This window comes from Dryobates pubescens, chromosome Z, assembly GCF_014839835.1.
Source record: "Dryobates pubescens isolate bDryPub1 chromosome Z, bDryPub1.pri, whole genome shotgun sequence".
In the NCBI taxonomy this organism is placed as follows: domain Eukaryota; kingdom Metazoa; phylum Chordata; class Aves; order Piciformes; family Picidae; genus Dryobates; species Dryobates pubescens.
The window spans coordinates 18,176,965-18,321,143 of NC_071657.1; the positions used below are offsets into that span (position 1 = coordinate 18,176,965).

Consider the following 144,179-nt stretch of genomic DNA (forward strand, 5'->3'; position numbering starts at 1 on the left):
TAGTCCCCCTGTACTAGGAAGGCCACTTCTTGAGTGCTGTGTTCAGTTCTGGTCCCCTCACTACAAGAAGGACATTGAGGTGCTGGAGTCTGTCCAAAGAAGGGCAACGAGGCTCATGAAGGGGCTGTAGCATGTGAGCTATGAGGAGAGTTTGAGGGAGCTTGGGTAGTTTAGTCTGGAGAAGAGGAGGCTGAGGGGAGACCTCATTGCTCTCTGCAACTACCAGAAAGGAGGTTGGAGAGAGGAGGGGGCCAGACTTTTCTCCTTGATGTCAAGCAACAGGACTGGAGGAAAAGGTTTCAAGCTGCATGAGAGGAAGTTTAGGCTGGATGTTAGGAAATACTTCCTCACAGAAAGTGTTACCTAACACTGGAATGGTCTGTCTGGAGCAGTGGTGTAGTCACCATCTCTGGAAGTGTTTAAGCAGTGTGTGGACCAGGTGCTTAGGAACATGGTTTAGTGTTGACCCTTCAGTTCTGGGTCAAGGGTTGGACTGGATGATCTTTCAGGTGTCTTCCAACTGGATGTTTTCTTTGGCTCTGCGAACATACCATTTATTCAGAGATTAATGTTTTTATACAAAGCCTCCTCTAATATTGTATTCTATGAATTTACTATTGTCCATTACAATAGCCCATATGAGTTGTTTTATTTGGGACGGATCTATGCCCATTATAAGAGATGGGCTCTGCCTTAATGACTTGAATAGCTGGTATTGTAAATATGCTCAGAACTAGCCATTACACATTGAAATCTGCTAGTGATAGACCTATAGAATTATTTGAAATGTTTCAACTCTTCCAATCCATGCTAATTATCTACTAATTTCTGAAGTGCAATGTGGGCTCATAGATGGCATACTGCCAGTAACTAGGAGCTGCAAGTGCTGTTTGCTTGAGTACCAAGCCACCTACAAGTTTCACAGCATTTGGTGAATAATTGAAGGATTTGTGTGTTCAGAACATCCCATATGCTGTGAACATCTTCAAGTGGCAATACTGGGGTAGCAATAACACAGCTACTGAAAAGTTCTGTATGTAACAGCTAACAAAATCATCCCTGATGTAACCCTACTGACTTGAGCATACTGACAACTATCCTTTAGGTGGAAAAGCAATGCAGAAGGTTGTAGGCTGTAAAATGGTGCTTCCTGCTGACCTGCTTAGACTGGGTTTTTTTGTGCTGCTGCCCTGTCAGCATGGTACTTGTGTGTGCATGGTACCAATTTGCTGAGGCATGGCTGATAATATAATTTACAGCTCTTCAGCAGAGTCCCACAGGCATTAGGAACGTAAATTGCCTTTGCTAGAACATGAGCATGAATAAAAATACTTGACCTGATTTCTCTGCCATAATAGTCATAACTTCTATTATAAATTATGTTAACCTTCTTCCTCTCATAGAGAGTGTTTTAACCCTTCAGTGAGAAGAAATGGAGTGATAGATTAAGTATAATGCATTGTGGTTTAAAATTAAGTGCTGCTCCTCAAATTATTTCTTCAGAATTAATTTTGCTAATCGTGAAAGCAGTTTAAGGTAACTATCTTCCTTTTATGAAATTGAATTTAATGAGACTTTTGTTTCTGATTCAAGTCTTCCCTGCTGGAATGTAAGTCATCTAAAATATGTGTTGTTCATATTCTACCTATTTTTTCCAGCTTTCTGGTCATCTTCCTGTTCTGCAAGAGGACAGCCAACTTCATATTAAAGCTTAGGAGCGAAAAGGGAGGGAAGGGTGAACAGATCACTGTGAAGAGCATTCTGTGAGCAGATCACAGAGCAGAGCCTCCTAATATACTCAGAGTGAGAATGTGGCCTTTCAGCCCAAGAGGACAGTGGTCTGTGTGATACAGCCTGGGCAAAGCCTCTAAGCCTCTTCACCTGGGCAGCTTTGGGGTTGATCAAGTTATACATTCTTCTTTTTTCTTTTTCTTTTCCTTTTCCTTTTCCTTTTTCTTTTTCTTTTTCTTTTTCTTTTTCTTTTTCTTTTTCTTTTTCTTTTTCTTTTTCTTTTTCTTTTGTTAGTCTGAGTTTTCTGAAGTTTCTGGGGGTGCAGGAGAGGAAAGATGTGTAAACACTGCTGAGTTTAACCCTTTCTGGCTGTGCACAGCTCTGTCTTTGTGTGTTTCCCAGTCTGCTTCTCCCCTGACTCTTCTCAAGATCTCGTATCTTCTCTCTCTCACACCCACTGGCAGAGATGAGCTGTCGTGGCAATGACTAATTGTGTCAGCTCAGTGGTAGAGTAGTGGCTTCCTCCCCTCCTCAGGTGCTTCTTGGAGGAGGCACTCAAAGCTGCAGGATTTTTTACTTCTTTGGATGGGCTCAGGCATGACTACCAGAAACGCTTAGCACCAGCTACCCAGGCACTGGATTCAGCATCTATCAGCATCTATCAGCAGCCGAGCAATCTCTGGCGCCCAAGTGTTGGTAACTGAGTTGAAAGATGTGGAAGCAATCCATATCACTGCCTCCCCAGGACTTAGATTTAGCCAACCCTTTAACCCTGTGCATGATGCCTTTTTGTTGTTACCATCATCATGCATTTAGCACGTGTTTTTACATGGGTAATTATTTTGTCCTTATGCTAAGCATGTACTCCAGCACCTGTCATTAGGAGCACTGTATGTTCAGTACATGATATACTTCTTCAAGTACCATATTGGGATGTCTTTACCATAAAATGCCACAGGTGTATTGTGGAGCCCTCAGACAGTCCCTTGATGGACTCCAGACATACTCTTTAGTGGCCCATTATCTGGTTGTTTAACAGCTGCACTCTCATCATCCCATTACATTAATTGCCATGTCCCAATAATTGGATTTCCTGTTTTTCAGACCTCTATGCTTTTATTTCACCCTGCAACTACACACAGACCAGGAATGACTGCTGCCAATTTGTATCACATACCAACTAAAGGCAAACAGAGCAGCTTCCTAAGAGAACAGGGAAAAACATCTATACCTGTGAGGGCACTAGGCCCTGCTTGGAAGTGCAGATTCATAACTTCATCTTTGCACAGAATTCCCCACCAAAAATAAAATCTGACCCCCAGTTCCACTTTAACCTGGCAGAAATAACATCTCCCAAGCCATTAACCAACTGCATCATGAATACCAGCAGTAATGGTTTCATCTCATCTTAACATTTTTCATGCTTATTTTCTAAATGCAAGATACTCGGTCTTTCTCACACAAGATCTCCTGGAAATGTTGTCCTTTTTTAATTTTTTTTTCACTTTTTTTTCCCCCTCAGTAAATTATGTCACTAATAATAAGTTGTTCTATATATGTCTTCCTGTAGGAATTATTTGCAATATATTTTTGTTCCTATAGGAATTATTTGCAATATACACATTGTATTCCACTGCATTTGCCACACTGAAAAGACTGCCTCAGCTTAGGCATTTTCCTGTCCTTATGTGAAAATGCATGATCTTGTTTAGGTTCTGAAAATATTGAAGGATCTGCTTGACACTAAGTTAAAGCTATTTATTACCACATCAGCCCACCCTGACACCCTACCATCCTCATGCTGTCCATTACAAGGCTTCTGACACCTTATCCCAATGAAGTCAGAGAAGGAGTCCTTTCTGCTAATTAAAGTCTTGCTCATTAAGCATCACATTTTTGTTATATCTAGCACTGGTTTCCTCACTGAACAGACTCTATAATGTATCTCTGAAAATATCTGTGGTTTCCAGGAGAGCTTCACATCAGCTGCTTATGAAATTCTACCTGTTACACATATTCTCCATTTTGAGATGGAGTAGAGGTGTTTCTTTCTAGTAAACTGGGTCTGAAATGATTTCATCTCTGGGAAATAAATAGCAATACAATAAGCAGTCCAGGAACTCCAACATAGTTAACACAAGAAAACATCAGCCTCTAAAACTGACAAGGACACTGCAATAGGGTCAGGAGCCCGCAATGCAGGGCACTCACTGGGCACATTGACAGTAACAGCATGCAATGGTCTACATAGGACTGCAAGAGCAAAAGGTATGCCCAGGTCCCTCCAAACCTGGGCAGTTTAGCTGAGGCTAATCACCAGCTGAGGCTAATCACCATCCTGTCCAGAAAACTCTTTTATGTGGCCTGTGTAATTAGGATGCTGTGTTTTGGCATAAAAAGGAAGATATGCACAATACATGCTGAATGATCTCAGGGCTGGGATTAGCATGGAGCAGCAGTTGGGTGAAGGAGAGCTAGAAGAGGCTCTGGTTGCACATTGAAGTCACTCCTCATAGGAGATGGCAGTTTTAGTTACCTCACAGACTTTAGAAATACATATTTATTCAGTGCTAAAAAGTAATCAAATAAACTATTAAGATAATAGTGCTTGCTTTAGTTATTGTTAAGAGAAAATGAAAGGTTGGATGAGTTTTTAGGTTGCGTACACTCCCTATTCTTATCAAATATGCAGCATATTTCCTACTCCCTCTATCTTCTACAACACTTTTTAGTTAATTTTAAAATACTTCTCCTGCTGAAGTGCAGAGAGGTGCATGTGATTAATTGTGTACCATGGTAACATTCCTCAATGGCTACATAAACAGTCCCTTCCACTCCTTCTCCTACTTTTCCAGATTAATTTTTATATATTGTTGGATTGGAGGCCCAAGTGCCACTGAGGACTCAGCTGAGGAGAAGTACTGCTGCATTTGCATTGTTCTGAGAAACTGGAAGCAATTATGATATGTTTCCCTTCATTCCACCATGGACTACATTGTAAATGGTGGGGAGCTATTGGCCATAAACTACTCCTCCTTGTCTGCAATATGAGTCGTATTCCTAAGGAAGGTTTTTAGGTGGTGAGGTGTAGGGGTTATTTTGTTATTGCTTGGTTTTGTTTGGTTGTGGGTTGGGTTTTTTTTTCTGTTTGGTTGGTTTTTGGGGTTTTTTGGTTGGTTGGTTGGTGGGTTTTTTTGTTGGTTTTTGGTTGGTTGGTTTTGTTTGGTTGGTGTGATGGTTTAAAACATATGCATCAAACAAAAACTCGGCTGAAGCCAGTCAGAGAAGCAAATGAAGCTGCATTTTACAAGCAATAATGGAATGCAATGAATATGTACAAAAAGATACAGTATTTACAAAATTATACAGATTTTTACAAGAAACAACCAGCACAGAAATTGTACTTGGGCAGCAGGATTCCACCTCACCTCCCCCCCAATCTCACCCTCCCTTTTCCCTCTAGTTAATTAGAAGAAAAGAGAAAAGGAGAAAATGTTAGAGGAATTTTTAGTTAGCTCAAAGTGTCATTAGTACTGCTTATCTCAAGGCCATAGATGACTCCTTTGCAAAGTAGATATGCCAGCGGAAAGAGACGGAGAGAGACAAGAATGTAAGATCTTGATATGGTTCATCTCACATCTGACCAATGAAATTCGTTTAGAACAATCTTTGTTTTCCTTTTTACACCAATTGTAGCTTCTAGCTTAAAGGCACAGCCTAAACTGTCACAGTTGGGTTTGTGTGTGTTTCGGGTTTTGGTTGGTTGGTTTGGGGGTGTTTGTGTGTGCGTGTTGGTTCTTGTTTGGTTGGTTTGTTTTTTTTCCCCCTGGAAAAGATGACAAACCAAATCTTTTACATCTGTAGAAACCCCCATTCATTTCCATTCCCATTAACCAGAGTAACTAGAGTAACTACTGCACTCTTTTCCTGAGTGCATCTTGGACACAATAGAGTCACATAATTGAAAGAAGGCTCAGTTGGTTGAACAATAGAAAGGTCACAGCAGAAAACAAAATTATCACAGCTCCTTAGGAACCAGTTACTAAATAATTTTCTAAACAAATTATATACTTCAGCACTGAGCATAGAGCAATTCCGTATTTCAAAAGGGCATTAATGTACAGAGTACTGTAAATTGTTTTATTAGAGCATTGCTTTTGATATAACAAGTTTACAACCTAAATGCACTTCAGAAGCAATTATCTCTTGTAATATGAGCTCTGGATATAATGGAGACAGGAAAAAAAGGTCTCTGTAATTAATAACACTTAAAATCGTCTTTGTCAAAAGCCCATTGCCTGCAAGTGTTTTCACATGCAGCTATGTCTATAAGAGTAATGTGTTTTTCAAGTTTTCACATGCCACAGCTAAGGCTGGCAAATGGGGTGTGCTGTTGCCAGCTTCCTGGGTGGATTCCAGGATCTGGCAGGGAGGAATGACTGGGACATCTCCACTTCCTGAAGCTTGAGTGTTCTGCAGATCCCAGCAGTGCTATATGCTTTTCTATTAGGATCATGATGCTGGCATAAAGCCACTTATGTCTTTATTACCAACAATGCTCTTGACCAGGAAAGCTAATTTCAGTCCCCACTCCTGGTTTTGTCAACATGGTCTTGTTGTTGAATCTTTGTCCAACAGAGTTCTAAAACTGTCATATAATTGCATGTTATATTTTAATGACCACATAGCTGCATCATTTAGGGAACAGGCCCTGCCCATGCTGGTGTAACCGGCTGAGGGATATCAGCTTCTGTGCTCACCTAGTGATTCTAAAGTGCATAGACAGTCTGACTTCAGATATGCTTAACTAGCCAAAGTAAAGCATATGGGGAAACATAAGCCCTTTATGGCCAGTTAGCCTGGTGTCAAGACTCCTGGTTTCATAACCAGGTGTTAACAATGATTAGGGCTACTTCTGCCATACTTCAGAGAGATAATGTGGCTGAAGGTGTTAGGTGTTGTAGGTAGGGGTTCTAAATTTGCTGATAACCACTAACACCTTGCTAGGTAGCATATTCATACATTCCCCCTTGGAAACACCATCCATGTCTACTGTCTATTGAAGATCAAAGCCAGAGTGCCTGTTTAGTCACCCCACACATCCTCTGGGTAACTCAGATTAAGTAATTAATTGAGCCACTCTTGCACCAAGTTCAGTAGTACTTATTTGCATACAACACATCTAGATGTCTCTGTTGATATTTTCTCATGGGTAGCCCAAAGGTGAAGAGCTTAAGGCACTTCCATTATACACTCTCATAACTGGGGAGCGTTTCTAGCTGCTCACCAGATTGCCTCCTGAGTGCTTTAGAAAGACTTTTATAAAGTGCCTGCCATTCAGAGTGTCTAGGTTATGCAGTTTTCTAATATGATTACCATAATGCAGCACCACAGTAGAACTCACCTGAAGTATGGAGGGGTATTTTCAGTGAAGCCTTTTCCTGCCTGCTTGTAAGACCTCATGAAACCCAGCTGGTACTAATATTGTAGCCAGCAATGATAAAAACATCAGAGATAAAAAAAAAAATTAGCAGAAACCTAAACATTTTTCTGAGTATTATGGTATGAGCAGGAAAATCGGGTAGAGCTCACCTAAAATCTCCCATCAGGATGTGTCTCACCAAAAATGAGTTCACAGGAAACATGCAGATATGCTGTATCTTGATGTGTCTTTTGACACTCAAAGCACTGGCTTCTCTCTGTGTCCTGAATGGGTCCCTGATGGTCAGAGAGGAGGAGGTTTGAGCAGAGGGAAGTGTTTCTGTGCTGTGTTAGTTTTTAGCTAAGACAGAGCTAAATGTCTTCACAGTAGCTGGTGTGGGGTTAGATTTTTAATTTGTAGTGAAAACAGTGTTAATAACAAAGGGATGCTTTAGTTTTTACTAAGCAGTGCTTTTACAGAGTCAAGGCCTTCTCTGATTCTCCCACCACTCCACCAGCAAGTAGGCTGGGGATGCAGAAGGAGCTGGAGGGAGAGATAGTGAGGACAGCTGACCCCAACCAACAAAAAGGCTATTACATACCTTATGACATCATGCTCATATAGAAGGCTGGGGCAAGAACAAGGGAGAAGAGTGAGTTCAGAGTGTTGGTGTTTGTCTTTCCAAAAAAAACACTGGACATGATGGAGCTCTGCTGTCCTGGAGATGGTTGAACATGACCTGTACACAGTGTAGATTCATCCTTCTCTGACTCAGTACTTCTAATTATTGAATAATTTGGTGGGTTGTTGGTTTTTTTTTTTTTTTTGTTTGTTTTTTTTTTGTTTTGTTTTTTTTTTTTTGATGTATCACTCCCCTCTGCTACAGAGTCATCCAAAGAGCATCTTCATAACTTCTTACAGTTTCAGATTTCATAAACACTAGTATCTGAGGGTTGGGTGTCAAGAGGGAAGGGACAGGCTCTTCTCAGTTGCACCCTGTGATAGGGCAAGGTGCAATGGATATAAACTACAGCACAGGATGTTCCACCTCAACATGAGGAGGAACTTCTTCACTGTGAGTGTCATGGAGCACTGGAATGGGCTTCCCAGAGAGGCTATGGAGCCTCCTTCTCTGGAGACTTTCAAGACCTGTCTGGATGCATTCCTGTGCAACTTGTGCTAGATTCTATGGGTCTGCTCTGGCAGGGGGGGTGGACTGGATGACCTCTGACGGTCCCTTCCAACACCTAACATCCTGTGATCCTATAGTATCTTTCTTTCATGGTTTCAGTACTTCAGCTCAATTTTTGTTTAATCTCTTTGGCTGGTTGGTTATGAATATTAAGAAGTATGGCAGTGCAGTAATCAAAGCTCTTCTAGCTCTCACATTCTCAGTTGTGACACTTACTGTCTGAGTTTTAAATATCTCTTGTTGTCTTTATGACATTGCACTGAGCTTACTAAATCGATCCTCTAATGCTGTTGTGTCAAAACATGCCCTAAATTTCATACAATGGAATGATCTTAGTTCTTTCCTTATGAAGTAGTTGTTTCTTTTAAAAATTGAATTAGAGTAGTATTTCTGCCTGCTGTATCTTCCTTCGTCTTCTGATTAGTGATTTAATTACTCTCTGCACCACTGAAGGCATGCTCTGCAAAAGCAGGAGGTAATGTTTCCTCTCATGCCCAAAAGTACTTCTGATGACTAACTGTGCCAGCACTCCATAACTTTCTGTGTTATTCCCTTAGTCCAGTTTTGTATCAAAACTCTCGTGCATAAACATGTCCTGTAAGTGTCCCTTTGCATCTTGGGCAAAATACTTTAGTACTTACAGGCCTTGCACAGTTTGCATAAGTATGCAGAATTTTACCCAAACAGTAGTAATATAAAAGCATCCATTAAGAAATGGAAGTTGCCTCTTACACAGATCATACCCTGAGAACAGTGATGACTTGCAAGAAATAGGATGAAAAATGAAGAGCACTTCCACCTGTTAAGACTTCTTCTGTGGCTGCTGGATTCTGGTTCAGCCCTGTTGTGATGCTCGTGCTGGGAACTCCTCAAGTGGTCTCTTAATGCAGGTGTTCTGCTTTGTGCAGTTTTGTTTCCTTTTGTTTGCTGACACATTTCTCTTGCAAGGTGGATTAATTTCTAGATCCACCACAGATTAGGGAGCTACTGAACTAAACGCTGACCTTTAGCTTTCCTACTGCCTCCACTGATACACAGTATAGTTTCACTCATAGTGAAATTTGCAGAATTACTCTGGGTAAGAACGCAAAACATTTCAGTCAGTCATGAATTGAGCAAACAGATTGATTTGATCAGTTTTTATCGATGTATTTTAATAGGAATAAACTTCACAGCAGCCATTTTGTGGAAAATTGTCAGCTACTTGTGTTTACTGTGAGTTACTCCCCAAGAAGCTATGTGTGTTTGAGGTTCTTATTATTTCCCCTCATGTTATGCAAAATAGAAATGTTATGAATGTTTTGATCTACTTTTTGTACTTCAAAGGAAAAGATATAGGGCTCTAAGTAAGTTTAATCTCTGTTTACATGGTATGGCCAAAAGAGAGTAAGCTAGAGGTGAGTTTAAAATTATTAGAATAAATTATATTAACTAGAGTAATAAATATTAATTAGAAATTAGGCAGTACTTTATCACTGCATACTCTAAGAATCTGAGTATGAATGACAAACAGATGTTCAGGCCTGATTCTAACAATCCTTAATGGATGTCTGCACAAATATCTAGGATGTGACAGCACTAGTAGTTTGTGAGTATAAGTTTATCAGCTTCATTAACTTGAGACCTATTATTTGCTTTTTCACAATCCTGTTTCTCAAACATCAATATTTTTGCATCAGAGAATATTTGGGAACACTGGACATCTGACCATCTAGAGAGTAACACTCAACCACTGCTGTCAGCTCACTGCCTTTCATTCAATCCCCTCCATATGGATTTCAAGCTGGCAGTCCTTAAGCACAAGTCACAGTGAACCTTGAAGAAGAAATACTATGGGGAAAATTATATCAGTGAACTAAAGATACTGCTCAGCTGTTAACCAAGAATTAAATCAGATTTAATGAATGCACCCAGAGAAGTGTACAGTTCCTACATCTTGAATCTGAGTAACACGTCAATTCTTTAGACAAGGCATAAACAACAAGTAAGTCACTCAAATAGGATCTGTATATTAGAAACCTCCAGCATTATTTCTACAGCAGAGCAGTCCAGACAGGATTACTAAAATTCATTCTTCAGATCCTCTGACCTGCTCTGAGATCTGTTATTGTTATATTTGTTAATATTTTAGCACCATTCTCCACACAAGATTAACAATAACATTTTTCATCTTCTTCATTATTTGTCATTATGCTTAAAAATAAGGATAAAGTATTGCATTTAAATAAACATATTTAAATAATTTCAACAGGAATCACCAGTTGAACTTGTTACAGTTCTGCAATGCTTTTCATCTTGTAGATTAAACCTTTATGGCTAGATTGAGGTTTTGTCCTACCTTTCTTTGGGTAAACCTCTTAACTGGCATCAGACATTGTTTCTGTCAATGCTTTACACATACTGGATACACAAACCTCCAAGTTGCAGAAGCACACACCCCCTCCCCCACCCCCCACCCATTTTATAATAAACTAAAAACTGACTACCTTCCCACTAGATACACAGCTAATGCCACAAAGGTCCATGCCTCTATGTCCCACAGGCTTAATTCTTGCAATATCTCTTGAACCTGGCCATGGTCACTGTGGTTTCTGTGCAGTGCCATTCAATTTTGGCTGTTGGGAGTGACGTCAGATAATCAGCCTCATTGTCTGATTTCTCATTCTGTTTAAAACTAAAGCCCAAGTCTAGATTTCCAAGGCCTACATAGTTGGGCATGAGATGTTAGAGGGGCTGAAATTGATGATAACAATATTCAGTCTCTGGGTTAGGATAACAAACTTCTCCTACTGTTTCATGGAAGAATATTTCTATAAAACAGCTTCTGAATTCCATTTGTGCAGGAGAGCCAAACTCAACTGAGCAGTCTAATGGTAACTTGACTTCTTGTGAGATGGAGTTATTGTCTTGGGATCTTCCACGTGTATGATCTGGCTGTGTTTGAAGGTCTCCATGCACTGGAGAGAAATGAAAAAGTGAGTGCATCCAAATCTTCCCATTGTTTCCTGTGCAGCTTCTGTGAAACACATCTTCTCTAAAACAAGTCTACTGTGCTTTTGTCAGAGTTAGATTTTTTTGGCAGGATAACTGTGCATTAAACTATAAATACAGCTTATAAATAAATAAAAAAACCCCTAACAATCCAAACAAAACATGTCCTTGTTGCTACTTTAGAAGAGTTCTGGGACCAGATTAGCCTGCATGAAGCATAAAAAGCAAACAATAAAGGTGAAAAGCCAGCCAATGCATGTAGGTAGCTAAATGGAATTCAACATGTGGTTATGCGACAGGGGGTTATGAATCATAAACCATGCTGACACTTTAAAAAAGAGTGCTGTGCTGAAAGAGACCATGCTATAATTTTAAATGACATAAATGGGGCTTAACCTTGTTTCTTTCTATCAATTTTGATTGATGATAACTTTTTAAAGAAGTATTTAATTGTTAGGAATGCATAGTGCTCTGTTTTTCAGAGTGCACTGCTGATGAATAGAATGAGTCACCTAATTGAACAGGGATGTGTGTCATTATATAAAAGGAAAAACAGATTAAAAGTACCACCCAAATGCTAATGTATATTCTGACTTTGATTGCAGTAAGTAGACTCAGGGATATTTTATTTTATTATTAAAAAAAAATACTGAAAATTTATATAGATAGTAATATTAGGGACATTAGTTGAAAACAAACAAACAAACAAACAAAACCCTAAAAGAAGGACAAAAACCCCCATGCCAAACAACAGCAATAAAGAATAAAACAGAAAAAAAAAATATGCTTGCATCTACTGATCCACTGAAAATTTCCATTTCTTCAGTTATTTCTAGTATAAGAAAGAAGAAAATTATGCTCTTTTCTCAGCCACTAAAAATCTAGTATTTCCATAACACCCACTAAGAAGAAGATGCTTGGAGAGCAAGTGATGTTTCCAGTACAAGTTCCAGACAGTAAAGTAGAGGGTGGTTTAAAAAATGTGGTCTGTGGCCCTAAAGTGAAGATGGAGGCAATCAGTTGCATTATGTGCACAAAGCAGAGAGTTAGTGCTAAAGGCAGTGACAGTCTATCATCCTTTCCATAAATCCCTGCCTGATGATGATGTCAGAGCCATTTAAAATACTAAGCTGCTAATATAAAAGAGAGAAGAGAAGAGAAGAGAAGAGAAGAGAAGAGAAGAGAAGAGAAGAGAAGAGAAGAGAAGAGAAGAGAAGAGAAGAGAAGAGAAGAGAAGAGAAGAGAAGAGAAGAGAAGAGAAGAGAAGAGAAGAGAAGAGAAGAGAAGAGAAGAGAAGAGAAGAGAAGAGAAGAGAAGAGAAGAGGAGTAGAGTAGAGTAGAGTAGAGTAGAATAGAATAGAATAAACCAGGTTGGAAGAGACCTCCAAGACCACTGTGTCCAACCCATCATCCAACACCATCTAATCAGCTAAACCATGGCACCAAGCACCCCATCAAGTCTCCTCCTGAACACCTCCAGTGATGGTGACTCCACCACCTCCTCAGGCAGCACATTACAATGGGCAATCATGCTCTCTGTGTAGAATTTCTTCCTAACATCCAGCCTAAACCTCCCCTGGCGCAGCTTGAAACTGTGTCCTCTTGTTCTGGTGCTGGTTGCCTGGGAGAAGAGACCAACATCCGTCTGTCTACAACCTCCCTTCAGGTAGTTGTAGAGAGCAATAAGGTCTCCCCTGAGCCTCCTCTTCTCCAGGCTAAGCAACCCCAGCTCCCTCAGCCTCTCTACACAGGACTTGTACTCCAAACCCCTCCCCAGCTTTGTTGCCCTTCCCTGGACATGTTCCAGCAAGTCAACATCTTTCCTGAACTGAGGGGCCCAGAACTGGATACGTTACTCAAGGTGTGGCCATATCTCACAAAGTACTTTGAGTAGATGTAAAACCCCTTATATGGGGGTGGGAAGGGCAGGTAAAGCTCTTTTCCTACAAGATGAGCTTGCTGGCATTGGTGCAGGGATTTAGCTTTGTCTGCCACCTCTTCTCCAAGCATGACCTTACATCTGTGTCGTTATCTGGTAGGAATACCACTAGTATCACCAAGATTAATGATTAACTCTTGTGAGATTTGCCCCTGCAGCGATCTCCCAGAGAGTTTCCACTATAAGCTTCAGGTGAACACAAACCTGGTTCAAAATAGATTGGGCTACTGTAGACCACTTTTCTATTAATATCTCATCCATTGCTCCAGAACTATGGCCTCTCATACTTCTCAGTAAGTTATATTTACACGGTACTTATATGACGCAGCAAGTTCATAAAAAGCCACAGCTGCATAAACAATCTGTTGGGATCAACATATTGAATTTAACCAAGCTCCTCAGGTCTACTCTCACATCAGACTATACTTGTGTATGCAGATTACTGTACACATACTATAAAGCAAAACTTTAGAGTGGTTTACAGTTAATAAGCAGCTGAGAACATACATGTGTTCCTAGGCAAAACAACACACATAGCTTAGAATAGAATAGAATAGAATAGAATAGAATAGAATAGAATAAACCAGATTGGAAGAGACCTTCAAGATCATCACATCCAACCCATCATCCAACACCATCTAATCAACTAAACCATGGCACCAAGCAACCCATCAAGTCTCCTCCTAAACACCCCCAAGGATGGCAACTCCACCACCTCCCCAGGCAGAACATTCCAATGGGCAATCTCTCTTTCTATGAAGAACTTCTTTCTAACATCCAGTCTAAAGCTCCCCTGGTGCAGCTTGAGACTGTGTCCTCTTGTTCTGGTGCTGATTGCCTGAGAGAAGAGACCAATCTCAGCCTGGCTACAACTTCCCTTCAGGTAGTTGTAGACAGCAATAAGGTCTCCCCTGAGCCTCCTCTTCTCCAGGCTAAGCAACCCCAGCTCCCTCAGCCTCTCCACATAGGACTTGTACTCCAAACCCCTCCCCAGCTTTGTTGCCCTTCTCTGGACACCTTCCAGCAAGTCAACATTCTTCCTAAACTGAGGGGCCCAGAACTGGACACAGGACTCAAGGTGTGGCCTAACCAGTGCAGTGTACAGGGGCAGAATGACCTCCCTGCTGCTGCTGGCCACACTGTTCCTGATACAGACCAGGATGCCAGTGGCCTTCTTGGCCACCTGGGTGCACTGCTGGCTCATGTTCAGTCTATCATCGACCAGTACCCCCAGGTTCCTCTCTGCCTGGCCGCTCCCCAGCCACTCTGACCCCATCCTGTAGCACTGCATGGGGTGGTTGTGGCCAAAGAGCAGCACCTGGCACTTAGAGGGGCTCTGCCTCCAACCAGATGGAGGGGAGAGACAAATTGGTTTATTGGACCACACAGAACCAATGGCCTGGCAAGTTGAACCCATGAGAGGATAAAGCTTTAGTAGACACAGGTGCCCAGTGTGCTCTGACACCATCAAACCATGAGGGGTGGAACCCATCTGTGTATCTGGTGTGACAGCAGGATCCCCACACCTGGATGTGTTGGAAGCTGAGTACTGGGATGCAAGCCACAGTTTGCTTTCACTTGGAGGTGTGGAAGGAGTTACTGGTCTCGATTGCCCCAGAGCTGGAAACACAGACCCAGCATTTGCAGCATTTGGACTGGGCATGGACTGATCCAGACTGTGCTGGAACAGAGTGGAGCTGCAGAGCACCTGCAGTGAGCAGCCCTCTGGGTACTGCAAAGCCACCTCCTGTGGAGTGAAAATGGACAGTGCCTGAGGTGTGCTGCTGATTGCTGCTGGGCATGGTGCAGGTGGCACAGAATGAGGGCTTGGGAATATCAAAGGTTAAGTTGAAAATTTGCTGCCATTACTCCACACCATCCTGCCTCATGCCACCTTCACAGGGACAGTGCTGGCTGGAGCAAAGTACTACAGGGCCTGAAGTTCAGATTGCAACATCAGAGGCTTCCTGTTCTGGTTGCTGCTGTTGGGTTCTGGCTCTCAGGTGCTGGCTCTTTGCTGAGGGGGAGGGCTGCAGGGGTTTAACTCCTGGCTGCTGCTGCTCACTGCTGTGCTTCTTCCTGCATACCTGCATAGATAACGAATCAGCTACAAGAAACATTCAGAAAAGACATGAGCTGAAAGCAATAGTGAAAAATGCATGTAGAAATTGGCAGAGTGCACAGATTTGGGTTATATTAGTATGAAGGCATTTGCAGAAGAACACTTGCATGGAAGCACTGATGGCCAGTTGTGCACAGGCTTTGCGCAGCCCTTGTAGGGCTCACTTTTTATGTTAGCTTGGATTAGCTTTTAAATACCAGGATCTAACTTTCATGTTAATGATAAACAGTTGCTTGTTTTAGAATGAGCCTGGGTAGATCAGTTAATTAAAAATAATAATAGAGTTCCATCTGCTAATTAGGAAATTAATGAGTCACACAGTAAAGTGTCGCTTTTTCATGTGAGGGAGCTGACTTCAAGTTGTCTTGGAGGGGACTGGCTTTCTGCCAGCACTAGTAAATACATGCACACATACAGAAAAATAAACTCTGATTATTGATGATTACTTTTCTTTTGACTAACAGGAGGTCTCTGTCCTCAATAAAATAATGAACTGCAGCCACCTTATAAAAGTGATCTGTCCACTCTTGGCCGAAGAGATCTTGTGCGAGCTTCTAACAATCAGTGCTAAAAACAAAATGTATGAGAATACATTTCAGGGAAGGGAAAGCTAGTCCTTTGTTTATGTAAGATGTTGGTTTCATCTACTTAGTTCACTGGTGTAGCAAATAGCTGCATGAAACCACTGCTCTTTGGATAGTAAGTGAAACATTAAAATGGAAGATTCTGTTACTAACTTCCTACCTGTATTATTCTTACAGCCAGCTGAATGTAACAAAAATGTCAATGCCCTTAGAGCCTCCTTCCAGCAGTCTTCACTCTGCTTCAGCTCCCCAAACACCACATTCCTCACAGAATAATGAGAAAAGCAAATATTGTGCTTGAAAATAACTTTTAAAGTGTGCCTGAAGATGTTTGAAGTCAGAGACAGCCTGTCTTAATATGTACAACTTTAGGTTGACCCTGGTTAATACCTTATTGAGGAACCAGCACAAAAAGCCATTCTAGCATAAATGGAATAACTCTTGCTCTTGCCAGCTGTGAGGTGTGAAATGCCAAGTGCAGCTTGTATGTGACTGTAGGTGTGTTGATCTTACCAGCATTTTGATATCTGCTACTGGTGTATTCCTGTGCTTCAAAGGTGTGAACATACACTATGAAAGCACCAGCCAGTGCTACCTGCCCTTCTCTAACCCAATCACACTCTCTTGAGCAGTGGCAAGGGATTGCACATTATTTTAGTCACTAGAAAAATAACAGAAAACATTAGACATGGAATTTCAAGTAGAGGAGGAGCAAATTATGTATCCTGTAAGTTTAACAAAAGAAGAGGAATGCTGTCAAGCAAAATAAAAGTTATAAAAGTTCAGATCATCATACCTATCAATGGGATGGCAGCAAGTGCTTCCTGTGCTGGTCAGCCAAAATAGCAAGATTAGATGTCACCGGGGGTGAGGCCATACAACGTCAGCAGCCACATGCTGTGCAGAACTTCATTAGTCACCTGGGTAAAACTTCAGACAATAAGAATGCTACAGACAGCAGGGTTGAGGACTCTTCCAACCACGGGCTGGCATGCCCAGCAGGATTATCTGAGGCTACCCTTCTATTTTGCTTGCCAAGCAGGTACCTTGTGATGTATTTCTGAATAGTCAGTGCCTCAGATGATAACCAAGTGAATCCAGATGATTTTCTCTTTTTGCTATAAAGCATTTCCAGGCTTTCCTAGTAAAACTGTATCTCCTACCATGCACCACCTCTCTCCTATCTTTTCTGTGCTTCACAATAAAAGGACACTCAGGCCAAATGGCTCAATTTCAATATGCTTCCAACACCTTTTGCTCAGTGTCCTGAAGGGTAAAACCCCAAAACATGCCCTAGCCCAGACAATGGGCTAAGCACCTGTGGTCTTTTCCAACCTGGCTGATTGTGTGAATGTGCTAACCTGGACAGTGCCTGGGGTCCAGATGGTCAAGGCAAATGTATAGTATGTGTGATTAACCTTGTAAGGACCCATGAATGCACAAATCTGGACAGTTCCTGGGGTCCAGATAAGCATGTAGCACATGTAATTAACTTTGTGACACAGCTGTGAACTGTGTATGCCCCTGTCCATATTTGGATATGTCCCATCCCATAGATCCAGTTATCAGGTTTCTGTGTTACAAAAGGGCATTGTCTTGTGACAGTATTTAAACCAGCCAAGACAACTTTCCTTGTTCTCACCAAGCAAGCAACAAGAGCCAAATGCTGCCAGAGCTGCAGCTGAATGGCCTGCCTTAGCAGACCAACTACACCCAGGACTTGCACCTGGACCAAGGCAGAAAGTGGAAAGCTCCAAGAGAACTGATTCCCAGAAGAGCCACAGAAAGACTACAGAGTGGTGATGGAGCACACAAAAGAGAGAGCGGTCCCTAGCCCTCTCTGAGCTAAGGGCAACTCGAAATCAGTCACAGCATCTCAGAAGATACTGGATAGAGGAGCAAGTCATGAGTACCTGGTTATCTGCCACAGAATCCCATTTGCAGGAAAACTGCAGATCACAGCACCTTTATTTCCGGTTTGAATCACTGTACTGGAAATTCTTAGATCTGTGCTTGAATCACTTAGCCTGGAGAAGAGAAGGATCGGGGTGACCTCATTGCCCGCTACAACTACCTGAAAGGTAATTGTAGACAGGAGGGGGTTGGTCTCTTCTCCCAGGCATCCAGCACCAGAACAAGGGGACACAGTCTCAAGCTGCTCCAGGGGAGGTTTAGACTCGAGGTGAGGAGAAGGTTCTTCACAGAGAGAGTCGTTCATCATTGGAATGTGCTGCCCAGGGAGGTGGTGGAGTCACCATCCCTGGAGGAATTCAAGAGGAGATTGGACGTGGCACTCGGTGCCATGGTCTAGTCGTGAGGTCTATCGAGACAGGTTGGACTTGATGATCTTTGAGGTCTCTTCCAACCTTAGTTATACTGTGATACTGTGATACTGTGATTTAACTGTCTTTATATGTGGAATGTAATATCCACAACTGAATAATAGAACCTGTAAATATACTTTGTATATAAGTTACAGTGATGTTTGAAGACACCACCACCCAAGATATTAAATAGTAAAATATATTAAAAATATATATTTCATTACACTCAAATTGATAGAAGATTATGATGAATAAGTGATTTTTATGTATGCAAGGTATCCTACACTTAGAGGATGGCCAAGGGATCAGGCCCAGCCAGCATGGGTTTAGGAAGGGCAGGTCCTGCCTGACCAACCTGATCTCCTTCTATGATCAGGTGACCCGCCTGGTGGATGTGGGGAGGCCTGTGGATGTAGTCTACCTGGACCTCAGCAAGGCCTTTGACACCGTTCCCCATAGCAAACTCCTGGCCAAGCTGTCAGCCCATGGCTTGGATGGGAGCACACTGCGATGGGTTAGGAACTGGCTGGAGGGCCGAGCCCAGAGAGTGGTAGTGAATGGTGCCACATCCAGCTGGCAGCCAGTCACCAGTGGTGTGCCCCAGGGATCAGTGCTGGGCCCCATGCTCTTTAACATCTTTATTGATGATCTGGACGAGGGCATCGAGTCCATCATCAGTAAATTTGCTGACGACACCAAGCTGGGCGCAGGAGTTGATCTGCTGGAGGGTAGAGAGGCTCTGCAGAGGGACCTCGACAGGCTGGGCAGTTGGGCAGAGTCCAACGGCATGAGATTTAACACATCCAAGTGCCGGGTTCTGCACATTGGCCACAGCAACCCCATGCAGAGCTACAGGCTGGGGTCAGAGTGGCTGGAGAGCAGTCAGGCTGAGAGGGACCTGGGGGTGCTGGTCGACGGTAGACTGAACATGAGCCTGCAGTGTGCCCAGGCAGCTAAGAGGGCCAATGGCATCCTGGTCTGCATCAGGAACAGTGTGGCCAGCAGGAGCAGGGAGGTCATTCTGCCCCTGTACACTGCACTGGTTAGGCCGCACCTCGAGTCCTGTGTCCAGTTCTGGGCCCCTCAGTTTAGGAAGGATGTTGACTTGCTGGAACGAGTCCAGAGAAGAGCAACAAAGTTGGTGAGGGGTTTGGAACATAAGCCCTACGAGGAGAGGCTGAGGGAGCTGGGGTTGCTTAGCCTGGAGAAGAGGAGACTCAGGGGTGACCTTATTACTCTCTACAACTATCTGAAGGGAGGTTGTAGACAGACAGATGTTGGTCTCTTCTCCCAGGCAAGCAGTACCAGAACAAGAGGACACAGTCTCAGGCTGCGCCAGGGGAGGTTCAGGCTGGATGTTAGAAAAAAGTTCTATACAGAGAGAGTGATTGCACATTGGAATGGGCTGCCTGGGGAGGTGGTGGAGTCGCCATCACTGGAGGTTTTTAGGAGAAGACTTGACAGGGTGCTTGGTGCTGTGGGTTAGTTGCTTGGGCGGTGTTGGATTGGTGATGGGTTGGACGCGATGATCTTGAAGGTCTCTTCCAACCTGGTTTATTCTATGTATTCTATGTATTCTATGTATTCTACCATACCGAAGCTCAATGTAATTGGTTCATCACTCTCTTTGTTAGAAATCACAGCAGATGACAAGAACATCTCCCACATACTGGGGAAAAAAATCTGAGAAGGAAATTAATCTGTAGTAGAACAGAGATAGAGTAAAGACAGACAGGATCTTCCTAGATATACAACAGTTTCAAGATCCCCAGACCCCAACTGCAGCTGAGATGAGGCCATAGTCTGTCCCCAGTAGAATGATAATGCAACCTCTGGGGAAAGCAACGGCTGGAGCCTGGTGAGCTCTAACACCAAGAGGAAGAATCCTGCTCTATCTGAAGGCCTGTAACTACTACATGGGTTCACAATTCTCAAGGTTGAGGTATGCTGGGTATGCTTTCAAGAGAAGCATCTGAGCCAACTGACCCTGAACTGTGCAAGACCCTCATGAAGAAGAAGGGAGTGACAGTAGTGGGTGACTCCTTGATGCAGGGGCAGAGGCACTCATGTGCCAACCCAACCTGTTGTCAACAGAAGTTTGCTGCTTGCTGGGGATTTGGTTTAGATCACAGGACACTCTTTGAAGCTCAGTGTCTGCTTGGGAGAGATGTGATCCACTCCATTAAGTGGGGCAAATGTATTTTTGCCAAGAAGATGGCCACCTAGTAGGGAGGAATAAATAAAAACTAAAATATTTTTGGTCAAAGAACCAAACCTCTATTAAAACTAATAAATACTATTTCTGAGAAAGAAGATATTTTTTTCCAGAACAGAGGGCTGAGTGCTAAGCTAAACAACATGAAAAGCAAAGTCCACTCTTGCTATATCTGGTACAAGCTTCTCAGAAACTGCTGGCACATATACACCATGGTGTGACATGGAGACCAACATGTCATTCCAGTCTTCAAAAAAGACAAGAAGGAGGACCCACGTAACTACAGACCAGTCAGCCTCACCTCCATCCCTGGAAAGACAATGGAGCAGCTTATCCTGGAGGTCATCTCTAACCACATGGAAGACAAGAAGGTTGTCAGGAGTAGCCAACATGGATTTATGAAGGGCAGATCCTGCCTGACTAATCTGATAGCCTTCTATGAAACCATGACAAAATGTGTAGATGAGGGAGGAGCACTGGATGTCATATGCCTTGATTTCAGTAAGGCTTTTGATACTGTTTCACATAACATCCTCATAGAAAAGCTTAAGAAGTGCACCATAGACAGCTGGTCCATGAGTTGGATTGAAAACTGGCTTGACGACAGAGTTCAGTGGATTGTCATCAGTGGCACAGAGTCAACTTGGAGGCCTGTGGCCAGTACTGGGTCCAGTTTTGTTCAATATTTTTATCAATGACAAGGATGAAGGGAGTGAGTGTAGCCTCAGTAAGTTTCCCAATGATACAAAATTTGGGAGTGGGGGGTGTAGGGTGGCTGACACACCTTCAGGCTGTGCAGCCATCCAGTGAGATCAGGACAGGGTGGAGAGCTAGGCGCAGGCAAACCTCATGAAGTTGACTAAGGACAAGAGCAGGGTCCTGCATCTGGGGAGGAATAAAAACAGTCACCAGTACAGGTTAGGGTTTGCCCTGCTGGAAAGCAGCTCCACAGAGAAAGACCTTGGAGTCCTAGCAGACAGCAAGTTCTCCATGGGACAGCAATGTGCCCTTGTGGCCAAGAGAGCCAATGGTGTCCTGGGGTGCATCATGAAAAGTGTGTCTAGCAGGTCTAGGGAGGTTTTTCTTCCCCTCTGCTCTGCCCTGGTGAGACCACACCTGCAATACTGCATCCAGTCTTGGGCTCCTCAGGTCAAGAGAGACAAGGACCTGCTGGAGAGAACCCAATGGAGAGCCATGAGGATGATTTGGGGACTTGAGCATCTCCCCTATGAAGAGATACTGAGAGTCATGGGGCTGTTCAGTCTTGAGAAGACTGAAAGGGGATCTCATCAATGTGTATAAATATCTGAGGTGTTGGTGTTAAGTGGAGGGGGCCAAGCTTTTGTCAGTGGTGCGCACTAATAAGACAAGAAACAATGTGTTCAAGCTTGAACATAGTAGATTTCACCTCAACATGAGGAGAAACTTCTTTACAGTGAGGGTGACAGAGCACTGGAACAGGCTGCCCAGAGATGTGGAGTTTCCTCCTCTGGAGATTTTCAAAACCCACCTGGATGCACTCCTGTGCAAACTACCCTAAATGATCCTGCTTTTGGCAGGGAGTTGGACTCAATGATCTCTGGAGGTCCCTTCCAACCTCTAATACAAATGTGATACTGTGATGATCTGGTGTTTTTAAGGTTTGAAAGGTTTGCATCTGGGAATCAGGGGAAATGTCCCTGGCTTCCATTCATGCACAGCCTGTCTGGGGCAGGGACTTTCCCCCCAGACACAGAACAACTTACTGCCTGAGCACCAGGTGCCAAACTAGAGTCTGTCTCTGTGCTCTTCCCCATGGGTCATTTGTCAAGGGCTTCCAATTTGCCCCAAAAATGGAAGGAGATAGATGCATGTACCTGTTGTGGAGTACATTTTCAGGGTGCCACCTTGTACCCATTGCAGAGCACATTTGCAGGGTGCCACCCACATCCAACAGCCTCACAGACAAGGAATAAAACCTCTGCTTGCATGGCTCCAAACAGCTGCTCTGCCTTTTGATGATGAGTGCTGACACCTGTCCCACCCAAAGACTCCTTGGCATCCCCAGCACACTCAGCACGGTGCTTGCACAGCCCAAGGAAGCCAGAGCACCCCAGCAGCTGCCTGCCATGTTGGCCAGCACACTTCTCCCAGTGCAACGAGTTTCCAGCACACCACCTGCAGCTTAAGCTAATTGAGTCCTTAATGATGAAGGTGATTACTAGTGCATGTTCTCCTCTTTTGGGGAGGTCAGCATTGAGCAGTACTCCTTCAAGATTAACACATTTGAGAAAACCCCAGCTACAATGATCAGTGTTCCACAGCCAATGTGGCATCCTTGCCTGGCATCTTGATTCCTGGTGGGATTTCTGCTCCTTCCTATTCCTTCAACATGGGTACGCTTATGCCCTTACCCAATAAAGGCAAAATTAAAAAAGAAAATTGAATAAAAAGAGTTTACAAATCATTGTTTTGTGAAGTTATGGTCTATCAATAAAAAAGAAAAGACTATGTCACAACTGATATCTAGTATTTAGCATAATATTAATTAGAGAGCATAATCCAAGTAATGCTACTATTACTATCAAGTGTGACTAATTAGATATGTGAATATAGCTTTTCCAATCTCTAAAATACACTTCACTTCCTAAAATAGCCCTTTTATTTAAGATTTTAAAATCTGGGTGCTGACCATGCAAGATAGAGTATGGCAGCTAAGAGCACTGATTGTCAGTGAAAATTGAATAATGTTTGCAGAGCTGTGGGTACAACACAGAAGCTATTTTTCAGCTTGACTCCCCAGACCATGTTTATGCAGTGCCTATGGGACTGAGTCCTCCTGGCTTAAGGTTTGTTACTGCCACCAAAATGTAAATATGAAGTCATTATGTTACACAAGCTCCTCAGGACCAACAGCATCAGGGGCCCCATTGCATAAGGGCACACTGTACCAGCAGGCAGCAGCAACAACACCAAAAATTACATGCTCAGTGGTTAATCATTGACAGTGGGACACGTATCTTTTATTGCTCTTCTGCTTGCAGGGTCTATCAAGGCAGGCCAAAATACTCCTGCTTGCCTTCACTCACTTTGGGAGGTACAAAATGAGATCAACAGGAAAGAAAGGCTCAGCAGGTGTGAATTGAAACAGGGCCACTGAATCTAACACAACTGCACCAGTTTGTAGCAGCAGACTGATTCTCTCACTGCGTCACTGAATTCAGTCTTGCAGAGCCAGTGTTGTTACCACTGTTGTTGAAATGTCTGATAAAAGAAAGAAAAAAAGTGTGCTTACTTTTTAATACATGTATGTATTTCTAGAAAGTGAAACAGGAAGGAGTGGAAAGGAAAGACCTAACAAAACCTCCCAGTTTTCATATTCTCTTTGCCTTTTTCACTGATAACCTTTTTATTTTTTTTTAATGTGACAGTAAGTTTATTATAGCTGTTGCCACAACAGGTCATTGGTATGTTGTATGTGCTGGGGAATGGGAAAGTGATGAGTGAAAAAATTGCACTGCTGTGCATGATTGTGGACTGGAGCACATCACACTGCTGGATGGCTGCAGTGGGTTTGAAAGTGCCCTGCTTCTTTCCCTCTCCTCCAGACTTCTTCTAGTCCTCCTGTTATTTTGGAGATGCTTCAGGATTCTCCAAGTTCCTTGAAAAATTCTGCCTTAAAAGTAACTTCCACATAATATACAAAATGAAAAACCTCCTCAACTATGTGCAGTGGTGTGTAGTGGTAATTATCAATAACTTAAACACCCTCACAACTCTGGCTGAGCTGAGCACTGGGTATGAACTCTTAGTTTTATTCAAAAGAGTTATTCACATGCTGTGGCTGAGTGAAAAATCAATTAGAGAGTTTTTTCCACCCCTCTGGCCGTTTGTTTTTCAGTGCAGGTTAAAGTTTCCTTCCCCAAAAAGTACAACACACTGCTATTAGCTGAATCAGACATTAATGATAGCAGCAGCTGTTAGAAAGGTTTTTAATCCTTTGGATTTTAACCTTTTGTCAAAGGTATTCATTGTAATTCAGTGTTACTGCTATTTAGTAGAATAAATAGGAACCTGTTTTGTATATTTCATGAGCATAACATACCACATCTCATTTCCTTTTAGTGTAAGAAAATTGTTTTGTTGAATGGAAGGTAGCAAAAGATTATCTTCTGTATGAGGATAAAGTTTATTCTTGAGATGTGCCATGCTAACTCCTGTAATATTTATTTTCCTGGGCAAAAAGCACCTGGTTCACCAAAGGTGATCAGGATTGTGTAACTGGGCTATTGTCTCTTTGGCTATTTATTTTTCCACTGAGGATGAAGTTTCCAGATGTTGAAATACCTCAGTTCAGTCCCTAACCTGAGGAGAGATAACACCATAGAGTGGAATGTGTGGTAGCTTAATTTTTGGTGGCTTTAATCACCACAGCTTTACATATATTGAGTAGCACATAAAGATGATGCTCATAAGCAAGTACAATCCTCCAAGTCAGAGAATACCTTTGCCTCACTACACATCCTAATTGGGTGTTATTTAATGACAGTGAAGCTTTGGTGGAAAAGGCCAGTGAATAACTGCACAGCTCAGAAAATTCACACATCATAACACCAGTCCCTCAGCTTCTCTTTTCCCCATGCTGTACACTGTTCTCCAGGGAGGAGAATGTTACAGCTTTAACACCTCCTGTTCTTCTCCTGCTGTTCTCAAGAGTGAAACAGCCGCCCTCTCGCTTAATTAGACTTGGCTCCTGTGATGCTGAGTATGTCACATTTTGTCAGAGAGTTTATAATTATTGACATTCATTTTATTAGAAAGAAATCTTTGAAACAAAGTCAATGCATCACTCATGTTAGAAACGGTAAAGTTGGTTTGGAAAGCATGGTGGTTTTATTTGCAGCCAAGACCTCTTTACTGCTGTGAAAGCCCAGCTGGATGCTGCAGACTCTCAAAGGACTGGTCAGTGAGGAATTGGGAGGGAGAAAGGAATAAATCTCTGCATTAAACAACATGAGATGGGAAATATTTCTCTTCCTTCATGTGGATTGCCTATCATCTCAATTCAGTGCAGGTGCTTGGCTTTTTACTCGGAAAGGTGAGGAGCTGTAAGAGCACAAATGACAGTGCTCTGCTTCAAGGGCGGCCTGTGGGCATGACAAGTGAGAATAGCATTTCCTACTCTTTGTAGAATTCATTCCTGAATGTCACTTTATATATGACAATGCAGGGGATTAAATAATGACAGGAGCAGCTTGCTTTATCTTTATTTCCTTCTTTCTTTCTTTCTTTCTTTCTTTTTTTTTTAATTAAAGAAATAATTTTAAATTATATATTTCTGCTTGTCACAGACATGAAAAAAACTAGAAAATACAATCTGAATGTTGCTCTAAAGGTGAAAAAATGAGATAGCATCTAAAAAGAGTGTTAAGTTCAATTTTCCGGTGTTTTTTTTTTTTTAGATAATTATATTATTCTGATGGCTTCCGTAATTTTTAAACTTCTGGGGCCAGCAGTGTTCATCTGTACCAGTCACAACATTACACTACTGCTCATGCCCCTCCTTTTGAGCTTTGCTCAGCAGTCAGCTCCTGTGAAGATGCTCACATCAGAGCAGAAGGCTAGGCAACACAGTTTACGTGCAGCCTCTGGCTCTGTTTGCACCTCTTCAGCACCAGGTGAGGAGAGATGTGGAAAGAAGAGAGAGTCTTGGCTCCTGGCAGAACTCACACTGTGTATTTTCACCGTGCAAAGGTGCTGCTGTCCAGGCCAGCATACTCAGAGGTATTTCTGCTTTGGTTTCTTCTGGATTCCTGTGGTCAACAGCTGACAGTACTTTGAGGGCTGGTGGGCTGTACTTTGTACTAGGGTCTCACTATCCATTTTGGACTATGCTGTGCTATATACTTTGGGCTTGCCTCAGGCCAGCCATGAAAACTAACCCTGATAAGAAAAATAGATGAGTCTTTGTAGTAGCAGTCTCTGTGCTGAGGGAAATGGAAGGCCTGACATGTAGACTGAACCCACTCCATAGGGAAATCTGCTGTCTCTCTGGTGCCAAGGTAAATGACATCACAGGAGAACTTCCCATCCTTGTGAGGCCTTCAGATTATGACTCACTTATGGTCTTTCAGGTGGGTAGTGATGATGTAGCAATAAGAGTCTTACAATCAATTAAAAGAGATTTCAGGACATTGGGGCAACTGGCAAAGGGATCAGGAGCTCAGGTTGTGTTCTCCACCTGACCAGCAGTATCAGGCATATGAGGCCCTACATAAGCAGATAAAAGTGGCTTTTTGTTCACATGCTCTGGTCCTCATGGAGAACTCCAATCACCATGACATCTGCTGGAGGGACAACACATTGAGGCACCAGCTATTCAGGATGTTCCTGGAATGCAAAGTTGACAACTTACTACTCCAAATGTTGGAGGAACCAACAAGAAAAGGTGCTATGCTGGACCTTGTTCTCACCAATAGGGAAAGACTGGCGACCAATATGAGGCTCAGGGACAGCCTTGGCTGAAGTGACCATGATGCACTGGAATTTAAGATCCTCAGGGCATCGAGGAGGATGTAGTCCAAGCTTATGACCCTCAACTATAGGCATACAGATTTTGATCACTTCAGGGATCTGCTGGCCAAAGTATAGCAGGACAAAGCCCTAGAGGGAAGAGGGGCCCAGGACAGCTGGTCAGTGTTCAAGGATCACCTTCTCCATGCCCAAGAGAAAAGCATACCAAGAAAGAGGTAGGCAGGAAAGAATGATAGGAGATCTGCCTGGATGAGCAAGGAACTCCTAGACACACCATCACACAAAAAGAAACTCTACAAGGAGTGGAAGAAAGGATGGCTGGAATGGGAGCATATAAGAAAACTGCCTGAGCAGCTGGTTAGAAAAGCTAAAGCTCAGTTAGAATTAAATCCAGCCAGGGAGATCAAGGGGAATAGAAAAACTTTCTATAGGTACATTAATGGCAAAAGGAAGCCTAAGGAAGGTGTGGGGCCCCTCAGGAAGGAAATGGGAGAACTGGTGACAAGTGATGTGGAGAAGGCTGAGGTTTTCAATGACTTTACTTCAGTCTTCACTGTCAAGGACTCCAGCCACAGTCCAGAAATCACAGAAGATAATGGCAGGGGCTGGAAGAAGGTACTGCCCATTGCCAGCAAAGATGAGATTTATGACCATCTGAAGAACTTGTGAGTGTACAAGTCCATGGGACCCAATGGGATACACCCATGGGTACTGAGAGAACTGGCAGATGAGGTCATTAAATCACTCTCTATTATATTCCAAAAGTCATGGCAGTCTGGGGAGGTCCCCAATGACTGGAAAAGGGGAAACATAGCCCCCATTTTCAAAAAGAGAAGGAGGGATGACCTAAGGAACTATAGGCCAGTCAGTCTCACCTTTGTGCCTGGTAAGATCATGGACTTGGGGCTGCTAGTGGATGAGGAGCTCAGTATGAGCCACCAGTGTACACCTGCAGCCCAAAAAGCCAACCATATCCTGGGTTGCACCAAGAGAAGTGTGGCCAGCAGGTTGAGAGAGGTGATTCTCCCCCTCTACACTGTTCCTGTGAGCCCCACCTGGAGTACTGTGTCCAGTTCTGGAGCCCCTATTACAAGAAGGATACGGACATGATGGAGCCTGTCCAGAAAAGGGCCATGAGGATGATCAGAGGGCTGGAGCTCCTCTCCTATGAGGACAGGCTGAGAGAATTGGGGTTGTTCAGTTTGGAGAGGAGAAGGATTCAAGGAGACCTTATTGTGGCCTTCCAATATCTGAAGGGGGCCTACACGAAAGCTGGTGAGGGACTTTTTAGGATGTTAGGTTGTGATAGGACTAGGGGGAATGGATCCAAGCTAGATGAGGGTAGATTTAGATTAGAAATTAGGAAGAAGTTCTTCATCATAATGATGGTGAGAGACTGGAACAGGTTGCCTAGTGAGGTGGTAAAAGCCCCATCCCTAGAAGTTTCTAGGGCCAGGCTGGATGTGGTTCTGGGAAACCTGATCTAGTGGAAAGTGTCCCTGCCCACTAGGGGACTGGAACTATATGATCGTTGAGGGCCTTTCCAACCCTGACAATTCTGTGATTCTGTGACCATATCTGGTATACTGAGGAAGTGGATAAATGATGACAGATGAGATCACCCTTAATTCAAGGCTGTTTGTCCCCCTGGCAGCAGAAGTAACAGAAAGGGCTGAGAGTCGACCAGAAGTGGCTGTAAATATTGAAAATGAGGGAACTCATCTACAGCAGAGGTGAGGCCTTCTGACGTATCTTTCAAAAGTGTTCTGGGACACAGGAAGCCATCCCCAGAGCTTGAAACCACTCAAACTCTTGTCAGCCACCCCACACTGAACTTGGTGTTCTTCTCAGAAATAAATTATCTCTTCACAGAAATAAATTATTTCTTCATTTTTATTAGCAGGATCTTCTTGGTCATACCATTTCTTACGGATTATTGTTTTAAAAGTAGTCACTTTCCAGCTTCTGTCACTGAGCACCACACACCCAGGAGCAAACTTCATCCCAGCACAAGCCGTTAAAGTGGATCTTCACAAAAGGTCTTTTTTTCACTCTAAGTCATACAGTGGCTAAGCCAAGCAATTCCTCTTGTTTAACTGATAACTGTTTCTGTTTAATTTAACATTTTGGTGTAGCTTTTAGGAGTCCTGGCTGTGCAGTGTGGACCTCTGTTTTATTCTTTTACAAATAAAATGGAAACTAACCTGGAAGAGCACAAAATCACTAACAACACACTCCCCCATCCCAGAATAATGGGATTCATGTTAAAGAGATTAAAATTGCAAAGCTTTATTCTATCTTCTTGTAAATTCCCACATCTCAGTAGATGCCCAGGATTTCTTCACACTGACAAGTCTCCAAATACTTGCTTTAGCTTTCAAGTTGAGAGTCAAACTGTCATCATGTCACCAGGAATCCTTTGTCTGTAAGGCTGCAGCCTTCCTGCATGACTCTTCACAGTCTGGATAACTGTGCACAGATGTGCATTGCTCCAGCACCATTGCTAGGGGATTCTGACTCATGCCACTGTGGGCAGGGCATGTATAGATACTACATGTATATTCAGATCTGTTTAGCCTTTTTCCTGCTTTCTGCTTGATAAGAGTGTATATGTATATGTGCATATGCACAGGTAGCTCTACCTCTGTATGCTTCTCACCCAGTATATGACATTAAAAAAAGCCTTTATATACCTTATATACTTTGTGTTCAGTTGTGCTCTTATTCAGTCTCTGAGTATTTGCTTAGCATTTTCTAAGTCTTTGCAAGTCATTAGTATTTTCCAAAAAATCAACAAATTACTAACACAAAGTGAGTTGATAATAATAGCAACAAAGCTGGTTTAAATAGTCTTACAAAATTTCACCAGGTAACTTTCATGGAAACTTGTTTAGTTTGGATGAAAGGGCAGGGAAGACTTAGAAAAACTAGGTGAGTGCTTTCCAAAGAGTTCTTCCATTTTTAGGTGATTGTTTCTTTTTGTTTAGTAAATGTAGATGCACTTTCCCCATTAATTTGTGCAGTTATTTTGAAAACCCAAACAATTTTCATCATTTATATCAATGGTTAGGGCTGGGCCAGGGAGTAAAAGAGTAACAGATGTTACCTATTAACCCATGTCCCTTCCTAGAAGGGAAAAGTTATAAAGGAGAGAGACTTAGGGATTTGAAAATAAAACTAAAACTATTTTTAATGACAATATCTACAAAAAACCAAAGTATAACTATATGGAGAACCAACATGGAACCCAAGCCCATTGATGGCAATTATGTCACTGTCACTGCTGATGCTGTGGGCAAGCACTGGGGTAGTCCTTCAAAGGGAGGGGAATATGTGAGCTGAAGGATTCCAAGGTTCTGCACTGGTCACAGAATGGGGAAAGCAAAATGCCCTTACAGGTGACAGAGGATTTCACTAACATACTGAAGGTATCTTACTTCTTTTCTTTTACATCAGTAATAGTTGGTGCTTGGTGTCAGTGTTTTCTCTGAAAGTCTGACACTTGCATGCCCCTTAAATCACAACCCGTGATGTAGGAAGGGGGTCTGGGAGGGAGTGACCAGCCACTAGGGCATGTCTCTTGTTTCAAAAAGGCATTAAGAGCCATTATTACCCCTAGGCTTATTGGGTAGTAATATCCTAGAAAATGCATTAGGAATCACTTCATAACTAGGCTTGGAAACTTTATCAGTTATACCACAGAAGAAATCCTAAAAAGGGTTATGGACCCTGCAGTAGTAGAAGACTGCAGGCTTGTGCTTGATCAGAGTTCTTGCATTGGGAAGCCTGTTTAAAGGCAGGACTGTTAACGACAACTCCCTCCCAGGAGGGTAGTTTGCTTCATGACTAACACCCAACACAGTGAAGTGGCACAGCTAGAGTTCTTAAGCAACATATGGTGTTTTCAAGCATTGTAGATGTTTCACTGTGTATGTTTCCCACTCTGTTACCTCGTGACACTTCAGGACACCTCTTTGGTCTGTTTATCACTGCTTTGATTGTCCTTTTGTACCTTTTATTTCAAATGTTAATTATTTGCAGTATTGATACTAGAAATGCATGATACAAACATAGATATTCATGTGAATACACCATTATGGAGGGTTCTTGTAATTGAGACTCCAAATTATGCAAAAACTTTTTCATGCCAAACTACTTTCCATCATATTGTACATTCTACTCATGAGCTGGAGACCCTTTGTGCAAAGCACTGAAGCCTTAGTATTATGCCAACTCAATACTTTTAAACTGCTTGGCATGTGTCCTTTAGAACAGCATCATTTTAATTTGTACAAGTACCCTTTAACATAAATAAGCATGTTTCAAAGGCAAGCAGAAAGATACATACTTGTCACAGAGGACTGGTCACAGACTCCAGTGTGATAATTGAAGACATTTTTTTAGAGCATCTGGGGGCCTTATATATCTGCCCAAAGATCGGTGATGTAACACATAAAAGTTACAAAGACCAGAACTGTATCAATTAGCTTATTCTAACATTGACATAATATATGGGTATGCTGCTATATTAGAATAACAAACATGCATTCCTTTCACTAGTCTAAATTGTTTCTACTTTCTTATCTGCAAGGTCAAGACACAAACAGGACAGTTGCCTCTTTCAGACAGACACCAGAAAGGTTTCATCCTACAGTTTCAGGCCCCAAAATACAACTCTTCTTTGTTTTGTCTTATCTCCTAAAGGGAACTTAGAAACTGATATTTCAAATCCCCACACATACACACAGAGTAATAAAGCCCAGCCATACTACCAGTTATTATGGTGTGTTTATTCAGGGAAAAACATTTGCCCTCTCTGCAAAAAACACTGTGATATTTTCTCTACAGTCTAATGATCCAGTCCCAGAACAGTCCTTGTGAGTCATCAGTTTCCATTTGCACAAATCTGGCGTTAATGAAATGAGAGAGAGGCAGATAATCTGTTTACATTCACAAGACTGATGCTGGAGTGAAATGCAGTGCTTCAGAGGGGTCTGCAGGAGGCCAAACTGTGCTAACCCGGACTGCTGAATGGAAATGGGCTCATCAAAGAAGCCAGACAGTTTTAATATTAGTTCTTTTCCCAAATCTGTGTCCCATTTATTTCTAGAGTATATACCGAGGAAAAGGGAAGGAAGGATTTTTGTTGGGGTCTTCTTGAATCTACTTGTGATGGGTTTTATACCCTAGCTGGGCAGGGAGGAGGATGTGGAACAGATTCAGTTTCCCAGGGGGAAAACACCCTGCAGGGAGGGCAAAGCACTTGCAAGCCCTCCCCCGCCCTGTTCTCAGGATGGGTGTTAACCCATCACACTACTGAACTTTCAGTCCTGTGAACATTTAAGAGAACAGCTTGTCATATAAACCAAACTAGATTCTACAACAGCAATACTAATGTTAATAGGTATCCTGTTCAAGGGATAATGAGAACTTTGGTGGGTTTGATAATACATGGCCAAATCATAGAAAAGTGATTTGTGCACAATCAGAAATCTGGCGTGAAAAATGTAAATGCATGTAAGGCACCACTCTCAGCTGCAAGGTGGCTGGTGCACCCTGGTTCAGCAGTGTCACCCAGCTCACAGCAGCAGCATGGCACCTTATGTGCAAAAAAGCCCCACCATCACCTTTGCTTCACCACTCTTATTCCATGCAGAGAATATTTCACAGAGAGGATCCAGAACTGAGGCATCCTTTTCCCAGAAATCTTTGGGCTGCTGAAACTGTCCCAGGATGGCCCTGCTACCAGCCATACAGAGTGTACAGAGATCCTGAGTCTGATCTGCATTTCAATGAGGTGAGACCCAGCTCACAGTAGGTAGCAAGCAAATTTTCCTGGCATAACTTTGATCCTGAATTTTGCAGCATGCACCCTGGATATCAAACCTTAAAGCTTTCTTAGGAGAGCACATCAAAGCCAGGAGCCTTGTGACCTTGGGAAAGTCAGGATAGTGACTAAGTTCTGACTGCTGTGGCACAGAAGTAGCTGGGGTTCCTCCCCAACCTCTTGGGGTCTGACTGCACATTACTGCAACCATAGAGAAGTCTGGGTGGTTTTCTTCCCCTCTTCTCATGATTTTTAAATCTCTCAGGTTGAAATAAAGAAAGCAAACACTGACAAATGAGCTAAACTGATATGAAAAAGAGAATGTAATGGGTCACTCAAGTCATATATTAACTTCTACGAATGGTAGAACAACTCAAGAGTAAATCATAGCCAACTAAATAAAATGGAATCAAACACAGTAAGGTTGTCCTATTGCTAGTTCAAAGTCAAACTGACCTATAACTTTTGACACTTCAAAAACTCCATATGGGCCTATTTAATTCATACTTCTGCCTTTCTTTCCAACTACCACTTTTGTTGAATTTTTAAAATATAGAAAAGGCATAACCAAGATTGATTAGTCACTGCAGTATATTTTGGGGGTTTGGGGTGTATGATTAATGTCCATGTTTGCAATACTTTGTGGAACTGACATTGACAGAATGTGCAATACATATTTGCACACACATTCATCCCATGCTAGCTTTGCCTGGATGGTCTGGTTTAGCACATTAAACATACAGTATTTTACTGTAAAATTCAAAAGCTCTGTGGTACACAAGTTACTGCAAGAGCCACCTTGTGAGTCTCCTAAATATCTGGTTTTGGTGTTGTTGTTTGTTTTTTTGTTTTTTTTTTCCCAGATAAGACCATCAGCCTTCTAATGTGTCCCAAGTCATACATGGCAAGTTTTATGCTGTTATAGAAGAAGCCCCTTTTTGGATGGAAATATAGGAAAGCACGTACTTGAAGGCAAACACTCAATATGAACTCAAGATTTTCTCTTGTAGCAAGATCCTCATAGAAAAAATAAAAGCCAGATAATTTATTTTACTTTAATCTGATGTGAACAAATTCAGTAACTTTCATGTGTTTCCTGGTACTTGACCAAAGTTATTTTCTTTTCAGGCAACACTGTATGTCAGCTGTTTTTTTCACTCACTAGATAAGTTTGCCAAACAATGTGATATGATCAAAGCAAGGTAAGTTGAGCAATAGTGCTTACGATGCACATTCTGTCTGATAAATATGTGTTTGTACTTGTGTGACGCTCATTTCTGCAAAGCTAAGTTTTGTGGCCTAATGGTACTTCATTCTCCCACCTCAAACCCACAGGACTTTCTTCTGTCCTTCATGTAAATATACGTATAAATAAGTAATGCATATGAGAGGCAGATAAAATCAGGAATGCAGTCAAGAGCATCTTCATTTGCACCAAATGGTGACCCTTGTTTTGGCTTCAGAGTAGGAAACTTAGAGTAGCAGGCCTGCAGGGAGTACACTGGCTGTCTAGCTTACTCTGGAGCTGCCTTCTAGGAAGGATTAGCTGCATGTGTGTCCATCTTAAAATATAAATGCATCTATGGTTAACTAAATACCAGATGTTGGAATAATAATATCATTATCACAATGCTACTACATTCATAGCAGTGATAGCCAATAATGATAGTAATGTGACATAAATAACAGATGCTGGAAGAAAAAATACAAAATTGGCTCTTCATGGAAAGGAACTGACATTGACAGAATGTGCAATACATATTTACACACACATTCATCCCATGCTAACTGTGCCTGAATGGTCTATTTGAGCATATTAAATATATAGTTTTTTACTGTAAAATTCAAAAGCTCTGTGGTACACGTTACTGCAAGAGCCACCTTGTGAGTCGCCTAAGTCTCTCTCAGCCTTCTAATGTGTCCCAAGCCATACTCAGAAACTTTTATACTATTATAGAAAAAGCCCTTTTCTGGATGGAAGCATAGGAAAGCACATACTTCAAGGCAAACACTCAATATGAACTCAAGATTTTTGAATAGAATAGAATAGAATAGAATAGAATAGAATAGAATAGAATAGAATAGAATAGACCAGGTTGGAAGAGACCTTCAAGATCATCATGTCCAACCTATCATCCAACACCACCTAATCAACTAAACCATGCAACCAAGCACCCTATCAAGTCTCCTCATGAACACCTCCAGTGATGGTGACTCCACCACCTCCTCGGGCAGCCCATTCCAATGGGCAATTACTCTCTCTCTGTAGAAGTTCCTTGTAACCCCCAGCCTAAAACTCCCCTGGTGCAGTCTGAGACTGTGTCCTCTTGTTCTGGTGCTGGTTGCCTGGGAGAAGAGACCAACCTCTGCCTGTCTACAACCTCCCTTCAGGTAGTTGTAGAGAGCAATAAGGTCACCCCTGAGCCTCCTCTTCTCCAGGCTAAGCAACCCCAGCTCCCTCAGCCTCTCCTCATAGGGCTTGTGTTCCAAACCCCTCACCAACTTTTTGCCCTTCTCTGGACACGCTCCAGCAAGTCAACATCCTTCCTCAACTGAGGGGCCCAGATGTATTAGAATACTGTTTTGTTATTTTAACCTATTGTATGCCTTAATTACACACACACCAGTGGAAAATAACCAATTAAGATGTGACATGTGCCTTCTGATAGAGTATATGACTTTGCTGTGTAATGTAATAAACCTTTTCACCTGCTAACATCTTGGCTTAGAAGCTGTGCTCTAGGGTGACTAAACACCTACACCCATACTACAACACTGGTCTTTTGAAATTTCAGAGCGTCAGTTTCCCTTGGGAAAACTGTAATTTTTGCAGATTAACTAACCTTTTTTTAAAGGACCTACATACTCAGTATGCACACTCAATTCAGGCCTAGCTGAAATTATGGGATTTACCACTAACAATTAGAAGATGCATAGGATGCAGGCACCTGAGCTGGGGTAAGGTGAGGATACCATTAATGTCTCCTTGGATTTTCCACAGTCTGCCCTTGGACTGCCCTTTGTGCCCTTTTCAGTCCTACTTCTTATGTTATTCAATGTTTCATCGAAGTTTTCAGGGATGAATATGGTCCTACACTTGGCCAATGTGTGCCTTCTCTCCTGGAGGAAATTTTACCATCCAAAGTTTTGCTGCAGTATGAATCCAACACAGAAAAAGCAGCCTCTTCTTGGCAAAACTTGCAGTGCAGAACAGCACTAACACTAGGGACTCCATCTTTGCTAGCATGTCTGCTCAGTGCTGCAGTGCAGACAAAAGCAAGAGAAAAAGCACAGAGCTAAACCCAGTGTTTTTCTCGTTTGCTGTGTCATGGGTTGAGTTGAATCTGCTGACATGCATTCAATACTATGCTGCCGTCTCCATCTGGATGTCTACATTTAACAGTCAAATAGCATATTTTCTTTATATTAGGTGCTATTCAAATGATCCTTGGGTGTTCAGAAGAGTTTGACTGATGAGATGTTGTCAGATCTTTTTGACTGGGTATCCTGGATTAACACAGCCTGCCCTAACAAACAAGCTCCCCACCCCACACAGACAGACAGCCCCGGGTGCCCAACACAGGCATCAAAAGAAGTGTGGTCAGCAGGTTGAGAAAGGTGATTCTGCCACTCTGCTCTGCTCTGGTGAGACCTCATCTTGAATAATGTATCTAGCTCTGGAGTCCTCAACACAGGAAGGATACGGACCTGCTGGAATGGGTCCAGAGCAGGACCATAAAGATGATTAGAGAGCTGGATCACTTCCTCTATGAAAACAAGCAGAGTTGGGATTGTTCAGCCTGGAGATGACAAGGCCTGGGGCGACCTTATAGAGGCATCTCAATATCTGAAGGGGACCTACAAGAAAGCTGGGAAGGGACTGTTTAGAAGGGCTTGTAGTGATGGAACAAGGGGCAATGGTTTTAAACCAGAGCAGAGCAGATTCAGTTTGGATATTAGATCTGTACAATAAGGGTAGTGAAATGCTGGAACAGGTTACCCATAGACATGGTGGAGGCCCCATTGCTAGAGACATTCAAAGTCAAACTTGATGGAGCCCTGAACAACCTGATGTAATTAAATAAGTCCCTGCTTATTGCAGGGCAGCTGGACAAGATGACCATTCGGTGTTCCTTCCAAACCAATACAATTTAAGATTCTGTATGAGGGTTTAATTATTTTGGAGAAAAATTTTTCCCAGAAGAACAAAATTTAAAATGCACCAGGTGGTAAAATAAAAGATAAATCCTTCTCTGTTAAAGGGATCAATTATCTAAATACAGAAGATGCCATTTGCAGGAGAAGTTACATGATGCAGAGGACAAAAATGGAGTCCTTTCCTGTAAACATTCATAAGCTCTCTTAATTCATCCATAAGGGTATACCTGGCAAGCATGTGTACTTATCAGTCCATTCATCAGCTTTGGCTACTATTTTGGACCTTACACTGGGATGGCCATGTGTCTCTTGATGGACACCACTCCAAGAACAGATTTGCACCACAACCCTGACATTGCAGCCTTTCAGCAGGCTCTGGGGTCAAATTCTGGCCCATGTGAGCTTGCAGACAACCATCAGCACTCTGCTACACAATGGGCATGAAACTTGGAGCAGATATCATAGTGCCACATCACTTTCTTGTAGATGTCATGGAAGAATAATTAATTGTGTTAATACTTTTATTTAAGAAAAGTTTCTGGAGCATATTTAATATAGTGACAAAAGCCAAGAAAATGGCAATGCCCACAAGACTAATGAAACAGATGCCTTGGACAGGAAAAATAAATGTTCCTCTTTATTATTCACACCGTACTAGTTAAGGTGCTATGTTCTTACTTATATACAGACAGAACTTTAAGACGTATTTAGAAATCAAACTTTTGCCAGTATCAGATAGAGGCTTGCACATTTCCAGACTTTGCATAAACCTGTCATAAAATGAAAACGCAATCTATTAATCCAACTCAGCATTAGATTATTTCATTAATTTCACTATCAATATCATGTTACTTATTTTCCAAAAGAGACCTAAGATTTTTTTCCAGATTTAATCTTGTTAGCTAATTTTTAATGTTAGATTGTATTTTATTCAGAATATAAATAATGTTATGCTTTGTCTGGTAATAATGGAGGCAATTATGAAGACAAGAGTAGTTAAGCCCCCTAATTCCATATGCACCAGATGTGTTTACACTCTGGTTTATGGTTATGTCATTAATATCTTTGGAGTGCATAAAAATTTGCATAAAATATGCAGTACTGATCCATCTCTGGCTTTTGGACAACTGGCTTTTCAAATTAATTTCATTAAATTGTAATATTGAACACTTTAAACCATTTTTTTTTCAGTTATATCCACTATAAGTAGTGGTGCAAACATTGGGAAAGTTATCAGTATCACTATAACTAGTATTTATAATCAGGGAAAAATCTACTTTTGTTTTACTGGGGAGCATGTGGCTTTGAAACAAAAGAGGTTAGGTTGGTTGTACTCTCCATCATGCAGGTTTGGGCAGAAATTACATTTATGATCTGGTCCCAGCTTAGCCTTTCAAAAGAAAAGCCTTGTGCATGGCAATAGGCCCAAACCCACTGTATTTCTATATTTGCTAAGGACATAAAATGTTTCAGAAACATAATTTAATCTTCATACACTCTTAGTGTGGAACATTGTATCTAAGACTCCATGGTCATTGTCTCTGCTTTGCAATATATACTTCTTTTTCAAATCCAAAATTTTACTTCCAAATAGCTCTTAATCACTGTAATGAAAGGTATATGTTTTACTTCCAGTAGCAGGTCAGCTCTGTATAGCAGTTTAATACGCTGAAATGCACATGAGTAAAATAGACACATAGGTTTGTAAACACAGACATTACTTCTGTTGCCTAAATGCATGCACAAATACTGCGGGGAAGGACACATTCTAAAACTAGATAAATACCAAGAGTTTGGTCCAAATACTTGACAAAATAGTCAGATTAACAGTCTGTCCATTTTTTGAGTGCTTTGTGCCTGCCTGCTTCTACAATCTGATACAGAATCCAAATATTCAGGGCACACATTTCTGGGCACCCAGCTGTCATGTCACCACACCAGGTGTGTGCACTGTTGCACAAGCCAGGACAGCATGGAGGGTCTGCATAGACAGAGTTCACACCTCCCAGTCAGTATACTCAGCAGATGGTGTACATATGTGCACACAAAGTAACAATGTCCTCAGGACTGGAGCATGAGAGAAAATAGTTAATGATAGAAAATAGGTAAGTGCAGTAGTTTTTCATGAGCCCCGACAGCAGGTGCCATCTCAGTGGCTTCCCACAGAAGGCTTTCCACACATAAGGAAGACTACTTAGACCACTTTGTGCTACAAGTGTAGTTGCATAAGGCAGTTACAACATAGGTCTGGGGTTTGCTCATTCAGCATAATTTTGTATTGCATTTACTTCTAGACACTATCTCTCATGCAACATCTTTTTGTTGAGCTGGAGATGAACTCAGAATTATGCATTGAGAAGTATGGCCTGATTCACTAACAAGAGCACTAAAGTGTGCTATGAAACCTTCAAATTTTGGATGTTATGAATAAAAAGCATTCAGAAGACCTTGGTGTTTTGAATTAATATTAATTCCTGTGAACTAAGTCTTGGAAGTTGCACTGGGGTTACACAAGCTGTTCTTTCCTCTAATTGCTGATCACAGATCATGCAGTTACCTTTCATTTTTTCCCCCTTGCTCCTCTGGGATCTTTGCAAAGAGATTAATCTTTCTGACACACCACAGATAGCAATATAAGGAAAGCACTTCAATATTTTACAATAGAGTTAAGATAGAGGTGATAGATAAGAAATTATAGCTAAGGTTATTTTTAACAGTCTTTAGAACCAGAATATATTGGCAGGTTCCTGCAGAGTGTTAGGATTGTTAACAAATGCCTCCAACACAAAGATCATGTTAAAGCCATGCATCTCTCTACAGCAGAACTTCTTCAAGTATGGGAACCTTACAAATCACCTTACATCAGCATTGTCAGAGAGTCAGTGTGCCTAATTACATGCTCATTTGCCACAGGAGTCATCCTTGGATCCTAGAAATGGTGCACTTGTTCGAGTGCTCAGTGTATTGCTGTGACAAAAAACTACCAGTTGACAAACAAAAAAACCCAAAAGGTCAGCAGAGGTCTAATTGAAAAATGGAGTATTCCCCTTATGCACAGCACTGATCAGACAACTCATATTACCCTGTCACAAACCATAATTATCCTCAGTGCTTCTGGACTCAATTGGGATACTAAAGGTTCTCAATTGGTGGCGTGCCCTCAGAGCATAGTCTGACTTGCAGGAATGGCCAGGATTCAGATTTGTCTCTCCCTAAAAGAAAGCATAATTAATGGGAGATAGTTCTTGACAGGCATCACAAATAGAAAGATGGAACTGAGCGAGAGCATTATCAGTCCTTCTGGAGTTGTCCAATATAATAAAACATGACAGTGGAAAAAAATAAATATTAACTTAGCTTGGAAATTGAGAAAATTGCCTAAGAAGTTCTGTCAGAGTATACAACAGTTTGCTTAATGCTGCTTGTTGTTCAGTGAAATTGTTTCCAAGGAATGTTTTCTAGCTTTATCATGTACCAACCTTGAATGTGCTATCAAATTGGTATTGTATACTTGAGGTTTAATACCTCTCTCAGGGAGCCAAACTGCATTTTGTTTTGCTTGGCTTGTACCATCTATTTGTTTATTTATAGGGCACTGACAGAGTGTGCTTGTCACTTTCCAGACATCTACCTTTTGATGAGATAAAAGAACTGGTACCCCTATCCTGTGGGGTACTGAAGTGACTGGCCAATCAGAAGGCAAGGAGGAGAATGGCAGGGGCAAAAGTGCTTTAAGCAATTTTTTGTGCTGCCTCAGCTCTAAGGTTTACTCATCTAAGTGGAGCTCAGAATTGTGCTGATGCAGGAAGTGGATGGTGCCTAATACAAGCAAAAGTGGAAAGTTTTGGAGGGCATTGTCACTAGTACTACAGAACAGCTTACACCATCACATATCTGTTTGGCATCTGACTTTGTGACCATACTACTTTCACCAGCATTTAAACTGCTTGCAACCTCACCGTGACCTTTAGAGTTTGGTCCATGCACATGCTTACCTAGAACCATACAATTATCTTAGGCTGTATACTGATTATACTTGCAAATTCCCCTTCCCACCTGTTTGTATTATTCTGGAACAATGCAGTATACTGTGCTACATAGTCTTCCCCAACCTACCAGAGGGCTCTCTAACATACAGGCAGGCCTCCAAGCTTCCTCACACCTCTCATCCTATGGCAGGCTATTCACATGTGTGACCAGGACCATTACCTATACTAAGGGCTTCCTGTGTTTCCTATCAATTGCCTGACAGGATGCTATACATGGTCTGCAAATGTCTGCATGTTTGGTTTTTTTTGTACCACAATCATATACTTTACAAGTGACATTACATACTTTACATGGCTAGCAGCAGGACAAATACAAATGCAAAAGTGACAATTTATTTGATCTCATGTGCTGCAAAGGGAATGGTTAACTGAATGCTGACATGAAATTCTTAACACTGTCATTCTTATGGTGCATGGAAATGACACAGTGCTATCCACACAAGCTCCTCAAGTGCTACATACCAGAGCACATGTTCCAGTGCAGGGATGAGTGATGCCTTTGTGACTTGCCTCAGGTCCCCCAAGCAGCTGCGATGGAGGGAAATTCTCTGAATCCTTGTCACCGTTCCAGGTCCACTATGTTGCTATGCCTCCATGGTGAGCTACTCTGCTCCAGACATCTCCAGCACTTTATATACTTTCTGCCACACTATGTGTGTAAAAATGTTCATCTATGTGCAAGGGATTGTGTTTCATACATCTTGATAGCCATTTTCACTGAAAATAACAGATTGATATTTTGCTGAACTGCCAAGAGGCAGGGACTAATCAAAAGCGTTATGTTTTCTTTTTATACTTTGAAAGGGACAAAAATCTGATATCCTAAGAAAACCAAAAATCCAAGTAGCGAAGAACATTAAAAATGCAAGGACATAATCTAATTACTGATACCAGTTTAACTCGTGGATACTTATTCAACCCCTGTTAGCACAACTCTTCCCTGACATTGAAGGTTTCCAACAGAAAAATAATACTAATGTTCCTCAGATTAATTTTAACTTTTGACTCATTTCAAACTTTTTCTAAGTTCTGTCTACCAAAGATAAATCAATAATAGCCATGCTGATGTTTATAAAGAAGTTATGCAGTAATAGCAATCAAAAAAAAAAGTCACTACATGATTTTGTTGGACAAATATAAGAGAAATTGGTTCTGCAAGTATGTACTGGGCAGCTGCAAGTAATCTACATAGCCTATTTTTCAGGTTCCTCTCACAGTCTCAGATGACTGTAACTATGCTGGGAACTACAAGATGGTGTCAGGGAGGGCCATAACATATTGCTACAGGCAAAGTTTTGTAGGGATGGTATGCAGATTGCTGTATCAGCCCCTGCATACACAGTATCACAGTATCACCAAGGTTGGAAGAGACCTCAAAGATCATCAAGTCCAACCTGTCACCACAGACCGCAGCACTAGACCATGGCACCAAGTGCCACATCCAGTCTCCTCTTGAACACCTCCAGGGACTGTGACTCCACCACCTCCCTGGGCAGCCCATTCCAATGATGAATGACTCTCTCTGTGAAGAACTTCCTCCTCACTTTGAGCCTAAACTTCCCTTGGTGCAGCTTGAGACTGTGTCCCCTTGTTCTAGTGCTGGATGCTAGAGAGAACAGACCAACCCCCTTCTGGCTACCACCAACTTTCAGGTAGTTGTAGGGAGCAATGAGGTCACCCCTGAGCCTCCTTTTCTCCAGGCTAAACAATCCCAGCTCCCTCAGCCTCTCCTCATAGGGCTTGTGCTCAAGGCCTCTCACCAGCCTTGTTGCCCTTCTCTGGACACATTCAAGTGTCTCGATGTCCTTTCTAAACTGAGGGGCCCAGAACCGGACACAGTACTCAAGGTATGGCCTAACCAATGCAGAGTACAGGGGCACAATGACCTCCCTGCTTCTGTTGGCCACACTATTCCTAATGCAGGCCAGGATGCCATTGGCCTTCTTGGCCACCTGGGCACACTGCTGGCTCATGTTTAGGCAGCTGTCAATCAGTACCCCCAGGTCCCTCTCTGTTTGGCAGCTCTCCAGCCACTCTGACCCCAGCCTGTAGCTCTGCATGGGGTTGCCGTGGCCAAAGTGCAGCACCCAGAACCTGGACCCGTTGAATGCCATCCCATTGGACTCTGCCCATCTGTCCAGTCAGTCGAGGTCCCTCTGCAGAGCCTTTCTACCCTCCAACTGACCAACATCTGCTCCCAACTTGGTGTCATCTGCAAATTTGCTGATGACTGACTCAATCCCCTCATCCAGATCATCATTGATGATATTAAAGAGGATGGAGCCCAGCACTGATCCCTGGGGGACGCCACTGGTGTCTGGCCACCAGCTGCATGTGGCACCATTCACCACCACTCTCTGGGCTTGGCCCTCCAGCCACTTCCTAACCCAGCACAGAGTGTTGCGGTCCAAGCCACGAGCTGACAGCTTGGCCAGCAGTTTGCTGTGGAGGACGGTGTCAAAGGCCTTGCTGAAGTCCAGGTAGATCACATCCACAGCCTTCCCCACATCCACCAGACGGGTCACCTGATCATAGAAGGAGATCAGGTTGGAGTGGCAGAACCTGCCCTTCCTAAATCCATGTTGGCTGGGCCTGCGCCCTTGGCCATCCTTCAGGTGTGCACAACTAGTAGTCTCTTCTTGTGCTGTTGTCTCATCTGTTTCTGCTTCTAAAGTTTTTCCACTGGGGCTCTTCTGGCTCTATGTACTGCTTGTAAAATACAGGAAAATGAAAAATTAAGACAATAGTATTAAAAAAAATATATATTTAAAGCCTTCTGATCTCTCTATTTCCTCTCACACTGCTTGTGAATACTGCTTCTGCAGTATTTGTGCTTGAGGCTGGAGCACAAGAAGTCCTAAAACCTTAAGTTGCTGCAGTGTTGCAAACCTGAAAAATCAGAAAAATCAAAACCTTAGCAAAAAGCATCATTATACATAAATGGTGTTTGTGTCAGCTTTTTCACCCTGCAAGATTTCTGCTGGCTTCACTGAGGAAAATGTTCAGACAGGACAGAAAAGAGGAGTACTTACCCCAGCTTCATACAACTTTGAGACTGTATACCTCATATGAGAGATGCCATGAGAGATCAAGAGAAGATCAATGTGCTGAGGGCCTTCACCATATAATTTCTTCTAAAATAGTACCAAGAGCCTATTTAACACTCACAGTAATGTATGTCATCTTTTGCTTACTTGACTTAACACTGGCACAGAGCGGCATACATTTTCCCAGGAGCTGCTGCCATGTTTTGCAGTAAACTAGTCTGAGGTCAACTACAATGATTTTTTTAACCAGTGGTCAGTTAGTCTTGCATCTTTCAGCCATCCAGGAAAGTGAAAATTGTGACTGTGGTTAACATATGTGTATAGCTGTACTGATTGTGCAGTTACAGTCCCAAGTGACACACATTGCCAGTTAAGTGCTTAAGCATAAGGACTCACAGTAACCACAAATAAAAGATGCTGAAGTCCAACATTTTAAGATGTAGCTTTTTTAATTCTAATTTTAAAAATAATTCTAATTATTAATTTAATCACTTAACTCTCACTTGTAGGGACTAGAACTGCAAAAAATAAAATCATAACAATGCAGAGATTTAATGTGTCCATTATGAAATCAGTGCTGCATTTCCAGTTGTATCATTGCCAGGCTATAGACTTTTGACAGACTAAATTATTCTCTTTATTGTGTATGGCAGTTTTCCTTTTGTGCAAAAATATCCTTGCACTTGCTCCCACTGCAGGTCAGCTTTGCCAGCCAGCCATTTTCCTCATGCACATAGAAACTCCTCTCTTTTCTGCGGGGCACACTTCCCTAGAGAACCTTCATTATGTTGATAGTGTACTTGCACTGATCTGCCTCTGACCCATCTGATGTTTTTGGAGAGATGCTGATAGGGTCTTTATGTGACAGAAGAAAAATTTCTGACAGTCTGCTTTTTGCAGAAGCGATAGAAAAGACCATGAAAGGGCATAAGGAAATTCCTACTTGCATGCATTAATAACCAGTTGCAGAAAAGTAGCACAGGAGCTAATAAATTAAAAACTCATGATGAAAAAGAAGTGGCAGAGACAGCTGCTGAATAAGGTCTTGAAGCCCCAGCATGACTGATATTGTCAGTAGTGTGACTTACGCAATGTGCCAGCTTCAAACACAAGCAGCTGTTAAAGTTGTTGATTGAATATACAAATGTGTGACAAGAAGAGTATCCAACTTTTTGCTGTGTAAGGTTTGGCCAAGCCTAAAACTTTCTGTAATTTTGTCAGAGCACATTTCTGTCCTTTGCTTGCCAGCTCTAAGAAGGAAAGTGTTTTTGAAGACTGGGACATGAACTTAGGACTATTACCCTCATTACATTCAGAATAATATTAAGAAAATCTTTGAGCATTCAGCAACACATTAATAAACATTTGCATTTCACTGGCATGTGTACCATCTCATTGTGTTTTTTTTGTTTCAAGTACACTTGTGGAAAACATTTTCTTCCTGCTTTTATAACAGGAAAGGGAGATGAACCAGGAGAGAATTACAGAAGAGCCAAGAATGGGAGATGAAGTGAAAATAAAAATAAAATTAAAAAGAAAGAAATCAGTAGAAGAAAAAAAAAAAAAAGGAATACAAATTATGAGGAGACCAGATTCATCTGTCATTTACACAGTTACAAATGACAGAATCACAGAATGTTAGCTGTTGGAAGTGACCTCCAGATATCATTGAGTCCAACCAGCCTGCCAAAGCAAGTCACACAGGAATTCATTCAGGTGGGTTTTGAAAGCCTCCAGAAAAGGAGACTCCACAACCTCTCTGGGTAGCCTCTTCCAGTGCTCTGTCCCACTCACCATAAAGATGTGTCCTCTCATGTTGAGGTGGAACCTCCTGTGTTCTAGCATGCACCTGTTGTTCCTTGTCCTATCACAGGGCACCACTGAAAAGAGACCATCACCTTCATGTTGACACTCACCCCTCAGATATTTATAGACATTGATAAGATCCTCTTTCAGTCTTCTCAAGCCTAAACAGCCACTTATCTCAGTCTTTCATAGAAGAGATGTTCAAGTACCATAATCATCCCTGTAGTTCTCTAGTGGACTCTCTCCAGCAGATACCTGTCTCTTATGAATGGGGAGTCCAAAACTGGACAACGCTATTCCAGGTGTGGTCTCATCAGGGCAGAGTAGAAGGGGGAAGAGAACCTTCCTAGACCTGCTGGAAAAGCTTTTCTTGATAGAATAGAATAGAATAGAATAGAATAGAATAGAATAGAATAGAATAGAGCAGAGCAGAGTAGAGTAGAGTAGAGTAGAATAGAATAGAATAGAATAGAATAGAATAGAATAGAATAGAATAGAATAGAATAGAATAGAATAGAATAGAATAGACCAGATCAGACCAGGTTGGAAGAGACCTTCAATATCATCGTGTCCAACCCATCATCCAACACCACCTAATCAACTAAACCATGCAACCAAGCATCCTGTCAAGCCTTGCCCTGAACACCCCCAGCAACGGCGACCCCACCACCTCCTCGGGCAGCCCATTCCAATGGGAAATCACTCTGTCTGTGCAAAACTTCCTCCTAACCTCCAGCCTAAACCTCCCCTGGTGCAGCCTGAGACTGTGTCCTCTTGTTCTGGTACTGGTTGCCTGGGAGAGGAGACTAACCTCTGCCTGACTACAACCCCACCCGAGGATACCATTAGCCCTCTTGGCCACAAGGGCACATTGCTCTCCAATGCATAATTTGCCTTTTCCATGGAGCATCTTTCTAGATTGACAGTACTGGTGCCTGCTGCTATTCCTCCCCAGCTGCAGGACTCTGCACTTGTCAGGATAATTAACACTAAAATGATGAGATTCTGTTCATTTGGGACCCTTGGATTTATCACATGGATTTATCTAGGCTTTTTCATTTGTCTTTTTCACACTTCTAGTGTGAAATCTAGATTTCAATCAGGGTTTGAAGAAAGATTTATTTTGTAGAAAGATACAGGCTTACAGAAAGGAAAGGAAGTTATAGTTTACATAACACTTTACATATTTCTGTGGACATAATGAACACAGGCATTCTTTTTAATTCTTACTATCTATATTCTCCTACAAACTACTGACTCCAGACCTCTTTCTATACCTTGTGATTTGGTTTCTTTAAAGATGCCTTCTAGACAAAACAAAATATGAAAGCAAGCTACTGTTTGTTGCCATCACAGCAAATCATTTCCATCTAAAGCATGGTGAGGGGGATAGGTGCTTATCTGGTGAACAGAAAAGGGATCTTTCATGCTGCCACTGCCTAGAGCTCCTCCCCTTCTAGGGCAAGTTCAGCACTGGCAAGCAAAGGTACTGGGGAACACCAACACTGGGCAGTGGCTGTAGAACAACAGACCTTTATGTATCCAGGCCATCAGCTCTGTTAGCAATCCAACACATATCTCACACGGAAAAGTGATGACCACTCTGTCTTCATCAAATGAAGGGCAGCTGGTGTTGCCAGTATGAGGCCGTATTAGGTCATCCTCTAAAGAGAGACAGAGGCAATCACAGGGCTGAATGCAGGTTATGTGCTGTTGGTTTCTAGAAAGAAAAAAACCACAAAAGCTATGCCTTTGGTAACTATCAGGTGCTTCTCAGATGACACCTGGTGGACAAAAGCTAAAGAGATGAGAGCAGCCTGAATTCACATTGCAGGGCTGTACCATCCCTGCTTACATGCTGCACTTAGTGCTGATGTACCTAGCAGGTGCCCTGTGTAATTTGCTTATCCACCCCAGAATGCATTATTACAGCACCCCAGAATGAGCATACATGCACCTGTAATCACATGGGTTTGATTTTTTTCCAGCTGCTTCCATTCTGTTCTCATATTCTGGCTGATGCCCAGAATTGGTTTAATTTTGAGTTGTGAGTCTAAGGCTAGAGTGGAGACACTTGTTTTCAGAAACAGAAGTACAAGAAAAGCCCATGTTGTTAGCAGCAGCTGGGTGCTTTTACAGTCTAGGACCACTTGCCAATGCAATGAATAGTGGATAGTTGTACCTGCAGGGTTAAAGGCTTTGATTTCATCATTCATTAATTTATTCTTTCTCTTTTAACCTACTTCTAGTTTGCTTCCTTAACACTGGCTGTCTTTTCTGCTTTCTTGTTGAAAGAAATAAGACAGCAAAGATAAAACAGCAATGCAAAACAGCCCCAAAACTACTCTGAAGAGAAACATCTACCTAGCAAGTGATTCTTCTGTTGATCTTCTAGGGATATTTAAGATGGGTTGTTTCCCAAGAAACTCATGTACAGGAGTGTAACATTACTGTGCAGTTCTTTTTCTCTCTTTGGCTTGAAGGATTTCAGGAAAATGTGAGATATAAACCCAATACTGTACCAGATAAGGTCTCTTCTGTAAAGATAAGTGGCTGTGAGCAATTCTTAGGTTGCTTCCAACAGACATTTTGTTTTTCTGGATTTTTTTTATTCTATGTATACCTACTTCCTTTACATTTAAACAGCTTCTCAGTGTATTTCCATGATTCACATTTGTACAAAATCTTGAAAGCATTTATGAAGCAAGACACACAAAAGTCAGGGATTTGCTAACTTCAAATAGGAAACTAAGCTGAGAAAGAGCGTGTGGGAGAGGTTAGGATGCAATTACTCTATGTAATTATCTAGCTCATTTCTTCTGGATCTAGATTATCTGTTTACAAAGACACAGAGGACACACAAGAATTGTGGCATTGTATTTGGACTGGCTAGGACAGAATTCCCCACTACAGTCCATGTAGTGCTGTGCTCTGTGTTTATAGCTGGAACGATGTTGGTACTACTTGTGGTAGGTTGAGGAGGGCGATTCTCCCACCATGAGCAAAAGCGAGACTCAGACAAACGGACTGCAAAAGTGGTGGAAAGTTTAAACAGAAAAGCAGTGAAAATTTTAGAGAACCACAAGCACAGTGACAAAAGAGATCCCAAAAGCATCCCACCCCCACCTGAGGGTACAAACAAAACCCCCAGGGCTCTTTCTTCCCCCCCCAGCCTTGGACTTAGCCAGGCCCAAGAGAGGCTGTGAGGTGGCTCACCCCATTACCAGGTAGCGGTGAGGGAAAAAAGAGAGAGTGCAGGGCTCCTCGCTGATGTCTTATAAGGGAGCAGGCCATTATGGGATGAAATACCTGGCTTCCTGTGCCCACCCACTGGGCTGGACCCTTTTGGGACACTGCAGGTGTGGCTCGTGTGGTGACATCAGTGGGGACACCCAGCCTGAACCATCACACCAGTGATGGTCATACCAGTGTTTCAGGTATTGATTACTGCTCATGAAGCATCAGGGCTGTCTGTAGAAAGTACCCACCCCAAAAGGCCAGAGGGATGGGAGTGTACAAGAGGTTTGGAAGGGACACAGCAAGGACAGATGACCCAAACTGACTAAACAAATATTCCATATCATAGAGAATAGAATAGAATAGAATAGAATAGAATAGAATAGAATAGAATAGAATAGAATAGAATAGAATAGAATAGAATAGAATAGACCAGGTTGGAAGAGACCTCCAAGATCACTGTGTCCAACCCATCATCCAACACCATCTAATCAACGAAATCATGGAACCAAGCACCCCATCAAGTCTCCTAAACACCTCCAATGATGGTGACTCCACCACCTCCCTGGGCAGCACATTCCAATGGGCAGTCACACTCTCTGTGTAGAATTTCTTCCTAAAATCCAGTCTGAACCTCCCCGGCACAGCTTGAGACTGTGTCCTCTTGTTCTGGTGCTGGTCGCCTGGGAGAAGAGACCAGTCCCCCCCTGTCTACAACTTCCCTTCAGGTAGTTGTAGAGAGCAATAAGGTCACCCCTGAGCCTCCTCTTCTCCAGGCTAAGCAACCCCAGCTCCCTCAGCCTCTCCTCACAGGACTTGTGCTCCAAACCCCTCACCAGCTTTGTTGCCTCCTCTGGACACGTTCCAGCAAGTCAACACCTTTCCTAAACTGAGGGGCCCAGAACAGGACACAGGACTCAAGGTGTGGCCTAATCAGTGTGGTACAGAGGGAGAATGACTTCCTTGCTCCTGCAGGCCACACTGTTCCTGATGCAGGCCAGGATGCCATTGGCCTTCTTGGCCGCCTGGGCACACTGCTGGCTCATGTTCAGCCTACTGTCAACCAGCACCATTCACCATCACTCTCTGGGCTTGGCCCTCCAGCCAGTTCCTAACCCAACCCAGAGTGCTCCAGTCCAAGCCATGGGCTGACAGCTTGGCCAGGAGTTTGCTATGGGGGACAGAGTCAAAGGCCTTGCTGAAGTCCAGGTAGACTACATCCACAGGCCTCCCCACATCCATCAGCTGGGTCACCTGATCATAGAAGATCAGGCTGGCCAGGCAGGACCTGCCCTTCCCAAATCCATGCTGACTGGGCCTGATCCTTTGGCCATGCTGTAAGTGCTGTGTGATTGCACTCAAGATGACCTCTTCCATAATCTTGCCTGGCACTGAGGTCAGGCTGACAGGCCTGTTAATTCCCTGGCTCATCCAACCAGTCTGTCTTGTGGATGGGCACCACGTTGGCCAGCTTCCAGTCATCTGGGATCTCTCCAGTGAGCCAGGACTGATGAAAAATGATGGAAAGTGGCTTGGCCAGCTCATCTGCCAGCTGTCTCAACTGGCCCTTCTTGTGGATGGGCATCATATGATGCCATGCTCAGCAATAAAAGCTAAGCAAAAGGAGAAAGAATGGGGCAACATATTCATTATTAAGGTGTTTGGCTTCTAAAGTACCTGGCACGTGTACTAGGGCCATACTTCCCAGGAATTAACTGGACATCACCTGCTGGTGGGAAGCACAGTATAAATCCTTTCACTTCTGAGAGTGGTCTTTGCTTTTATTAATTCAACTGCCTTTACATTGATCCATGAGGTTTTCATCTTATTTTCTTCCCCTATCCTGCTGAGGAGTGATACAGTGCTAGACACCTGGCACTATGGGCATATGATGGCTAAGACAAGTCCTGGTCCATACTGTCCAACTCTGGCCCAGCTGAAAGCCAGAGTTCATCTTTATACCAGCCCCACAAATTGATGTCTGACACCATTTGGTGCTTAAAGCTAGAACTAGCCCTGTCTAACTCTGCTCCTTTAACAGAGATACCTTTGCAATTAGTTTTTAGACAACTCTGCAAAGTTGGGTAACACATAATCAGAGCATACGGCAAACAATACTACAGATTGACCATCGAGAAACTGGTGAACTACTGACCAGTCTGAATTACACTATGGCCAGAATCACCATGATACAATGCTTGCTGAAAACAGCTGTTTGTGAAGCAATACCTGATCAGCTATCAGTTTCTTGATCCTAGTCACAGAAACCATGGAAGGGCTGATGAGTCACCAAATGTGGCAGTTTGAGGCTGTGCCTTTAAGAAAGGGGCACACTGGCCCCTTTTTACAATATTTTACAATGTTTGTAAAATATTTTGGTATTCTAAATGAATTTCATTGGTAGGATTGTGGGAGGTCAGATTGGACCCGGGGCAGCTGGGAACTTTCTCTCAGTCTTCCTTCCTTTGCTGTCCCTCTCGGATGGATCTGCTTCTGGGATTCTGGGAAACTAAGATAAGACACTAACTCCCTGTGCAAGGCCTTTATTCCTTTCCTGCCCTGTTAACCGTCCTCGTCTCTTCTACCTCTTTGGGGGAGAAGGGAGGTAGTCGGGTGAAGGGGGCACAGGGGGAAGCCCCCTCTGTGGGGGGTCTGATTTCTGGTTGAGTTTATTTGCTGTATATTCCTGTATATATTTTAAAATACCTGTGTTTGTTGTGTTACATAGAATCTGTTTCCTTGTAAAATATACTCTCATTTCTCCGACTGGGTTTAGCCGTGGTCTCTTTCTCAGTGGGGGAGGGAAAGCAGAGCCTTTCCTTTCAAACCACCACACCAAAGGAAAGCAAATACAAGAAAATTCTGTAAGACACATTTATCTTATATTAAAGAACACACTAAAACACTGCTGTGGAGAGAATATTTTTACAAGCCACTTCAGGCAGAGATTGTTCTGTGAGTACAATCCTTCTTAATTTATGCTGATGACTATTTTCAGATTTTGAAATGTTCCCCTTTACTTGTTAATTCCTATTCAGCAAACACTAAGAAATAAAATCTAAATGCAGTTATAAAATACAAATAATAAAAATATATCAGGAAAGTGATTTTAAAAACATAATTAGGCAATAAAATGTCTTCAGGTTAGGCCATTTGGTAAGCATCCATGAACACTGTTGCGTTCTGCAGATGGGAAAACACCAGTGCATAAAATCTCTTTATCTAGCAAAGCCACTGCATGAATATGTTATTATGCTGCAGAAATGTTAATTGGCAACTTATTAAAAGAATGATTGGTGTATGTGAGTGAAGAACAAGATCTTGAGAGTCCCAAAAATATACTGAATAATGCAAAACTATTTCATTTTCTGCCAGAATAATGAGATTATATTCTGGTCTTCCTGAATGAAGTATTAAATACAAAACCTTAAATCCCAACCTAAATGAAACCTCTTACAGCCATGATCTGTGAGTTCAGGGGAAGGGGGGGGGGGGGTGGGGGGGGAAGAAAAAAAAAAGAGAAGGAAAAAAAAAAGTTAAATCATACATGCAAAATGGTTAAATCATTGTCAAATTACAACCACATACGACTCTTCCCATGTAACAACAGCCACCAAGAGAACTGCAGAACGCAGTGCTACCCTACAGCAAGTACTACTTGTTGCTGTACATTTGGTAGGTCTCAACACACAGCACTCCTAGAGAGCCCGCAGGTCAGGCCAGTGCTCTTCATCAGATCTTCTGCACGGCGCTCCGACGGGCCACCAGGTTTTGATCTCCAGCCTACGACTCCAGCTCTTCAGGACAACTCAGAGGGCCCAAACAGTATCGAAGAAAGCTTGAGGAATACTTGCAAAGGCTTGGGACCTTTTGAGGTCGTTGTCTTTAAATGCTCATCACCTCGATTGCACAGCCGCCGGGTTCCCACGGCTGCGGGCACTGTGCATGGAACCTTCTCCCTCGAAGAAGGTGGCACCTCGCACATGCATACAGCGGGTCGAATACGCACAAACCTCGCCTCCCTAATGTCTAAATCTCCGGATTTTGGGAGGCTCGAACTAGCGGGTCGCGACGCGAGGCACGGCGCAGGCCACCCCTCAGCGCGCTGCCGGCGGGGCGGAGCGGGACCGCCACAGGGGCCGCCCCCAACATGGCTGCGCTGGCCATGGCTGTTGTAGCGGCGGCCGTCGGGCCGCAACAGGTAAAGGCCGAGGCGCGGAGCTGCCGTCTGTCCCTTCGGCCTTTCCCGCTGGCCACGGTATACCCCTCTCTGCGGTCCTGCCGAGGAGTTCCAGCTGCATACAAGGTGTAGGGATAAATGTTAAAAAGAAACCTGTAGAGAGCAGTGTGGGGTTGCCGGGCAGGCCTCAAAATGGTAACTGAGAAACCTGAACAGGTGGTTTCTTAGTCTGCGTTCCTAGCAGTGGTGATGTTATGGATGTTCAGGGTTCCTGTGAAAAAGGGTTGACAATTTGCATGGGTTATTAATCAGATTTCGGAAGCTAAGCTAGTGTTTTTCGTGAAGTAGATGAAGTGGAGACGATCTGTCCAGTATAGTGTGCCCATAGGCAGGCAGGTAGTGTGACTCCTTCAACACTGACTGCCATGAGAGGCAAGGCAGTCGCCTTGACTGAGTATTGCGTTGTGGTGAGCAGCCTCTGTTAAAGCAAGGTGATACTGGTGTTAATTTTTTCTGCTGACTAACTAATTTTCATACACAGTCATCAGATTGCCATCACTCGTCACTCCAGCTTTATACCTTTGTGACTTTAAATTAGTTGAATTGCACCACTATAGAGCTGAAGTAATGGCATTACTGTGTGCTGGCATGTTGTCTGCTTAAGAGTAGACAATGAGCATTTGAAAAACAAGTAACTGTTCTTGAATAATACTTGATTTTGTTACGTACAGAATGACAGCTGTTCCAGTACTGCAGGTGCTGGTCGACACACTCACAACTGGAAGATGAAAGCTGAACAAGATAAGAAAGTTGAATCCATAAGAACTGCAGAAAAGCTAAGATCTCAGTAAGTTAAACACTTCATCATAAGGATATTTTCATGCTATTCTAGAGATAAGGTAAGAATTTATGGTAATGAAACCTTTAGGTTAAGACTGCCTTTTCAGCAGCTCAGTCAGAGATTATTGTGTTGTTACAGTAGTTCAGAATAGGCTTATGAGCTGTAAAATGCCCTCTTGTTCTAATTACCATTTGGACTTTGGTCAGTCATCTTCTTTATTAAATTATTACTACCACTAGATGGAAAAAAGAGACCATGCATGTGGGTTAACTGAATTCTCAGTTTTCCTGCTCAGCTGTGCTTACCTAAGGCATACCCACAAAACCAGATTTGCAGCAATAATACAACAGCTTCATCTGAAGGTTGAAAGCATTTCATCTAGAATATCTAGGAAAATAGAAAATGGGAGTGATTTTCCAAATCATAGAAGTGATTTAAGTGTTTCACCATATCTTAAGTAACTGCTTTAAAACTGTGCTGACAGCTGAAAGAACAGGGAGGTTTCTTCTTGAATGTAAAAGCATTGAGAGGAAGAGGTGATGTATCCAGCCAGCTAAAGCAGAGGTTTGTAGTTATGAGTCTTGAATGAACAGTGACATTTGTCTGAGAGTAGTGTTTTATTCTAAGCAAATCAGTTTTTCCATGGCTATTCTGGATCCTGGGTTGTGACTCAAGAAATGACTGATGGGTAAGTTTCCAATTAACTTAAAACAAGACTGTCCTGTAGCTGTTGTGTTTGAAGGCTTCTAGTGTACTGTGTGGAGAGATTCAGTCCTTGGGTCTAGTCTATAAATTCCAGTGGACAGCAAAGCATTTAAACTCTGAGCCATAAGTGCACTGTGTAGGGGTTTAAACCCTGTAACAAAACAGTCTGGTGAAGAACCAAGCTGCTACAGAGAGACAGAGTTTCTCGGGTTGTCAATAGTGTTAATGTTGAGAATCATATGTCTCCATTCTATATGGTACCCGTATCACACTGTTCCGATCTCTCATGTGGTGTCATCAAGCTGCACAGATGTGCTCAGGACTGTGGTATCTGCAGTATTGTATATTCTGTTCTGAAGGTCAAACTATTTGTACTGCCTGCAAAACACATCCCATGCTGATTTTGTACTCTAAAGTTTTCATTCTTAGTAAGAAAGCAAAAGACACCTATAGCGCTCTGTACTATACATAGAGCATAGTCGGTAACTACTGTAGCAGCTTTAATATCTTAATTTACTTAAAGCTAGTGAATTTGACTTTTCTGTTAACAGAAGTACTTTACCAGTGTTAAGGCTGAAGGAATGAACTTGCTTTGCCTGTGCTGGGGCTCCACCTATGTGTGCAACTGCCTTAATACAGCCTGGCTCTGCCCCTGCACTTCCCCATGAATATTGTCATAAGACTCCCTGATAGTAAGCACACCAATAACTTTTCAGGCCGTTTTGTAAAACCCTGCCTGTCAGGTAATTTTCTCGTAAACTTTTTTCTCTTGTTCAGGTTCTTACATTACTGTGGTACGTAATCTTACAACTGCAGAAAGATTATTCCTTGGAAACTGCTGTAAGAACAAACCAGTTATTTGTGTGAAATCTACAGCACAGCTTCAGCCAGATACTAACCTTGGAAAATCTTGGAGCTTTGCTAAGTATTTTTGTGTTACTTAGTGTGGCAACCTTTGTTTCAGGCTTGCAAATACTGAAAAAGGCAAAAATGGACATCTTTACAAAAGGAAGAGCAGTATCAGGGCAGAATGCAGCATACTAGAGGAACTGGAACATAGCATGACTGTCAGTAGGGAAGCTGAAAGTAAGTAGTGTTTTATCTGGTTTTCTTTGTTTTTTATATTGTTTGCTTTAAATAGTTTGAGTCAAGTTCAGGTGGAAGGTAGATGCTGATGAAAGCATAGTGTTTCACTGTGCATACTGCTTGTGAGCAGCTCTTCCCACTTGCAAAATTCAGAAGCATAAATTTACATTTTAGGCCTTTTGTGTTATTAATGGTTTTCTTTCAATCTTGAATGTAGGAGATGCTACCCAAAATACCTGATGAAAAGTCACTGATTTAGAAACATGGAAGCAATTTTGTGTGTGCATTGCAAAATCTAATGTAGTCCAGCTAAGGTACAATAAATATATACTTACCACAATATAAGCTTTCATGTACTGATTTCTGCCCTTAAATAAATTTTTTAACAGTTTCATGTTTGGATTTTTTTAGATTAATTTATATTGAATACTCAATGACTAAACAGTGCTTTGAGATGGTACACATTCTGTCCTAAAATATCTGTTCTAATTATGAAATAATTAAATACTTAAGGGAAAAATGTGACTTCCTCATCACAGTACTGAGATTAATTCAAATATAACTAAATAAATCATGCTCTGCCTTCTGATCTGGAAGAACAAAGTAAAATAAATTGAAGAAGGGAAAGGGCACTTAAAAGACAACTACAAATAGTGACCTTACAAATTTCTGTGTGTTTTGATGCACATCTTTTAGTTAAGGAAACTTACCATATCCTTTACATCTTGCAGCCCTCAAAAAATGTAAATACTTTTGAGGAATGACTCAACAAAATTAAAAAAAAAAATCCCAGGCCTAAGAAAGGAGGCTGGAAGTATGGATACAGATACTGTTGTGAGATGATGAAGGGGACAAAGATGAGAGGTGTAAGGCACTCCATGTGAGATGTGAGGGAATGTTAAGAGCATGATCTTTCAGGGTGTGTACAAGAACCGCCATACTTCTCTTTTACCATGGTCAAGTCTTTCAGCGTGATCTATGTGCTTTTACACTTTCTGTGTTCTCAGGAGGAACCAGCAGGGTCATGTCTTCGCTACATTTTATGTTTAGTTCCTGGACTCTGTTATCCTTTCCTTAAACCAAAACTTTTAGAAGATACAGCCCCTTTGTACCTCAGCTGTATCCAGAACTTCATCCTCATCAATACTGTATTTATGGGTTCCCTAGTTTATTTTGGACACTTCATTGCTGTTGTACTGAATTGAAAGCACAAAGAAACTGTTAGAACTATCAGCACCTTGTTTTGTTTGACAGAAGTTAAGATCCTGCAGCAGCTCTCAAAAATACGAAATAATGTGAAGAAACTTCAGCAACAATTACAAGATGCGAAGCCTATAGCAGAAGGTAATGTGATGACAGATTTAAAAACATTTTGCTCTATAGACATGTTCCTTGCATAGCTGGGCTTGTGATTCTTCTGGAGCCCTTGTATACTTCTTCACTCAGTCTGCTTTTCCAGGAATATGGGAAGAATGCAGAAAGTTAGGAAAAGGTGAAAGATCGTGCAGTCTTGTGTGGAAACAGATAAACTATCTCTGTCTTAGAAGTGATGTAAAATAAAAGTTAATATTCTAGTGCTGTATAGGTCTCTTTTATCTGGTAGTAAATTATTTCAGTATCAGTATCACCAAGGACAGAGTAGGGTCCTCAGGGAACTAATTTCTAGATGTGCACATGCCTTGAGGTGTAAGTTGGAATATCCTGGGGAAAATGCTGAAACAACTCAGAACAACTTTTCGCAAATAGGCACTGGAAAAATTGTTCTCCTGTGATGTTCTACTACCTTGCATAGAACTCAGGTTGAAGCCCTCCGACAGGCTGTGGGCTTTCTGATGCTAGATAAATGCTTCTCATTTCATTTATTTGTTATCTGTTCCGTTAAAAAAAGTGTTATATTCTAAGCTGTCAGCAAAGATACCAAGAACTAACCAGGCATGAAAGCTGAGCTAAAATAGATGTAACTAGATGCTATAATTGTACTAATTTAGATTACTGATTTTTTAAAGCCACGTTAGTTAAACTGTTGGTCCAGTGTGCACCCATAGAGATGCTGTGCTTGTTTAAAACAGACTCTAAAACTTCTTTCCTACTACTGTAAAACAGATGTTCCCTAGAGCGCTGTCTTACTGCCTTTCTCCATAGCAGGTCTACAACATGCTGCATGTACACGATACAGTCTTATTTTGATATTTCTTTGGCAGCTTTGGGAAAGTATTAACCTGTAGGTTCAATAGAATTGCTACAGCCTGCTGTAAACCAGACTCAAGTGTGCCTCTCAAGTTACTAAGTGCATTGTTATGAAAAAACAGAAGTGGAAAATCTTTAGGATAAGGCTGTCTTATTCTGTGAATCACCCAAAAGTTACACAGAACAAGGGTTGTTTAGTGGAAATAAACATTTTTACTGGGATTTGCATCCAGTTAGGTAAATCACTCTGAAATCACACCTTTTGAATAAATGACTCTGCCTTTTAAGGCTTTTGCTCTTTTTGTACACTGAAATAAAAATGTCCCTGAAGTCTCTGGATAGTGCTGAATTGCTGGTAAATAGTGCAGACTTCTAAGTGATACGCTCTTTTCTTCTTTTGCCTTTTAGCTGTTGACAACCTCAAGGAAATGATGGAAGAAGTTGAAAATGCAATCAATGCTTTTAAAGAAGAACACAGGCAAATGTATGTTTATACATGCTTCAGCTAGAAGAAAAAATGCTTTCATAAGACACAGTGAAAACTGCATTAATCAAGTAAACTGTTCTATTGATTTACCCTTTGCTAGTGATTCTCCTGGTATGTAAATCAAAATCTAAACATACGTAGCCTTTTAGAGGCTGTTTATATAGGTGTTCCAGTGATCCAATATATGAATGATTTGCCTGTGAAAAGGCTTTTCAGAGAAAGGCTGCAGAAGAGAGTAGATTATGGGGGTTTTGTTGTTGCTGTTGTTTTAAGTGGGTGGGGTTTTTCCCCTTCTCTCTACTGGTGTCAGGAGGGGATTGAGTCGTTTGCCATAAATGTGTGCTTTGACTAAATGGGTAACTTAATTCTGATTGTGTAGTGCTTTATTATGGAATCATTGCAACTGTGCTGTCATCTATGGTTAGCATTTTAGTTCATCATCTTTGAAGAATAGCTTTAGTGTGGCATTGAACAAATCCAAAATAAATTTTCATTCAATGAACAATGAATACTGGATTTTTTCCCCCTTACATTTAGTTGTTTGTTCTTTTTTTTCCAGATATGAACAGCTTTTGAAGGAGGAAAAATCTACCATTAATGAGCTCAGTGTCTTTGAGAGAAAAATGGAACTGTGGGCGTTAGGCAACTCAAGAACAGAAAAAGTTTTGAAATTACCATCAGCCAGGGTCTCAGTTGATAAAACACAGGAGGATCATCTACTTGAAGAAGTAGTGGAATTTGGAAGATTTCTTCAGCGAACAGGAGGGCAGCAGGGAGGCTGGGATGATTATGATCATCAAATTTTTCTGAAAGTGTGGACAAAACACAAAGGGAAGCTATCTTATATGGATGAAGCCCTTGAGTATCTCAGTGGAAAAACAAAAGAAGATATTGAACAGCATGACAAATGGTATCAAGAATTTCTAACTTTACACAAAAGAAAGAAAGAGGTAAAGTAAACCCTCTAGGGCTTTTTTAGCTTTAAGAAAAAGCACTGAATTTTAAAATGCATGCGTTTCTTATTTTTGTATTTGCCTCTCTGTTGATAGTGTTAGGTGGGTATCTATTTACAGTTCATGGTATGTAACTAAGTCTTTCACATCCTCAATTTGCCAGTACTATGCGTCTTTAAGAATCATCAATAAGCACAGACGTAAAAACACACTGAAGTGTGCTACGCATTGCCAAAGAATATTATAAATGCTTTTGATTGCAGTGGTCCCCCAGGTTAACTGCCAGTCCCAGAGCAGTAAGTGCTCCTCTCTGAAATTGAAGTTCTAGTTAAACCTGTCCTGAAAATGTCTGTCCAGTCTTAGAGGCATTATACCTGTGCCATACTGACATAGAGAATTATGATTCCTTCAAGAACTATGCATCTGCGTAATAAAATATACATTGACATAAAAACTGAATAGTAAGATACTGGGTGGAATTGTTAATTTGAAGAAAAGGAACGTAAGACCTGAAATATGTTTGCATTAAAAAGCATACTACACCAACATTCACAATGACTCAATGTTAACATGGATACAATAAATTAAAGCAGACATATGTACTTCCTGTCCGCAGTTTCTGTCCTTACAGCATGTTTTTATCAGACTGAATTGACAGGAAGGTATAAAATTTTCATGAAAACTTTATTGGTTTTTTTTCTGCTGTTCTCTTGCAGTCAATTAGGAAGTGGAGAGAAAAACAGCAGCAAAGAAAAGATGGAAACTTTAGGGAAAAAGAGAAATCCGAGAAAATGTTCAAGGAACTATGGCTGCAGCACAAAGACACAAAGAACCAAAAAGAAGAAGAAAGAAAAAGACAGACAGCAGTAACTGAAGCATTGAACAAAAAGAAAGCAATAGCATTTGCAATGGAACAAGAATCACAGCTCAGACTAGAAGAAGAGAAGGAGAGAAACCAACAAAAAGAACGCCAGCGCCGTATGAAATTGCTGTTGGAAAGGTATACATTGCAGAAGAAGGAAAAGGAGAGACTTGAAAAGCTTGAAAAAGAGAAGGGAGAAGATGAAAAGGAGAAAATGAAGATAACTGATGCAGAAAAAATTACCAAGTTTCAAGAGCGTGTGCGTAATTACATCTTCATTTGTGTGTTGTTTTAAATTTGCCTACTTACTCCTACAATATAAATTCTTTTTAAAACCCAAGTTTCATTCATATATAGCTATTCTTGATTCACTATGAATAAGAGCATCTGTAACATACAACAAACAGTATGAAACTTTATTTCACAGAAAGATAACTCCTCTTCCTCAATATCTTCAAGTCTGTATTTCTACATACAGAAATTGTTTTATTTACGTCAATTCAGAAATATTTGGGGAAAGCAGCTTGGGTTGCCTTGCTCTCTGTGCTATAGAAAACATCAGAAGACCTGATAGTTGTAGGCAGATCTGAAATACAGACATGTTTAAATGTCCTTCAGGTTTCAGTAGCTGTAAGGTCAAGTTAGATCCCACATCAGTGTAAATCTCATTAATGCAGAATTGCTATTTTTAGCAGCTATTGCACATTTATTTTTATAAACAGTTTAAACTGCTATAATCAGATTTCTTTTCAATGAAAACTGTAATTATAATTTGTGCAGGACAAGCTATTGCAAGTAGCTACCTAGTGTTACTCTGTACTGCGACAATTTCAAAACAACAATTAACTGTGAAAAGGTTACATACACCTTTTCATAAACTTTGTTTTAAATAAAAGGTTGTTTTTCCATTCATTACATGTTTCAGGATCTCCATAAGCTGGAACTAAGGATTCTACAGAAACAAGCCAAAGAATTACAGAAACTGGAAAAGGAAAAAAGGCTGGCAAAGTCAAGAGAGAAGGTAGCTTACCTTTTAGTTCTTGTTTTAATCTGAGGAGTGTGCAGCTTGGTTGTTTAAACCTTTTTTCCTCACTGATCTGAAGAGCAATTATTTTTACTTCTCTAAATAGCTGATAAAGGAAAAATAAACAGTCATGCTGAATTCTTAAGTTTGACATTTCAAATGCTTGTAAAGTTTAATGACTGCAAGCAGTTGCTGCCCTTACTAGTGACTCCACATTTCTGCTATTTCCTCTTGATAGTGTGGATGGGCAAGTCTCTCTGGCTAGCTAGCTGCATATTATTTACTCTGGATATATTGATAAGATGCAGACCTAATGAATGCACTTGACCAATTTGTTTATTTGTTTCACTTTGAGGACGAGATTCAGGTAACCAGAGACCCTTCCAGGTTGTACAAACCTACCAAGGGCTGGGAGGAATGCACAAAAGAGAGAGCACCAACAGCTTCAGAATGGCTTTTACAAATCCCTCATAGGTAAGCAGGAGACTTATGGACGTGTAGCATGACAAAAAGTACATTTACATATAAGCTATTTGTGCTTTTTGATTGTAGAGCTATTCCAGCCTGGAGACAAGGATTATAGATGAGCAGATGCCTGTCCCTGTGCAGGATGAGGACTTCCTTGCCTGGGAAACAGACAGCAGTTCTCAAGAGCTGTCACAAAAGTTGCTTAGCACGATGGCGTCTATTACCCCTGTCTTTTTCGAGGGTCGGATTTGAAACACTATCTGTTAGGCTGGCGGGGTTTGCGTGACGGCATGTATTTCCGCTCGTATTAAAAGCACATTTAACTACACCCAGCCGCAGTGAAAGAACGTGCGGAGCACTGGCTCAACACCCATCCTCCCCGGGGCGGGGCCGGTGGCGTCACTACACGGGGGAGGCAGAGGGGGCGGTGGCGGCGGCGCGGCGGCGGCTGTTGATGACGCGGTGCGTGTGCGCTGCGCTCAGGGGGGTTCAAGATGGCGGCGGAGGCGTCATGCTCGGTGGAGCTGGAGCGGCTTGACTTCTTGCGGGATCGGCATGTGCGCTTCTTCCAGCACTGTCTCCATATCGTGCCCGAGCGCTACTCGTCGCTGGAGACCAGCAGGTAGCGGCCTAGGCTGCTCTTGAGGGCAGGTCGGACTCTTGCCCGCTTTCGAGCCTTCGCGACCGTCGGGCCCAGCCGCCTTCTTGCTGTCGGCTGGGTTTTGTCGCGTCCCCGACTTCCTGGGCCGTGCAGTGGGAAGGAGGGGCAGATCCAGTTGCCATTCGCCCGGCACTGGGAGGCCGCAGCTCTTTCCTCTCCGGCTGGTGGTCTTCTCCTGGGAGAGCTGCCCAACCCGAGGCTATGCAGGGCACGCAGTGGTCACCGGAACAGGCGAACATATTGGTGGCCGAAAGGAAAGCGCACCTTGTACATCTGCGTACCAGAAGATAGCTCTCAAAAGATGCGAATTGATGCCGGGGTTTAGTCTGTTCACTTAAACTCCCGGGGGGAGGGCTTGATGAGCCTTTTAATTTATTTTCAGGGCCTCTTTTAATCCACGTGGGAAGCCGATTTTAAAATAAATTACTTAGGCCTTTTGCAGCTCGAAGTCGGCATACAGGAGGCTCTTCTATTGTAATAGATGTCATTTAGTGCTTTGTTAATATAGAGGTTAAAGTGCTTCTGAAATAACATTTCTCACTTTGAATTAGAGGAGTACTTGTTTTGTTAATGGCTTCTGAATGCACTTACTCCAGATTCATAAAAGTCTTCACATAAGGTGCTCAGTTATATCTATTTTTATTGTCACGCTAATTTGATTGTGAAGCAGCATATGTGAAAACTTGGAGACCTGGAGAAGGTTCACCAAAAATTCTGTCATCTCCTGCAAGTCATGCTGTGAAGAACGCTTAGGGGCTCTGATCAAGTCTTTCTGCTAACTCAAGCTTTATTTGAGTTGAGAGTACAAACAATTGGTAAAAATGTGTGAGGACTAGTATAGATAGCATTATACTCTGTCCAGTATAGTGCATAAATTTATATTCAAAAGAAAAGGTAGGAATTTTTATTTCAGAGATAGAGATCATTTATTTATTAAGAATCAGCTGATGTTTCAGTGTACTTAGTTATTTTAAATGAAAGCAGAGGAAGTCTGGGTGTGCTCTTAATGGAAATTAAGGTTACAGAATAGTAACACAAAGGTCTAACCTTAGCACATTGACTTGAGAAAGAAAGGGTAACAAAATGGGGCTCAGCCTGGAGAATGGGAAATCTGATCACAGCCTTCCATTACTGAAACACTATTTGCAGAATATATTGTATGTAATGGTTGTGCAACACTGGGAAAGTACTTAGGAAAATCAGAACTGTCAGTTTGAAAGTTGTTTCAGGATGCTTTAATTTTTGGCTAATTAGGACAGTCTAAGACTTGAGTTAGAATAAAAATCACAGTAATCTAAAGTGTTTTTTAAAGTAATGACATTTTTTGTTTTTTGTTTCTTTTGTATTGGTTTTTAGATCAGTGTTCTGCAGATGTACATAGATGTCTTTTAATGTTCTACATGGGGGACTGAACTATAAATGCATCATCCCCAGTTTGATCTTGCAGGTAGTAAATTTGGCTTTTTTCAGAAGTTCAAGTTTACCAAGTTCAGCAATCCTTCTGATGGTGCTGGTGCAGAAAGAAATACCCTTGTATTCTTGCTTTCTTTGTTCCTGAATTTGTGTGAATTAACCCCTGGTGGATTAATTCAGTTGAGCTTCCTCATTTAAAGAGACTTTATATATATATTTATTTTTTTTAATTAAAATATTCTTGAGTTGGTTTTGGCTCATTGCACCACAGCAGAAACAACTGTATTTGTTGTCATCAGGCAGGGTAGTAGAGGGTGAAATTCTCCACACATTGTGGACCAATTCTAACGTGACCTGTAGTTTATCAAACCATAAGGGAGTGGGTAGAACAATGAAGAACTTTGATTTCACATTCTTAATTTATTGGCTCAAAGCCTTCATAATTGTTTATAGTTATTGCATGCAGCATCAGCAACAGTTGGTTTTGATAGTGTTTCATACATACTGATGGTCAGTACTGTGAAGTGTTGTGGGGTAATGCACCTCTCCTAATCTCTGAAGCCTTCTATATTATGGTACTTCACAGTGTTCTTTGTAGCACACTTACTCAGTTTCTTGGATAGGTAATTTCAAATGCTTTGTGAGTTATGCTGAGAAACTGCAGACTTTGTCAGTGCTCTCAACCCTGTCATCAGAAAGGTCTTTACTTGCTTGTCTTGGAGGTGAGCTTAAGAGGAATGATACCTGTTTTGTAAGCTTTCAGAGATCAGTTAACATATATTTCAGCTGTCAAGCTTTGATGCTTGTCTTCTTAACATACATGCAATAACCAAGATGGTAGAAGGCATGAGGAAAAGATACAGTGACAGTAATGCCAAACTTTAGGCTTGCCTTACAAAGGCAGTTGTGTGAGCCAACACAGACAGGATTCAGGAATGGCCACAAAGCCACAGCTTAAATGCAAAAAGTAATGTTTGTTATTCTTGTGATCTGAGGGATCTCTGAAGCAGCACCTGGGCAGAGGCACCCAAAGAGGGACACAGGCACTGCAGAGCTTGGTCTGTGCTAGAGAGGGAGACTTTGAACCTGCTGCTTTTGCCTGTGTATCAGGGATTTTTGCAGACACTGTTTTCCACTTCGATCTTTCTGACAGCAGGGCCTGTAACAATATGGTTTTTTTGATGCCTCAGCAGCAGGTCACAAGTGTTACAATCTTCATGCCTTTTTTCTGTTACTGTACCACAATTGCCCTTTGTGAACATCACTGTGTATAAACTTTTTGTAGTTCACTTTAACTGTCAGCTAAGGTACTGCCATGACTTGCTTAGTTGTAGAACGCACGTTAATTTTTTTGTGAGGCAGGATAGCATATGGAATAAGAATGCAGTATATAGGTGGCTGTATCAGGACCTATGTCAATTGGGGCCAGGTGGTTTTGCCTGTCTTAATGTGAATTCCACAACACTGCTGTATAGGCAGTGTTTCTTAGTCATGTTGATACTATTAACACAGTAAATCAACTCTTAAACTGAAACCTGACTTAACCTGACCTGTTAAACTACTTTTTACATTCATTTATCTGCTGCATATATTTTGCAGTATAGATGAGATTTAGAGATACACCCTTGTTTTGGAGCTAATTTGTAGCAATTTATGGAACCGAGGCTGGCATGTTCTTTGTGTGTTATTGGAATTAGGTAACACTATGAAATTGTCTTTAGAGTAAAACATTGTCAAACATTGCATTCGTGAAAATCATAAAATGCACATTTTTTCAAGGAAATTTACTGTAGCTGGACAGTAAATTCCTTTAGGTTTTATAAAAGTAATGGTTTTGCTTGAAGTAGTAGGTTATCCAGTCGGATACTGGATTATTCAGATCTCACTGGGGGCAAAAGTTAACATGAACCTTGAAGCTTAAAAGTTACTCCTGTTTCACAAAGGTACTTTGTGCACAACATACTTTTTTTTTCCTATACTCAAACTTTGCAATAGTAAAAAGACATCTTTTAGAATTCAATGATTACATTGCTTACTCTTTCTGCCACAGCTACTTGCAATAATGGAGCTTTATGCTACTCCATGTTTGTGATTTTGTTGTTGGGTGTTTTTTTGTTTTTTTCGTTTTGTTTCAAAGGATCTTAATGCTGCATGGAGAGAAGTGTGTTACAGACTAAAACCTTTTGTTTCTTAGAGTGGTACGAAAAGCGATGCAAAAGCTGAGTTTCAAAGTAAAAAGGAAAGTGCAAAATAATATCAGCTAAACAAGCCACTATTATTCAGCTCAGTCATGGCCACTGCCTGTACTATGTAATCCTAGACGATGATAGTTCTGAAGCAGAAGTTAAAGGTGCCATTAATGGCACCTGGCTTTCCTTAACATGATGCTAAACTAGTTTCTGCCTGTGTAGCAGCTGTTTCATGCTCCATCTTACCTAGTGAAAAGAGAAAAAGAATTTCTAGAAAGATACTCAGATCCAAGTGGGATGGCAAAATACACATCCAGCTAATTTTAATCTGAGTCAGAACTTCCAAAGTACCATTACATGAACATTTTCTCTCATAGCAAACTGTCTTGATTTCCTAACTCAGTGCCATTGATTTGGCGCTCTATCAGAGCAAATAATGCAATACTTGAGGGCCGTGATGTGAGCTAGGTGACTGCAGTGGTTTAAGATAAAAACCTCAAAAAAGGTCAACAGGTATGTGTATACATTTATGGAAGAAAACAATATGGATGAAAGGCATTGTGTGCTACCTGTTTGTTCCAGTCCTGTATTGGATAGATGGATTTGATGTGCTTTATTTCAGATTGTTAAATAGGTTAGTCATCTGGGCTCCTTTATACAAAAGGACAAGAAATAATTACTTCCAGATTGTAATTTATCCTATGTGCCTATTTACACCTTGATTGGTTACAGAGGAAGCCCTGCTGTTTGGCATCTAACTTCCAGTCATCTGAAATTTGGTTTGGGGCACAGTAAGGGGCAGCTTACTAGTAGTACCTGAGGATTACCTTTTATTTGTTGCATGTTTAGGGCATTGCTGCTTCAAAAATCATCACAGAGTACTGATGCTCCATATGTTAATAATCTACCTTACTTTGTGGTGTTTTTTTCACATAGGCATTTTGATTAGTGTCTGAATTGGAATATCATTACTATATAGAAGGAGGAGTGGCTTGTATGAAAATCCTTATAGAGATAAAGAAATGTTTACAGTACAAAGAATTTAATTTTGTTCAGTAGATAAATCCTATGCTTTCTGAGCTAGGCTCTGTGTTGTACCACTGTTAAAGGTTGGGAGTTCATAGATATTTGTTTCTTAAACCATTTGTTAATTTCCCGATGATATTTATGGTGGGAAGTGTAAGTCTTATCTTTTTCTTTTAGGTTGACAATTGCATTTTTCGCACTCTCTGGTCTGGATATGTTGGATTCCTTAGATGTGGTGAACAAAGATGATATAATAGAATGGATTTATTCCCTGCAGGTCCTTCCCACAGAAGACAGTGAGTGAGTTTTTATTTTTTTTTAATTGATACTAACATCTTTACTTTTGCTTTTCAACTGGTGCATAGTGGATGGCTCTTGGCATCTATAAAATATAAAGTTGACCTTCTGGAAGTGCTGTCCTCCTAATTTCAGGTAGTGATATTGAGTAAATTCTAATAAAGCTAGAAATAGCAATTAGTTCAGCTTTTTTCTGTATGCAAGGTGAAGCTATGAAATTAACTTGAAGATAAAACAATGTGAAACAGCATACTGAAGTTGTATCTTTAAGCATCTCAGAGGACTGTTTCACTAAATTCTAAAAAAACCCCATATGCTATATAAGTATTACAAATCTAACGGTGATTATATTGGCTTCTGTTAGTTGTAGCTATGCCAGGAGCTTTGATTACTGTAGTAATATGGGGTTGGTGTTCAATCACCCTAAAGGCACTACAAGCACAGCTTCCAGGCCACGATGTTACCAGGCAAAGACATTCATTATGTTACACAGTATATATAGAATAGACCAGACCAGGTTGGAAGAGACCTTCAAGATCATCACGTCCAACCCACCTAAGCAACTAACCCAGGGACCTACAAATACAGCAAACCCAATCTTCAACATTGTCTTTTACAATCTGCTTCAAAGGCATGAATGTTACACCTTTGCCTTTTTCTAAGATGGTCAGAAATCATAGAAGTGTTTAGTGTCAGTAATCCTTAATCTGTGAGGGTAGGGCTGGCTAGGCCCTGTCTCCACAGATAAGGAAAATACCTGTAAGCTGACAGCAAGAGTGAAAAGGCTCCTTTGCTGGTTCAGAGATGACATTCTGAATATTCTGCCCAATGTAAAATTAAACAACACAATAATCCATTTCTACTCATCCTAACATACTGATCTCTTCATGCTGTGCTTTTGCTAAGGAAAGGTACTGAGTCCTATTGTTCCTACCTTTGGCCTAATGCTGTTTTTTCTTTCAAATTTCTCCCAACTAAAGTCTCCAAAATTTTTCTATCCTCCATAAATTGTGTAAAACCACATAACACGAAAATTTGAGAACATAACATGCTTTAACTAGTTTTTCTTTTGATGTAATACTGAATTCCTCCCCTTTTTTTTAGTAACTTAAAATGAAAATGTCTTGTGCTATAATTCATTTTGACCTTCCTTTTAACCATTTAGCATTATTACTTAACTACTACAGACTGGTGAGTTACCATATAAATCCACGTGAACGTATCCCTAATCACACAACAATTACGCAATCATATTCAGTTCTAATTCAGATGTTTTCTGGTGACATTCTCATGTAATCAGGCTCTGATTCTTTTGATCTCAGATTATCATGACAGTCATTGTGATCAGTGTTAGGTCTGCTGATTTTCAGTTTCATGGTGTCGTGGTTTGAAAGACTGATTCTCCCACCACAGGCAAAAGTAACGACTCAGACAAATGGATTGCAAAAAATGGTGGAAAGTTTAAATGGGTAAACAAAAACAACAGCAATGAAAGTTTTACAGAGAACCACAAGCACCGTGACAAGGGAGATCCCAGAACATACCCAAGAACATCCCATCCCCACCTGGGGGTACACCCAGCTTCCCCCTTCCCTCCCCCCCCCCCCCCCATACACTCTCAACCAGCTCATCATCCCTCCCCAGATGGAGCTCCACTGGTTCCTGCTGGTTATTGACATAGAGGGCAACACCTCCTCCTCTCCTTCCCTGCCTATCCTTCCTAAAGAGCTTATACCCCTCTGTCCCTACATTCCAGTCATGGGAATCATCCCACCAAGTTTCAGTAATAGCCACTATGTCATGGTATTCCAGCAGCACAGTGGCCCTTAATTCATCCTGTTTGTTGCCCAAGCTGCATGCATTTGCATAGAAGCACTTCAGCTGGGCTGGCCCTGTCCTCCTCTTGTGCCAGTTCCCCTTGGTTTCCACAGAATGTCCTGGTGCACCATTCATGGCTTGCCTCAGGGCAGCAAGTTGAGAGCCCTTACCAGCTCTCCATCCCTCTGCCTCTGGTGAGCTGCCCCTCTGTTTGTCACAGGCCAGCAGGAGACTATTAACCCCTTCCCTCTTCAAATCTAGTTTCAAGCCCTATCAATGAGCCCTGCCAATTCCTGCCCCAGGATCCTTTTCCCACTCTGGGACAAGTGCGTCCCATAAGTTGTTTGCAGCTCTGGTGCCTTGTAAACTAAGCCATGATTGTAGAACCCAAAGCCCTGTCGATGACACCAGCCCCAGAGCCATGAATTGACTTGCTGGCTGTTCCTCAATGTTCCCTCACCCATCGCTGACATTAGGGGGAATAGCAGAGAACACAACTTGAGCTCCTGATCCCTTTAGCAGTTGCCCTGAGGTTCTGAAATCTCTTTTAATTGATTGTGAGCTTCTTATTGTTGCATCGTCCCTACCCACCTGAAAGACCAGAAGTGGGTAGTAGTCTGAAGGACTCATGAGTTTGGGAATTAAACCTACAGTGTCCTTTACTTGGGCACCAGGGAGGCAGCAGACCTCTCTATGAAATGGGTCTGGTCTGCATATTGGGCCCTCTGCTCCCTTCAGTAGGGAGTCTCCTATAATGATGACCCTACGAGGTTTCTTTTCCAGATTAGTTTTGATGGCTGGTCTGAGGCAACCTGTCATTGGTGTGGCTTCTGACTTTCTTGAGTCCTCAACCTTACTGATGACCTGTTCCTCCTGCAGAGCCTCATACCTATTCTGTAAGTGCGCTGTAGGCAGCATGCTGCTCAAGGTAGCAGGCTTTCTCTGTTTGCATTTCTTCCATTGGGCAGAGACCTGTTCCCATTGGCCCTGCTCATGTGGGTTACTACAGGGAGGTTGAGAGGCTTGCTGCTGGGAAGGTATCAAACTCCCTGTTCTACTAAGAGTTACCCCCTGTTCTGGTTTTGTAGAGGTTAGATTATGGGAATAGCAAATTTTCCTTTCACCGTCTCTTACAGCTCTTAGCCTCTCCACCTCTTCTTTTAGTTCGGCCACCATGCTCATCAGATCACTGATCTGCTCACACTGAACACAGGAATTGTTCCTTCCATCCTCCATATCGAGTGCCAGGTTCCAGCACTCACTGCAGCCACCTACCTGAACATCTGCATGCTTGTGTGTGATCTCTGTTTGGGTGCCCACTGTTCTTTCAGCCAAAGCCATGAGCATGTTCTCGGAGCCTTTGAGAATGGCTTTCCAGCTGAAGTCCCCGCTTGCCTCCGTGGGTTTCGGAAGCCATCGCTTGTCTGCTTGCCGCCAGTGGCCATCCCCTGCAGTGGCAGTGGGCTGACTCCGCTCTGCTTGCCGCTGCCCCTCCTCTACTCTGCTCCTCGTCACTCCACATAGAACAAGGAGGAAAAGGCAGGTCTCACCTTCTTAGGCTACCCTGAGCATTCTTAAGCTACCCTAGGCAGAAAGTCACAGAAAGCGCCACCCCTCACTGTTCCCAAGCAACAGGAGAGACTTGCATGCCATCAGCCACACACCAGGTGTCCTTCTGCAGTCCACAGGAGTTCACACAGTCACCCCAACAAGAAAACTTGAGCCCCAAACCAGCAACGCCCCACATCTGACTTTAAACTCTCCATCTTTTGCAATTTGATCTGCAGTTCGCCACAGCAACCAATTCCTGGCCTGGCTACACCATGATTGTCGTTGTTTGAGAGACTGATTCTCCCACCACAGGCAAAAATAATGACTCAGACAAATGGATTGCAAAACAATGGTGGAAAGTTTAAATGGGTAAACAAAAACAACAACAATGAAAGTTTTACAGAGAACCACAAGCACTGTGACAGAAAGATCCCAGAACATACCCAAGAATGTCCCATCCCCACCTGGGGAGTACAACCAACCCCCCCCACCCAGGGCTCTTTCTCCCCCCACCCAGCCTTAGGCCTGGGCAGGCCCACGGGAGGAAACTCATGCCATTTTACCTAGGTAGCAGCAGGGGACAAAAGAGGAAGTAAGGGCCCCACGTGGATGTTTTATAGAGTAGCAGAGAATTGTGGGTGAAATACCTGGTTTCCTGTGACCACCCAGTGGGCTGGACCCTTTTGGGACCTCCCAGGTGTGGTCTGTGCAGTGGCATCTGGGCCAGCACCCAACCTAAACCACTATACATGGGCACTGCTCTTTTATCTCATCCTCTTGATTCTTGTGCTGTCTTCTGCTGAGATGATTGCAATACTGAGTTGCAAAATTGATGTCTGCAGCTCATGACATGGTCTGGCTTTTTCTTGTGGGTATCACTAAAGCCTGTAGATGATAAAATGTGCATCCCTTTCCTGGGCTTTTTCTTTTCCTAGGCTAAAGCTCTATGTGATGTATCAAAAATTCCCCTTTCTCTAATCCTTCTCCTACAGATTACAGGTGTGGTTATTTGCAACAGCTTTAGGAAAATGGCAGGCGTAAGATTAAGATGCTGAAGAGATAAATAATTCCTGTTTTAAAATGAAAAATCTGTTCATTGGATCTGTGAAAGTTAAATTTACCTAAGGTTTTTAGGAGTGCTGCTGCTGCTGTGTCTCACCTGTCTTCTGCTTCAAAGGTGTCCAGCAGATCCAAGCCACACTGGGTGCACACAGGCAGCATCCCTTTCCTGGTAACTTGCAGAAGTCAGGGAGCTGCTATTCCTCTGAGTAGTTGGTATTAGCAGTTTTCCTGTAGCAGCACTGGTGAATGGCTAATAGCAGTAGAGGGGATGGAAGGGACAGAGATGTGAGTGAGGCTCTGCTTCTTGATAACTGGATGTACTGGCACGTTTTGCTGGTGCGGGGATTAGCTCCTGGCTAATCTCTAGAGAAAAAGTAATTCCAAGTGGTCATCTGTAAAATCACAAGCATGTACTTTGTTAGATGATCGGAGAAACAAAGTTGTATTCCCTTATAATATCTAGTCTAATTGTATAGTACAAATAGAATCTCTTTTCCTAAAAGCAGTTTTATAAAATAAAAGCTTTTATGAAGTATATGTAAGCCAAGATTGATGCTTGATTTTTACAGCAATATGAAGACCCCTTTTCTTACTCTGGAGACTTAAATGATCAAACCCACCCCAAGTATTAGTTCTAATAGATTTGGTTTTTCTCATGTTATATTCCAGGACTGTTAATAAAAAAATCAGAGATTTGGATTACTCAGCTACTCCCTCAATATTTATAATCATCAGAAGTTTCCTCATCCATGACACTAGATTTTTTTTCCAGGCTATACATGATTTTTTTTTTTAAGAGTTGCTGATTTTCTTGGCTTTATTCTCATCTTCAGGAGGGTATTTTTAAAGAACAGTGAAGTTTACAAGAAGAGAGACTAGATTTGGCATTTGGTTTTTAATAGCATGGAGTAATTCTTGAGGGAGAGGAGCTCTCCAACCAGCCAAGGTTTGGAATACTCCCTAGGGAGGGCGGTATAAACCCCTGCATGCAAATATGGAGGCTAACGTCCAGTACGCAGCTGAGACGTACTTCTTTTTCTAGTTACTATACCATCATAAAACTACAGGAGAGTAGTTTTGGGGAGGGCACTTTTGGCAGTGCATTCTGTGCTTTTAAGTGCTGAATTTCTCCTTTCCACCAGAAGAAGCAACTTCCGTTCAGTCCTGTATTTTCTTACTGCATTGTAAAAACTCAGTTCTTAACACTCTCTGCTTTTGGTGATGACATTATCTGGTCACTTGACCTGTGAAACTTCAGCATTAGCTTTATTTTTTACTTCACCAATGAGCAATATGTAGATGATACTAACAGCAGCAAGTCAGATACTGGACGGCTAAATGTACAGAAAGGAATCTGTATCCTCGTGTAATGCCTTCTTCCAGTAAACTGTATTGGCTTTCTGGGTCTTAATCCTGTGTGTGCAACATTTAATTACTATTCCATTAGTAGAGCTGTGACTCCCTCTTTTGGCTTGTGTGAAGATATAGCTAAACTCTGGTAAGCTGCAGCAGTGAAGTGTTTTAGTTTCCAAATGCTTGTGCATCTGTAGTTAGAACAGTTGCTGGCTTGAGGCAGCAGAAGCTGTCCAGATAAAAAATAAAAAAAACAAACACTTTTAAAGAACTGTTCTACTGCAGTTTATTTTACAATGCATACTGGTAGATCTCTCACTCTGTGAAAAATTGTTTTTGAATTTAAACACTGCTTTATGATGTAGTTTCTTGAATCATGAATTCCAGTGATCTTGCCTTAGATAACTGTTTATACTTCATATAAGCTTTCATTAATTTTGGCTCTCTGACTGCAAATCTATATAAAATGTACTTTTTAAATTAGTATATATTTTTTACAGAATCTTGGTTGAATTTTGATTGCATCACTGATTGAATTCCTAAAATGAGCAAAATAGAATTCCTGTAATTCTTAGCAGAAAAATAGAATTCTCTGCTGTTCATGTTTGTTCTGCAATGGTTCCATGTCTGTAGCACTTCAGCTGATCCATATTTAAAGTGCTTGTTTGAGATGACAAACTCAACTAATTGTGAGAGTGAATGAATTCCTCCTTTGCTTTTCTTGTGCCCACAGCATTTATGTCACCTGCCAAACAGCTTGTATCCCTGAATCTTCTCCCCTTTGTTCCATTTTCCCACCCTCCTACAGGACGGGGAGGTGAGTGGGTGGTGTGTGATTGCGTAGCTGATGTTTAGGGTTAACTGACTACAGCAGGTTGTTTCATTAAGATAAAACACCCCAATGTTTGCCTGTGTCAGAGCCCAAGACTCTTGGTGAAATTATTTGACAAAATTTACTTTTGCCTCCCCTTCTGGTGCCTCAAGACGGACTTGCTCTGGCACAACTCAGAAGTTAAAACAGTCAAATGGTTTAATTGTTCTCAAGTGACAGATGCAAGAGATTTGGGATTGCTGGTGATAAATGCACTGACTGCAAGATGATCTCAGGATGATATTTGACAGAGTTGGAGATTCACACCTTTGATGTAGTTCTAATATATAAATGTTAGCAAACATGGTGTCAGGACTAATAACCTTAAGTAGTATCTGACACTGTTGGAGATTCACAGCTTTGCTATAGCTCTAACAGTAATGCAGCAAAAGTTGAACTATGTCTTAAAGGTGCAGTTCTCACCAAAAAGATGTCCCTTTCTTGAGTGAAGGAAAAGGAACACACCCATTTATCCTCATCTCTGTCTTCTCCTATGGTCACTGCTGCAGGTGGTGGTGGTTGTACTGGATAATCATCATCATCATCATCATCATTAAAAAAAACAACCAGGTTAGAAGAGACCTTCAAGATCATCTCGTCCGACCCCTCAACCAATCCAACCCACCTAGACAACTAAACCATGTAACAAAGCACCCCATCAAGTCTCCTCCTGAACACCTCCAATGATGGTGACTTCACCACCTGCCTGGGCAGCCCATTCCAATGGGCAATCACTCTCTCTGTATAGAACTTCTTCCTAACATCCAACCTAAACCTCCCCTGGCGCAGCCTGAGACTGTGTCCTCTTGTTCTGGTGCTGGCTGCCTGGAAGAAGAGACCAACCTCTGCCTGTCTACAACCTCCCTTCAGGTACTTGTAGAGAGCAATAAAGTCTCCCCTGAGCCTCCTCCTCTCCAGGCTAAGCAACCCCAGCTCCCTCAGTCTCTCCTCATAGGGCTTGTGTTCCAAGCCCCTCACCAAGTTTGTTGCCCTTCTCTGGACTCGTTCCAGCAAGTCAACATCCTTCCTAAACTGAGGGGCCCAGAACTGGACACAGGACTCGAGGTGCAGCCTAACCAGTGCAGTGTACAGGGGCAGAATGACCTCCCTGCTCCTGCTGGCCACACTGTTCTTGATGCAGGCCAGGATGCCATTGGCCCTCTTGGCTGCCTGGGCACACTGCAGACTCATGTCAGCCTACCATCGACTAGCACCCCTAGGTCCCTCTCTGCCTGGCCGCTCTCCAGCCACTCTGACCCCAGCCTGTAGCTCTGCATGGGGTTGCTGTGGCCAATGTGCAGAACCCAGCACTTGGATATGTTCAATCTCATGCCGTTGGACTCTGCCCATCTGTCCAGCCTGTCGAGGTCCCTCTGCAGAGCCTCTCTACTCTCCAGCAGATCAACTCCTGCCCCCAGCTTGGTGTCGTCAGCAAATTTACTGATGATGGACTCAATGCCCTCATCCAGATCATCAGTAAAGATGTTCAAGAGCACAGGGCCCAGCACTGATCCTTGGGGCACACCACTGACTGGCCGCCAGCTGGATGTGGCAACATTCACAACCACCACTGGCTCGGCCCTCCAGCCAGTTCCAAACCCATCACAGTGTGCTCCCATCCAAGCCATGGGCTGACAGCTTGGCCAGGAGTTTGCTGTGGGGGACAGTGTCAAAGGCCTTGCTGAGGTCCAGGTAGACTACATCCACAGGCCTCCCCACATCCACCAGGTGGGTCACCTGATCATAGAAGGAGATCACGTTGGTGAGGCAGGACCTGCCCTTCCTAAATCCATGCTGGCTGGGCCTGATCCCTTGGCCATCCTGAAGTGCTGTGTGATTGCACTTAAGATGACCTCTTCCATAATCTTGCCTGGCACTGAGGTCAGGCTGACAGGCCTATAATTCCCTGGATCATCCAACCGGCCCTTCTTGTGGATGGGCATCACGTTGGCCAGCTTCCAGTCCTCTGGGACATCTCCAGTGAGCCAGGACTGCTGACTGCTGACTGCTCAGTGGCTCGGCCAGCTCATCTGCCAGCATTCTCAGTACCCTAGATGGATCCCATCCAGTACCATGGACTTGTGGGGATCCAAGTGGCTGAGCAGATCTCTAACTATCCCCTCTTCCTGGAACAGAGGGAAACTATGCTGCACCCTGGCTCCTTCTGCCAGCTCTGCAGGCCAGCTGTCTGGAAGACATTCTGTCCTGCTAGTAAGAATTGAGGCAAAGAAGGTGTTAAGTACCTCTGCCTTTTCCTCATCCTTTGTTACAACGTTTCCCTCCATGTCCACCAAGGAGTGGAGGTTGTCCTTGCCCTTCCTCTTGCTATGAATGTATTTATAGAAGGACTTTTTGTTGTCCTTCATGGCAGAGGCCAGTCTAAGCTCCAAATGTGCTTTTGCCGCCCTAATTTTCTTCCTACATGATCTAGCAACATCCTTAAACTTTTCAAGGGTTGCCTCCCCTTTCTTCCAAAGATGATACACCCTCTTTTTTCCCCTTAGTTCTATTAAAAGTTCATCACCCATCCAGGCTGGCCATCTGCCCCGGCGGCTCATCTTCCGGCACATTGGCACAGCCTGTTCCTGCACCTTCAAGAGTTCTTCTTTGAAGCAGGTCCAGCTCTCCTGGACCTCTTTATTTTTAAGGGCTTGATCCCAAGGAACCCTCTGAGTTAGTTTCTTGAGTAACCTGAAGTCTGCCCTCCGGAAGTCCAGAGTGGAGGTCTTCTTGCTGCCCCTCTTAGCTTGACCGAATACTGAAAATTCAATTATCTCATGGTCACTGGCCCCTAAACACCCTCTGACCACCACATCACCCACCAGCCCTTCCCTGTTGGTGAAGAGGAGGTCAAGCAGAGCCTTACCCCTGGTAGGCTCTCGCAGCACCTGGGATAAGAAGCTGTCCTCCATGCACTCTAAGAACCTCCTGGACTGTCTCCTCTCTGCTGTGTTGAAATCCCAGCAGATATCAGGCAGGTTGAAGTTGCCCACGAGAACAAGGTCAGGTGATCTTGAGACAGCCTTAAGCTGCCTATAGAATGCTTCATCATCATCTTCCTCCTGGTTGGGTGGTCTATAACAGACGCCAAACAGGATGTCAGCCCTGCTGGTCTTCCCTCTAATTCTCACCCACAAGCACTCAACCCGATCGTCCCTGATCTCCAGCTCAATGGCATCTAGCGTCTCACTGATGTACAGGGCCACCCTTCTACCCCTTCTTCCTTGCCTGTCTCTCCTGAAGAGCCTGTAGCCAGCAATTGCAGTGCTCCAGTCATGTGAGTCATCCCACCACGTCTCTGTGATGGCAACTACATCATAACTTTCCTGCTGCAGCGAGGCTTCCAGCTCCTCTTGTTTGTTACCCATACTTTGTGCATTAGTGTACATGCACTGCAGCTGGGCTGATGGTTTCACCTCTGACTCTATCTTATCCCTCCCAGGCTCCTGCCTGAGGGTACTAGTTTCAGCCCCTTCCCCCTTTGAAACTAGTTTAAAGCCCTGTCGATGAGACCTGCAAATTCCCTTCCCAGAATCTTTTTCCCTTTGGGGGTCAGGCCATTCTCATATACTGTGACCTTTCCCCTTCTCTGGGACAGATGTACTCCATCTGTTGCCAGCTGACCTGGTGCAGTAGAAAGTTTTTCAAGATCGAAAAACCCAAAATTCTTTTGACTATACCAGCCTTTAAGCCATTTGTTAACTATAGCTGCTGACCTGTTCCTTCTGGTATGCCCTCCTGTAACTAAGGGTATAGACAAAAAAATTAGTTGTGCACCTGACCCCTCAACGAGATCCCCCAGGGCCTTAAAGTCATTCTTGATAGCCCTGGGAGTTCTGGTTGCAACATCATCATTCCCTAACTGCATACTAGTAAGGGGTAGTCAGAGGTCTTCACCAGGCTAGGCAGCCTTCTGGTAACATCATTAACTTGGGCTCCTGGGAGACAACAAAGTTCCCTATGGGTCTGGCCGACATATGGGGCCCTCTGTTCCCCTCAGGAGGGAATCACCAATAACAATTACCCTCCTCTTTTTTTTGAGGGAGCAGGTCCTGATGCCAGGGGAAGGGTGCTTAACCTTAGGCTGCTTTGCCTTAGGGTTTTTAACCTTAGGACCAGCTTTGCAGGTCTTCATTGAACACAAACACCTTCTGATTGTAAATGTCCCTGGTCTCAAAGCACGGTAAATCCATTTGCTTTCCTGTCCCAAAACCAGCTGGGTGGTTTCATGACACAGCATATTACAGAACCTGGTAGAAAATTCAGAATTTGATGGGTTAGAATACTTCTTAAGTCTCACAATCTACTGTGTGAGTTTTAGCTAATGTATTTGTAGTTGCTGATATATGATATGTCTGGCTAATAAAAGCTTCAGTTTGGAGATTTGTAGCCTTTGAAATTTTTATGGGAAACTAAGGCTCATGAATGCGAAGTAGTGAAATTTGTGTTGTTACTCACCAAGATCAAAATAATATATTCAGTGAGCCTAATTTAAATACACTACAGGAAGTTAAAGACTAAGGTCTGTCAGGGTAGACTGTATTCTTCTGTGGGTTTAGTGTAACTGCAGTACAAACAAATGATGCAAGTGTTTTAGAGACTGTTTTGGTGGCACTTTAATTAGGAGAGAATGGATTATCATGCATGCCAGCTGATCCTCACTGAAAAAATAATCATCCTTAGCTGAATCTTTGGTCTCATTGCTGTCTTCTGCTGATTTGAAGAGCCCTTGTTTTTTATAACTCTTGCAAAATGACTTTATGTTCCTTTGTTGGGTTGAAGTTTCCCACCAACAGTAGCATTGCCAGACCAACTTGGTTACAAACAGATGAAGCTGTATTTACAAGCAAAATCTACACTCTACAATGGAATGCAATGAATATGTACAAGATATACTGTATTTACAATATTATACAGATATTTACAAATAATAAACAGCACAGGGATCCTCCTGGACAAGGATCAGGGGAAGCTACTAGCTTCTCCCTCCCTGCCTCAAAGGAGCAGAGAAGTTAGACTTAGCCAAGGCCAGCCAAAAGCATGTCATCTCTCCTGAGCAAAGCAAAAACATCTAAGATCAGAAGAGAGAAAGGGAATAATTGTTGTGGTACAGCTCCTTTTATTCTAGATGTTTACCCAATGAATTTGTTTAGAATAATCCTTTGTTTTCCTGTGTTTATATTTTTCTACTTTTCTGCTCAAAATCTGTTAACTGAATTTTAAAGGCACAGCCTAAAGCCACCACAATTCCATAGATTTTGGCCATAGTTACTTTTTCTTCATTTATAGTAAGTGTTCTGCTTAGTCTCATGGCTAATACTTAGTTTTGGGTTCACTGCAGAAAAACTTTGCTGTGTTTCCTTCTAGAAGGAAGTTGAAGGAAAAAAAAACCAGCAAACAATTTTTTTAATTATTAATACTTTTCATTTTGTGGAAGGTGATGCTCTTGTACAAGCCTGAGCAGAAATTACATGTATTTAGACCATGATATACTTTTTAATACGTTAGTGAAACTGGAAAAGGGTTGACAAAATCCTGCTTCAACTGTTTATTCTTCAGCTTCTTGTCATGTCAGAGCTTTACTGTGTTTTTCCCTCAAAATAGCTTCTAAACCTTTCTGGTCCTCCTGGAGGACTCCACTCTGTGGTTTTTAAAAAGAAGCCCATCTCAAACCATGGTACTGTCTTTAAGGTGCAGCTCTTAGCAATGTGAGAAAAATGTGTACAGGTATCTTGCAGGTCACATTTAAAACGAAGTTCAGCACTTTTGAGAGAGTGAATCTAGAGCTCTGTACTGAAGTACTCTAATTGCAGACAGTGGAGAAATGCTCTTTGGCTGTATTTGTCCACCATCCTTCCCCATATCAACACTGGCACATGTTTGACCCTGCTCAAGAGATGTTTTACCTTACTGAAGTTACAGAAAAGCTAACAGAAGATTACTTTTGTGTTTAATTGGTGAGCTATTGGTTGTTGCTTTGGAGTGCTTGGGAGTGCTAATGCTAGGCCAGTAAAAGAGAGGGAAGAATATTGTACTTTTTTAAACAGTTCTATGCTTCAATAGCTTTGGTATAGGAAGAAATGGCACCAGAAAGAGAACTGAGACATACTTCCTTTGTGGATCTGACCCCCCTTCCCAGAATCATACACAGCAGGCTGAAAACTGTTACACTACATCAGAGAACTAAAATTTCCTGCTTTCAAAGTGAAAATTTAGATTTGTAATAATACTTTCTTCTTTACCTGTGTCAGTACTGAAGAAATGGTTAATTGTTGTTAATTGGGTTTCATGTCATTGTTATATATATATATGATCATGAGTTTCTTGAGCAAAGATATGAATCTCCTCCCAGCAATCTTAAATCGCTACATTTAAAATACTTTTTTGGATGTAGGATGGACTTCCATTTTTGGAGAATGGAACCTTGCATTTCATGGCACATTCTGGTTCTTTGATTTTTAAGAATAATGATTGATATTTTTTTTCCCCCTAAGAAAATTAAGTAAGAATTTTCATGCTTTTATCTGAACGTACTGACTGTGTCAGCCTATGTTAAAGCTGCAACTTTTTAATTAAGACTAATATGTATGTAAACTTGCTTCTGTACTTGGCAAAACGAGAAAAGCTTTGCAATCAGGAGTGCATAGGTAACCTGAAGGGGAAGAAGTAGTGGTAAAAGTTATCAGTCTTCCCAGACAAGACAAATCGTAAGACATAAATAGCAAAACCATCCTATTTGTAAACAAAAGAGCTCCCAGCATAAGCTGTCTCTGGTCATCACTTGGGGAGCTCAAATATATGTCTGAAGGACTTTCTGGGTACACGGTATTCTTCACAGGAAGGTGTCAGCTCTTGATTTAAACATGGAGTCTTTTTACATAACTACTGAATGTTAGGGGTTGAAAGGGGCCTTGAAAGATCATCCAGTCCACCCCACCCCCCCGTGTATATATTAATCTGCATTTCATTCTGCTTGTAAATATAGCTCTTACCCATTTCTGCTTCTCTGACTGAGTTAGCTGTGGTTTCTTTGTGTGGGGGGGGAGCTGAACTTTCTCTCACCACCACAAGAGGTCACACAGGAATGCATCCAGGTGTGTTTTGAATGCCTCCAGAGGAGACTCCGCCTCTTCACTATGCAGCCTGTTCCAGCATTTCCTTATGTTTATGTGGAACCCCCTGTGCTCCAGCTTGCACCTGTTGCCCCTTGTCCTATCATTAGACATCACTAGGAAGAGCCTGTCTCTGTCCTCCTGACATTTGCCTTTCATATTTATAAATGTTAATGAGGTCACCCCTCAGTCTCCTCCAAGCTGAAGAGCCTTTCCTCTTAAGTGACATGTTCCACTCCCTTAAGTATCTTTGTGGCTCTGTGCTGGACTCCCACAAGCAGTTCCCTGTCTTTCCTGAACTGAGGAACCCAGAACTGGACACAGTGTTCCAGATGCAGCCTCACTAGGACAGTGCCGTAGGGGAGGAGAACCTCTGTTAACCTACTAACCACAAGCCTTCTAATATACCCCAGTATGCCATCAGCCTTCTTGGCCATGTTGCTGGCACATGGTCATCCTGTTGTCCACCAGGACTCCCAGATCCTTTTCCTCAGAGCTGCTCCACAACTTATACTGGTCCATGGGGTTGTTCTTTCCCAGATGGAAAGCTCTGCACTTGTTCTTGTTGTATTTCATTAAATTTCTCCTTTCCCAGCTCATCAGACTGTCTAGGACCTGCTGAATGGCAGCACAGCTTTCAGGTGTCAACCATTCCTTCCAGTTTTGTCATCAGCAAACATGCTGATGTTCCCTCATCCATTTTGTTGATGGATGTATTGAATAGTACTGGTCCCAGTACTGACCTGTAAGGGACTTCACTAGATACAGGTCTCCAACTAGACTCCACCCCATTGACCACAACTGTCTGACCTCTTTCCTTCAGCCAGGTTATAATCCACCTCACTACCCAATCATCCAGCAGACACTTCCTCATTTTAGCTGCAAGGATGCTGTGGGGGACTGTGTCAGATGCTTTCCGGAGATCAAGATAAACCACATCCACTGCTCTACCATTGTCTATCCACCTGGTTATGTCTTCATAAAGGGTTATTAGGTTGATTAAACATGACTTTCCCGTGGTAAAACCATGCTAACTGCTCCCAATGACCTTCTTATCCTTTATCCATAGACACAGCACTGAATATGTTGCTCCATTACCTTTCCAGGGATGGAGGTGAGGCTGACCAGTTTGTAGTTACCCACACCCACCTTCTTGCCCTTTTTGAAGACTGGAGTGACATTTGCCTTCATCCGTCCTTAGGCACCTGTCCTGTTCCCTGCAGCTTACCAAAGATGGAAAGTGGTCTAGCAGTGACTTCTGCCAGCTCTTTCAGCATCTGTGGATTCATCCCATCAGGACCTATGGATTTATGGATGTCCAGGTTGCTTAATTGCTCTTTAACCCAGTCTTCATCAACCAAGTCAAGCTCCTCCTTTATCCTGATTTGCTCTGGGGCTCCTGAGGACAGTCTCCAGCTGTATAGGCAGCGACAAAGAAGGCAGCTTTCTTTTTATCCTTTGTCACCAGGGCACACACCTCATTCAGCAGTGGGCCTGGATTGTCTCTAGTGTTAGTGTTGTCTACAATGTATTTGAAGGAGCCCTTTCTGTTGTCCTTGACCTCTCTTGCAAGGTTGAGTTCCACTGACAATTGCTTGAAAAGGCAGAAGTTGGCTCTGCTGAAGTCCAGGGTTGTGATCCGGCTTGGTATTCTGTTCCTACTGCACAAGATCCTGAACTCTACCATCTCATGGTTGCTGCAGCCAGGGCTGCCCTCAACCTTCACTGTTTCAACCAGACCCTCCTTGTAGTAGATCTAGCAGCACTCCTCTCCTTGTTGGCCCATCCACCATTTGCATCAAGGAACCGCCTGGGCTGAGAATGGCTGGTTGAATAGGCCTTCTGGCAAGTATCTGGGTAGTTAGAATCCCCATGAGAAAGAAGGCCTGTAAGTGTGAGGTGTGCTATCAGCTACCCATAGAAGGCCTCATCAGCTTCCTTATCCTGATCAGGTTGCATGTAATAGGCACTCATAACAGTATCACTCATACTAGCCTGCCACTTAATTCACTTCCACAGATTCTCAACTTGATCCTCATCTGCCCCTGAACAGAACTCAATACATTCTAGTTGCTCTCTCATGTATAGAGCAACTCCACTTCCTTGCCTTGCTGACCTGCCTTTCCTAAAAAGGGCGTAGCCATTTGTGACTACATTACGTGAGCTGTTCCACCATATCTCTGTAATCACCACCAGATCTTAACCCCTTGGCCACATGCAGATTTCTAACTCCACTTGTTTATTTCCTATGCTGTGTGCATTGGTGTACAGACATTGCAGAACACAAGCTGAGTACACAGATTACACCGTAGCTGGGTAGGAGGCCATCTGATCTTCATGAATACTGAAACACTGCCCCAGTGGTGCAAACCAAGCTACAGTGCCATCCGCCCTGGAGTCTGGTTTGAAGCTCTATGAATGAGCCCTGATAATTCTTTTCCTGGGACCCTCTTTCCTGCTGTGAGACAAGCATTTTCCACTTATGAACATCACACCTGGTGCCTTATAAAACCAGCCATGATCAAAGAACCTAAAACCCTGCCTGTAGCACCAGTCTTGGAGCCCAGTAGTTACAGATTGGATCTTTCTATTCCATCCTGTGTTGTCACCTGCAAACCTTGACCCTTCCTTGCAGCAGAAATGGGAACACCTGCCAGAGAGCACCCAGGGTCAAGGGAACTCTATCCTGTCCTGGTCAGGTGTAAGTTAGAAGCCAGATGAAAGGGGTGAGTGGAGACAAATTTGTGGCCATGGCACAATTTTCTTCAGTTGTCAAATATAAAAAGTTTACAATAGTTTGCAGTGATAAATGAAGCTTTTATTACTTTATCACTCTCTTAATTTCTTTCAGAAACTTGTTAAATATGTTTAACTGACAGCAAACACTAGGTGGTACCATTTCATAACTGCCAGTACACTTGATGCTTCAGTGGATTTTGCTGAAGCTGATCTGGGCACTTCAGCATTTTTTTTTACAAGGGACGTAACCTATGATCATATCCTTAGGGTGTGTTTAATTTGTGTTTCTGATTCTGATAGGCTGTTTGTGAGTCAGGAAAATGTAAGGGTTTGAATAGCACTACTGACCTTTTACAAGTGTTTTGCAAGAAAATAGTGAAAACTGCTTCACAGAAAGTGAGGTGATGTACATAAACTGAAACACAGTGGATTTTCCCTGCTTTGTATTTGGTTTTGAACTTGTGTGTTCACAGGAAGGTTAAAAAAAAAAAAAAACAAAAAAATGAGACATGATGTCAGTGTGCCAAGAGTCATCTGGTTAGAAGTGAGTTGTTTTCACTTCCTGTTACAACACTTCTTTCATCAGCTCAGCATTCTTTTCTAATTCAGGAACTGTAGATAGAAATGCAGAAATTCACTGGTAATACTGAAAGTCTAGGAAGCATCTATTGCCTTGCTATAAATGACAAAGTTTTTCTTTTGTTTGGAAGAGGGGGGAAAATTCCTTTTAAAGCTTATGCAGTAATAAGGGCAGTGAAGAGTAATGCCGCTGTTCTGTTTCTGCTAGGAACCAGTGTGTAAAATCCAGGATGGGAGACCAGAAGTCACTGACATGAAGATTAACGTTAGATATTTATTTATTTATTTAGTATCAGTGATAGCAATATAGTTAAAAATCCAGCATTTTAAAACTACCAATACTGCTTTTTAGTTGGTAGTAGTTTAGTACAAGAAAAGTTCAAAAATGTTACACAAAATTGAACTGCTAAAGGGAATAATAGATCCTGATTTCATTCATGTACTTACTTTTTAATCTCTGTTTTGGAATATCTGTCCATTCAGAAGTAAAAGTGACCCACTGATAGCACACTTCACTTGGGTTTCATACTGCCATTTATGCTTTGACAATTAATTACAAACTTTGGTAATTAGTTACAAGATGGGGATCAGTGTCCTAATTGTAGCATTTTTTTGTTTGCAGCAGACCAAACCAGCTGTGTGCTAGTAGTCTAGCAATGGTTTTCTGGCTGAAGGGCTTTCATATCAGTGCCATTCCAAAGTGAACCTGATAGCTTACTGAAGCACTTAACACATGGATTAATTTTGATTGTAAATAGGCCAAATGAATGTTGATTATTTTTTTCCCCACAATGTTACCTAGGAGATTGGTATTTAAGAATTAGGAATTCCAGTTCTACTAATTCATTCACATTGTGTCATTTTTCAAACTGTGATGCTTTTTGGGCAGTGTTCTTAAGGACTATAAGACTAGTATTTATTGTGCCTTCTAGAACTTGTTGCAACATGAAATGCAAGTCCAATTCTAGGGTCTAAGAAACAAATACTCTGATGACAAGGTTTAGATTACAACAAAATTTGAGTTATATGCTGATTTTTGTTTACAAAGACAGATACTCTTTCTGTTTTCTCTTTTTGAGTGTGAGTCTAAAAAGCACTTTTTAATACAGACTGAAAAGACCTTCACTACACCTGTAGAGTCATTAAAAGGTTCTTTTGATTGAAAGGTAGAGGAAGGGGAGAATTACAGGTGGTTCACTCAATGTAAATTAGATGCAAAGGGTTATCTGGTAGAGAAACTTGCATACTGTAACCATTTTGTCATACTTAAACTAATAAAAGCTTCTATTTCAAATGGTACATACATGTAGAATATATTTAGCATTAGAAAACTAATGTGCTGATAAATGACACCAGAATTAGTAGACCACATTGCTTTATGATGTTTTTTAGGACGTCAGCTTTACAACTATTTTTGTTTGGTTAGGCTGGTGCAATTTTCTCTAATTTTGCCAAGCATTTTTAGACTAAAGGCTAAAGAACTAATGAAATTTGGAGAGAATTTAAGAACATCCATGTGCAAATGAACTACAGCACTTTATAGGCTTTTACTTTCAGAGGCTGAGGAGTAAAGTAATTGAGTTTTTGCCATGCAGAAGCATGTTTGAGCCCTGCAAAATCTGTGCTTCATGCTTCTGTATGCTTTATGATCAGATACTGTGACACATTTAAAATAAATTATACTGAAACATGGCAGTTATCAAACATTTCTGATAGTGTTCTAGCACCTGTATCTTGGGTGAGATAAAAATGTCTTTCAGTTAAAAATTTACTTTTTAACAGTTTTAATTATTTCATACTAACAATATTGAATTAGATGAGTGCTAGCTTAAAACTGCACACAGTTTGTTTCTCACTATATGTTGTAAAGTATCTTAAAACAGTTCTGCTTGAGAACAGATGGTATTGCCAGGCAGGAATCCAGAGAAGAAAAGTCTGTCAACCCCGGGCAGTCTTCCAGGGGAATTTTTGGTTTGGGTTTTTGTGAGCATGCGAGCCAATTCTGTGCTGATACAGGCACTGTATTTCCACTGAATTAAAAAAAAATAATAAATATCTATTGCCTTGTTATTACAGAAGGATTAAGTTTCCTTGTGGTTTTCTTTGTGGTGTTTGTTTTTGTTTTGATGTTTGTTTTTTTGTGGGTTCCCCCACCCCCCCTTGTGGTGTTTGTTTTTTATTAAAGTGGTAACAAACTGAGGTTGGGAATATAGGGAAAGGCACAGACGAACTTTAGTAATACTGTGAATATCATTAAATTGATAAGTCTTGAACTTGACTGGAGAATTATGTTTTTTTAATAAGTGTTTCAGCAAGGCAAGTTGAGTTTTTATTTTTTCTCTTCCAGGATCAAACTTGAATCACTGTGGATTCAGAGGCTCTTCATATTTAGGGATGCCATTCAATCCCTCCACGGTCAGTTAAGTCTGTGTGTGTGTGTCTAAAATTTTCAAGAAGACAGGAAATGATCTTGTGTCTTATTCTGATATTAGCTGCATAAATATGTAATATCTGAAAGGCAGTGTTTTTTGCACTGTTAATACAATGAAATGTTTGCAGAGCTTTTAAGAAACATGCTGAAATTCTACCCTTTTAGTTTCCAGAGTAGTGAAGAAATTGGCCTGCAAGCTGGAGGTTGTCTTAGTGCATTCTCCCCTTTCTCTGTTACTGGAAACTTCTAACTTAAGGGCTATCACCTGGTAGAAAAGGGCAGAGTAGCTCTGTGGTGCAGTACATGCTGTTCATCATTATTCCTCTTCCTGTAGTGAAACATGCATATCTGTTTGTAGCTAATATGCACTCAGAGGCAAAGCTCTGCTCATTACCCTTTTTTTTTGTGACAGCAAGAGAGGATGCTTTGAAGGCTGTGGAACTGAGTTTCAAGAGAGCTAAACTTGTATACCAAAAGGAAGTGCCCTCAATACTTGAGAGAAAGGAGGTTAGCAGAAGTTGACAAAGATGGTACAGAAATTCTGATACAGTTGCAAGAGGGAGGTAGAGACCAGTGAGCAGAAAGGACTGTGGAAGAGGTACAGTAGTTCTGTTCTGTGTTTAAAAGTGAAGAGTCAAATCTCAGTAAACAGTGGATGAAAATCTGGAAAAGCATTAAATTATCTCTAAGTATTTTATTATTTTTTTCTTTGTAATGAATGAGTACCAGGATTTTAAATTTAAATAAATGAATCTTGGAATCTGAAATTAAAAGTAAGAATGGTCATCTGATACACGAATTATATAGCAGAGTGTAAAAACACTTGAACTAATTGTGAAGGTAGTACAGCAGCCTGGTTTGGCCTGATTTTTATTTAGCCTTAAAAGTATAACTTTATACTCCTGAATAATTTGTGGGAATATTTATTGGAGTAATAATGGTGTATGCCTCTGCATAGCAAGATTGCCAGATATTCATAGTAATATTCAGAGTTTACACTTTAACAAGGGAAGTACAATTGTGAAGAGGATTTTTTGCATTTCTACACAGGGTGCTGCAGCAACATGTGACAGGCAAGGTAATTTGTTTGTTTGTTTGCTTTGGTATTTATCCTGTTTTACACTACAGAAGGTGTTTGTATTGTAGTAGCAAGATGAATTAATATGTTCTAATAGGAATTAATCTCAGTGGCAATCCAGCCACCCACTGAGCTTTAAGGTAAAAAGGAAAGCTTTTGCTTTAAACCAAAAAGAGTTTGGGATCTGTAGTAGTGACTGACTTGGGGTGTTTTGTAAAATTTAAATGCACAATAGTAGACAGTAATTTCAGTATACCTGTATAAGAAATAAGCTGGTTTTACTCAGGAGCAAGATGGTTGTCTTTGGTAACAGTCGCCTGAAGTTGACGTTTCCATGCTATTATTGTGGTATAACAGCTTTTTATAATGCAGTTATAAAGACTGTTTTCTGAATAAGGACAAAATTTAACCAAATTGAGATAATAATGTCAGCCATATTTCCTCAAAGGTTTGGGTCAGTGCTGTGTGGTGTCGTAAATTATATCAGTGCATGTTTGTGGGAACCTTTTTTGAATCCTTCCCAGTGTGTTAGGCTTGAAGAGTGAGTTCTGGATGTAGTTCTGACATCATACAAAGGCCTCTGAAGACAAAAAGTGCATAAGATTGTCAAAGTGGCATTGTGCCTTTCAACTGCCACTATTAAATGAATCATACTTAAAATTTCTCTTCAAGAAATGCTGCAGCCTATCAGTAGTGTATCATTGTGTTAACCAATCTGCAGAAGGCACATAGGGGTAGAATTATGTAGGTTATGGGAATTTGCTACAAGATCATTATCTGCAGGAAATTTCCTGCAGATGGATGTACTTTTTATTCAAACATTGCAATATTTTTTCCTTGCATTTGCATTAGAGGGATCAGATCTTGATCCCTTTCAATTCTTGAAAGATTTAAATAATTTCCAGCGAGGTTGCTCTGAAATACTCTGAAATCACTCAAGAAAGGAAAGGCTTGTAATCCCCTGTGATGTAAAGGTAGTTGTGTGACTTTTGAGTATCTGTTCTTGAATGCTTAGACCATCTCCATGGTTCCTGTACAATAATGTTTCAAAATTATGTATCCTATCAGTCTTTCCTGTATTACTAGTACCTAAATATTTGTTTACTAAAGCATAGAAGCAGATGAGAGTACAAATCCAGCTCTGAACTTCATGACTATATGAACAAGCAGCATCCACCTGTTTGCTTTGTATGCATCATACAAGTGTAGTTTGTGCTCTTGATCAAAACTGCTGGACTTACAAAATTGTACTTGTTCCATAACTATAGTGAATGATACAGTTTGTTTCAGGTGAGTATTATATTACTTTGTTTTGTGAGCATAGAGTATGTGTGTTTGTAACATTTTACAGCTTGTTTTTACTGCAGTGAGTAATAGTGTAACAGAAATACTAAAATGCAAAATTCATTACAGAAGAAGGACCCAGTTATTTAAACGCATTTGTAGGCTACCAGAGATTTACAGGCAATGTGGAATTAGCATGTGTATTGAAGCCAGAAGCTTCACTTTGTGTAAAAATTCTGTGTAAATTTATCACTTGAAAAATTTTGAGAACTATATAGAATCATAGAATCGGTAAGTTTGGAAAAGACCTCAGAGATCAAGTCCAACCTGTCACCCAACACCTCATGGCTAATAAACTGTGGCACCAAGTGCCACATCTGATCCCTTTTGAACACCTCCAGGAACTGTGACTCTACTACCTCCCTAGGCAGCCCATTCCAATGGCCAATAACTCTTTCTGTGAAGAACTTTCTCCTCACCTTGAGCCTAAAGTTCCCCTGGCGCAGCTTGAGACTGTGTCCTCCAGTTGTGGTGCTGATTGCCTGGGAGAAGAGACAAACCCCCACCTGTCTACAAACTCCCATCAGTTAGTTGTTGACAGCAATAAGGTCTCTCCTGAGCCTCCACTTCTCCAGGATAAACAGCCCCAGCTCTCTTAATCTCTCCTCAAAGGGCTTGTGCTTGAGACCTCTCACCAGCCTTATTGCCCTTCTCTGGACACATTCAGGTGTCTCAATATCCTTCTTAAATTGAGGGGCCCAGAACTGGACACAGTACTCAAGGTATGACCTAACCAGTGCTGAGTACAGGGGCACAATGACTTGCCTATTTCTGCTGGCCACACTATTTATGATGCAGGCCAGGATGCCATTGGCCTTCTTGGCCACCTGGGCACACTGCTGGCTCATGTTCAGCCAGCTGTCAACCAGTACCCCCAAGTCCCTTTCTACCTGGCTGGTCTCCAACCACTCTGCCCCCAGCCTGCAGCACTGCATGGGGTTGTTGTAACCAAAGTGCTGCACCCGGCACTTGGACATGTTAAATGACATCATGTTGGACTCTGCCTATCTGTCCAGCCTGTCACGGTCCCTCTGGAGAGCCCTTCAGCTCTCTGACAGATGAATATCTGCCCCGAGCTTGGTGTCATCTGCAAATTTACTAATGGTGGACTCAATCCCCTCATTCAGATCATCAGTAAAGATACTGAATAGGATTGGGCCCGGCACTGATCCCTGGGGGACATCACTAGTAGCTGGCCTCCAGCTGGATGTGGCACCATTCACCACCACTCTCTGGGCTCAGCCCTCCAGACAGTTCCTAACCCAGCACAGAGTGCTGCTGTCCAAGCCACGAGCTGACAGCTTGGCCAGGAGTTTACTGTGGGGACAGTGTCAAAGGCCTTGCTGAAGCCCAGGTAGACTACATCCACAGCATTCCCCACATCCACCAGGCAGGTCACCTGATCATAGAGGGAGATCAGGTTGGTCAGGCAGGACCTGCCCTTCCTAAATACATGTTGGCTAGGCCTGATCCCTTGGCCATCCTGTAAGTGCTGTGTGATTGCACTTAAGATGACCTCTTCCATAATCTTGCCTGGCACTGAGGTCAGGCTGACAGGCCTGTAATTCCCGTGCTCATCCAACCAGCCCTTCTTGCAGATGGGCACCACCTTGGCCAGCTTCCAGTCCTCTGGGACGTCTCCAGTGAGCCAGGACTGATGAAAAATGATGGAGAGTGGCTTTGCCAGCTCATCTGCCAGCTCTCTCAGCACCCTAGGATGGATCCCATCTGGTCCCATGGACTTGTGGGGATCCAAGCAGCTGAGCAGATCTCCAACTACCCCATTCTGGAACAGGAAAGCTATGCTGCTCCCTGAATCCTTCTGCCAGCTCTGCAGGCCAGCTGTCTGGAAGACATTCTGTCCTACTAGTAAAAATTGAGGCAAAGAAGGAGTTAAGTACCTCTGCCTTTTCCTCATCCTTTGTCACAACGTTTCCCTCCATGTCCACCAAGGAGTGGAGGTTGTCCCTGCCCTTCCTCTTGCTATGAATGTATTTATAGAAGGACTTTTTGTTGTCCTTCACAGCAGAGGCCAGTCTAAGCTCCAAATGTGCTTTTGCCACCCTAATTTTCTTCCTACATGATCTAGCAACATCCTTAAACTTTTCATGGGTTGCCTCCCCTTTCTTCCAAAGATGATACACCCTCTTTTTTCCCCTTAGTTCTATTAAAAGTTCATCACCCATCCAGGCTGGCCGTCTGCCCCGGCGGCTCCTCTTCCGGCACATTGACACAGCCTGTTCCTGCGCCTTCAAGAGTTCTTCCTTGAAGCAGGCCCAACTCTCCTGGACCCCTTTGGTTTTAAGGGCTGTTTCCCAAGGAACCTTTTGAGTTAGTTTCCTGAGTAACCTGAAGTCTGCCCTCCAGAAGTCCAGAGTGGAGGTCTTCTTGCTGCCCCTCTTAGCTTGACCGAATACTGAAAATTCAATTATCTCATGGTCACTGGCCCCCTAAACACCCTCTGACCACCACATCACCCACCAGCCCTTCCCTGTTGGTGAAGAGGAGGTCAAGCATAGCCTTACCCCTGGTAGGCTCACGCAGCACCTGGGATAAGAAGCTGTCCTCCATGCACTCTAAGAACCTCCTGGACTGCCTTCTCTCTGCTGTTTTGAGATCCCAGCAGATATCAGGCAGGTTGAAGTTGCCCATGAGAACAAGGTCAGGTGATCTTGAGACAGCCTTAAGCTGCCTATAGAATGATTCATCAACATCTTCCTCCTGGTTGGGTGGTCTATAACAGACTCCAACCAGGATGTCAGCCCTGTTGGCCTTCCCTCTAATTCTCACCCACAGGCACTCAACCTGCTGGTCCCTGATCTCCAGCTCAATGGCATCTAGTGCCTCCCTGATGTACAAGGCCACCCCTCCACCCCTTCTTCCTTGCCTGTCTCTCCTGAAGAGCCTGTAGCCGTCAATTGCAGTGCTCCAGTCATGTGAGCTATCCCACCACATCTCTGTGATGGCAACTACATCATAACTTTCCTGCTGCAGCGAGGCTTCCAGCTCCTCTTGTTTGTTACCCAAGCTTCGTGCATTATTGTACATGCACTTCAGCCGGATTGCTGGTTTCAACTCTGGCTCTAGCTTATCACCCCCAGACTCCTGCCTGGGGGGACTGGTTTCAGCCCCTTCCCCCTTCAAATCTAGTTTAAAGCCCTATCTATGAGACCTGACAATTCCCTTCCTAGAATCTTTTTCCCTTTGAGGGATAGGCCATTCTCATACACTCTGATCTTTCCCCTCCTCTGGGACAGATGTACTCCATCTGTTGCCAGCTGACCTGGTGCAGTAGAAAGTTTTTCAAGATCGAAAAACCCAAAATTCTTTTGACTACACCAGCCTCTAAGCCACTTGTTGACTATAGCTGCTGACCTGTTCCTTCTGGTATTCCTTCCTGTAACTAAGGGTATAGACAAAAAAATTATTTGTGCACCTGACCCCTCAACGAGATCCTCCAGGGCCTTAAAGTCATTCTTGATAGCCCTGGTAGTTCTGGTTGCAACATCATCATTCCCTAACTTCGTAACTATTAAGGGATAGTAGTCAGAGGCGTGTACCAGACTAGGCAGCCTTCTGGTAACATCTCTAACCTTAGCTCCTGGGAGGCAACAAATTTCCCTGTGAGTAGCGTGTGGCTGACATATGGGGCCTTCTGCTCCCCTCAGGAGGGAATCACCAATAACAATTACCCTCCTCTTTTCTTTAAGGGAGCAGGTCCTGATGCCAGGGGAAGGCTGTTTAACCTTAGGCTGATTTGCCGTAGGCTGTTTTGCCTTAGGCTGTTTTGCCAGAGGGAAAACCCCAGATGGTGTGTCCTCCAGCATCAGAATCACCCCACCCTTGACCTCCAATGCCCTGTACTTATTTTCCAAGGGCAGTGGGGAAGGTAAGGGGAGGCAAGGAGGTTTAACCTTGCTTCTTTTGAGAGGAACCTGCATCCATTCCCCTCTGCTTTTTGGATAACCAGCCTCTGCTGGGGGGGCCTGCATAGCCTGGTTACTCAGGTTCGTCACCCTTCTACAATCCCTTACATCTCTAAGTCTAGCAACCCCATCCTTCAGTCTGGCCACCAGGTTAAGCAGATAGTCAGTCTGCTCACATGTTATACAGGAGTTGTCCCCACTACCCTGCATCTCAAGTGCCAGGCTCCAGCACTGTCTGCAGCCAGATGCCTGGACACCTACCTCCTGCTTATGACACCTACCTACCTGCTTATATTCCCCCTCAGTCTGAGTCGAGACTGATTTCTTAAAGGAGTTTCTGTGGCAAGTTACCACCATGGCCAGCCCTGCCCGCGGGACCTACTGCACAAAGTTTTAGGAAAAGTGTCTTGCTGAGAACCCACGGGCTGAAACAGAAGCACCCGCGAGCTGCTGCCAACTTTAAAAGCGCTGTGGCGACACAGGGAGCCCAAGCGATCCCGAGCGCGTGGAGAAACGGCTGGAGCCGATCCTAGCCGAGTGCTGAGATTCCGTGCGGGTCCCGCAGGTTGAAAAGGAAGCAGTTAGTGCTTTTCCAAGGCTCCTGGTTGCGGTGTGTTCCCGGGCGAGCTTACCGCTGAAACGGTAAGTCCAAGATCAGCACCGGCCAAGAATAGAAGAGAAAAGGCCGCACCGACTGAACTCGGACTGAGTTCTTAAAGCCACATTTCTACTGATCTATCAATGAAATTCGTTTAGAATTATCTTTGCTTTCCTTTCTCACACCTAAACATTTCAGCTAGAGAGTTCTGTAGCTGTCCGTTTCTTAAAGGCATAGGCTAAAACTGTCTCATCCTGATACTAATATTGATTTGTAGATGAACTGCCTATAAAAGTGTATAAAGAGCAGTGGTGAACAGCTATGGTTGATTCACAGGCTCCAGCATTTTCAATGTATTTGTCAGATGAGCAGAGGCAACTTCTGCACTTCCCCTGCTCTAGGTTATTCCAAGTAGAAGGAAATTGTGTTCCTCTCATTCCAGTTTAATTTCAGGTATACAGATGTTTGAAAACTTAGTTTTCTTTGTAGCTGCTGATGGGAACTGCTGGGAAATTTTGTAAGCAGATGATCCTAATACTAGGTAATATTTCTGGATATTTTTCAGCTACTAGTGTGTATTTTGTTTAAGAAAATGTGAGAATTTCAGAGTCCTAAAATAGAATTATGTAACTGCTTAGGTTGTGTTCATTGAGTCCAACCATTAACTGCCTAGTACACTACTAAACTATGTCTTAGCACCACATCTCTGTGTCTTTTAAGCACCTCCAGGAGTGGTAATTAAACCACCTCCCTTGGGGGGGTATTCCAGTGTTGATAACCTTTTTCAGTTATCAGGAAATTTTTCCTGATGTCCAATCTAAACCTTCCTTGGTGCAACTTGAGGACATTCCCTCTTACCCTATCACTTGTTATTTTGGAGAAGAGACCAACCCCTACTTTGCCTACAACCTTCCAGGAAGTTGCAGGCAGCAAGAAGGTTTCCCCTCAGCCTGTTCTTCTCAAGGCTAAACACCCACAATTCCCTCAGATGCTGCTGATAAGTTGTGTTCTATAGACCCTTCTTGGATATGCTGCAGCAACTCAACTTTGTGGTAGTGAGTGGTCCAAAACTGAACACAGTATTTGAGGTGCAGCCTCACCAGTGCTGAGCACTTACCCTCTCCTGCTATCCACACTGTCTGATACAGGCAAAGGCTGCTGGTGGTGTTCTTGGCCACCTGAGCACACTGCTGCTTCATGTTCATGTGTCTGTTAGCCAACAGCCTCAGGTAATTTTCTGCTGGGTAGCTTTCCAGCCACTCTTCCCTAAGCCTGTGGCATTGCAGAGGATGGTTGTGACCCAAGTGCAGTACCCAGGACTTGACTGTGTTGAATCTCATATAATTAGCCTCAGCCTATCAATCCAGCCTTTCCAGGTCCCTCTGCAGAGCCTTCCTACCCTCAAGCTGATCAGCAGTCCCACCCAATTTAGTGTCATGTGCAACTTTGCAGATGGTGCACTTGATCCACTTCATCCAGGTCACTAATAAACACATTAAGGAGAACTGAGCCCTGGGGAACACTTCACTTGTAAGCTTTTGTCAACTGAAATTAACTCTGTTCATGTTGACTCTTTGGGCCTGGCCATCCAGCCAGATTTTTTTACCTGGTGAAGCATCCACCCATCCAAACCATAAGCAGCCATTTTCTCCAGGGGGGTTGCTATGAGAGACAGTGTCAAATGCTTTAGCCTAAGTATACAGTGTCCACAGTCTTGTCTACCAAATGGGTCACCTTGTCATAGGAGGAGATCAGGCCAGTCAAGTGGAACCTGTCTTTCATAAACCTATGTTGACTGGGCCTGGTTGCCTGATTGTCCTGTATGTTCCATATGATGGTACTCAAGATAATCTGCTTAAGGATATTCCCTGGTATTGGGGTCAGATTGACAGGCCTTCCATTTCCCAGATCCTGTTTCCCTCCTGTCTTGTGGATTGGCCTCACACTGCCTAACTTCCAGTGAACTGAGACCTCCCTAGTTAGCCAGGACAGCTGGTAAGTGACGGAAAGTGGTCCAGTCAATGCTTTGACCAGTTCTCAGTAGCCTTGGGTGGATCCCATCTGACCACGTAGACTTGTTTACATCTAAGTGCTGCAGTAGGTTGCCAATCATTTGCCCTTGGATTCTGGGGGGCTTCATTCTGTTCCCTGTCTATCTTTCATCTTAGGGGGCTGACTACCTGAAGAACAACTGGTTTTTACTGTTAAAGAACAAGTCAAGTCAAAGAAGGCATTAAGTATCTTAGCCTTTTCCTCAACAACTGATTCAAATTTGCCTTTTTGAGAATAAAGAGTGGCTTTGCCTGAAGGCATTAAACTGAATACTTTCTGTGTCAGGGCAAATTTGTATCACTGTATGTCTGAATTTTTGGAGCAGGATTTTACATTTTAGGTAAGTTCACAGGGGTTAAGCTGCATGTAGTAAAAATTTGAAGAAGAAGGAATTCTGAAGTGGAAGATTTTTAGTTCTGTTATATTTTTAAATCCCTAAAATTGGTCTGGTTGTTGCTTTTGAGGTTAGAGCCTGTCATTCACTCAAGTTAGAAAAACGTGTTTCTTTACTGCAGTAGCTTGCTAGGCTTTCATGGAACAGCTGTCCTCCATCTGTGGGGGTGCCCTATGGAGAAGTCTGTTTGGGACTGATGTACCTCTCCTACAAGAAGAGGCTGAGAGAGCTGTGGATGTTTAGCCTGGAGAAGAGAAGGCTCAGAGGGGTTTCATAAATTACATATACCGGCAGGGAGAGTGCAAAGAGCATGGAACCAGACTCTTATCAGTGTGATTTAGTTTTATATCAGATTGATAGGCTGGAAATGTGATAAAATATGAATATTATTTATTATATATCAAAAATTATTTTTCTGAGCCAATTTGATTCAGGTTCATTTGCCCAGTTGATGATAGGTTAATTGCACATGATAGGAGGCTAATAAACAGTAGAATAAGAGTCTAGAAAAATCAGAGCTTGGAATACAGAGGAACAAACTGGAAACTTTGTACACATGTAAAATAAACAGCCACACTGCCTCGGGTGGTGAGATGGGCCACCTCGAGTTCACAACAGAGCTAACCAACAGGTAAACAAGCTATGAGCCTTAGAAATAACCACGAGTTAGCATAAGCTCCTCACGAAGTGCCAAGCTGTTAATTACCAAAACCTTTGCTGAATGAAGAGATGTTCTGAGTTTGTATTTATAGTCCAAAAGGGCAGTATCCAAAATTAGAGGAAGTGACAGAGAGAGAGACAGACTTGCTGCTGTGGAGATCTAGGCACTATGCTGCTAGGACAAAAGAAGCTAATTGCCCTGAAGACAGGAGCAAGTAGGTGCTTGTTATCACCCTGAATCCCATTAACAACTGCGGGGGCGGGGAAGAAGAGAGAGAGAGGAAAAGAACAACGAGCATGCAAGCATATGGCTTTCACCATCCTGTCCTATAAATTCCCTTTTTGAAAACTGAGTGGCCCAATGGCCATTTGAATAGCTATTCAAATCCCGACAATCAGTTCAAAATGTTTTCTGCACACGCCTTCTCTCATAGCCTCTGACACTTGCAGTTGCCTCTCTGAAACATGAGGCTTGGGGTCCAGCTTCCACCCCCTTCAGGCAGCTTTAACAGCACCTGCCTATTGGCTCCTTGACCTCAAACCTGGACCCCGCAAAATGGGGAGGGAGAAGAAAGGGCGATGGATCAAACAGATTTAGCTGGTTTATTAATGCTTATTCCAGCACACAGTGATGCCCAGTGACAGGACTGGGGGAAATGGTCATGCAGCAGAGTGCAAGGGGCTTCCTATGAACATCAGGAAATGCTATTTTTCATGGTAAGGGTGACCAAGCATAGGTTACTTAGATGTTGGAGTCTCCCTCCTTGTAGATGCTGAAAAGTCATCTAACCATGGTCACAGGCACTTGTATCTTGGTGATCCCATTAGCTCACATGATATCCAGAAGTCTTTGCTGTCTTTCACAACTCTGTGTATGATTGGAGGATGTGCAGAACAAGAGATTAAGTCACTGCCAGCAGTAGTTGTGAGAGCTGTTGAGATTAGCACTGCCTTACCAACAGAGTCCAGGGCTGGAAATGCAGGAGAGGAGGTCCAACTTGCTCCCTTGTTCCTCTGCTCTATTTCCATAGAGCTTTCTCAGTGCTGCTGCTGCCACTTTCACCTTGTTTTCTGCCTCCCTTTCCCAACTGTTTTTAGTTCCCTGGGGTGAAATCAATCTCTTGCAGTGTAGTGAGTAGTAAGTATATTTCTCTTAGTTTCTTAATAGAAGCAAAGCTTTTTGGCTTTGGACGTAAGCATAACTTGCCTGAAAAATACCAGTTATATATAACATGATCTTAAACTTGGACTTAACTGGTTTTTGCATGTGTTTCTAGGAGTAATTGCAAAATAATGTTAGTAAAATGATTTTAAAACTTGCTTGTCTGCTTCTCAGTATTGAAATAGCTTTTATCCTGTTTAAGATAGTTGTTCTCCTGTTTCTCCAAATTGAACCATCCCAGGTATTCAAAATCATCTTGTGACGTGGTTTCTGTTTTCATGAGGTACCATGGCCCAGGATACGCTTATAAAATATTAGAAGGAAAAATGGTGATGTAAGCACAGTTGCATCAATCCCTTGCACATTATTGTGACATGTATTATGTGACTAGTCAGCATTTACCTCTCATTTTAGCTCCTCAGTTAACATTATTTGGTATGTTGGCATTGTTTAAGCTCAGATTATTGTTTAAGAACAGAGATGAAAATGCATGAGATGTTAATTTGGTGTTGCTTTAATTGAAAGATTACTTGTAATCCCTCATGCTGCTTTCTGCTTGCAGATCATTAGATTTTACAGTCCTTGTTGAAAGGACCCCCACAATTTTGGCTGTTTAACAGTGCTTATCCAGTTGCCAGGAAGCTAATGCCCAGTGGTATGTCAGGATAAACTTAAGTACAGTTGAGGACATCCCATCTTTTTGTTCTACACTTAAATAAAAACTGCTCCTGGCAGAGGTATTTTTCCATAGCTTCCTACTGACTGTTTACAAGGGTAGCAGAACTGTGCAGTAGCATAGCTCCATTAGAGTATCTGAGCCGGATGCCTTCAGTTTAACTGTAACAAGGGAAAGGATCCTATTTGTTTGTTTATTGCTTACCTCTGAATATTTTTTTTTCTGATGAATGTTTAACTGTAAGATAAGGTCTTAAGATGTTTCAATATTTTTAATTTTTTCTCCTTTTTCTAGGGTCCAGGTATACCTCATCCCTATGATAGCGGGCACATAGCAATGACTTACACGGGTCTATCATGTCTGGTTATTCTTGGAGATGATTTAAGTCGAGTAAATAAGGATGCCTTACTGGCAGGACTGAGAGCTCTCCAGCTTGAGGATGGAAGGTAAAAAATACCTTGTGTTCTGAACCAATATGTGGAATAAAACCTCAGAAACATGATTTTTATGAAAGTAGCTATGTCATATTTTCTTACTATTACAAAATAGAGTGCTCAATATCAGTCATGAAACACTCTCCATCATTTTTGCCAAATCATGGCATACCGGAAAGGTACCTGAGGACTGGAGGAGACACAAGGTCACTCTAGTGTTCAAAAAGGGCAAGAAAGAGGTTCTAGGGTACTATTGGCCAGTCAGCCTCATCTCCATCTTTGGAAAAATGATGGAGCAGCTCATTCTGGAGGGCATCTCAAGGCACTTGAAAGAGAAGAAGGTTATCATGAGTAGTTAGCATGGATTTACCAAGGGGAAATCATTATTGACTAATCTGATAGCATTCTATGATGCCATAACTGAATGGGTACATTCAGGAAAACCAGTGGATGTAGTCTACCTTGACCTTAGCAAGGTCTTTAACACCATCTCCCATGACATCCTAGTGAACAAGCTCAGGAAGTGTGGGATGGAAGAGCAGACAGTGAGGTGGATTAGGAACTGGTTACAAGAGAGAGTTCAAAGAATGGTGATCCCTGGTGCCAGGTCCAGCTGGAGAACTGTAACTTGTGGAGTGCCCCAGGGATCAGTGCTGAGTCTGGTCCTGTTCAACATCTTCATCAATGACTTTGATGAGGGAACAGAGTGTCTGCTCAGCAAGTTTGCTAACACCAAACTGTGAGGCTTGGCTGATGCAGCTGAAGGCTGTGCAGCCATCCATCAAGACTTAGACAGACTGAAGAGCTGGGCACAGAGGAGCCAACAAGGTTCAACAAGGACAAGTGCAGAGTCCTGCATCTGAGGAGGAATAATGTATAATGACCCTTTTGGTGAAGACGTTTTTCATAATGTCCAATTTAAACCTCTCTTGGTACAACTTGAGGCCATTTCCTCTCACTGTATCTCTTGTTACTTGGAAAAAAAGACTGACACCCACCTCACTGCAGTCTACTTTCAGATAGTTGTCCCGTCAGCCTTCTTTTCTCCAGACTAACCAACACAATTCCCTGCTCCTCATAAGAATTGTTCTTTTGACCCTTCATCAGCTTGTTGCCCTTCTTTGCTTATGCTCTAGTACCTCAATATCCTTCTTGTAGTGAGGGGTCCAAAACTGAGCAGAGCACTGAAGGTGTGATATCATCAATGCTGAGTACAAGGAACAGTCAGTTATCTAGTGGAGGAGCTATTTTTGTTACAAGGATCTGAATCACAGCATTCATCTTCATTTTAAGAGTCTCTGAGATACAACTTTAAAATATTCAGTTTGGAAAAAGAAATCAAAAAACAAAATTGGAGGTAATTTTCACCATTTGTATTAGAAAGTTGAGTTGGTCTGGCAAAGTTAATGCTGGGGGGAAACTTCAACCCACCACAAAAGGGTAGTAATAACAATTATATGTGGGAAACTGATTCTTAAATCAAAATCGTGAAAGAAAGCCTTGTGAAGCTGTTAAGATCTCTAGGAAGACATAGAACTCTTCCCAAAAGAGTCAGTGTTGAAATGGTAACTCTTATGTTGGTATACTCTGAGATGAGTGAAAGACTCTAAGCATTAATATCTTTGAATAAGTAAAGACCATTACATGGCTGGAAATAAAGTTTCTCAAGGCCTTAGATGTTAATAGATTTATTCTGAAAACAAAATCTAACATATCTTTGGGTTATATTCTCATGAACACTTCTAAAAGAAAAATTATAACAAGCAGTTGAAGGAATTGCATATTTTCTGATGTAAAATGCTATACAGTGTATCATGACAGAATTGTTTCTTTCAGCTTCTGTGCAGTGCTGGAAGGAAGTGAGAATGATATGCGGTTTGTGTACTGTGCTTCCTGCATCTGCTACATGCTTGATAACTGGTCTGGCATGAACATGAAAAAAGCTATAGACTACATTAGAAGAAGTATGGTGAGTATTCACAAAGTATTATTCTTCACTATGTTTTGAAGTTACTAGCTTTGTCTTTTAACTGTAACTAGAAATCTCTCAGTCCAAACTGAAATATTATGGTGATTTCTTTATTTCCTGTTCCTATTTTAGTGAGTTGAAAAGGAAAAATACTTTTTTCTTGCATTTGTGTTTTCATCATAATATGTGTACTAGTAAGGTAGTTTTGCTTTGTTTGCTCACTGCGAATTGCATACCATCTTTTCTTTACAACTCAATTTAAATGAAAAACATTTTTTTTAAACTGGGGCCTGATGTCCTCGTAGAAAAGTGTATAAAAAGTGCATCTATAAAATTCTCACATTTCAATGAGCTGTAGTCCTACTCTTGATACACAGAAGCAAATGAAAAACTAATCATTAACATCAGTTCAAACTTAGAATAGAATAGAATTAACCAGGTTGGAAAAGACCTTCGAGATCATCAAGTCCAACCTATTACCCAGCACTATCTAGTCAACTAAACCATGGCACCAAGCACCTCATCCAGTCTCTTCCTAAACACCTCCAGTGATGGTGACTCCACAACCTCCCTGGGCAGCCCATTCCAATGATCAATCACTCTTTATGTGAAGAACTTCTTCCCAACATCCAGCCTAAACCTCCCCTGGTACAACTTGAGACTGTGTCCTTTTGTTCTGGTGCTGGTTGCCTGGGAGAAGAGACCTACTTAAGCGTTTCCAGTCATAAACTCCTTTCTTTTTTTTTTTAGTAAATATTTGGTAGATTTTAGTATATAAAATTGTCTGTGCAAACTGTCTTACTTGGTTGGAGCAAGAGTTTTGAGGGGTTTGTTCACAATGTTTAGTTTGTTAAATTGAGTTTCATATTCCAAGACTAAAATATGTTTTTCAGAGAAGCTGAGTAAACTTGAAAATTACAGTTCCTTAAATAAAAGTAAGCATACATAGTAAACTTTTCATGGTCCACAAAGACCTAAACCATCATAAATTTGGTAGTTGCTGAGAGCAGTGAGGTCATACAATTAAGAAACATGTCTAAAAAAGACTTAAGCTTGTGCTTCAGACCAAGTTAGTTTTTAGTATGTGTTTATTTTTAGGGAGGTAGTTGGATGAATAAGCACTGTACTGTCCATCACAAGAAGCTTCCTGTCACACTGCCTTAATCCTGAACTGACTGAGGTGGTGAAGGGCAGAGCTCAGTTATGCAAGCATAGAAGCCAGCAGTCTCTTCATGGTAGCACCTTTTATGTCTTTTTTTTTTTTTTCTTTTTTTTTTTTTTTTTTTTTTCACTTTTTCATCTTCAGTCTACTTTGATCTTTCCCTTTCTCACCACTGGTCCTTTGCCTAGGCATCCCATAAGATGTGCACACTCCTGCATTCCCCAGAAAACACTGTGTAAGTGTTATACAATCCCAGTATTTTCTTCCCCTGCATCCCATAAGACCAGTAGTTCATAGCCCACCTTAGTTAGCATGGATTTCCACAGTGAGGAAATCCCTCCTTCACCCAGGGACAATGATTTATCTGTTCTCATTTCACAGTCTGGGGGATTCAGGATGTTCACTTTTCACTGATGAGGTCAGGAGGATTCTTCCTCATCTGAGCCTTGATGGACCTTCGTGTCTACTGAGATTAGCCTTTAATCAGATCAGATTCTTAGCAGAGATACAGTAGGAGAATCAATTACTAAGGAAAGAATAGAGAGGAAAACCAAAGGGCAAAAATCTTCATTGTAGTGTTCTATACATCACATCATCCATTAGCTAGCATTTTGTACACTTGAGTGCAGCTTTGGTCCCAAAAGACACGGCAGAACTAGGATGGGTACATAAAAATTAGAGTTGAATTGTCATATATATGAACCAGATTGTATAGAACTATTTAATATACGAGGGCTCTTAATTCTGGAAATTAGAAAGAGTGTGACAGAAGTATGTAAAGTGATAGGTAGCACTGAAAATGTGAAGTGGGCAAGAAGCAATTCTTTAAGATGACTAGAGAGCATCCTATGAGGCCATTGGTAGGTCAGGCAAGTGGAGAGTTTTTGAAAATTTGGAGCTTTGAAATGGCACTGGAGATTCACTGTTTATACTGATCTTGAACCAATCTTTAGTTTAGTTCTAGAGTCTTAGCATTAATCCTTGACCTACAATTGCTAATGTTGCAATTGGGAAAATTTACTCCACTTAAAAAAAGCCCCAACAACCAAACAAACCTGAAGCCTGAACAGAACACTACTTCTTGGAATGACTTATAGTAATACTTGAGTTGACCAGTGAAGTGTAACTGGAATCTGAGCATGGCTGAAGTCCAGAAGACACTGTGGCTTATCATAAAGACTGTCCGGGCCAGCTCTGAACTTGGAGATGTCATCAGTGTTCTGCAGTCAGGAGTTACCTTAGTATGGTGTATTCTTTGTCCAGATTTACTGCAAATTAGTAGATGACTATACATTGTGTTCAGTAGAACTTGCTTTTAAAAGTATTGGTATACTGTTAATTTACTGTGGAGTTGGTGTGCCCACATTTAGTTGTCTTTAAGGGGTTCTGTGGGAGTGCACTGCTTGGTCAAACCACTATTTCAGTACAGTAACTTTGTTGCAAAGTGTCTGGCACTTCGAGGTCAGTACACAAAATCTATGCATTCTCCTTGGTCTCATCATGGAGTTGAATGTGCCTGAAGGTATCTTAAATGTTCAGGGAATAGGCCTTTGTGAAAATAATTTCACAGTGATGGCTTTTCCTGCTTTCCATTAATCTCTTGAAATATATTACAGTTCAATTACCTAGCACATGAACAAAGCATTTCTTAAAAGTGTGTTTCTTAAATGAAATGAACATGAAATGTGGTATCCAAGAATGTTAACCTGATTTCTCCTGTTAAGATGTTGTAGATGTTGGTAAACACACACACACACATATGTATTATAACTTGAAGTAAATTCTGTATGAGTTTTGATCTGTAATTTCTTGTCACTAACTATGCAGTCAATATTGCTATAGATTTTCTTGCAAATGCTTATTCCTGTTTTGCTATGGTTACCTCATTCTGGTACATCCATTATAAAACAAAAGATTGCCTTGCTCAGTAGTAAACTGCTGTATGAGGTGTGGGGTTTTTTTACTGGTTTATGTCATCATTTGCACACAGATGAAGCAAGTGATAGCTGAACCTTTTCCAGTTATTCAAACTGCAAACATGATGTGCGGCTAATCTGGATGAAGAGTACCATGTCTGGTTAAACACAGTAATCTTTGTAATAAACTTCTGGGTTTTTTAGCTTGTTCTTGGAATGTATTCTCTATGACAATGCTGTGTAAGAACTGTGATAGATATAATTCAGTATAGTGGAAGGAGGGAGTGGGTTTGTGTAGTTAGGCATGTCAAGAACAGCAGAAGGTTGGAATGTGAAACAATGGTATTGCCTTATTCAGAAGGATAACTGTTAGAAAGTATTGAATCTTCATACAGAACGTATAGTCCTCTTGTTAACACTTCACTAAAACTTATACAATAGTGATCACAAAAATAACTCCAGAGCAGTTTCGTTGTCAATAAAATAGGTTCCAATCATGCAGTTTTTATTAGCATCAAAAAACGACAGACACTAAGATGCTGACATTTTGGATCATTTTCACAGACTCTAAACAAGTGGTTATTGCAATATTGCTTGATTTGCCATAAATTTTGTTTTTAAAGTAGAGATATCACAAGAAGCTCATAGTATCTGCTTCTAGTACACTGGCATCCTCTTGAAATGCAGATACATCAGTCTGATACATTAAGATGGTTGTGAGGATTTTAGACTGAAACAAAGTTTGTAGCCAACTGGATTTACCCATTTCCTGAGGATAGTATGTAATTATGCAGTTTTCATGTTCTAGTAACCCAGAGTTTCTGTTGCATATGATTTTGCAGCTGTCTTCTGTAAATAAATAGGCACTAGTCAGCAAAGGTCAGCTATTGTCTATTAAAATGACAAGTTAATTGTACAGCCTGACAAAGTACACTGTTTGGGATGCACAATTAACAGCTGTTCTCCAGAGATGTTTACTTTGTCATAGAAGCAAACCACCTTCTCTTAACAGTTGCAGTTCATTAGCTTTGCCAGCATAGCTTTGCTAGTCAGCCTGCTGTTGCTTAGCGCATTTGCATTGCACTCTCAAAGGCAGTACAAGGAGTTTACACTGTTTTCACATTCAGATGTTTGTAAGTTTTACTTACAATTGCCTGGTACAGACTTCAGAAGGTCAGCTTGCTGCTTGAAGGGTGCATATTAAATGTTAGTAATTGTTAGTTGCTGTAGCTTGCAGCAAAAACTCAAACTGAGGAATGTAGTTTTAATATAGTTTTTCTGCTTCCATTTCGTTGTTTTCCTCCCAGTGTCAGCTTTTAAAAGATCTACATTTAGGGCATTCCTAAAGACCTGTTAGCTCTTACAGCCATTCTTTGGTTACGACTGGAGGAGTTACTAGTAGTCTGTCAAGGTGAGACATGTATCTACTGGAGAAAATATCAAATATTCCTAGTCAGACCTGACCCTGGAGGGGAAAAGATAATAAAATTGCTTTCTAACTGTCTGATGAGATAGTGAACCAATCATTAACTGAGCAGTTAATACAGAAGATGTATAGGACTTGTGTAATTAAAATTAAAAAGCTAAACTTTCTTTTTGTGTCTGCTAAACAGTTTTGTATTTGTCCAGTGATCATTTAATAAGTGTTCTATAAATTCATGTAAAATAAATATTTTTCCATTTTTTATGGGTAAGGAAATGTGATCTCCTTTCTTATTATGCAAAATGATTTAATAATTTTTTTAGGGAAGAAAGACTTATAATAAACCTGTACTATAATATTCTTAGTGCTTTGTTCATCAGGCTCAAGTTTCTCCTTTTCTTTCACTTAACGTGACTTTGCAGCATTGTTAAGGTGTTTTTAGCAGTAGGACACATAACATGTGCTCCAATAATATGCTTTCTTGTAACTTCTGATTTCCTCCTCTCCCGCTCCCCTTGTCTTCACTTCAAAGCCTGATGTTCTTGCTCCTTAGTAAAGAAGGTGCTATTGTACTTGAGTACTGTGTACGTAGTTGTACCTCGGACTTTACCTTTTTGTATGCTAACTAGATTTTGGCGTTAGAGACAGATATAATTTATCCTTTTATTTATTTCTCTTTTTTAGAAAGAGAAAATAATTGGAGTGTGTTTGGTTTTCATTAAATGGTTATCTGTGTCAAATGCTTTCCCTTCTTGGCAAAGACATGTTTATGCATTTTCAGACACTTAACATACATTCACAACAACATCAAACACCACTGAAGTCATAAAAGCTGCCTGCATTGAAACAAGGCTTGCATTTTAACTACTTTGTGCCAAGAGCTTTTTTGAGGTGTAGATTCAGAATTTCATCAGGTTCGACTGTGATTGTGGTCTGATGATTTTGCCTGTAAACTGAAAGTCTGTGAAAGTCCTGTGGTAAAGTAACTGGTTTGTGGTTTGTTTGTTTTTTGATTTGGTTTTTTTTCAGTCATATGATAATGGCCTGGCACAAGGAGCTGGACTGGAATCTCACGGTAAGAATATTAAAATGTTCTACACCTGTTTTTAAGACTGAAATTGAAAGTTGTGTAAGAGGTGTATGGTATGTCATTCCTTTCCTTCTCTGATTTTAAGGAAGTGGAATGAGTAGGACCAAATCCAAAACATGCTTCAGTGTTGTCTGTGTTCTTTTCATAGTCCCATCTTAATACCAGACCAGGTGGACTCTTGATATATTGATTCCATTATTCTTACCTTATGAATGTTATGCTGAAAAATGTTGGCTGTGTTTCTCATACCTTGTTGACAGAACAAACATTTTCCCCACATACTAGTGCTACCCTGGGTTTACCTGCGAGAGATTTTGTACAATACCCCTAGTAATCTCCTATTTCAGCAGCTGTTGGTAAAACCTTAGAAACGTTTTTCTCTGACAGATTACAGCATCCACGGGGAGCTCAAATTTTGAAGCAGAGATTAATTTTCATAAACAGTTGGTAGTTGTGAAGACCGAAGTTCTCAAAATATTCTTAAGGAAAATGTTTCTGTACTGTGTGTTTCTAGTACTACTTGTGACAGAGAAGCTATTGACTTTTACATGAGTGATACTAAATCTATCAAGCATTTACTACCTTTTCCATAGTGTTGAGCTTTGAAATTATTCCATCTGTGTTCATCCTGCAGGATGGATAAAGTTAAAAAACTTAAATTGCCCTCCTACATATTAAAAAAATAATAATTAAATAACTAAGTTACTTTTTCGTGGTAGTGACTGTAGATATCATTACTTGTCAGCATCCTTCTCCTGCTGCATCAGAATGAAAGTAACCTTTGAGTTCCAGAGCAGTGTAAAGAACTTGGAGCCCCAAGTCTTGTATCAGCAGCTTGCTTATGGTCATTCCCAGGCTGTAGTTTTATCATATCAGCTAATAGAATGAATTTCCATTCACTTTTACAGGTGATTGTCATGATACACAGACCACAAGTTTATCTTCTGATTCTAAATTTCACTGTGCAACAAAAAACATTCCTTGGAAGGGTAACTTGTGTTTACTACAACCATGAGAGTCCAGTATTTTTTTCATTGTATTAACCTTTTTTAATATCTTCCCCCCACCTTTTCTTGTCTTTCTGCTCATCAGACACTTAGGTCTGTTGTTACCCTCTGCAGGGCTGTGTCTGAAACTGTGTTTGACATCTCTGCTTCAGTCTGCTGGCATCCCAATAGCTTTCTTTTTGAAGTTGCATATGAAGACACTTCCACATAGCAATTTACTTACTTCTGGATGCTGTTACACAAATTGTGCAGCACTGAGAGACATTCAGCTTTTAAGAAATTAAATTTGGTTTGTTTATGCAAGAATTGGGTTGAAGTTTCTTTCCCCCTTTGACATGCGTGCCAGACAAAACTGGTTTTATTTATTTGGTGTTTAGGCTTAATAGTTTCATACATTTAAAAATCCATTGATTTAATTATTACTATTCTAGTTCAAGTTGTGACTGAGATCAAATGTAGGTATCCAAACAATGCAAAACCAACTTTCTTCTCAGGTGGCTCTACGTTTTGTGGTATTGCATCGCTGTGTTTGATGGGTAAGCTGGAAGAAGCATTTTCAGAAAAAGAACTGAACAGAATAAGAAGATGGTGTATAATGAGACAACAGAATGGCTACCATGGACGACCCAACAAACCTGTAGACACTTGCTATTCCTTTTGGGTGGGAGCAACATTGAAGGTAGTGTACAGAACAGGTGCAGGATAGTTATTTACTTGTTTTGATTTCATTAAGCATCATATATCCTTTCTTTACTTGAAAGAGTTACATATTTGGCACAACAGTGTGATGATGGGGTGCGTGGTGCCGTGGGTTAGATGTTTGGGTGGTGTTGGATTGGTTGATGGGTTGGACGTGATGATCTTGAAGGTCTCTTCCAACCTGGTTTATTCTATGTATTCTATACACAGCTCGCTTACAAAGGTCTTTCGTTTGAAAAAAATGCAGTCTATGAATGCTTACTGGGTTAGTGCTCTTTCTACTAGTACTTCTTATCTCATAAATAAGCATACTATGTTAGTATTAAAAAATACACTGAAATTTAGTGGTTTACTGTAATGGTCTAATTTCTTTTCAGCTCTTGAACATATTCCAGTATACAGACTTTGAGAAAAACCGAAATTATATCCTTTCAACTCAAGATCGCCTTGTTGGTGGATTTGCCAAGTGGCCAGATAGTCACCCAGGTAAGTTCACATTCTGAGCTAGAAAATGTATTTCAGCAGCTGGATGTCTGAGAGGCACGAGGCAATTTTTCTCCTCAGTCTTTCAAACACTGAAAAAAAACCCACAACAAAACCAAAACTACCACATAACCTAAACTTTTAAAATACGAGATTTTCAAGATTTAAGTGGAAATAGGAAGGTATAGTTTTCCCTTATTCAGCTGAAGAGCATGTGAGCTTTCTTCATATTATTGCCAGAAGAGTATCCCTGTTTGGAGCTGGAGAAGCCTTCCTGTAATAGCCTTAACTGTTCTAATTAAAGGGAATATTGTGCAGTTAGGTCTCTTAATAAGTATCTGAGTGAAATATTTTGAAACATTTCTTTTCTTACTAAAGGAATCCTTTAAGGTTATTCAGAAGCCATTGTATATATAAACAGTCAAAATACATTGCTGAATATCATGATTTAAGTATTGTAGATACATACAGCAATTATATATAGTACATATCTGAAACTTAATTATCCTTTTGGAAGTGAATGAAGTAGTGAAAAACCTGAAAGACACTAATCTTTTTAATTCCAAGTAATTATTCTAGAATTCAATGAAGGTATTGCAAAGTTGTGCAAACAAAGCTTGTGCTGCAAGCGTTTCCTGGTGGCATTTTGTACACAGAAGTAAACAGTCTGTAAACTGGCCAACTGAGATAAAAATTCAGTCATAATAAAAGGTAAATCTGTACATTTCATTTTGAACAAGAATTGAGAATTTTTCAAGGTGGACCCACACTGAGACAGTGCCCCCCTGAAAATCAGGCTAGTGTACCTGAGAACTTTATCTGTATTTACTTCGCATTATAGATCAGTCAGTATCACCTGGAGGAAGTATTTTTGGGTTTCTTGACAAACCATGTATTTACAGATCTAGGTTTAAACCCCAGCCATCTGGAAAGTTCCTTAGCCTATCTTTCACCATCTTCTTGCTGTCTTTACCCTGTGATTTCTGCTGCCCAGAGGAAGCAGACTCACTTCTCTTCCTCCTAGCTTCCCCCAGTACAGCTGCATGTTCTTTCTCCATTTTGCACTAGATTTAGTGTATATCAAAACCTTCTGCATACAAGTCTAATTTACTGCAATGTCTGAAAACTACATGTTTGCTTCTTCTTGGGCTAATTTTCCTCCATGTTTTTTCAGTTGCTTTCATTCATAGTTGGTTTTCAGCAGACTGTAGTGCTGGTATAAGGTTGGCAGGAGCAACATGAGACAAGAAAATAAGAGCATCCAGTTTTGGTGGCAGTCATCTGCTATGGTTGACTAAGCCACCTAGTGAATTCCTATCCTTAGGGTATTCTGTCAGGAAGAGAGGCCAGGTACAGCAATAACTTCTTTCATACTTCTGAATCTTCCTGTTTGTCAGATGATATGTTTCTGTGGTCAGCTGCTCATCAAGAGCTGGCAAGAGATCTTGATTCCCAGGTGTAGGAAATCTAGTAAGGAAGGGAAGAGACCAGCCAAGACCTGCTGGTCAAACTGAAGGGCTAGAAGGAGCTGCACAGGCAGTGGAAGCAGGGACAGGTGTCCTGGGAAGAGTAAAGAGATGCTGCCTTATTGTATACCAATGAGGTCAGGAAGGCCAGGACACAGTTGGAGCTGAATGTGGCAAGAGATGCAAAGAATAACAGGAAGGGCTTCTACAGATACATCAATGAAAAAAGGAAGTTTAAAGAAAACATACTTCCCCCCCTCAAAGATCAAGAATGGTGAGCTAATTCTCAACTTTTTTCATTAGTCTTCATTCTCCCCCAACACCTCCCAAGTTAAAAACACCACAAGGGCACCAAAGTCCCTCCCATAGTATGCAAAAATCAGATTTGTAACTCCTTGAGGAACCTGAATATACATAAGGCTATCCCAGAGTCCTGAGGGAACTAGCTGATGTAATTGCCAAGCCGCTTTCCACGATATTTGAAAGGTCCTGGCAGTCAGGTGAAGTCTCTGGTAACATTACACCCATTTTTGAAAAGGTGGAAAGGAAGACCTTGTGAACTACCAACTCATCAGCCTCACCTCTGTGTCTGGGAAGATCACGGAGCAGATTCTCCTAGAAGTTGTGATAAGGCACATAGAGGCCAGGGAGGTGTCAAAAGACAACCGACATGGCTTCACTAAGTTCAAATCCTAACTGATGAGCCTAGGAGCCTTCTGTGATGCAGTGACTACATCACTGGACAGGGGACAATCTGTGCATGTCATCTATCTGGACTTCCATAGGGCCTTGTACATGGTCCCCTGAAACACCCAACTCACCATGTTAGAGAGATATGGATTTGATGGGTGGATTGTTCAGTGGGTAAGTAATGGCCAGAATGGTCACATCCAGAGGATAGATGGCTTAAAGTACAGATGGAGATGAGTTATAAGTCATGTCCCTCACGGGTCCATACTGTTTCATATCAGGGATACAGACAGTAGGATTGAGTGAACCATTACGTGACCCAAAAAGCATCGGGGAATAGGTACAGGTCCCTCTTAGGAGACATAAAGTAAACCCCCCACGCCTTCCCTCACCTTCCCTGCTTCCATTGCAAAACAAATATGGGGCATTGGAAGTTGAGGGTGAGGTGATTCTGATAGCAGAAGACACACCATCTGACGTGTTGCATAAGGCAAAACAGCCTGCTCCCAGCATCAGGACTTGTTCCCTCAAAAAAAAGAGGAGAGTAATTATTATTGGTGATTCTCTCCTGAGTAGAACAGAGGGCCCCGTATGTCAGCCAGATCCTTCCCACAGGGAAGTCTACTGCCTCCCTGGAGCCCAGGTCAGGGGTGTTACCAGAAGGCTGCCTAGTCTGGTACAACCCTCTGATTACTATCCCTTAATATTTATGCAGTTAGGGAATGATGGTGTTGCAACCAGAGCTCCCAAGGCAATCAAAAAGGACTTCAAGGCTCTGAAAGAACTGGTTGAGGGGTCAGGGGTACAGATAATTTTTTCATCAATACCCTTAGTTGCAGGAAGGAATACTGGAAGGAACAGATCAGTAGCTGTAATTAACAAGTGGCTCAGAGGCTGGTGCTACCAAAAGAATTTTGGGGTTTTTGATCTTGGGGAACTTTGTGTGGCACCAGGTCAGCTAGCAACAGATGGAGTACATCTGTCCCAGAGGAGGAGAATGACCTTAGCACATAAGAATGGCCTATGCCCCAAAGAGAGAAAGGCTCTAGGAAGAGAGTTTGCAGGTCTCATTGACAGGGCTTTAAATAAGATTTGAAGGGGGAAGAGGCTGAAACCAGTCCCCCTAGACAGGAGTCTGGGGGTGGTAAGCTGGAGTCAGGGGTGAAACCAGCAGCCCAGCTGAAGTGCATGTGCACTATTGCACAAAGTATGGGCAACAAACAAGAGGAGCTGGAAGCCTTGTTACAGCGGGAAAGTTATGACGTAGTTGCCATCACAGAGACGTGGTGGGACAACTCACATAACTGGAGCGCTGCAATTGATGGCTACAGGCTCTTCAGGAGAGAGAGGTGAGGGAGAAGGGATGGAGGGGTGGCCCTGTACATCAGGGAGGCTCTATATGCCATGGAACTAGAGATCAAGGATGATCAAGTTGAGTGCCTGTGGGTGAAAATTAGAGGGAGGACCAACAAGACAGACATCCTGGTTGGCATCTGCTATAGACCACCCAACCAGAAGGAAGAAGTTGATGAATTATTCTATAGGCAGCTAGAGGCTGTCTGAAGATCCCCAGACCTTGTTGTCATGGGCAATTTTAACCTGCCTGATATCTTCTGGGAACTCAACACAGCAGAGAGGAGGCAGTCTAGAAGGTTCTTAGAGTGTATGGAGGACAGCTTCTTATCCCAGCTGCTGCATGAGCCTACCAGGGGTAAGGCTTTGCTTGACCTTTTTGCCAATAGAGAGAGGCTGGTGGGAGATGTGGTGGTTGGAGGCTGTCTGGGATCCAGATGAGATAATGGAGTTTTCAATATGCAGTCAAGCTAAGAGGGGCAGCAACAAAACCTCCACTCTGGACTTCTGGAGGGCGGACTTCAGGTTACTTAACTCAGAAGGTACCTTGGGACACAGCCCTTAAAAACAAAGGGGTCCAGGAGGGCTGGACCTACTTCAAGGAAGAATTCTTGAAGGTGCAGGAACAGGCTGTGCCAGTGTGCCAGAAGATGAGCTGCCGGGGCAGACGGCCAGCTTGGATGGGCAACGAACTTCTGGGTGAATTAACGGGAAAAAAGAGGGTGTACTATCTTTGGAAGAAAGGTGAGGCAACCCATGGAGTGTTTAAGAATGTTGCTAGGTCATGCAGGAAAAAAAATTAGGGAGGCAAAAGCCCATTTAGAGCTTAGACTGGCCTCTGCTGTGAAGGACAACAGAAAAAAAATCCATCTATAAATATATTAATAGCAAGAGGAGGGGCAAGGAAACCTCCACTCCTTTGTGGACAAGGAGGGGAACATAGTAACAAAAGATGAGGAAAAGGCAGAGGTACTTACCACCTTCTTTGCCTCAAATTTTAATAGCAGGACAGATTGGCTTCCAGACAGCTGGCCTCCTGAGATGGCAGATGGAGCCAGGGAGCAGTATGGTTCCCCTGTGATTGAGGAGGAAGAGATCTCCTTAGCCACTTGGATCCCCACAAGTCCATGGGACCAGATGGGATCCATCCTAGGGTGCTGAGAGAGCTGGCAGATGAGCTGGCCAAGCCACCCTCCATCATTTTTCATCAGTCCTGGCTCACTGGAGAGGTCCCAGGTGACTGGAACCTGGCCAACATGATGCCCATCCACAAGAAGGGCTGGATGGAGGAACCAAGGAATTACAGATCTGTCAACCTGACCTCAGTGCCAGGCAAGATTATGGAAGAGGTCATCTTGAGTGCAATCACACAGCACTTACAGGATAGCCAAGGTCTCAGGCCCAGCCAGCATGGACTTAGGAAGGGCAGGTCCTGCTTCACCAACCTGAACTCCTTCTATGATCAGGTGACCCAGCTGGTGGATGTGGGGAGGGCTGTGGATGTAGTCTACCTGGACTTCACCAAGACCTCTGACACCATCCCCCACAGTAAACTCCTGGCCAAGCTGTCAGCCCATGGCTTGGACAGGAGCACTCTGTGCTGGGTTAGGAACTGGCTGGAGGGCCGAGCCCAGAGAGTGGTGGTGAATGGTGCCACATCCAGCTGGTGGCCAGTCACTAGTGGTATCCCCCAGGGATCAGTGCTGGGCCCCATGCTCTTCAGTAATCTTTATTGATAATCTGGATGAGGGCATTGAGTCCATCATCAGTAAATTCGCAGATGACACCAAGCTGGGGGCAGGTGTTGGTCTGTTAGAGGGTAGGAGAGCTCTGCAGATGCACCTTGACAGGCTGGACAGATGGGCAGAGTCCAAGGGCATGAGATTTAACACATCCAAGTGCCAGGTTCTACACATTGGCCACAACAACCCCATGCAGTGCTACAGGCTGGGTTCAGAGTGGCTGGGGAGTGGCCAGGCAGAAAGGGACCTGGAGGTACTGGTTGATAGTAGCCTGAACATGAGCAGCAGTGGCCAAGAAGGCCAATGTCATCCTGGCCTGTATCAGGAACAGTGTGGCCAGCAGGAGCAGGGAGGTCATTCTGCCTTGAGTCCTGTGTCTAGTTCTGGGCCCCTCAGTTTAGGAAAGATGTTGACTTGCTGAAGTGTGTCCAGGGAAGGGCAACAAAGCTTGTGGGAGGTTTGGAGCACAAGGCCTATGAGGAGACGCTGAGGGAGATGGGGTTGTTTACCCTGGAGAAGAGGAGACTCAGGGGTGACCTTATTGCTCTCTACAACTACCTGAAGGTAGGCTGTAGCCAGGTGGGGGTTGGTGTGTTCTCTCAGGCAACCAGCACCAGAACAAGAGGACACAGTCTCAAGATGCACCAGGGGAGGTTTAGGCTGGATGTTAGGAAGAAGTTCTTAATAGAAAGAGTGATTGCTCATTGGAATGGGCTGCCCAAGGAGGTGGTGGAGTCACCATCACTGGAGGTGTTTAGGAAGAGACTGGATGGGGTGCTTGATTGCATGGTTTAGTTGATTAGATAGTGTTGGATGATAGGTTGGACTCAATGATCTCAAAGGTCTCTTCCAACCTGGTTAATTCTGTTCTATTCTATTAGCAAGTTTGCAGATTACACCAAGCTGAGCAGTGCTATTGATATTCCACAAGGATGGGATGTCCAGAAGGACCTGGACAAGCTGGAAAAGTGAGCCCAGCTGAACCTCATGAGGTTCAACAAAACCAAGTACAGGGTCCTGCATCTGGGCCAGAACAGTCATCATTATCAATATAGGCTGGGGGATGATTTGAGAAGAAGCAGCCCTGTAGAAAAAGACTTGGAAGTTTGGTGGATGAGTGTGGGAATGCCAGTTATGAGCAGTGTGAGCAACCTGGCAGTGCAGGCCTAGAGCCTGACATGGTGGTAGGCCATGCTCAGCATAAGTGCAGAGCCAGCTACCAGTGTACCAAAACAGTGCTGTGCCTGCAGCACTGTAACTAAAACAAGATGCTGGTAGCTAGAAACATAGCAAGTTATCTTGGGACAACAGGACATGCACCTGCATCAACAAACCTCGTGTGTCATCAGTAGTTGGACCAATAATCTATAATAGTGTGATGTGTGGTCACTCATAGGGAACCAATGAGTCCATGCCAACAAGGCACACCAAGGTTATATAAATTGTAGCAGTTTCCAAGCTACACACTTCTTTGTCTGCCTGTCCTGTCTCCTCTCCTTCCATGCTTTACTGTGCCATGCTTTCACCATAGGCCTGAGCCGTAGGCCTGCAATGCTGGAACAATAAAGGATCGATACCCAATCATATTGGTCAGCCGTATTGATTCCAAGAACCTCCGTCGTTGCCAAATCTGGCTAAAGATGAGAAGCTGGACATGAGCCAACAGCATGTTCTTGCAGCCCAGGGGGCCAGTCACATCCTGGGCTGCATCAAAATTAACATGGCCAGCAAATTGAGAGAGGTCATTCTGCCACTTTGCTTTGGTGATATCCCACCTGGAGTATTGTGTCCAGTGCCGGGGCCCTCAATGGAAGAAAGACATAGACTGGAGAGGCTCCAGAGGTGGGTCACAAAGATGATTGTGGGTCTGGAACACCTTTCCTACATGGATAGGCTGAGGGAGCTGTGGTTTTTCAGCCTGGAGAAGAGAAGACTCTGGGGAAACCTGATATTGGCCTTCCAGTACCTGAAGAGAGCCTACAAGAATGCTGGAGAGGGATTGCTCACAAAGGCCTGTAGTGATAGAATGATTTAGATGGGACATTAGAAGGAAGTTCTTTACTGTGAGGGTGGTGAAACACTGAAACAGGTTGCCCAGGGAGGTAGTTGAGGCCCCATCCCTGGAGATATTCAAGGTTGGGCTCAATGAGATTCTGAGCAACCTGATTAGGAGGATGTGCCTGCTCACTGCAGGAGGATGGACTAGATGACCTTTGGAGGTGCCTTCCAACCCAAACATTCTAGGATTCCAAGTAGTCTGGAAAAGAAATAAGTTATGTTTGGGGAAAAAAAACATGGTTTGTGGACAAAATATTTCCAGATGCCCAAATTCTTTTGGTGGTTGGGATCTCAGAAGTAAAGTATTGGGCAAAAACTGTTCAAAACTAGAGATTGTCAACTGCCAGTTCACACTGATGGTTTTGGGCAGAAATTGATTGCTTCTGTCAAAAGTCACGTTTAAAATGTAACACCTCTTTCTTTTAGTTGGATGTAATTATTCAGGGGTGTTGGTATCTGAGAATACTTTGCTAGAACAGCCTGATAAAATCTTCCTTTTTCTGCCTTTCTTTCAGATGCTTTGCACACCTACTTTGGGATTTGTGGATTGTCATTAATGGGAGAATCTGGTATTTGCGAAGTTGATCCCGCCCTGAATGTGAGCACAAGAGCCTCAGCGCGCCTTCACCACCTTCATCACATCTGGAGAATAAGGACTGTAAGCCAAGATCAGACAACACAGGCCTCTCTACATGACTGATTTAGACTTGAATTTTGTTCTGGTAGCATAATGGTAGCCCAAGGTTAAAAGCCATGTATGACCAATGTGCTCTTTTAAGTGCTGGAGTCTTACAATCAGATCTGTGTTGCTGACATCACTTCTGTAGGGAGTTGCCTTCAGCAGATTATTCTGCATCATGAAAAAAGGAGTGAAAAATGGAGATATTTTAATTATGTAGAAATTTGTCACTGCAAACTGTAAATGGCTTTTCCAATGGCTTTACTTCTGAGAACCCCCTTGAGGCATTTAGACATTTAAAATTTTTTTTCTTCAATTCGTGCATACTGTGTAAAAATATATATTGGAAAGTATTTTCAGAATCTGTTTACATATCATACAGTATAGCACAGAATCTTGGAGTTCTTTATTATCTGTTTGACATATTTTTGGGTAGAGTATCTCCCATATTGGTTTAGTTAAAAGTTAACTTTTTGTCTACTTTCAGATTCCATGAACTTTGTTAATAATTTGAAAAAAAATAAAACTATTTTGTTCAAGATACTGAACTTCCAAAGTTGTATTGCTTTCCTAATTAGGTTTCACAATTCTTCTAAGTTGCTTCTCTGCACAGAGGCAGTGGATTGCTAGCCAAAATTTTCATCTGAAATGCACCTCATGTGCAATAAGTGTGGTGTGTTGATGTATGGCTGTAAGACATATTCCTGCTTCTGAAGGCAAGCGTTTGCAATGCGTGAAATTTGTACAACTGCACTTCTTTTTTTCACCTGTTCCCTTTTGGCATGAAAAAATACTGAGTTTCTTAACTGTTCTGTGTAAAGGATTAAATACTGAGCTTTAAATAAGCAACAGTTGTTTACTGTTAGAGAGATGATGAATGTTCTCAGCTTATTTAGTAGTTGCACCTTCCTTTTGTATGTTTGAAATGTTACTCAATCAAAGCAAATAACTTCACATCTGTTGCTTTTGTGGGAGACCAATCTGTGCATTTCAGGTAACACAGGGTAAAACCAGGTTCTCTTTCTGCTTCCCACTTATTAAGGCACATTTGTTTTTCTAAAGGTCTTAAAAGCACAGATAACTGAAGACCTCTCAAGCAACATTAAACACACCATTTACCACTGCCAGCCCAAAGTGCCAGGATCTGGACCCATTCAGTCAGCAAAAAGAGCTTCAGGAATAACCATGCTTCTGGTTTTTGCAATGCAGTGGAAGCTAAAAGATGTATCACAGTCAGAGATCTGGTGGGCATCTTCAGGCTACCAGAACAATCCCAGTGACCAAACTTGTAGCAGCCTTTCTACTTAAATTGGTTTTATTTCTACAAGCAGATTAATTTCCATGGTGGCATTGGAAACAATATTGGTGGTGGTGGTCTGCTTGAAAAAGCAGAGGAGCATGGGACAGACCGTGGCAGTAATGTGTGGGCTAGACATTTCCCCTTGCAGGAGGCAAGGCTGTGTGTAGCTGGATGAACTGCAAATCTGGAATGGAAGCAAAGAAACTGTAGGGCTAGTGTTGGGGAGGGGAAATGAGGTGCTTGAGTAGGTGCAGAGTAGGTGCAGGGATATGAAGATGGAGGCAAGAGAAAATATGTGAATATGGAGTAAGCACAGAACCAAAATGGTGGAAAGGCTTTGAGCTGCCTAGGATGAGTGTATGGATTAGGGAGCAAGAGTAAGAGGGAGGTACTGACTCAAGCAACATGGCAGAGTGAAGTGAGGAAGAGAGATGACTGGAAATTCAGCTGCAAATGAAATAGGGGGAGGAAGTACTAGGCTGGGGTGTGCTGCAGCAGCTCCTGTGAGAATCCATTTTCTTGGAGGGGATTAATGGGATGCTAGTTAGTGAAGTCTTGAAATTACCCTGAACAAAAGATTCTCAGGTCATGGGAGTTTACCTAACTGAGAATCCATTTAAAAACAACTTGAGGTAAAAATCATTCTAAATAGCACAGTATTTACACTCCCTTGACATAAGATGGTGGCCACAAATTAACATGGTAGAGTAGGGTAGGAGTTTGGGATTCCGTTCTGCTGTGTCTAGTTCTGGAGCACCCAGCACAAGGACATGGACTTGCCAGTGCAAGTCCAGAGGAGGGCCACAAAGGGCTGGAGTATCTCTCCTATGAAGACAGGCTGAGAGAGTTTGGGCTGTTGTAAAGGACCAGAAATCATTATGTACGTGGCTCAACATTGTTGGGAGAATCGTTTGGGATATGGGGAGCTTGGCACTTTCCCCACTGTGGTCAACCAAGGGGCTTTGGGGCCTGGAAGGCTCCCTGGCAGGACTTTAGAACCCTAGGGACTGCCTCGTGGCAGAGAATACAGTGACACAGTTGCATCAGGCATGCACTGTGCTGTCCAGTCAGGGTGAGTGGCTACTGTTAGCAACAGTGTGAAACTATAGAGGGTGTCACAGTAGGGTGGGCTATAGGAACTGCTGGGGAACTGCTTGAGAACTGCTTGGTTGCTATCTGCTTGGGGTCTGGAGGGGGTGGGGGGGTGGTCACTGCTTCCCTGGAGGAGCTACTTCTAGGGGAAAGCCATTTTGCAAGGGATCTGCATGCAAAGAATCGATGGCTGAGAATTCAGTGGCTAGAGACCAGGACTGTCAGGAGCAGCTATGCTCCCTGCCTGCTGCTGAGAGAGAAAGCTGCTGTCCTGCCTGACCCAGCTCACCGCCCACTCCCATTAATCCCAATGTTTGTTCTGATGCCAGCAAAATGTATATACCTGCACCCCACACTGGGAGTCTAATTATGTTAATTGGTTTGAAATCTTTAATCTTTTTAAGTTGGCAAAAATCTGTGCTAATAACCAACTTTACATGCATGAGATGCAGAACTAAGGCACCAGTTCGTGCCAAGCAAACAAACGGTGAACACCAAATGTTCCTGCATAGCAGACATATTTATTCTGATTGTGTAGTTAATGCTGGATTGCATTACTGCTCCCATTTTTCTTCTGGCTAGAAAGGTGTTTGATGATAAATCAGTGGGCAATAATTTCACAGATAAGACGTTTATAACTAAAATCAGTTTTGAAATGGAGACCTTTAAAGGCAGCTAACAGTTAAACTGTGAAACTTAAATGTAGCTAGAGAATGCAAACCACCTGTAGTTCTTCCCTGTTAACCACAGCTTTCCATTGCTGAGGCTGAACTTAAATAAGAAATTAATAAACTAAATGGCTTTGCCACATGCTTGAGGATTCAAAACATCTTGGCTAACATGGCTTGGTATGCTCAATTAGCCAAGCACTAGGTGAAGAAGAAAATCTCATTACATAAATTTATTATTAAATTGCTCCTCTAAATAATCACTGAGTGGTTACAGCATGCCATAGATTTACACTTTAAGCCCACCACTTTAAACCTCTTGTCTTCCTAGTCTCTATTTGATTAGTTTCTGAATGTAAAGGAAAGAAGGGAAAATTCTATTATTCTTGTGAGCTGTTGCTCTTCTGGGATGGGTTTTGTTGCAAGCCAGTCAGTTGTTCTGGATAAACAACTGCCCACACTGCATCTTCTCAAGGGTGCAGAAAATATGATCATGTCCAAAGGTTTAAGGACGTTGCTAGGTCGTGTAGGAAGAAAATTAGGGAGGCAAAAGTGCATTTAGAGCTTAGACTGGCCTCTGCTGTGAAGGACAACAGAAAACCTACTATAAATGTATTAATAGCAAGAGGAGGGGCAAGGACAACCTCCACTCCTTAGTAGACACAGAGGGGAACGTTGTAACAAAAGATGAGGAAAAGGCAGATGTACTTAACACCTTCTTTGCCTCAATTTTTACTATCAGGACAGAATGTCTTCCGGACAGCTTGTCTGCAGAGCTGGCAGATGGAGCCAGGGAGCAGCATAGTTTTCCCTCTGTTCCAGGAGGAGGTAGTTAGAGATCTCAACTGCTTGGATCTCCACAAGTCCATGGGACTGGATGGGATCCATCCTAGGGTGCTGAGACAGCTGGCAGATAAGCTGGCTGGGTCGCTTTTCATCATTTTTCAGCCGTCCTGGCTCACTGGAGAGGTCCCAGAAGACTGGAAGCTGGCCAACGTGGTGCCCATCCACAAGAAGAGCCGGTTGGAAGAGCCAGGGAATTATAGGCCTGGCAGCCTGACCTCAGTGCCAGGCAAGATTATGGAACAGGTCATCCTGAGTGCAATCACACAGCACTTACAGGATGGCCAAGGGATCAGGCCCAGCCAGCATGGGTTCAGGAAGGGCTGGTCCTGCCTGACTAACCTGATCTCCTTCTATGATCAGGTGACCCGCCTGGTGGATGTGGCTTGGACAGGAGCACACTGCGTTGGGTTAGGAACTGGCTGGAGGGCCGAGCCCAGAGAGTGGTGATGAATGGTGCCACATCCAGCTGGTGACCAGTCACTAGTGGTGTGCCCCAAGGATCAGTGCTGGGCTCCATGCTCTTTAACATCTTTATTGATGATCTGGATGAGGGCATTGAGTCCATCATCAGTAAATTTGCTGATGACACCAAGCTGGGGGCAGGAGTTGATCTGCTGGAGGGTAGAGAGGCTCTGCAGAGGGACCTCGACAGGCTGGACAGATGGGCAGAGTCCAACGGCATGAGATTTAACACATCCAAGTGCCGGGTTCTGCACATTGGCCACAACAACCCCATGCAGAGCTACAGGCTGGGGTCAGAGTGGCTGGGGAGCGGCCAGGCAGAGAGGGACCTAGGGGTGCTGGTAGGCTGACATGAGTCTGCAGTGTGCCCAGGTGGCCAAGAGGGCCAATGGCATCCTGGCCTGCATCAGGAACAGTGTGGCCAGCAGGAGCAGGGAGGTCATTCTGCCCCTGTACACTGCACTGGTTAGGCCGCACCTCGAGTCCTGTGTCCAGTTCTGGGCCCCTCAGTTTAGGAATGATGTTGACTTGCTGGAGCGAGTCCAGAGAAGAGCAACAAAGTTGGTGAGGGGTTTGGAGCGCAAGCCCTACGAGGAGAGGTTGAGGGAGCTGGGGTTCTTAGCCTGGAGCAGAGGAGACTCAGGGGAGGCCTTTTTCTCTCTACAACTACCTTAAGGGAGGTTGTAGACAGGCAGAGGTTGGTCTCTTCTCCTAGGCAACCATCTGTAGACACAGGCTCTATACTTGAGAAAGGGACTAGACAGAAGTAGCAATTGTTGCTGGACGTTGAGCATATCTCCCAATCCAGGGATATCAAGGGGATCAGCAAAAGTTTGTGTAAGTACACTACCAGCAAAGGGAAGACTAAGAAAGGTGGTGGCCCCCTCAGAGGGGAAATGGGAGAACCAGTGGCAAGTGATGTGGAGAAGGCCAAGGTTCTCAACAAGTTGTTTACCTCAGTCTTCACTGGCAGGGGCTCCAACCACACTCCTGAAATAACATAAGACAATGGCAGGGGCTGGAAGAAGGAACTGCCCATTGTAAGTGAAGATCAGGTTCATGGCCATCTGAAGTTGAAAGTGTACGAGTCCATGGGACCCAATGGGATACACCCATGGGTATCGAGAGAACTGGCAGATGAGGTCGCTAATCCACTCTCTATTATATTCCAAAAGTCAGGGCAGTCTGCGGAGGTCCCCACTGACTGGAACAGTGGAAACATAGCCCCCATTTTCAAGACGGGAAAGAAGTATGATCTAGGGAACTATAAACCAGCCAGCCTCACTTCTGTATCTGGTAAGATTGTGGAGCAGATCCTTCTGGAGGCACTTCTGACAGAGAAGAATAACAAAGAGGTGATTGGGTACAATCAGCATGGCTTCACGAAGGGCAAATTGTGCCTGACAAGCCTGTTGGCCTTCTATGACAAGGCCTTCAATAGACAAGGGCAGAGCAGTTGATGTCATTTATTTGGACCTGAGCAAAGCCTTTGATGCTGTTCCACATGACATCCTCATCTCCAAGCTGGGCTGGCTGGATGGACCATTCAGTGGATAAAGAACTGGCTTGGTGACCACACCCAAAGAGTGCTTGTCAAGGGGTCCATGTCCATGTGGAGGCCAGTGACAAGTAAAGTCCCTCAAAGATCAGTACTGGGACTGGTCTTGTCTAACATCTTCATCAGCGACATCAACAGTGGCATTGAGTGCACCCTCAGCAAGTTCACTGATGACACCAAGCTCTGTGGTGCAGCAGACACGCTGGAGGGAAGGGAGGCCATCCAGAGGGACCTTGACAGGCTGGAGAGGTGGGCCCAAGCCAACCTCATGTGGTTCAACAAGACCAAGTGTAAAGTCCTGCATCTGGGTTGGGGCAATCCCAGGCACTGGTATAGGCTGGGCAGTGACTGGCTTGAGAGAAGTCCTGAAGAAAAGGACTTGGCGGTGCTGGTGGATGAAAAGATTAACAGGAGCCACCAGTGTGCACTTGCTTCCCAGAATGCCAACCGTATCCTGGGTTGCATCAAGAGAAGTGTGGCCAGCAGGTTGAGAGAGGTGATTCTCCCCCTCTACACTGCTCTTGTGAGACCTCCACCTGGAGTACTGTGTCCAGTTCTAGAGCCCCTACTACAAGAAAGATATGTACATGCTTGAACATGTCCAGAGAAGGGTCACAAGGATGATCAGAGGGCTGGAGCACCTCTCGTATGAGGACAGGCTGAGAAAGGTGGGGTTGTTCAGTTTAGAGAAGAGAAGACTCCAAGGAGACCTTATTGTGGCCTTCCAGCATCTGAAAGGGGCTTACAAGAAGGCTGGTGAGGGACTTCTTAGGATGCCAGGAAGTGATAGAACTAGGGGGGAATGAATCCAAGCTACAGGAGAGTAGATTTAGATTAGAAGTTAGGAAGAAGTCCTTCATCATAATGGTGGTGAGAGACTGGGGAAGAGGTAGAAGCCCCATCCCTGGAAGTTTCTAAGGTCAGGCTGGATATGACTTCAGGCAACCTGATCCAGTGTAAGGTATCCCTGCCCATGGCAGGAGGGTTGGAACTAGATGATCCTTGGGGTCTCTTCCAACCCTGACAATTCTGTGATTCTGTGATCACAAGGAAGGAAATAGTCCTACCTCTCAATAAAACAGAGAAGTTCATCAAGGAAGAGAAAACTGTGGAAAATTTGCACTCACACACCTTTAGAATTTCAAAGTGTGTATGGTGTGGGAAATGTTTGTAGTAAGGAAAGATTAGATTAAATTAGATTGCCAGATTAGATTGTTTATGTTAAACTCAAAAATTAAAGGAGGAAGATACCCAAGTGGAAGCATGGATTTTGCTAATTTTAATCAAAGATAAATTGTGTGAGGGTGACTTATATATTAAGTTGTAAGATAACCAGAGCTGGCTATCCTGTGCAGCAGTTAAACCAGCCATCTAGCATGCTCACAGGCTAAGAGAGCACAGAGGCCCTCTTGAAGATGTTTCTGTAAGAGCCATCCCTACGTGTCTATCCAGATCTCTCCCTATGTCCCCTTTGCTACAAGCTAATGTGAAAATGACAGAATAGGAGTCAAAACACATCTTTCTGTTGTTCATCATCTTCCTGAGTGCTTCTGGGAAGGCAGTGGTGCTCACACTGCCTAGTAAGCTAGATATGGAGAAACTGCATGTTGCCTTTGGATAATTCAAAGGTCTCCCTAAGTGCAGAGCTGCATTAATTTGTTGTTATGCTGATCAGGAGTCTTCATTTAGCAATCTTCTTTAAATTACGACCATGCCTTACTAAAATAGTCTCACTTTAACAAATTACATTTTAATCATGAACCAAACCTTTGTACCGCTTATTATTCCAGTAAATACTGCTTCAAATTCAAATTCATTGTAGAGGAACGTCATGCCAAAATGCCTCTGTGTAAACCTACTGCCCAAGGAGCTTTCACCAGGAGTGCTCTTTTACAGCACTTCGGACTAAACATTTCTGGGAATGAGGCAGGGACTGGTGTTCCTGTTTGTAGCACTCAAGGTCTTAAGGACCTTTCTGAACTATTTTTTATGGTTCTTTGTTTCTACTTTAACTCTGTAAATTTTTCAATCTCCCTCCTCCCCAGCCTAGAAATTCTTAAGGAGAGTTTTTCTACTGGGATTTCTTCATGTAGTGCTGATGTCCTAGGAATGGGGGGGATTTTTCTACAAATAGCACTTAAGAGGAAACCAGAAGTCTTAGAAGGAATGGTCATGTTTGCATTCTAGTCTGTATGCTTTACAGATCACCTGTCCTTGAGTGGTGCTGGCTGAAATAGTTTCTGAAATACACAGCTCTCTGCTGAGGCCAAGGACAGGATTTTGCTAGAGATATGTCTAAATGAAGATTATCAACACAGCCACAGAGCTCTTCTGTGTTTTTATACGTAGCTCTATATCTAATTCCCTGTGTATGGCCAGAGTGCATCTTACAGAGTGGTGATAACATATGACCTCTGTGATTTCCCAGTTGCTATAGTTATCTTCCTATGTGGATCATACTACCACCAAAATTTTCTGATGGCTCCATGCCTGGACATTTGTTTTCAGTGTAAACAAACTGCAACGTCAAGCAACTTCCTTCTGCAGAGTGAGGATCCACTGGTAAGAGTAAGGACTGTAGGAGAGGGCATCTAAAGAAGAGGTGTAAATCATGTTAACAAGGTGAGCTTAGGCCATATGTCAAGTCCTGTCCCCTTCCCCTCTGCCACTCCAGGCTTATCCTCATCTCTATTAAATACAGATATGAAGGAACAGCACAGGCACATGTTTTCCACTCTTCTAGAGGTGCATAGTCTCCCTGCTGAGCAATGTTCCTGAGTGGTTCTAACTCTGCATCTCCCTTATCATTTGGTTGCAGCCTTTCTGGACTGTTGCAGGTTTTCTCACCTTCTGTGACTCAAAATGGTGGTTCAGCAGCAGAACAGGGAAGCTTCACAGGTCCTTGCACAAAGCAAAGACAGTCATTCTACTTTTGGCTGCAGCAGAAGCCTGTGTAAACACACAAATCAGCATACAAGATCTTACATAGCATCTGGTCCCCAGGGAGGGCAATTCTTTTTTTAAGCTGAAGACTCTGCAGGCTATGAAGAGCAACAGTTCCCACAATCTCCCTTCTGTAAAAGGAAATTAAAGTCTGCAGCAGCTGTTGGTCTGTAGCCAGTCTGGATTCCCAAACCTTCTCTGGCTTCCCACCCTACTCTAGCTACCCGTGGACAACTCTTGCCACTAAAGCAAGCCAAGCCTTCCAGTGCTTTATGATGCTAGCCAGATTTGGAGCACAGAAGAATGTAAAATAAGTCTGTGATGATGGGGCCAAATGGTCCCAATACAAGACCTGGTATGTCCAGGCATGATCCTCCTCCCTTCTGCAGGGATCCAGGGAAGTGCAGGAAAAAGACAAAAGAGCCCAGGCACCAGAAACTCTGGTAAACAAAGGGATATGTTCTCCCTTTATGGTAAAAGAGCATGTGCACTAGTCATGCTTTTTCTAGACTAGGCCTATGTTTTGCCTTCTATGGTCATGGCCTGACACAATTCCATTTTATTGGTTAACTGTTCTGCTTGCTTCAGTTACCATATTGACCAAATTGAATCTCAGGCAAGTGATAAATACAGGCCAAATTGTATTCACCTTGATCTGCTAGAGAAGCCACAAGCTTTTCCTTGCAAGCCTGAGAAGCCAAGCCTTGCCCTGCAACTCGGAGAAGCCAAGTCTTGCTTCCCTTGCAACTCGGAATCTCTGCCATGGCTCAGTTTACCCAGAAAGACGCAGGTGCCCTTTGCAGTAACACATCATAATAGCCCAGGAGCAGACAGAACTCTCTTGCCAGGTGGAAGGGACATAGTGAGGGTGAGCCAAGCCCCTGAGCATCATGCCCTGCAGCAGTAACTTGCTTCCAACCTAAGCACCCACTTTGTAAAACCAGACCTCGTTGTGAAGACCTTGAAACAGGCTATTTGTCTATGAGCCTGAACGCCCAATACAGCCTGTGAAATCCTGGGAAGAAGCTTCAAGGACCACCTGCTGATGTGCTGAGGCCAGATCAGCTATTGAGACAGTGTGGTGTCCCTGCCAGCAACCAGCACCAATCTCTTGCCATGCAAGGTGTTCAAGAACACCTCAAAAGCCTTACCAGCTAACTTACAGCAGAAGCACCCCTCTACTTGGGTGGAACTCATTGTGAATAATTAATTAATCTTGCCTCTTTGTTACAGTTCTATCTATCTGACTCACCATTTTGGCAAGGTTCTTCTCGAGTCTCCCCTATTGGTCAAGTGTCACATTGCGCCAGAGATTTTCTTTCCCAGTTATTTTTCTGGTTTGCTTAAAATTGTTTAAATTGTTAAATATTGCCTAAATATTGTACATTCCCATTGTAAATATATATTCCATATATATATTGAATCTATTAGCAAGTTTCCAGCAATTTTTGGTATTACTAACTAGTTATTAATATTTTTATTACTATCATAGTTTCCTTATTAATTTTTCATAAATCATAATCATAACAAAGCCTTTTTTTGCTCTTTCAAAAATAAACACTCTAGCATCAGTCACTCTATTAAAGGTCTGTTACACTGCAAACGCTAACAAAGGAAGAGTCAGACAGTTCAAAGATACTTTGTCTTGCAGACTGAGACAGCTTTAGCCTACACATTTATGCTTACCTACTAGTGTCACTCAAGAGCAGATTGTTATTGAATGCTTTAAACTAATGGTAAAAAAAATGTAAAATTAACCAGGCTAAAGTATCCTTTTGCCATCACCGGTCACCCACCCCAGCTCAATATGAAAACAGTAAAAGGGTAACAAATGACGCAATATTCCCTGTCAGTAGGAGAAGGGTTTGTCTTGTCCGTAACCAGTTTGAAATCCTTGGTTGGCAGTGTATTTTGGGAGAATGCTGGGACAAGTCACCCTTAGCAGACCAACATGCTCTTTCACGGCAGGGCAAAGCAAAGTCAATGAATTATGGCTGAAGGAAATCTGTAGCACTCAAGCTGATGCATCAGGAAGGCAAGGAGAGCTGCTGAAGTTATTGAGAGGCCTGTAGAAATTGAAATAATTAAAAGAAACTTGCATGGAAATGCAGGAAGATTTTTTTCTAGAAACTCTGTAAGAGTGCATAAATACCTGTTTGTCCACGGTATGACTCTTATCATCAGGGACCATGCTTCTGCATATCACCCACGTGATCACAGGATCATAGAATCACAGATGATTTTGGCTGGAAGCAACCTTAAATATGATCTAGTTCTAATCTCCCTAATCATGGGAAGGAATGTAGAATCACAGAATGTGCTGGATTGGAAGGGATCATTAAAGGTCATCTAGTTCAACCACCCTGCAGTAAGGAGAGACAACCCCAACACAACCAGGTTGCTTAGAACCCCATCAAACCTGACGGTGAATGTCTGCAGGGACAGGGCCTTCATCACCTCCCTAGACAACCTGTTCCAGTATATTCACCACCCTCATGGTAAAGAACTTCTTCCTAACATCCAATCTAAACCTACCCTGATGTAGTTTAAAACCAGTGCCCCTTGTCCTAGTGTTACATACCTCCCCAGCTTTCTTGTAGGCACCCTGTAGGGATGCTATAAGGTCTTTTTGGACCCTTCTCCTCTCCAAGTTGAACAACCCCAACTCTCCACCTGTATTCACAGGAGTTGTTCCAGCCCTCTCATCATCTTTACAGCCCTCCTCTGGACTCACTAGTCTAGCAGGTCCATGTCCCTTTTATATTAGGAGACCCAAAGCTGGATGCAGTACTCCAGCTGGGGTCTCACCAGAGCAGAGTAGAGGAGGAGAATCACCTCCTACAGCCTTCAGGCCATGCTTCTTTTGATGCATACTACAGTTGGTCTTCTGGGCAGCAAATGCACATTGCCAAGTCACATTTTGCTTCTTGTCAATGAACACGCCCAGCTCCTTCTCTACAGGGCTGCTCTTAATCCATTAGTCACTCAGTCTCTATTTGTTCTTGACCCAGGTGCCAGACCTTATACTTGTTGAAATTCATGAGTTTCACTTAGGTACACCTCTCAAGCCCGTCAGGGTGCATCTGAAGAGCATTCTGTACTTCCATCATGTCGACCACACCACACAGCATGGTTCCATCAGCAACTTTCTAAGTTGAGCACGCCCAATCGTACTGTCCACATCAACAATGATGTTAAATAGTATTGGTCTCTATATCAACCCTAATGAATGCTGCTTATCACTGGTCTCATCCACTTGGACACTGAGCCATTAATCACAACTCTTGGAATGTGACAGTGCAGCAAATCCATTCAATCAATTTCTCTCCAATTTAGAGACAAAATGCCATGCAGGACAGTATCAAATTCCCTGCATGAGTCCAGATAAATGATAACAGTCTCACTTCTCTTAATCCTCTATCTTGTAATCCCATCTTAGATGGCCACTGAATTTGTCAGGCATGATTTGCCCTTAGTAAATCACCTCCTTATTTTCCACATGCCTTCTCAGAGGGTCTGCTCTATAATCTTGCTGGGCACAGAGGTGAGACTGACAGGCTTGTAGTTCCCCACATCTTCCTTTTCACACTTTTAAAAAAGGACTATTTTGTTTCCCCTTTTCCAGTTAGTGGGAACTTCACCGCCTGCCACTACTTCTCAAATATGAAGGGCAGTGGTTTAGCAACTTTATCCACCAGTTCCCACAAGACCCATGGGTGCATCTCATCAAATCCCATGGACTTGTGCACGTTCATGTTCCTTACATGTTCTCAAACCTAATCTTCCTCTACAGTGGGCAGTTCTTCATTCTCCGTGCCTTTGCCTTCTGCAACTTTGGCATTGTGGCTGGAGCACTTGCCAATGAAAACAGAAGTAAAAATGTTGAATACCTCAGCCTTCTCCACATCCAGGTAATGAAGTTTTCTGTTTCCTTCTGGAGGTGGCCCACATTTTTCGTAGTTTTTCTTTTATTACTGACATACTTACAGAAGCAGTAGGTACACAGCCTGTCTTGCACTGCAACACATGTGAGAAACCAGACAAAATCATGATTTGGGGGTTTTGGCCCCAGAGATGGTTACCCTTGGCATCTATCTCACATTCAGGACAAACTACTGCTCCTGGTCCTCTCTGTGTCTCACACAATGGGACCACAAAGCAGGAACATCACTGTGCTTCACCCCCTGCTTTTTGTTAACACTAGAAGGAATAATTTGCTTTAGTATCACTTCAGTTCAGACAAACTTCCCTGAGTGACATTTTGGCCTCTCGTTCTGTGCTGCACATCCCTCTATACATAAATCAACTCTAAGACAGTAGTTCTGAGGGGTCACCAGTGCCTTTGTCAGCCTTCAGAGGTGGAAGCAGATGTAGGGATGGTGAGGGTATTACAGCATCACAACATCTGCCTGAGGGCTGGTGTGAAAAGCAGGTTATTGGTGTTAAGGGTCTGAAGAGGTCTCAAAGGACATCCAAGTAAAGGGGCAGTACAGCCAAGATGGTCAGCACTGGTCCAGCTCATGCAGAGGGTGAGGGAGCCTGCACCACCCTCACTGTGCAAATTCAATCCACTGGGAGCTTAATCCACTTCCACTAGAGATAAAAAACTATATTAACCTCCAGGTAAATGCAGAGGAAGAATTTAATTGCAGGAACACAGGGCATGCCAATTTGAAAAAGGGAAGTTAACTCAAATCTAATCCTGGTGGTGTTAAATTGCAAGAAAAGTGACAGAGCCCAGCTGACACATTCATGCGTTGAAAGCATAAATTGAGCAAGATTTGTTAAGGTGCGTAATGCTCTCTGAAAGCAACTGAGTTTGAAAAGGTTTTGTGTCTGTGCTGCCTTCTTCAGAGCCTTTCCTGTTACAGACCTATCCCTTTCTGCAAAACACACAAAATCACTGAAACATGCATTTGACACAGTCACTTGCAGACCTCAGCATCTCAGCATCCTCTTTCCCTTATCCGCATATCTCTGGTTTCTTCATTAGACATGTTATTTTAAGGAAATGAATAGAATCACTAAGTTCATAGACTTGAGCCTGCTGTGATTTGGTCAATTAATATTTGTTAAAACTCTAGATACCCAAAATTATTTATATTATCAAACTTCATTAACTGTAGTCATAGAAAAAAAATGGCAATTGCATTATATATTTATGGTATGCATCATTACATACTTTAACTGATTCCTTATAAATATCTAATAACATACTCAATACATCAAATATTTATTGTAGTCTACATACTTAACCCATATTTTTTAAATTAGCTTCCTCCCAGGGGTGTGTGATATTGTACTAGTGTCACATGAGACAGGCTAGGAAGAAAGCATACATAAAGATAATTCACCTTTTAATTTTGTTACTTTTCCCTTTGCCAGAGAACCTACAGCCAGCAATGAGAGAAATAATTGATAAAGGCTAAGGGTGAAACACTTTCTCCTGACCATAAGCAATGGATGATGTTGACATAACCACAGAAAAGTAGCAGAACTGCATCGGTGTTTCATGTTGATTGCTGCTGTTTGTTTGGTGCATTTACTGTTCTGTGTTTAGTGACCTTTTGGGGTTTGCCAGCGAGGAAAAAAGTATATACAAATAAATAAACCCCTATTTCAGTCTGTGGTGACAGGGAGTAAAAACTCATCACTAAGGAAGACTAGGAATATTAAGGAGACCAAAAAAAATTCAAATTCTCCAACAGAAAGTAAGAAGGTGAATTGACAGCTTCTGGTAAGTGGTGCTACCAAAATAATTTTGCTTGGGTGGTTTTTTTTTTGTTTGTTTTTTTGGTTTTTTTTTTATCTTGGTGAACTTTCTATGGCGCCAGGTCAGCTGGCAACAGATGGAGTACATCTGTCACAGAGGAGGGGGAAGATCATAGCACATAAGAATGGCCTATCCCCACAAAGGAAAAAGGTTCTAGGAAGGGAATTGGCAGGTCTCATTGACAGGACTTTAAACTAGTTTCAAAGGGGGAAGGGGCTGAAACCAGTCCCCCCAGACAGGAGTCTGGGGGTGGTAAGCTGGAGTCAGGGGTAAAACCAGCAGCCCAGCTGAAGTGCATGTGCACTATTGCACAAAGTATGGGCAACAAACAAGAGGAGCTGGTAGCCTTGTTGCAGCAGGGAAGTTATGATGTAGTTACCATCACAGAGACGTGGTGGGATGACTCACATGACTGGAGCACTGCAGTTGATGGCTACAGACTCTTCAGGAGAGACCGGCAAGGGAGAAAGGGTGGAGGGGTGGCCCTGTGCATCAGGGAGGCACTAGATGCTATTGAGCTGGAGATTAGGGACGATCGGGTTGAGTGCTTGTGGGTAAGAATTAGAGGGAACACCGGCAGGGCAGACATCCTGGTTGGAGTCTGTTATAGACCACCCAAGCAGGAGGAAGTAGTTAATGAATCATTCTATAGGCATCTAGAGGCTGCCTCAAGATCCCCAGACCTTGTTGTTATGGGCGATTTTAACCTGCCTGATATCTGCTGGGAACTCAACACAGCAGAGAGGAGGCAGTCTAGAAGGTTCTTAGAGTGTATGGAGGACCTTGAGTCCTGTGTCCAGTTCTGGGCCCCTCAGTTTAAGAAGGACATCGAGACACTTGAACGTGTCCAGAGAAGGGCAACAAGGCTGGTGAGAGGCCTTGAGCACAAGCCCTATGAGGAGAGGCTGAGGGAGCTGGGATTGTTTAGCCTGGAGAAGAGAAGGATCAGAGGCGACCTCATTGCCCTCTACAACTACCTGAAGGGTGGTTGTAGCCAGGAAGGGGTTGGTCTCTTCTCCCAGGCAACCAGCACCAGAACAAGGGGACACAGTCTCAAGCTGCGCCAGGAGAGGTTTAGACTCGAGGTGAGGAGAAAGTTCCTCACTGAGTGAGTCGTTCATCATTGGAGTGGGCTGCCCGGGGACGTGGTGGAGTCACCATCCCTGGAGGTGTTCAAGAGGAGACTGGACATGGCACTTGGTGCCATGGTTTAGTCATGAGGTCTGTGGAGACAGGTTGGACTTGATGATCCTTGAGGTCTCTTCCAACCTTAGTTATACTGTGATATTGTGAGGATAGCTTCTTATCCCAGCTGCTGTGTGAGCCTATCAGGGGTACTGCTCTGCTTGACCTCCTTTTCACAAACACGGAAGGGCTGGTGGGTGATATGGTGGTTGGAGGATGTCTAGGGTCCAGTGACCACAAAATACTTGAATTTTCAGTATGCAGTCAAGCTAAGAGGGGCAGCAACAAAACCTTCACTCTGGACTTACGGAGGGCAGACTTCAGGATACTCAAGGAACTAACTCAGAAGGTTCTTTCGGAAACAGCTCTAAAAAACAAAGGGGTCCAGGAGAGCTGGGCCTACTTCAAGGAAAAACTCTTGAAGGTGCAGGAACAGGCTGTGCCAATGTGCCAGAAGATGAGCCGCCAGGGCAGCCAGCCAGCCTGGATGGGCAATGAACTTCTAAAGAAACTAAGGGAAAAAAAGAGGGTGTATCATCTTTGGAAGAAGGGTTAGGAACTGGCTGGAGGGCCGAGCCCAGAGAGTGGTGGTGAATGGTGCCACATCCAGCTGGCAGCCAGTCAGTGGTGTGCCCCAAGGCTCAGTGCTGGGCCCCATGCTCTTTAACATCTTTATCGATGATCTGGATGAGGACATCGAGTCCATCATCAGTAGATTTGCTGACGACACCAAGCTGGGGGCAGGAGTTGATCTGCTGGAGGGTAGAGAGGCTCTGCAGAGGGACCTTGACAGGCTGGACAGATGGGCAGAGTCCAACGGCATGAGATTGAACACATCCAAGTGCCGGGTTCTGCACATTGGCCACAACAACCCCATGCAGAGCTACAGGCTGGGGTCAGAGTGGCTGGGGAGCGGCCAGGCAGAGAGGGACCTGGGGGTGCTGGTCAATGGTAGGCTGAACATGAGCCTACAGTGCCCAGGCAGCCAGGAGGGCCAATGGCATCCTGGCCTGCATCAGGAACAGTGTGGCCAGCAGGAGCAGGGAGGTCATTCTGCTGATACACTGCATTGGTTAGGCCGCACCTCGAGTCCTGTGTCCAGTTCTGGGCCCCTCAGTTTAGGAAGGATGTTGACTTGCTGGAGCGTGTCCAGAGAAGGGCAACAAAGCTGGTGAGGAGTTTGGAACACAAGCCCTATGAGGAGAGGCTGAGGGAGCTGGGGTTGCTTAGCCTAGAGAGGAGGAGACTCAGGGGCAACCTTATTGCTGTCTACAGCTACCTGAAGGGAGGTTGTAGACAGGCAGAGGTTGGTCTTTTCTCCCAGGCAACCAGCACCAGAACAAGAGGACACAGTCTCAGGCTGCACCAGGGGAAGTTTAGGCTGGAGGTTAGGAGGAAGTTCTACACAGAGAGAGTGATTGCCCATTGGAACGAGCTGCCCAAGGTGGTGGAGTCACCATCAGTGGAGGTGTTCAGGAGGAGACTTGATAGGGTGCTTTTTTGCATGGTTTAGTTGATTAGGTGGTGTTGGATGATAGGTTGGACACAATGATCTTGAAGGTCTCTTCCAACCTGGTCCTATTCTATTCTATTCTATTCTATTCTATTCTATTCTATTCTATTCTATTCTATTCTAATAAGATTAGTATTTTTATGGTAAATGAAAGTTTTAATTAATTTTTGACATCCTGGTTCCACAAAAAGCAACCAACCTGAGAGACAAAACAAAAGGAGGAAAAAGTATGAAAAGCAATTGTGTATCTACAATTTATGTGGAACAGATCATAGAATCACAGAATGCCCTGGATTGTAAGGGACCTTTAAAGGTCATCTAGTCTAACATCCCTGTAATAAGCAGACACAACCCCAATTAGATTAGGCTGCTCAGAGTCTGACCTTGAATGTTGTGATGGTTTAACCCACCCACATCAAACAAAAGCTCAGCTGAAGCCAGCCAAAGAAGCAAATGAAAAGCTGTAGTTTACAAGCAATAATGGAATGCAATGAATATGTACAAAAATATGCAGTATTTACAATATTATACAAGTATTTACAAAAAGAAAACAGCACAGAAATCCTCCTTGGGCAGAAAGATTCCACCTCGCCTCCCGCCAACCTCTCCCTCCCTTTTCCCCTCTAGTTAATTCGAAGAAAAGAGAAGAGGAGAAATGTTAGAGGGATTTTTAGTTAGCCAAAGTGTTGTTAAGAAGTTAGTATTGCTTATCTCAAGGTTGTTAGATGATAAGAATCCTCTTTCCAGCCTTGCAGACATGCATGCCAGCAGAGAGAGAATGGAATGAGAAAAGAATGTAAGATTGTACAACTACAACGCACTCATGTACCAATGAAATTCATTTAGAACAATCTTTGTTTTCCTTTTTACACCAACTGTAGCTCCTAGCTTAAAGGCACAGCCTAAACTGTTATAAATGTCTCCAGGGATGGGGCCTCCAACACCTCTTGGACAACTGGTTCTAGTGTTATACCCCCCCTCATAGTAAAGAACTTCCTCCTAATGTCTAATTGAAACCTACCCTTCTCTTTTTTAAAACTATTGTCTCTTGTCCTAGTGCTACAGGCCTTTTCAAATAGTTCTTCCTCAGCTTTCTTGTAGGCACTCTTCAGAAGGTTCCTATAAGGTCCATCTGAAGCCTTCTCTTCTCCAGGTTGAACAGACACAGCTCCCTCAGCCTGTACTAGTAGCAGAGGTGTTCCAGCCCTCTGATTATTTTTGTGGCCCTCCTCTGGGTCTTCTCCATCAGGCCCATGTCTTTCTTGGGCTGAGGGCCCCAGACCTGGACTCAGTACTCCACATAAGATCTCACCATACCAGAGTGGCAGGATCACCTCTTGCAAACTGCTGCCCATGGTTCTTTTGATGCTGCCCAGGATAAGCTTGTCCTTCTGTGTGGCTAAGTGCATATTGCTGACTCATGTTCAGCTTTTTGTCCACCAGTACCCCCAAGTCTTTCTCTGTAGTGCTGCACCCCATCACATCATTCCCCAGATGGTATTGATAATGAGGATTGTCCCAACCAAGGTGCAGGGACTTGGAGTTGACCTTGTTGAACCTCATGAGGTGAACCTGGGTCTACTTTACCAGTTTGTCCAGGTCTCTAAATGACATCTCATCCCTCTGGAGTATTGACCACGCCACTCATTCTGGAGTCATCTGCAAACTTGCTGAGGCTGCATTCAATCCTACTGTCTGTGTCATTGATGAAGATATTAAACAATACTGATCCCAGTATGGACCCCTGATGAAGACACTCCCAGCTATTTCTGACATACACTCTAACTCAGTAATTTTGTATAAAACACAGTAACCAGTCACCAAGAGTGGTGAAAGGCCATGGGCCACCAGCTGCCACACAAAGGTTCTCCATCTGTCTCTGGCCATCCAAGCACACATTCCCCTCTCAGTCTGCAGGCACTCAAGACAAAGGCTAGCATAAACTATCTTCCATCTGAAAGGATGTAAATGGGAGTCCTCAGAATGGCTTGATATCTGCTGCAGAGAATAGTTCCAAATGCCTAGCTAGTCTGGATCTCTGCCTAGGCTTGTAGAACTCTGCAGAAATACACACTTTTGCAGGGCCAGTGGCAGAGAACACTGTCATACAGATCCAGGATCATCCAAGCAAAAGCTACTTGGGAGGGTGCCATTGCCAAAGCTGTGAAATCAATAGAAAAGCTGTTTGTGGCATCCTCCTTCTTGCCTATCGCTGGCAGCCACCCAAACCTGGACTGCTAATAGACCTAATGCTGAAACTAAACCACTGTAAGAAAAGAGCATGAAAAAACCATCAGCTTCTTCCATCTTCTCCCATATCCTTCTTGCCCTGGTTTGACTTCTTGATGTAAGCTACATTTACATCTCTTTACATTCATTGAGCACTCGCTTCAGAACCACAGCACTCCTCTACTCTGAATCTGTAATTGGTGTGTTGATCATTTTATGGAAGGAGGTCATGAGGAGGTGATGGGAGGGGAACCAGGAATCATCATCTCTGTCTCAAGCCCTTGAATTTCAGCCCAGACTGGTTGTAGCCTACAATGTGTTGCACAAAGCAAAGCAAAGCAAAGAAAATAAAAGAAATCTCACTGGTGCAATAAAGAAATCATGACAGTAGCCAGAAATCCAGAGAGCATCATTCAAAATACCAGTGTGATACATGGCTGAAGAGCACAAGACACAGGCACCAATTTGGAGCAGGCACATAGTGGGTCCATCATTCCAGTCCCTTGGCTTTGGGACATGGTTGTTTGGGGTCTTTTTACATGAACATGACAAAGCTACAGAGAGATTCAGATGAAGACATGTCTCCAGCTGAAACGGTTCCAGTGAAGTAAACTGCTGTCTGTTGTCTTCTTGCACTGTGGAGCAGAAAGGGTTGAAATTTCCTTGGCTTTTCACAAAGCCTGTTATTACTGAGCAGTTAGGTCAAAGGTATATTTGCTGCTCCATGCTGGTTATCATTTGGAGATTCATATTGATAACATAGCACAAACTTCCTTGATTCAGGAGTGCCACTGCTGCTGAGGCTGCAAACATCAGCATGGTGTCCTGTCAATGACTACTGAACTTGAGCAGCCTGGGAGAACTGAGGCACTCCCTCAGGCAGTTTCTTGACCCAGCCTTGGCGATCACCACTCTCTGACAGTGCTCAGCACTGACCCAAAGAAAGTACAGTAGCAAAAATTTCCTACATGAGTGCCATTTGGTGAGCTGGAATTAGATCAGAGAAGCAAAATATCTCATATTGAGTTAAATTATGTATGAAGGACCTTTCAGTTGCATGGGTGAAGAGAGCTGACTGTCCCCTGCACTGCTGCCCATTGTTTATTCTTGGGCTGTTTACACAAAAGTGATACATGGAATGCTGAAAGCCTGTCTATATCCCAATAATGAGCTATTTGATTAATGAGTCATCTGATATATATAATTGTACAGTATCTAGTAACAGAAAAGTCTGGTAGCTATTCATGAGTCCCATTTCCTGGGAAAGAAAGGGTATATTGTTTCAGAAAGTAACCTGTAGAGAGAATCTGGGGTAACATTACTACCGTATCAGTATGCTTAGGAAATAACAGCCTCTGAGGGGATACGCTATACTGTTATTAAACACCCTTTGGTATGTTTTCACCACACAGAGGTGATGTGCTCTGTTGGCTACCTGATAGCTGCAGCATAAAGGTGGCTTGTCCTCTTCCACCTCTCAGTTTGGTAGAGAGCTGGTGAAAGAGGAGTACACGAACTATTCACTCATCTGTTCTCTCCCCCAGGGTCTTGGAGGTGGCTGGGACCTTCAGGTTTGGGGCAGTATGAGGCCAGAGGAAGAAGGAATGAGCCAGCTGCTGGCTGAAGTCACCTTTGGTGCTTCCCCTAGAGGCAAGCTATTGCAGCAGCATGGAGTGGAGACAGGCACGGAGCAGGAGTGTGATGTCTACAAGGTCTCAAACGCCATTACCCAGCCATTCTGTGAGGGCCCGTTGCCCACTGTGTCCTGGTGGAGTTTTGCAGTGTCTCTTGTGGTAGCTGTCCGTCTTACCTGATGTGAACCTTTCAGCAAGCCCTGAGGGCTGCTTTTCTCCAGCAACACAGGGGCCTTCCTTGAGTTGCTGGTTCCAGTTCTGCCACAGTTGTATACAGATACATTATATCCATCTCATCTCATGCGGCAGAATCAGGCCTCAAATGCTGGGAAAGAGATGATAGGAAGTTTTCTTCCTCTTTGATTTACCCCACAGTCATGCCACCAGCAAACATGTGAGACAGGCAATACATGCAATTATATACATTACATTAGTAGGCACTCTGGCCATTTCACAAAATCACAGAAACATTCAGGTTGGAAAAGACCCTCAGGATCACCAAGTCCAACTGATAACCCCACTTGACAAACTTCACCCCTAAACCATATCCCCAAGCACCACATCCAAATGACCTTTGGGTTGGTGACTCAGCCACCTCCCTGTGCAGCTCATTCCAATGCCAGACCACTCTTTCTGTGAAAATTTTTTTCCTAATGTCCAGTCTAAACCTACCGAGTTGTAGCTTGAGGCCATTCCTTCTTGTTCTATCACTAATTACCTGTAAGAAGAGACCAGCATCAGCCTCTCTACAACATCCTTTCAGGTAGCTGTAGAGAGCAATGAGATGTCCCTTCAGCCTCCTCTTTTCCAAACTAAACAGCCCCAGCTCCCTCAGCCATTCCTCACATGATTTATTCTCCAGGCCCCTCACCAGCTTTGTTGCCCTCCTCTGCACTTGCTCCACCATTTGTTGAGACACAATTTTTCATCTAAACAAAACTTGGAATTTAAGAAAGCCAGATGGAGCCTGGGGACACAGGCATCATGCTTTACCTCAACATTCATCCTGCTTTGAGCTACACTGTCAGGTCTCATTGGAATGTGGCATGTCCACCTTGGGTGCTAACCCGGGCAGATCTGCCGTGCAATAGCCCTGTGCCACGGATTCAGTAAAGAACAGGAGTGATTTAAACAGCAACACTCATGTTTGTCAAGACCACAAGTAGGTATGACTTGCTTTAACACAACCCTTGTGACCATAGCATCGCGGCAGAGACGGTGCTTCTGGGCACCTTGACGAGCCCTGCCCACCTGCCCGCGCTGCTGCTGTGGTGCGAGGTTTTCACGGTCAACTGTCGGTCCCTTGAGCTACCTCCACCGGGGGGGGGGGGGGGGGGAGGGGGGGGGGGGGGGGGAGCGGAGGCGGGCAGAACATTTCTCTCACCACGGCGGCTCCCCCGCGGATAGCGGCGCGGAGGCTGGGGCTGCGCGGCGGGGGTGGCGGGGCAGCTGCTCCGGCTGGAGCGTGGGGCCATGGCAGTGGCTGCGGACGGCAACCGCTTCGGCTACATCTTGGACCTGCTGAAGCGAGACAAGGTAGGGGCGGCGCAGCCGTGGACTCGCCTGAGCGGGGGTCCCCGGCGGCAGCGTGCCGGCTCGGCGGCTTCGTAGCCATTCCCGGGAAGCCCGGGCAGGCGTGGGGAAGCTGCAGAGCCAGGAACGACGTGCCGCTGGGCAGGCTTCTGGAGCGTAGAGTCGGTTCCTTCCTTAAATATTTGCGGCGGGGGCTGGAACTTAACTCATTTGTAGAGCTGATGTACGTCGGAGACTCGCCTAACGTTTTGCCTCATGCCCCCGAGGCTGCGGGGAAAAAGGTAAAAAAAAAAAAAAAGAAAAAAAAAAAAGCGAGTGTCACCCAGCCTGGCACAGTTAGGTATCTGATGTTTTTAGCTGCGCTAAGTGTGAGAGTTTGTCCTCTGTGGATGTGGTGCACCTATGTCGCCTGTTAACACGGGGCTTTTTCTGTTATCCACGGCTGGACTGCCTGTGGGCACAGCTGGATTGGAAAGTGGCACCCCCAGGAAATGAGTCAGAGTTTGCAAATATTTTGAGGGAAACTAGCATGTGTTTTTCTCATATAAGGGAGGGGGGGATTCAAACTTCTTGTATTCGTGATCTGTTTAGGTAAGATACAGGAATGCCTTAGCTGCCATCGCTATAATGACTCTACTATGGTGTGTTTAAAAAAACTCCACGAAGTAGTCATGGTATTTTTAAACCTGAAAATAAGTGTGTCAAACATTGGTGTTAATGGAAAGATTGTTTATTCTGAACATATCCTGAAGACTTCCCAGTTCATCTCCAGAGATGCCCACCCTTCCTTCTCTTTCCAATTCTTGATTTTCACTTCTAAAAGGGATGGATAAACCTTTAGAGTGGGTGACAGAGGAGTTTCTTGGGTGAATTTCTGCTTCTCCTTGTCTGGGAATATCTATGCCTAGGCCTCCAAAGGAAAATATAGATTGCAAAATTCTTTCTTCTGACCATTTTACACAATATGCAACATCATAAAGAGTTTCAGGCAAGAAAACCCTCTTGCCAGTGATTTCACTGTAGGAGGGTGCTACATATGCTGTTCTCTTAACAGTTAAACAGGCTGTGTTGATAGCTTCAATCAGCAGCACTCTGCAAGAGCATATGGTTTGGTAGACAGTGAGTTAGCACAGTAAGTGTGAAATATGCTTGTTTATTATAAACAGTGCCGTTGTTTATACATAGAGAGCTTTGCATGCCAAGACTGATCCTCAGAGGCATTTGTTGTACTTAAGTAATGGAGAAGAGTATCAGTTGTGTGACCTTCACAGACTTTCCATAGTGGTGATCACTACCTGAGACTCTCTAAGGGCCAGGTCTGAGACCTCTTGTTCTCCATATTTTCCTTCTGCATGTCTTTACTTCCAGAGTAGGGCTTTAGATTATAGCCCCTTTGTAATTTATTGATGTTATCCAGCAGCTTGGAGCTATTCTGCTAGGATAGACCAGCTCTTTTCTCAGGTGCCAGTGCAAGGATTCTTCTGCATGCTAAACTGTGTTTGCTTAGGGGATGGGTATTGCTGCTTACAGGTCCCAGCATTCCCATTTTCCCTTTCCTATTCTCCCACCTTAATAAAGCTTTTGCAAGAAAACCTGAGAGCTTAACATGCTCTGAATTAACTGCTAAGAATCTGGATATCACTGAACAAAAACTGCTGGAGAAACAAGACATGATAACAATACTTTACACCGGCACACCTCCCACTGTGTAGGGTCCCAACAGGTGCCACACGACAGCTCTGAGACCCTGGGCCCCTGATCTCTTTTGGCATCCATGCTGGTTTTCCACTCAGCTTGCAGCCTCTGTGACACCTCTCAAACAGGGCAAATCATTACATATTGCTTTTCCCAGGTGGAATGTCACTCAAAAACCTGTGATCTCTTAGTGATCTGTGCTAATTATTCTCCTGTGACTTGTTCACACACACAACTTGCATATTGCCTGGAACAGGCAGATGCATGTGTAAAACTTTTAGCCCAGACAAGACAGTCCTTGTGTAATCCATATATCCACAACATCTGTTCAGGCTCACTGCTGTACTCTGTGAGAAATTCTGGGCCTCTGGGGCACCTGTCACAAATGTCACAGCAGTATCTGAGCACTCCAGAATACCCCTGTGAGATAGATCAACAATTAACTGCATTTTGCACCAGAGGCATTGAGGCAGAAGGAGATTGTATTACCTTCTTCCAGGACTCTGAAATCCCAGTTTAAATCACAATAAAGTTGGACACTTAACTGCCTCAAAATGAAATGGTATTCCAGAAATGTTTTCAGGGTTGCTTTTTTTGTTTCATTGGTTGGGGTTTTTTTGGGTGTGCTGTTGTTATTATTGGTTTCCACCCCACCCCCCCTCTCCTCTTCACCGTCTGTAAGTTTGCTTTTTCAGCAAACATGTGAACACCATTACAATGAACGACTGTCGGTTTACTTGCATACATGCACACTTCCTTTATTGGAATGCATCTGCTTTTCTTGTAGTGTTAACTTCAAAGTACTTACAGATCATGTAAAAAAAAAGTTGTATTTGTTGGGGTAACTGATACCAATACTTGTCATCCACTTAGTAGAACCATTTTCCATTGTTTTCCTGTAAATAAAAAATAATCAATAAACCATATGAAGTGATGTGAATTCTAGAGAGGGGCTAGCAACACTGGCACTGTCCTTTTTACTAATTCTTTATTTCATTGAAATAAGGATCTTTGAATCAAACTCCTCATTCTCTCTGCTTTTTTTCCCCCCTCACTTGTTTGCTTTGTTTTACCATCTGTTCTTACCAAGAAACTTACTTGTGATTGTTTATGTGATTCATAAGGAACAGCTTTAAAATAATTTCTCCAGTGCAAGCATTTAGAGAAAAGACACTACTAAAAGCAATCTATAAAACCTGTATGGTGGGAATGTGAAAAGTATGTAAAAATAATTTCAAGTGCTTTTCAAATTCTGCATACTATCTCTTCTAGACCCTCCAGATGAAAGTGATTTCTCTCCCTTCTTCCTGGTTTCATATATTGACTGAGGTACTTTTCTCTTGTGATAGCATTTCAGCTTTTTTCCAGGTAAGAGTAAGAGATAGAGCTACACAGGTGTACAAAAACCAAATTGCTTGAAGAACTGGAGAGAGGAAATGCAGCAAAGCTTACTAGCAGCTGTGGAGGTGGACAGGCTGTTCTGGGCTACCTGATGCAGCTGGACTAGAGCTCTGCTCCTCATATCTCAGAATAACGCTTACATATTTCTTGGCTTATGTATAGAAAAGTGCCCAAATAGGGTTTGGGCCCCTTTGAGGAGAATAGCCCTTTATTTTAATAGCAATTTTCATTCAATTTACAGAATATCCAGAAGTATGCTAGATTATGTCTATATTGTGGGAAGTGACTTGTGTTGAAAGAGCATGTAAAGATAACTTGGAGTTCAATTGCAGGTAACAGATTAAGTTAGGTACTGCAGAGAAGTCTGACTTTGAATCCTAGCATCTAAGAGTTAAAATCCAGTTTGGTTGCCTTCACAACTCTTAATCTGTGTTAGTTATCTGGCTTAGTCAACCTATGTGATAAAAGTGTGTTTCTACATCTTAGACATGTGTTCACCAATCCAGCAGAGGGTTCTCTGAAGCACCTACAAGAGTATGGGATGTGATATGGCAAGGTCAAGCTGCCAGCCTTGCTCACCATGACAAGGGTAGCTGTAATTCAAACTAAAGGAGCGAAGGCAGTGGGGCAGAATACAAACTCCCCATGTGCTATATGTGTACTCATTTTTTTTTTGTGCCGTATCTTTATCATGCCAGAAAATGAGGTTGGACTTCCTGAAAAGTTTTTGGGTTTGTTTTTATTTCTTTGCTTGTTTGCGGTTTGTTTGTTTGTTTGTTTTGTTTTTTAAATGTAAATCTTTCACATTCCAAATCCTTTTGAAAATAATGGCTGCAAACTCTTCTGAAAGGATAGACAAGGAAAGAGAGGCCCTCAATATCGGGGAGTGTTGGTCTTGTAAGGGACTTTGGCTTTCCTGACATCTGCTGTAAATACAATAGAACAGAGAGGCAATAGTCCCAGAGGTTCCTAGTGTGTGGAGGATAACACAGCTGGTGATGGAGCCAGCTAGGGCAGGTGCCCTGCTGGACCTGCTGTTTTCAAACAGAGGACATTTGAGTGTTGTAATGGGTGGGGGCCATCTTGGACACAGCAATTAAGAAATGATGGAGAAGTAAAGAGACTTCCTGCAGGTAGACATTGGTCTGTTTTGGAGACTGGCAGTCCTGAAGGGCCAAGAAGTCCAAGAAGGCTGAACACTCTTCATGAGGGAAGCCTTAAGGGTGCAGGCAAA

The 144,179-nt window shown here is 42.8% G+C and overlaps 2 protein-coding genes across 2 annotated transcripts; both read left to right on the forward strand.

The window, feature by feature from the left end:
* The first annotated feature begins 53,285 nt into the window (after positions 1 to 53,285).
* Positions 53,286 to 62,249, forward strand: CCDC112 (coiled-coil domain containing 112). The gene is made up of 10 exons (XM_054178204.1): positions 53,286 to 53,358; positions 54,069 to 54,184; positions 55,848 to 55,969; positions 57,224 to 57,313; positions 58,565 to 58,640; positions 59,203 to 59,593; positions 60,313 to 60,717; positions 61,384 to 61,479; positions 61,838 to 61,956; positions 62,035 to 62,249. The coding sequence occupies exons 1-10, from the start codon at positions 53,308 to 53,310 to the stop codon at positions 62,063 to 62,065; spliced, it is 1,497 nt and encodes a 498-aa protein (XP_054034179.1). The 5' UTR covers positions 53,286 to 53,307; the 3' UTR covers positions 62,066 to 62,249.
* Positions 62,250 to 62,443: 194 nt separating this feature from the next.
* Positions 62,444 to 117,402, forward strand: PGGT1B (protein geranylgeranyltransferase type I subunit beta). Its single transcript, XM_054178539.1, is given in 10 exon segments — positions 62,444 to 62,572; positions 67,417 to 67,535; positions 86,969 to 87,036; positions 99,237 to 99,388; positions 101,213 to 101,345; positions 106,876 to 106,921; positions 108,438 to 108,622; positions 109,020 to 109,128; positions 116,950 to 117,081; positions 117,084 to 117,402. Coding segments are annotated over 10 exon segments (1,119 nt in total). The 5' UTR covers position 62,444; the 3' UTR covers positions 117,131 to 117,402.
* The last annotated feature ends 26,777 nt before the right edge of the window (positions 117,403 to 144,179 follow it).

Excerpts from the sequence above, each read along its gene's own strand:
- CCDC112 (XM_054178204.1), top strand. The coding sequence starts at position 53,308 with ATGGCTGCGCTGGCCATGGCTGTTGTAGCGGCGGCCGTCGGGCCGCAA. Across the intron at positions 57,314-58,564 it reads TGCGAAGCCTATAGCAGAAG|CTGTTGACAACCTCAAGGAA; the intron begins GTAATGTGATGA and ends TTTGCCTTTTAG. Across the intron at positions 61,957-62,034 it reads CTTTTACAAATCCCTCATAG|AGCTATTCCAGCCTGGAGAC; the intron begins GTAAGCAGGAGA and ends TTTTGATTGTAG.